General features: G+C 34.4%; 12 protein-coding genes across 15 annotated transcripts; 3 read left to right on the forward strand and 9 right to left on the reverse strand.

Moving 5' to 3' along the window:
• Window positions 1-18,500: 18,500 nt before the first annotated feature.
• LOC130621912 (uncharacterized) lies at window positions 18,501-28,857 on the reverse strand. Its single transcript, XM_057437281.1, has 3 exons — window positions 28,728-28,857; window positions 28,190-28,369; window positions 18,501-21,684 (listed from the first exon to the last, which is right to left on the reverse strand). Exon 3 carries the CDS (start codon window positions 21,676-21,678, stop codon window positions 19,579-19,581), a length of 2,100 nt encoding a protein of 699 aa, XP_057293264.1. The 5' UTR covers window positions 21,679-21,684; window positions 28,190-28,369; window positions 28,728-28,857; the 3' UTR covers window positions 18,501-19,578.
• A 5,602-nt stretch (window positions 28,858-34,459) lies between these two features.
• Window positions 34,460-59,983, reverse strand: LOC130621422 (uncharacterized). Of its 2 annotated transcripts, XM_057436705.1 has the most exons (3): window positions 59,566-59,983; window positions 37,406-37,672; window positions 34,460-37,286 (listed from the first exon to the last, which is right to left on the reverse strand). In XM_057436705.1, the coding sequence occupies exons 2-3, from the start codon at window positions 37,549-37,551 to the stop codon at window positions 37,073-37,075; spliced, it is 360 nt and encodes a 119-aa protein (XP_057292688.1). In that variant the 5' UTR covers window positions 37,552-37,672; window positions 59,566-59,983; the 3' UTR covers window positions 34,460-37,072. The 2 variants fall into 2 exon arrangements, with proteins under 2 accessions (XP_057292688.1, XP_057292689.1); XM_057436706.1 differs by lacking the exon at window positions 59,566-59,983 and having other exon boundaries at window positions 34,460-37,283; window positions 37,406-38,236.
• Window positions 34,883-41,478, forward strand: LOC130621420 (N-acetyllactosaminide beta-1,3-N-acetylglucosaminyltransferase 4-like). 3 transcript variants are annotated; one of them, XM_057436702.1, is made up of 2 exons: window positions 34,883-34,991; window positions 39,959-41,478. In XM_057436702.1, the coding sequence occupies exon 2, from the start codon at window positions 40,181-40,183 to the stop codon at window positions 41,321-41,323; it is 1,143 nt and encodes a 380-aa protein (XP_057292685.1). In that variant the 5' UTR covers window positions 34,883-34,991; window positions 39,959-40,180; the 3' UTR covers window positions 41,324-41,478. The 3 variants fall into 3 exon arrangements, with proteins under 3 accessions (XP_057292685.1, XP_057292686.1, XP_057292684.1); XM_057436703.1 differs by lacking the exon at window positions 34,883-34,991 and adding an exon at window positions 35,020-35,037; XM_057436701.1 differs by lacking the exon at window positions 34,883-34,991 and adding an exon at window positions 38,547-38,860.
• On the forward strand, window positions 50,156-51,973 carry LOC130621421 (N-acetyllactosaminide beta-1,3-N-acetylglucosaminyltransferase 4-like). The gene is made up of 2 exons (XM_057436704.1): window positions 50,156-50,400; window positions 50,496-51,973. The coding sequence occupies exon 2, from the start codon at window positions 50,637-50,639 to the stop codon at window positions 51,702-51,704; it is 1,068 nt and encodes a 355-aa protein (XP_057292687.1). The 5' UTR covers window positions 50,156-50,400; window positions 50,496-50,636; the 3' UTR covers window positions 51,705-51,973.
• A 395-nt stretch (window positions 59,984-60,378) lies between the features above and the next one.
• On the forward strand, window positions 60,379-68,070 carry LOC130621398 (uncharacterized). Its single transcript, XM_057436683.1, has 11 exons — window positions 60,379-61,752; window positions 61,829-61,964; window positions 63,441-63,483; window positions 63,584-63,676; window positions 63,835-63,982; window positions 64,148-64,239; window positions 64,587-64,747; window positions 64,841-64,955; window positions 65,137-65,276; window positions 65,335-65,359; window positions 66,935-68,070. The coding sequence occupies exons 1-11, from the start codon at window positions 60,637-60,639 to the stop codon at window positions 68,058-68,060; spliced, it is 3,195 nt and encodes a 1,064-aa protein (XP_057292666.1). The 5' UTR covers window positions 60,379-60,636; the 3' UTR covers window positions 68,061-68,070.
• A 2,288-nt stretch (window positions 68,071-70,358) lies between these two features.
• On the reverse strand, window positions 70,359-73,761 carry LOC130622380 (uncharacterized). The gene is made up of 3 exons (XM_057437836.1): window positions 73,605-73,761; window positions 72,069-72,140; window positions 70,359-71,341 (listed from the first exon to the last, which is right to left on the reverse strand). Exons 1-3 carry the CDS (start codon window positions 73,609-73,611, stop codon window positions 70,977-70,979), a joined length of 444 nt encoding a protein of 147 aa, XP_057293819.1. The 5' UTR covers window positions 73,612-73,761; the 3' UTR covers window positions 70,359-70,976.
• A 1,843-nt stretch (window positions 73,762-75,604) lies between these two features.
• On the reverse strand, window positions 75,605-77,679 carry LOC130621400 (uncharacterized). Its single transcript, XM_057436684.1, has 3 exons — window positions 77,637-77,679; window positions 76,851-77,527; window positions 75,605-76,801 (listed from the first exon to the last, which is right to left on the reverse strand). The coding sequence occupies exons 1-3, from the start codon at window positions 77,677-77,679 to the stop codon at window positions 75,605-75,607; spliced, it is 1,917 nt and encodes a 638-aa protein (XP_057292667.1).
• Window positions 77,680-77,709: 30 nt separating this feature from the next.
• Window positions 77,710-79,972, reverse strand: LOC130622418 (uncharacterized). The gene has a single exon (XM_057437884.1). The coding sequence runs from the start codon at window positions 79,872-79,874 to the stop codon at window positions 78,000-78,002; it is 1,875 nt and encodes a 624-aa protein (XP_057293867.1). The 5' UTR covers window positions 79,875-79,972; the 3' UTR covers window positions 77,710-77,999.
• An 876-nt stretch (window positions 79,973-80,848) lies between these two features.
• Window positions 80,849-82,567, reverse strand: LOC130621401 (uncharacterized). The gene has a single exon (XM_057436685.1). It carries the CDS (start codon window positions 82,565-82,567, stop codon window positions 80,849-80,851), a length of 1,719 nt encoding a protein of 572 aa, XP_057292668.1.
• Window positions 82,568-83,697: 1,130 nt separating this feature from the next.
• On the reverse strand, window positions 83,698-85,572 carry LOC130621402 (uncharacterized). The gene has a single exon (XM_057436686.1). The coding sequence runs from the start codon at window positions 85,570-85,572 to the stop codon at window positions 83,698-83,700; it is 1,875 nt and encodes a 624-aa protein (XP_057292669.1).
• A 2,153-nt stretch (window positions 85,573-87,725) lies between these two features.
• Window positions 87,726-92,063, reverse strand: LOC130621598 (uncharacterized). The gene is made up of 9 exons (XM_057436908.1): window positions 91,027-92,063; window positions 90,204-90,526; window positions 89,917-90,011; window positions 89,560-89,719; window positions 89,389-89,455; window positions 89,224-89,277; window positions 88,713-88,930; window positions 88,349-88,511; window positions 87,726-88,175 (listed from the first exon to the last, which is right to left on the reverse strand). The coding sequence occupies exons 1-9, from the start codon at window positions 91,106-91,108 to the stop codon at window positions 88,051-88,053; spliced, it is 1,287 nt and encodes a 428-aa protein (XP_057292891.1). The 5' UTR covers window positions 91,109-92,063; the 3' UTR covers window positions 87,726-88,050.
• A 4,569-nt stretch (window positions 92,064-96,632) lies between these two features.
• Window positions 96,633-100,912, reverse strand: LOC130621403 (uncharacterized). Its single transcript, XM_057436687.1, has 9 exons — window positions 100,660-100,912; window positions 100,261-100,583; window positions 99,841-99,935; window positions 99,603-99,762; window positions 99,426-99,492; window positions 98,872-98,925; window positions 98,341-98,558; window positions 97,804-97,966; window positions 96,633-97,052 (listed from the first exon to the last, which is right to left on the reverse strand). The coding sequence occupies exons 1-9, from the start codon at window positions 100,910-100,912 to the stop codon at window positions 96,931-96,933; spliced, it is 1,455 nt and encodes a 484-aa protein (XP_057292670.1). The 3' UTR covers window positions 96,633-96,930.
• Window positions 100,913-107,096: the final 6,184 nt, after the last annotated feature.

Genomic DNA, 107,096 nt, shown 5'->3' on the forward strand with positions numbered 1-107,096 from the left:
ATTTTAAAAAATAATTTTTATCATTCTTTTATCTACTATCAACACGATATTCTAAGACGGAACCAATTAACAGCAGAAATTTTTTCATGATGCATTTTGTTATTATAACGTTTAACCATTTAATGAAAACTTTCTTTTATATATTATTTGTCTTCCTAGACAATAAATGCTGAATGATCTTGAATTTATGCGAAAGAATCAATGTAGGTCAAAGTTGAAGAATAAAGCGTGAACTTATGACCAGATGTTTGACTAATTGTCTAGCAATTAAAAGAGGACATTGAAAAGAGCACAACCTTTACATAAATTTATTTTTGATAATTTAATATTACCACAAACAACATGTAACACAGATTACCATACTTTCATCATTACCGAAAGCGGAAAATATATTTAGCAATGATAAAATCTGGTGGAGTTTAGAGAAAATATGTAAGGTGTGTAAAGGTAATATTTTTTCATGGAAGAAAGTAAAGACGTCACAACTTTGAGAAATCTCTACATTATTTTTACCACAAGTAAAAAATAAATGCATCCATAGTATGTAACAAAAAGGGAAAAGGAATTGAAGTAGCCATGCTGAACATCGTGGTGAATTTCAATTAAGTTTTGGTTAAAATTACTAAAATATTCTACCCCACGTTGTATCTGAATTTAAATCTATATGGAGTTAACCAATAGAAAAAAAATAAAAATAAAAATACGCTTTCAGTAAACTATATTTGTTTTTGATCATTTTTCATCAATACCATTCAGTCATTTTATCTGCATTTTCTCTTTTCTCCAAACCTTTCATCGTTATTAACATTAAGTTGATTTGTTTATATTCTAATTTGTAATACTATTAGATTTATTAAATACTAGTCGATAAGGACTGTGGAGAAATCCGCTTTGTCAGAAGGACAATGGAAAATAGGTTGTTTTAGTATTTTTGATGGCGTCAGCAACCCATCCACAAAAACAAATTGGAACCTTCTTTTGATGTTGGCTCTATTGGGTAGAGTTTAAAACGCTGATCAAGAGAATGTATATGATCATGTGTCTTGATGAACGGTTAATGAAATATAAGGCTTGGAAAATTGTGCAGACATCAACAAAGTTTCCTGAAATTACTAAAAATTTTTTTTAATAAATTTGTATACCCGTTGTCTTCATTGTATAGATCTTGAAACACTGATCAAGAAAATGTATAAAATCGCGTACTTTTAAAAAACGGTTACGGATATATTGAGGTTTAAATGTTCTTTGATGACGTCATCAACCCTGTCATTCTGAAACGGATTCAGGGTGTCAGGTTTGGGAAACTTACCCAAATTAGTCCCGGGTGGTCCATAGTTACCCACGCAGTAAAAAATCAATGACATCACCACCTCGTTTCCAAGTTATTGACGTTAAATCAATGTTATTGACATCTCGCCGTAACGTCAGATAGATTACCAAATCGGACATAAGTTTTTCGGCAACATCAAAGGAAAATGAACACATCCACTTTGCTTGTTACAGGCACACAGACACACAGACACACAGACACACCTACCGTATTATTATAGAGACTAGTCAATAAGGCCCGTGGAAAAATCCACTTAGGCAGAAGAACAATGGAAAATTAGGTTGCTTTAGATTTTTTGCTGACGTCAACAGTGCATATACAAAAAGAAAATTGGTGAAATTTAATCATTTGTTGTCTGTAATGTGCAGAGGTTAAAACGCTGATCAAAATAATGTATAGTATCGTATATTTTTGAAAAGAGCCTAAGGAGATATAGGGTATAAAAATTTTGCTGACGTCAGCAAAGTTCCTACCAAAAGTTCCAAAGAAAAATTTCTTCACAAATTCGTACACCCGTTGCATTCATCATATAGATCTTGAAATGCTGATCAAGAAAATGTATAGGAACATGAACTTTTGACAAACGGTTGCAGAGATATTGGGGTTTGTAGGTTTTGTGATGACGCCATCAACCCGTCTATTCCGAAACGGATTCAAGGACCCAGGTTTGGGAAACTTACCCAAATTGGTCCCAGGTGGTCCCTAGTTACCCACGCGGTGAAAAATCATTGACGTCACCACCTCGTTTCCAAGTTATTTGGCCTCAAAGTTTTAAGTGCACTGTAACGGCTTCAATAATTTAATATAGGATATTGACGTTAAAGTAATATTATTGACGTCGCGCCGTAACGTCAGAAAATTTAACATATTGGATATGCATTTTTCGGCAACATCAAAGGAAAATGACGATATCCACTTTGCCTGTTACAGACACACGGAACTGGCGTATTATTATATAGACTAGTCGATAAGGCCCGTGGAAAAATCCAATTAGGCAGGATAACAGAGAAAAACAACCGTCATTAAAATTTTGATGACGTCAGCAGAGACATGTCAGAACACAAAATGTTTTTTTTCAGAAATGTGTATGCCTGTTGCCTTCATCGTATAGATCTTGAAACGCTGAGCAAGAAAATGTATAGGATCATGTACTTTTGACAAACGGTTGCAGAGATATTAGGGTTTAAAGGTTTTTTAATGACGTCATCAACCCGTCCATTCCGAAACGGATTCGGGGATCCGGGTTTGGAAAAATTACCCAAATTGATCCTAGGTGGTCCCTAGTTACCCACGCGGTGAAAAAACATTGACGTCACCACCTCGTTTCCAAGTTATTTGGCCTCAAAGTTGTAAGTGCATTGTAATGGCTTCACTAATCTTAATTAACTTTCCTTTGACGTCAATACTATTTTATCGGTAAAGTTTGGTAAATTACAGAACAATTTTATAGGCGATGTTTTATAGAATTTGTTAAAGAAAATTTTAAAGAATGTAATCCACTTTGCAAAAGTGACAGACAGACACACTTAGCGTATTATTATAAGAGATTTTGACATAACACATTTAATAAAAGCGATAATTAACTTTTTGTTAATTTTTTGTTTCGTTTTTGATTAATTAATGCAAAAAATCCACTAAAACCCTCAACGACGGTTTGTTTCTATGCAGCACCGGGTAACTTCTAACTTCACAGCAACCATAATGGTAGCAATAAATGTAAACAAACAACGTGACCAAAAAATGTAAATACATACGGGCTGAACTTTAACATAAATATTCATTACAAAACGACTATTAAAATACAAACAGCTATTTCATCTTTTCTAAACAATGACATTCATCCAATTACCCTTTCTTTGTATTAAGAGATCGGAAAAATATTGACGGTTTTAAATCAATAAATAAAAAAATATTAGATTTAATCTTTTGAAGCGAGTAGCCATGGTATTTAGAGCTCTACTTCAGAAAATGCCACGTTCGGTACCAGACAGTTTGAATAAGCCCTTTCCTCGTTAAAATAAGGGTGTCTGTTAGAATATGTGCTTTAAGACATAGCCGCCTTTTCCAGAAGATCGAATTATCACGATAGATTTAATTCATCAAAAAATATTGAAAATTTATAATCCAATTTAGATGATACGGGTACTAATAACTACTTTTTTTACACAAAACCCAAATTCTGTGTCAGATCCTAACGATGATTTAAAACTTTTGTTAGAACATTTCTAGAGATTAGGGCGTACGTACGAAGAGCAAAGGGAAGAACGCCCGGTTAGCAGCGTAAATAGAATAACTAAATCGTTTAATTAGTTATTATTATATGTTATTATTTTATCTCATTATATCTTACTCTCTATTCTGCCTGATTGTCAATCATTAAATTATAATGAGCTGTTGCTAGCTAACTCAGAAAGTTACCCACGGTATTTCTTTTAAGTTGGACAGTCACCCAACATGCTCTAAGCCAATTGTAATCACGCAAGATGGAACAGCCATTATGGATGAGGGTATAGTAAGTTGGGTTCTATCGATTTTAAGATATGTTAAAGTTTTTACTATGAACAATTTCATGCTGATGTCATTTTTTTTGTCTTTTTTTCTTAACAATCTTGTTTAGCTGTTTGTGTTTTCTGTTCCTCTCAATTTTCTTCAGGGAGTTAAAATTGAGACAAACAACCTAAGTTTAGTCGCACGCAACTCTTTGCAAGTGATACATTGCAAGTCAATGGAAAGCTGGCTCCGTGTTATAAATGCCAAATTGCCTAAAATTTCCCTGCTTCAACGAAATACTAAATCATGGACAAATAAAAGTAGTATATAAGATTATAACTACCCATATAAAATACTAGATGTATGAATCGCTAGCTTCGTAATCAAAAATTTCTTTTAATTTTAATTTAAAGAAAACATGTTAAGCATCACGTGTTAAATAGACGATCTACAAAACGTCAATACATTTACAACACATGAAAACATAATGTCTGCTCAGCCTTCAGCATCTTAAAGAGTGGGAACAGGAAATCATAGTGATTATAAATAATTTGCGCAGTTTGGCATGAAAAAGAATCTAGGGATTCACCTTATTCTTAAGCTTGACGCTGATACTCTTGATTTAAGGAACATTACAAGACAGTTTTTCTAATTTGGTCAAAAGACCTAAGGCTTTTTATCTGATGCCCATCGCACGCAAAGTTAATCGTAAAGCACGGATTCTTTGTTGCCTTATTGGTTGTTTGGTAGCTTTTTCCTTCAAACAATGTATAATAACAAGCATATATGCAAGTTATATTAGTAAAAAAATCATCGCCTAAAAATGGATTCCGACACCCTATCTATGCTTTCTTGTCGTCTTTTTTTTAAAAACAATTTGCGTTAACCCTATTCGGTCTGGATTTTTTCTAACTATGACCGGTGGGAGGGGGTCAGATTCCGCCCCGCCTCCCCCCCCCCCCCCTCAATAATTTTTCAAGGGTTGTTCAAATTGAATCAAACTTGGTACATTTATAGTACGTTATAAAAGGAACAAAATGCCAGTAATAAATTTTTGCTTGCGTCAGCACATGTTCTGTGACGTCATCAGAAGGTCAAAATTTGTTAAAAATACCACTATCTGCTTAAAATTTAATGACTTTAGTTCTAGAGCGAATTTTTGCATTCTGTTTAAAGTTTCTGAAAGCTAAATAAAAGTTACCTAATAGATTTTCGTTCTCATACTGTCGGTTTTCAAATGTGAAATTTAGGGATTGCTTTAGAGCTATAGCTTATAATAACGTATTGCTATATTTATTGGTATTGAAAAAAATTGATGCCATTTTGAATAAATACACCTTTCCGGAATTAGTTTTCTGTGATGACTTTTATAAACGAAATGAAGGTGATTTTTAAAATCCTCAACTGAAACTTGATGAAATGTGAATTCTTTAAGTGTAGACAGCAAACAAACTACCTGTTGAAACATGTTTCTTAAGTTTGCGCGAATTAACCTCTGCTTGAAACCGAGGCTTATTACAAGTGAACAATTTATTCACACACCAATTCAATAATGCTGAATATTTTCTTAAAGTCGAAATGTTAAAATTCTAAAGTTTTTACATATAGTTTGGGATTACATATGTACTACATAGAGTTTGAAAAACGTGACTTACACATGCAATATATCTGCCATGAAAATCGAAAACGGCATGTTCAAAGAAAAAATAATTATTTGTATCTATCCTAAAAATACGTGTACACACTCACTAACCTGTGTGATTTCGTTGCATTTCTTAGAAACTGGAATCTCACCAATTTTCTAATCCTTTTTGGAAGTAAGATGATCTAACTGATTTAAATAAATTTCCATGTTTTCCATATTTAAGAGATATTGTTTTCAAAAACTCGTTACTAAACTATATAAATCTGCGAAAGGATCGATTTTCGCAAAGATAAAAGAAGTTTTTCATATGACGTCATTTCTCTTCAAATAATTATTACTTACATTTGTAATACATCTATATCCCTTCTTGTTCTGTCCATGGACAGTAAAATGTTTATTAAGGAATATAAGTCAATTCGGGGACAGGTTAATAAGTCACTTATTCAGAACTCTCTTCACAATTTATTCTATTTCATCATATTGCGGAAATATTTTTCGTATGAAAAATACATAGCAAGGGTCATATTTCACTACTTATACAATGGTTATAATACTTTTTCGGTATATTCATCATTTTGTGGGAAAAAAAATATTATAAAAATGAGCATTACGTTGATTTGAATATTTTGCCTCTGTTTCTCTAAAAATATTTCACTTCTGAACTTTGTGTTAACCAAAAACTATGCCGTGACGGATATGTCGAAATACACGTCCACGTTACTTTAACCTGTATTGATTATATTTCCTGCATTCAAGGTATTTTAGCATTCAAATTTACCGAAACGTGGCGGTGCAAGACAAATATGCAAAAAATGTGCTAAATTAGTCGCGCTTTAAATTAACTTTTACGTCATACCCAGTAGTATAAATAGGACAGAGAAGTTTTTGGTAATCATACTCTTCAAAGTCATGAAGAAATACAAAATGAGAAAAGTTCTGGTGTGTCTCTTTGTTCTGTCATCTATGACAGTGTTAGCGATAGACGAAACAATGTTAAAATACTGCAGAAGATTGCATTTAAAATGTCCATGGAAGTGGCTTGGCAAGTATAAGATTTTGGGAGGTGTTACAGCAAAGCAACAACGTGTTAAGCCTTTCAACAAAAAAAATCAAAACAAATTAAAGTTATCCTTAGTCACAAATAGAACAGTTACGCCATCCAAACATGATTGGGAGAAAGTACACACAAAAGGTAATAGAATTTTGTTTTATATATTCTTTCTTGATTCATGGATTATTTTAATCTTTTGAAAGATGCTACAATCGTGGTCACTATATGTTGGGACAAGACAACGAATTTCGAAGTTCTCTACCACAAGTAATTGCATAGGCTCATTCTATATTAGATTCACACATCTTGAACTTGTAAAAGTTGACTTGTCAATGTTCATAGTGGACTTAGGATTTCTTACGTTATTTTGAAAATATGAAATTCTTAAAATGTGCTAATTTTTGCTGACGTCAGCAAGGCCTTTAATTACAAATTTCAGGGCCTTCGTGGTATCCGACGTGAATTATTTTGACGTGCGCGCGTGCTTAAGAATGTGACTAGCAACTTTTCAACGCTCTCTGCATGGCCTAATTGTGTGCACAAGTAGCGACTTTGCAGCCTGGCAGCTGCAGAGTATTGACTATTTGACTGTTTTGTCTAATTTGGATAATGAGTAAAGCATTGCCTTAGTCTCTATATTTTTGTTCATGATTGTAGTTTAGTTATAATAAATAGCGTCTCTTTATCTCTTCTAACAAGATAAATCAGAGTCCAGAAATTAAACATTATGAGAACTAGGAATTTTGGCTTTAGCCTGAGATGTTGTTACTTTGCCCTTTCTTGCGTGACACTATTTTTATTTTGTTCTTAAAAGACATTTTTATTTCCTTTTGCTGTGATTACAAATTATTTGGACCTGTAACTTGAGTACATACAATTAATTCTGTGAAAGATTCTGTCTTAGAAAGTTTGTTAGAAAAGAATCAGTAGAATTTCAGCCCTGTCTGTAATTTTGTCAATTTTTAGCCTTTTTTTATAAAATTCTTTTTTACGTAGAAAATGTATCGTAATGTAAGTTTCATAAAGTTAATGAATGTTTTTACTCTAATGTTCATTATCATAAAACTCAGTCAATAGAGCAAAACTAATCGGTGGATAAAAAATAATATGTATTTATTTAGTGGTTTCAATGGAAAACGAAAAGTTGTTAAAGGTGGTGACGTGGTACAAACGAAAGTATAAATTAATGCAACGGGTAGGTAGCAAAGAAGAACATACCCAAAAATATGAATGTACTGCATAACTTTTATGAAATAAAATTTATATATCATTAGGAGCATCTTTTTCTTGTTGTCAAGAGCTATTCTGAGTCAACAAATAAATTGGTTCCCTTTGCTGTAATTTTTAATTTCTTCGACCTACAATCTGAGTACATACATGTAACAATTGATTCTTTTAAAAAAAATTGGAGGTATGTTAGGAAAAAAGAAGAAAAGCAGCAGAATTTCAGCCCTGCCATTGTTTGTATTTTTGTCATTTTTTCAGCAACTCCTAACCTTTTTTTATAAAATTTTTCTTACGTAGAAAATCTTTTGTAAGGTAAGTTTCATAAAGTTAATGAATGTTTTTACTCCAATGTTTATTATCTTAAAACTCCACTCACTCAATGGAGTAAAATTAATCAGTGTATAGAAGATAACATATATTTATTTAGTGGTTTCAACGGAAAACGAAAAGTTGTTAAAGGTGGTGACGTGGTACAAACGGAAGTATAAATAAATGAAAAGGGTAGGTAGCAATGAAGAACATACCTAAAAACATAAATGTATTAATATTTATATAAAGTAAATACATATAATTTTGCATAAGTTTTATAAAATAAAATTTATATATCTGTGGGAGCATCTTTTTCTTGTTGTCAAGAACTATTTTGAGTCAACAAATAAATTGGTGACGAAAAAGCTGTTGTGTTATCTGTTGGTTTCTTATAAAGTATGGGTCGTTCTTGGTCCTAGTTACATATAAATAGGGTTGTTAAGTTCTGATTTGAAAGAAGGTGTGAGATGTAACCACTGCACATATCATTTCTAATTTACGAGCACAATCTTGGACAATGTAAATTCAAATTCTGTTCTTCTAACATTATGGAAAAGTATCTGGCAAATCATTGGTTTGAAGTTAGACGCCGGACAATCCTAGTTTTGTGCATTCTACACAGCAGTGATATTTCAACAATAATATTTGAACAAAGTATCAAATTGATTATAATAATTTTTTTACACTGACCTTCAACTTTAAAACCTTTCTTGTTTTTAATTAATCTTTTAACCCCATTGATGACGTTATCTTGGTTTGGCTCTCATATGCAACTTTCTGTGGTGGGATGGTCTCACATTAATAGTGACTCTACTTCCTGCTTCTGACGAGAAAGCTGTTTTTAATTAGTTCAAATGAAGCCTCGCGTTGCTTGTTTTCAAGAATCCTTTTGGATAGAGGCTGAAATAAAACTATTTTTTAGATATAAGAACTGTATATATTCAAAGATATGTCACTTAAAATTCTTTATGCATTCTTCTTTCATTTTTGTATCAGTTCCATTTAATATATTTAAAAAATCTTTCAAAGACATAACTATACACCCATGCTGTTTCAAGAAAATACGTAATAACCTATATACGAAATAAATTTTTATTTCTTTAAAGTATATATATACTCTGTTCAATGACTTTTCAAATAATTTTGTTATTCGGTAAGTTTGTATACAGCTGCACTGCATATTCACAGGCTAAATTACTTTATTAATTTTTTATTTTTATATACGAAATTTTCAATGACGTTCATCTTGTTCATAACTATAGATTATTGTAATCTCTCCACGAAGTTTCATTAAGGGGTCGAACCAAAAAATTTGATTTACCTTTTTTGTCCAGTCTTTATCAATGTTTTCATTGATAATTTACTTGGTAATTTTGATCTGAAATCTCATTCTAGGCAAATCTTTTTTGGGGTCCATTTAAAGTCAAATTCTATTTTACAGTGCAAGTGATTCGCTGAAATACAGGGCAAAAAGCTTAGTTTTTTCTCAAATTTACTGAAATAACGTGCAAAAACCTTATATTTTTTTCTTATTTGCTCAAATACAGTGGACAAAGCTTACATTTTTCTTTTTAATTGGCTCAAATACAGTGCAAAAACCTTATATATTTTTTGTTGTTGCTTGGTTAAGTAAAGTCATTGAAAACAAAAACATATAAATCGAATATAAATATTCACAGTTCAAATATTCTTTTGTTCGTGTAAGGGTATTAAGACATCTTAAAAGGAATCAGTGCTCTCCACCGCTAGGACTTTAAGTGTACCTGTGACTTCAAAGAGATATACAATACATTAAAGAAGATTTTTGTTTAATTTGATTATTAAATTTGATTATTACATGATCTCATACACTGTCCTGAAATCAATTTATTTGCTGTTGAACAAAGAACTTTATGAAGCATAACTGAAATTAACAACAATAATCTAGTATACCATATACAATGATTTATACTTGGTTCAAATGACAAACTAGTTATTGCCGCACGAGAATATATAAAAAACTCAACAAATATCTCTTTAATAATAGCCGTATTTTGTCAGAAAACGGTCTTGTGTGAGGATCAAACCGACGACCTTCCGACATGCTTTACTTCCCGTATTTTAACGAATAGCTACTAACTTTAAAGTAATTATTTTTTTTGTTTATTTTAAGGATTGAAATTATTTGCGGAATAAATTTGTGCGGAACTTTTTTTGCAGAATTAATTTTTGCGGATTTTGCCCAAATCCGCAAAAATTAATTCCACAAATGTGAAGAAATTTCGGTAACCACAAAAATTAAATTCCGCAAAACTTTTGACATTGTTTATCCGCAAAAGAGGTGTGGTCTGTAGATGACGATCCATGTAGAAGTATTTTCGATATTTTCAGGGACAATATTTTGATCTTACATTTGTTACAGCTTAGTATTCTTATGGTACAGCAGCTTGTTTTTTGATATTTTGATGAGAAATAGAGAGATGATTTTCAATAAATCGAATGTTTTTCATACACTTGAGTATTAAATTAGATTTTTCCTGACTTTCGATTTACCAAATTTCTTGCATCTGCAATATCTCTTTTGAGGTCGCTATCCGCAAAAATTTATTCCGCAAAATATGCCATTTTTGGGTCACTCATTCGCAAAAATAAATTCCGCACAAATTTCTTCCGCAAATAATTTCTTCCCTTAATGTATGAATTTTTCATTTGAATTTCATCAACTGCGAGGCTTCATATGCTCCTATGCTTTTACAACAAAAAGCTGCCAATGTAGATGAATTGTGATAGTGCAAATAATTCAATAATAGAATAACACAAATATAGAGCTAGTCGTGGGCTCGTGTGGCAAATTTCACGGGAATCCGCCCTTCTTACTATATCTCCCGCATCGTTATTTTATGCATCCTGGTTCGCCTGGATAAAAGCACTAAACAAAATAAGAATATTAAAAGAGCAGTATAAATACAGGTTAGGCTCTGTTACCTAGCTACACGATCTACGGTTGCAGCTATCTATAATCTTAGAAACTCAAAAGGAAAAAAAATCAAGAACTAAATTAAGAACTCCAAGAACATTCACGTCAACGTTTAAACTGATCTAAGACTTTATACCGTATACCCCTCGACAGAAACAACAACGTCCGAGAACTGTTTGACCCGTTATTTTAATAGAATATACATCGGATCGCAGCCGTTTTTGTTTGGCTCATCCACTGTAACGATTGCATCTTCCAATACTTTATTAACTAGTCGTTAGCTCGCATTGCATGTATTTGTAGCACATATTGCAATTGCAGTACTATTTTGTACAGAGACAAACAACTACGAGTATTATAGATACCAGTCGTTGGCCCGTGGATAAATCAAAGGGTTTGCCTATCCTTTCTTATACAATATTACGCAGAACCAGAAAGACGACGGCTATTATTATATATACTAGCCAGGACACACGGCGTGGAAACGCCAGGTTAACCCACAATTAACTGTGTGACTCAGTGTTGAACGCCAGGTTGAGGGCTTATAAGAGCCGTAAACTGTGCCATAAATTTGTGTGTAACGCTTTAGTACAGATATATAGTATGTCGTAGATCTACTGTAGCCTACAGAGCATCATAGTCGTTCGGATGAACTACACTTTTCAAAAAAATCATTTTCTCGCAACTTTACACTGTCATAGGAAAGAAAGTCAGGCGACATTCTTTATTTTTCGGAATAAGTTTTCGTGAACCATGTCGCACATCCGTATAGGCGCAATACCCTTTTTCAAGAAGGTTTTATCACAACTTCGGTGGAATAGAAACACAGAAAACACCCCGTCGTTACCCTGCCCAGCTTAAACAATTACAGAGCAATTTTAGTTTGTGCAAAAATGTTTTTGAAATTCGCAAAATTTACTTGAAGCCTGTTATTAAAAGCTAATTGTGGTCAAAAAAATTTTAAACTTATTTATTTTTTAAAAAGTTTATACTACAGTAGCGACCTAACTGCATTCAGCATAGGAATTATTGATTAAGTATTTTTTGTAGCCAACTGTTTTTCTCTACTTTCACTGTTTAGCCAGAGGTAGTTAACAGCAGCCACAACCCCAGGTGGAGCTAGCTGAAAAAATCGAGCGGTAAAGATAACACAAAAATGAATAATGTTGGACGGTAATCAACGCGGCCTTGGTATCCTCATGTTGTTCCCCCTGTGGGGCTTTCCTATATTTGATAGCGCCGGCCTGCTCCGCATGCTTAGGGGGTGCCGCATGCTTGATAGTATGTCTAGGGGCTGGTTTGATAGTATGCTTAGGGGCTCATTTGATAGCCTGTTTAGGGGGTGATTTGATAGTATGATCCGTAGGATTGTAATTCACGTCAACCTGAGCCCCAACGTTTACATCGTTAGGGTTCCGCCGTAAGGCCTGACTTGTTGGTATGATGAATTTTGCATAGTCGCCAGCAACCTGGTGCCACCATGAACCGTTGGTCCGGGAGGACATTACCGCCTTATATTTGTAGAAGCTATCAGGATTTACACCATATTCACGAAACACTTGCGCAAACCCAGGGGTTGAGTAGGGATTTTTGAACTTAGAAAACCCATCGTCAAAAGGCATTGGGACCCTCATTTTTGCCATTATACGACGCATGTGGTAATACATGTGAAATTGACTGAGTTGACAAGTGGTACGGAGCCCGTCATATGCTTAGTGGAAATACCTAAAGCCGTGGTTGCGCAATGGGTAGCAAAATTAAACTGAATATTCCAGTAATCCAACGCTTGTCCCGCCCATCCAACTCTGACAGGATCATTGAGGTAGGTTGTTGGAATTTTGATGGCATATTTGCTATACTCGGGAAATACCACCGAAATGTGTGATCCTTGCTCCCTTGTTTGACTTGTACTTTGTCTTGGGGTTGTACGAATACATGTTCCTCCTTTTCTTCTAGAGGACAGGGATGAAGCAACTCTACATTAGCGATATTGAAAACCCACGATGTTCGAGGATTATCTAGGACAGGATACGAGAATTGCCCTGAAATCGATTAGTATTAGACCTATGTGGCCGAACATTTACACCGACAATGAGTTTATCATCCGTAAGGTAGGACCTGATCAGAGGGTTACTCGAATCGAGATTATGAATGGTTTGTACAAGATCGAGGATCTGGCGACTATCACAACAGCCACGCACAGGACAAAATCAAGCTGTTTGTTTTAAAAAATGGACTCTGCAGGCTCCATGTTAATGACGGGTACACGATGGTGATTAACAGACCACTGCAAAAGCTCTTGAGCCTACCTGATCCAGCCGGTGGAAAGTACTATACGAAGAGCGACTATGAAGCCTTCAACAAGACTGACGTTTACATTCGGCTACGACTTGTTTGCTCTCAGTTGGATGAATGTGATGCCCTACTGGATAGGAAAAAGTCAAAATATCTCACTTTGCTCCCCACCAAAGAGTTGAAGGCTTGGGGGACATGCTCACCTGGAGTTTTGACACTCCAATTTACCTTCCTTTGAAGGGTTCGACAGATCACCTCGAGTTTATGCTTACATATGAACATCACCACAACAAAAATGTTTCCTTCACCGGAATTACTATGTGTTTAAATCATTCGTTTATTCATAGAATAAATGAATGATGTAACCAAGTTATATCCGAATTTACCAAGTGCTTCTGAGGACTATATTATCCACGAAAGCCAAAAATATAGAAAATATATAAGAAGATGGGAAAGATTAAAAAATACCTGCGAAGTGACATTAAAGAGCGGCACGGACTCTCAAAGAAGTTCAAGATGCACGGGACCTGGGTGAGGTATTGTGATCATAGACTGCTGAGCGTTAGTATTATAACGTCGGGGGTAGGAATCGGAGCGTTGGCCTCGGGTCTTGGGGCTTCGCTATGTATAGCCATGGGAGGAATCACAATTGCCGTGGGTATCAGCCAGGCCGGTCTACGGAACTTTTCAAAGAGGCTTGGTGTCAAATCAAGAAACACGAGTGTATCAGGTTACTTGCGGCATCCAAGCTGAATTCCATCGTTGATCTAATTTCAAAAGTGGTAGAAAATGCGGTTATCACCGACTACGAGTTTAGTCTCATTATGCAAAAGAAACCACGGTATATGCTATTAAAGAAACAGGTACGACAGCCCTTCAAACGTATCGTTGACTCTATCAATGAACGGAAACGTGCTCAGCTGGTTTCGAAGGGAAGACAGGAAGGTAAGGATGAGATTTAAAAAAAGCTTTAATCTGTACAATATGCAAGCAGTACGTAGATTCTCCATATGTTTACAAGCCCTCAGTATGTTTTGTAACCCTCGTAGGGTTATAAAATATATTAATCATCACTCAGCAGCCATTCGACTTTAAAGTCTTTGTACCTACATTCCACAACATGTACCTAAGGGTAGTGGTTTTTGCCCTGCATATTCACGGAGGATATATGCCGGGCGGCACTGAGTTGGCAGGGTTCATCGTAGGGTACGCGCATACGGGGGAATTTAGTCATGATTGCGTCCTGGTAGTATCTAAGCTTGGCGTTGATGTAACGCTCCTTTTTCACTCGCTCTGTTCTCAAGTTTTGAGATATCAACTCCTCGATTTTGTTCAAAATCTGACGATACTTCCCAATCCAAGCGGGATACTCGTTGAAATCAAGACTCATCGCTGGTATAGCACAGGCGTTGTACCGGGTGACTCTATTCAGGGACCAGATTTTAGGCGTCTTTATCCTCAAGGTTACTATGAGGTCCCGCCTATAGTAGCCCACGATATACCGATTATCCTTACCTCCGTTGACAGGAATGGGATCTGACTCTGTCAGGTAATCCACGTTGATATCACTGATATCTGCAAAAGTACACGCAATGCTGTAGAAACTTCTAGGGTTGACAATTTCGTTTTCAAGTTTTAGCATCCTTTATTGATTTTCAACGAGGTCCGAGGATTGCTTCTACTCGCACATGCGCAACTAACCCCGTTATACGTGATAAATTCTTGGAAGCAGTACCAACACAGCATCCTAGCCTTTAACACGAGCCTCCGTCCGCAGCTACATCTGTCATACTCGTCAAGCACACGTTCGAAGTCATTGCGTTGTTCTTCCATCGTTTTATTCCAAATCATGAATACGATCCTCAAAATCTTTAATTGATCGTTCGTTCGCCTTATCCTTCGACGATTCTTGCATCAATGCCAACGCCATAAGTGGTAGAGAGATACCAACACCGGTCAAGAATATCATGACTACTGCATTTCCAAACATCTCGAATTTTGATTCACAGTGCATGCACATTGATTTAAAGTATTTCTTTGAATAAGGAGATTTCCGTGATTCAATCACTATTACTCCCACAATTTTGAAATCTCTTGCTTCTCAACTCCGAAAAGCACCAATCCACGGCCCTGTCAGGATGCCGGGAATTTCTTTTGTGTCAAATCGGCCCAAATCTGACAACGCGTCTCCAGTCTGGGGCGGCCCTTCCTTTGTAGCGCCTTTTAAACAACTACAGCGACATTTCGTACGAGCTGTCATACACCTTTCCTCCACGTAAGCCAAGCAGCACGCATTTTCACAAAAGTAGTCCTCGTACACGTACTCGCCGCCGTCGTCGTCGTCGCCCATATGAGCAGCCATGTTTTCTTTGACATGAAAAAAGCCAGATTCCGTCGTATTTTTTGTACTAACCTGCGGGGTGTTGTATCTCATGAGGCACCTGGCGCATTTTTTGTCGCACAGTTCTACAGAGCACCAGTAACAGAGTACCATTTTATTGATGATAGCCCTGTTTTACACGAAGCCCATTGGGTCGCGCTGAAGTCAAAAAGTTGAGTATGGGAATTTCCCCTACATGTTGGCCACGTTGCGCATGCGTTGATTGTCAGCGGATTTTTGCTGATTGTCAGCGGATTTTGTCACGATGAGGCGTAATGAACATCTGTGACGTCACAAGCCAAACTGTGTATGTTATTTTTTATGAGAGTTTGACCATGTTTTTTGTGTGTATATACGCCATCCCTATACTATCTAGTTATGGGATTTGTAAAAATAAATATCGCAAAGATAATATGGACGCACGATACATTGTATGCAAAACACAAAATAAGAACATTTGAAAAATGTGCGTTTGCAAAATGTTCGTATTTTATTTGTTTTGCAAAAGTAAATCCCTGAAATACATTGCTTGTGACCAGGTTGCAAAAATAATTCTTTTTAAGGTATTTTTTTGCCATAGAATCGTAACAATACATCTAGCAAGACTTTATCCAATACTTATTAATACTCAATCAAATCCCAGTAGCAAAACCTGACACTGCTTAGCTAAACATCATTGCAAGGTTGCAAAACAATTTCTCTTTCAGTCGTTATATTGAGCTTACAGATTTAGTTTCTTAAGAGTGTTCTCAAAGTCCTCCGGTAAATGTAAATGTGAAAAGCGTCTTTTATCTAGTAAATGCTCAGTTAAATCTCTAATGGGTTCAATCAATGGTTGAATAAAATGATTATCGATAATTTGCTCAGCTTCTGCATGATTTCGGTTTTCGCTGAAGAATGATAGTATTGAATCCCATTTCGGTAAAACACAACGGACAGCGCAATGAGTTCTATAGTCCTCCGATGTATTTCTTAAATGCCTAGCTCTTCCAAAAGCTGTTGAAAGGAAAGTAAAACAGTGATTTAATTTTTCCTTCATATTTGTTTGTTTTAAAATTTTCGATATTAATTCAGATCTTTGTTGCTTAAGATTGTTTTTTTGGAGTTCCAAGACATTCATCATTGCCTTTTTTGCTTTAATTTCTTGATGAAGGTCAATAAGTTTATAACGCATCTCTGCAACCTCTGTAGAAACTAAATTGCATGCTTCTTGAGCATCCTCCACATACCCTTTTGTATCTTTGACTGATTTGTCCAAATCTTTGACACCAATTCCAATCATACTGCGGCCCAACACCCAGCCACCAATAGGTATTGCCGAAACTCCAATGCCAACACCAGTAAGGACCTTTTGACTTTTCTTTGACATGTGTAATTTTTCTATCGCCTTCTCCAAACTGTTTTCTTTTTCTTTGAGAATATTTTCGCAATCTTTTGAATACTCTCTCTGATCATTTTCTTTTTCTTCAAGTCTGCTAATTTCAATTGAAAATTGTTGTATATCGCATTGTATGTTAGCAATCTCTTGATCTGAACGACCAACAAGCATAGAAATTTCTTCAATTCTTTCTTGCAGTTCATCTAGGTGACTTTCACAGGTCTCTTTAGCGCGTGAAAGGTGATTGTATATACTTTCCACACAATCTTGAGCAGACTTAATAATGTTTCCTGACACATTTTCGCCGCGTAGAAGGTCCACCAATTCTACGAAAGCTTTAATGCCGCATATCGAATGCCGGTATGTGTCACTATAAAGGAGGAAAAAAGGCAACATTAAAAATCAAAATACAACAAAATTAAATTAGGTCCTTCTTATTTTTCTTAAAAAAATGTGTAAAATAATTGTGACACATGCTAAAAAAATAGATCTTAGAAATGAAAGTTTTTTGAAACAGTTATTAATACATTATTACTCGTGTGCTTGCGAGGAAGAAAACAAAACTACGGAAACACGAATAAGAAAATGCGAAATATTTGTATTCACTTGGTCGCGACGGGCAGTGAATTTTCCCAGCAGTCCTTTTACACCCTTTTTTACAAATATTGGACTATAAATAAAGAAGAAATAGGCCAACAAAAGAGATGAATAAAAAGGAAATTTGATTTCAAACCCTAGACTAACTGACCAAGTAAACACATAAATTTGGTCTTTTCAAAGTAAATAGTCAACGAGCAACAAGCACGTAACAGATGAGTCTGTACATGAGAGAGAGAGACTTTTTAACAACATTGTGCCACAGCTAAATCTTTGTATTTTGTAATTTCTCTATGTGTTCAAAATGGTAAACGAATCACTACTTTGTGCAAAAGATACACGGAAACGTGACTCCAAGAATGCAACATCAAAAAATTGGCAAATATGAAATCGTGATTCCCAGGATGCAACACGAAAAAATTGACAAATATGAAAGTAAAAATGAAAACAAAAACAAAAAATAAAAACAAAGGAAAAATCTAACTCGCTAGAATTTGTCATGATTCCATTGTCATTTCTTTAAATGACTAATTCAATGTTGTCTCTTGTGAGGTTTAAATTTTCTTTGTAGATATTTCTTTGCGTATTTATTACCTACAATAGAACAACAATACCTTTATGCAGTGCTTTATACTTAAAATCAAAACTATATGGCGCATGCCCATCATTAGGTAAGCCAACCAATAAGAACAATAGCTACAAGTAATTATTTATCAGACCATATTTTATTAAACATTTAAATACTATTAAATGTCTTAAAGTATTTTTTTCAAATAAGAACAAGCACTGGTAAAAATACTTAAATTTGCATTTTTAAAAATTTTTTGGGCGGTAATGAATACGGCTATCATGATGATAAACGTTATTAAAGTATATAGTACACATCCGTTAAATCGAATGCCGCTTAATTTTTTATTTCGCACAAATTTTGCGGTCCCTTGACTTTGGTCTAATCAAATCTTTTGTGTTGCCTAATTCGTTAATTCGAACATTTTGCGCTGTAATGAAAAAAAAAGACATTTTTTTTACAATAATAATGGTAGAATTTCTTTTAACTTTTCAAATAATTTTACTTTTAGTTAACCGACGTAAAGTTTTGCAAATGGTAGAGTTGATGAAACGGTTCTTTTATTTTTAAACGAAATGGGGAGATGATTCAATCATATGCAAATCACGTTGGTTGTTATCTCAACAAGCACTTTGCCCAGGCGAAGACACAAACAAACAAAGATAAATGATTCTTTAACAAATAAGTTGTAACAAATTCTTTAAACACCCTAGTCCTTAGTAAAGATTTTTGAGAAATTAGATCTGAATTCTTTTTTCCCTATTATCTGTAAGTTCAAACATTCACTAATTTGAACACTTTTTTCGTTCCTTTGCGTGTTCGAATTACTGGATGTGTACTGTAGCTTGATAAATACACCACTATTTAATAAAACAACAACTCCTCAACATGTAGATGCTGAAGAATGTAATGGGTAAGCCAAGTACGGATTTCTCGGTGTTTTCGTGGCCTATGAACAAAAGGGAATGCTTTAGACTGCAAAGGAGCATAAAAGTCAGCTTTTAATTTTTTACATGAAATAAAAATAAATGTGACGTAATAATTAAGGATATAAAAATTACCAAAATGAATTATAATTAAAAGCAGTTCTTGCGACATGACATCAAAATAAGCAAAGAGCAATGCGTAACTGTTTAATTTTGCGTGCACTAAAAATTTAAAATTAAAGAATAATTTCTTTCCACAATATTCTTTTTTTCCCAGAAAACTTTATTCTTTTTCTAGTTTGTAGAAAACGTGAAATGAAGCCCCAACACATTAATTTTTTTACTACATACTAAACGACACAAATGCAAACAGGGCAGAAGCTCGTTAAATAACACGCACAACAAAAAAAAAGAACAATTGACAAGTCAAAAATTAACGCCATATGTAGAGTAATCGTCCACAGTACAAGTTGGTCGAAGAGGAACGTTTTCCAAAGCTCTTGTAGCGATGCTCTTCACTTCAGTTACATCACTTTCAGAAAGCGCAGGAAGAACGCTTTCAAATTCTTTTTTGATTACAGTCATGCGATAATTGATCTTACGTTTAAATTCGGTGCGATGATCATTAATCAGTTTTTCAATCGCTTTTTGCGTTTCTTCACATTCATCCATTAACGCCATTTGTGCAACCCGTTTATCATACTCATTTTTCAACGTCAAAAGTTGACCCAGCTTGCTTACAGATCGCATAAGGTATTGATCAGACACTTCCCAATATCCTGATGCTAAATGATGTATCAAAGATGAATATTTCACGGCCTCAAATACTGTTCTGTATATTGTATCCCGCATAACGTCACTCATTTGGACGCTCTCTTTTAAATGTTGCTCACGTGCCTTCTCTGAATACCCTACAAATAGAGTCAGCTGAGTCTCCAAACCTGTTTTAATTAATGTAGAGATATGTGTAAAAAACTCAGATAGATGGGACCATTTCTCTTGAAGTATACCAAGTTTGAGAATTCCATCCTGTAAGATATCAATGATTTCTTTGTGTGTTGCTTTTTCTGCTTTAAACGCCGCCATTCTCACCAGACATTTAGTCATAGCTTCGTTATTTCTCATCATATCTTCAGCAGACTTTTCAAATTGCTTTTCAGCTAGTTGTAATCTTCCAGTAGCTGCTTCAACATTGAAATGTGCATTTCTTATTTTTTGCTTTGTGATGGATCCAGAAACGTTATATAAAGATTTTTTAGCCATATTTGGAGTACTACCTGACATAGGGTCCATCAGGAGTACTTCACGACATCTGAGATTAAGCTCATTAGACGCATCTGTTATGACTTGCATTTGTTTGTAAAGGTTTTCAGCTGCTCCAACGTTACCTTCTCTAACTCTTTTTTTGATATACCGACAGAGCTTGAAAGCCTCGTCACAGATTTTCAAAATCTCATTCTTGATTTTAAGGCTACCCTTTTCTCTCAGAACAATTTCCTTCTGGTTTTTGAAAAATAGTTCCTGAAAACCAAATGTTGAATCTTCATCAGCTGCAGTGATTTTAATTAAGTTTCCGTTGTGGTCAAAATATTTTTGAAATATTTCAACACCATCTGACAATCCTTTGCCGATTGTATAGAGTTGAATATCGTCATAACTGATTGATTTTTCGTTTCCCTTCGTGTCAATTGGTTTGTTGAATTCAGTCAAGAAAGAAAAATCACCACTGCAAATTTTTTTCCCAAAGCTAAGAACAGATGAAAGTGATTGAACAGCATTCGTTACACTCTCTAACACTGTCAATCCTAGTATTTCCCCTGCTTTTGGTAACTCTTTAATGGCTTCATCATATCGTGCGCTACTTTTCTTTACTTCCTCATTCATACGTTTATAATGTTCTTTATATCTCGATTTCTGCTCTTTCAAATTATCTTCTTTAATCTTTTGCATTTTTATTTGCAATTCTATGTTCCTTTTCTGTTCCTCAGTAGCTGAATACGTAGCGACACATGCTTGCTGCAATTCTAACACGAGATTCATAACGCTTTGGAACTTTAAGGCAACTTCATCTGATCTTGCTCGACAAGTATTGGCGATATCTTCAATTTTATGCAACGCCAGGGGAAGCATATGCTCGACATCATAATCAGTTCCCTCAATAAGTATTTTAATTGCAGTAAGCAAGTGTTGTGAAACATTTTTTGTCGAAAGACGAATTTCATCCATGCAATGATGAGCTGTGTTGAAGGCTTTATATCCTTCGCCATTAACTTGAGCTATGTTCGCTCGAAATGACTCTGGCCATCTTAATAACTTAAATCCATCTTGAGGTTGCTTTAGTGGAAAATCTTGAGAGTCAGATATGATTACAAGTTGTCCTAATATCGCAATCGTGAATGGGGCTGGTATTATTTTTTCTTCCCAGTTATTATACGGTTCCATTATAAATGCAGCATCACCAACGATATCTCCTCCAGTGGTTACTCTTTTACGTGCTTCTTCAATACTTTGGAGGTCCGACGACATCTTTATCTGTACATATATAAATAAACTTAAATTATGTTACAAGAGCAAAGATCACCTATCACTTTACACGTCTTTTCATGCAACAAGATGCTGGAATAGGCAGGAAAATGACAAACAAAAAAGGTCGGAGTGGATATTTTGTTGAGTATCGATGTGTCCCATCCTACTCTGTTCAAAAATTTAGTTAACATTTCGAAAGATGTGGTGATAATATGTTTGAAAAGCCCGATCGAATAGGGTGAAATTTCTTTTGTTTAGTGATTTTTATTCGTAAAATGCTTAATATTTGGCAGTAACACTCAGATTTATTCATTCTTATTTTCAAACGACAACAACGACAACAGCAACGACAGCAACGACAGCAACCACAACAACAACAGCAACCACAACAACGACAACAACGACAACAACGGCAATAACAACAACAACAACGACAACAACAAAGACAATGACAACAACAATAGCAACGACAACAACAACAGCAACGACAACAACGACAAGAAAGATGACAACGAAAACAACAACAACAACAACAACAACAATAATTCAACAGACGGTAGACTGTAGATGAATTTTTTCCTTTCCTGGAGGTCCTTTATGAGGTTTGCGACAACATTGTAAAGGGGCCTTTTTGCCATCAGGGAGATGACATCAAACTGGGTCAAATTGAAAAGAAAATACATAATGGCTGCTTTTGACGAGGAAGAATGTTGTAAACACAAGAAAATGTGGCGCTATATTTTCTTTATTTTGAATTATGCTTAATAAATGTCAAATTACTAATTCTTAACATAGTATAAACAGGATAAGATAAAAGTTTTGGGAACTACGCTTTAACCGTTTGTGTTACAAAGAGACAGAAACACCTAGTTTCCGTATTATTACTACTCGATAAATCCCGTGGAAAATGGAACAATGAAAAAGATACGCCATTTTGCTGACTTAAGCAAACTTACTTATCTATTGCCTCTAGTGTAGCAAGTTCTTAACACCCTGATCAAGAGAATGAATAGGATCGTGTGCTTTTGAGGGACAGTTACAAAAATATTGTGGTTCCATAGTTTTAAGATGACGTCATCAACCTGTCTATTCTAAAATAAGTGGGTTGACCTAGCTTTTGGAAATTGGTCCCCAGTTACCCAGATGATGTTATTTTTACCTATTTTCAAGTTATTACGCCCTAAACTTAAAGGTGCAATGCAATAGTTTTACTAATGATAGTTCAGTTTTTGACGTTAATAATGCAATAATAACCGATTACCTCGGACTGTACTGCAAAATATCGCCCGAGGTCTAAGTGCCGACCGAGCTTGCGAGGTCGGTGCAATGACTGAGGGCCTTTTTGTGGAAGATTTATCGGCAATGGCAATATGCTAAATGAATTGATTTTTGTTGATTTGGATGTGCTTTCAAAAACCGATCTGCTTTACATTTTGTGTAAACTTTTGTGAGGACGGACTATATATATTCCAAAAATAATATCTTTGTTTATTCAAAATTTACTCCTTTTTCTTTTTTGACATTTACGTTTAAAATTGTTGGTACATTGATCACTACAGATCATCACACTAAGAAAAATTTTTGTGTTCTTAACCCGTTATATAATTTTTACATTTTGTGTATATTTTTGTGGAACAGGGTAGTATGTAACCGAATAAATGATTCTCCAGATATAAATTTGATGCTTTTGACACTTTTAATTAAAATATTATTTTTAAGGTTTTCAACGTACTCAAACGTAATTACTTTATAAGGTGTAAATATTTGAGATGTGTCATTTCTGACTATATTATTATTGTTGGTGTTGTACGTGATTTTATACATTATTTTGATCAGCGTTTCAAGCCCTACACATTATAAGCAACGTGTAAACAAATTTCAGGGAAAAAATATTGTGTATTGACGGGTCCTGGTAGACGTCATCAAAATACAACTTACGATTCTCTTTTCCAATGTACCTGCCTAAGTGGATTTTACAGTGCAAATTTCTAAAGAAATTTTCTATTTGTACTTTAGAGGACTTTATTGACGTCAGCAAAATTTTAAAATTTTAAAACACTTATTCGTTTGCGATCACTTATTTTTATCAGCATTTCAATCTGCACGCATTACAGGCAACAGATAAACTATATTTCACCAATATTTTTTGTATTCACTGCTGACGTTAGCAAAATCTGCAAAACAACACCTAATCTTCTGCCTGAGTGGATTCTTCCAAGGGCCTTATCGACTAGTCTATATAATAATACGCCAGTTCTGTGTGTCTGTAACAGGCAAAGTGGATATGTTCATTTGCCTTTGATCTTACCAAAATTTTCTTTGAAGTAACCGAAAAATGCATGTCTAATATGTTAAATTTTCTGACGTTACGGCGCGACGTCAATAACACTACTTTAACGTCAATATCCTATATTAAATTAATGAAGCCATTACAGTGCACCTAAAACTTTGAGGCCAAATAACTTGGAAATGAGGTGGTGACGTCAATGATTTTTCACCGCGTGGGTAACTAGGGACCAACTAGGACCAATTTGGGTAATTTTTCCAAACCTGGGTCCCCGAATCCGTTTCGGAATGGACGGGTTGATGACGTCATCGAAAAACCTTCAAATCCTAATATCTCTGCAACCGTTTGTCAAAAATACGCGATCCTATACATTTTCTTGATAAGCGTTTCAAGACCTATACAATGAAGGCAGCAGGTATACAAATTTCTAAAAAAAAAATTTGGGGGGTTTGACTGGCCATTGCTGACATCAGCAAAATTTTAAAACCCTTATGTCTCATTAACTGCTTATCAAAAAGATATGATCATATACATTTTCTTGGTCAGCGTTTTAACATCTGCATAATACAGGCAACGAATAAACTAAATTTCGCCAAATATTTTTGCAATTGCACTGCTGACGTCAGCAAAAAATCTAAAACAACCTACTTCTCCTTCTGCCTAAGTGGATTTTTCCACGGGCCTTATCGACTAGTCTCTTATAATAATACAGAGCTTCTGTCTGTGACTTTTGCAAACTGGATAAAATTTCTTTGATAAAGTCTATAAAACATCGCCTATAAATTTGTTCTGTAAATTAGCAAACTTTGACGTTAGAGCAATATTGACGTCAAAGGAAAGTGTATTAAGATTAGGGAAGCCATTGCATTGCACTTTTAAATTTAAGGCTAAATAACTTGGAAACGGATGGAAATAACTGACGTCACCTCCTGCGTGGGTAACTAGGGACCACCTGGGACCAATTTGGGTAAGTTTCCCAAACCTGAGTCTCCCTGAATCCGTTTCGGAATGGACGGTTTGATGACGTCATCACAAAACCTACAAACCCCAATATCTCTGCAACCGTTTGTCAAAAGTCCATGTTCCTATACATTTTCTTGATCAGCATTTCAAGATCTATACGATGAGTGCAACGGGTGTACAAATTTGTTAAGAATTTTTTTTTGGAACTTTTGGTAGGGACTTTGCTGACGTCAGCAAAATTTTTAAGCCCTTATATCTCCTTAAGCGTTTGTCAAAAACATACGATACTATACATTATTTTGATCAGCGTTTTAACCTTTACACGTTATAGGCAACGAATAAACTAAACTTGGCCAAATTTTTTTGTACCTGCACTGTTGACGTCAGCAAAAAATCTAAAACAACCTATTTTTCCATTGTCCTTCTGCCTAAGTGGATTTCTCCACGGGCTTTATCGACTAGTATCCTATATTAAATTAATGAAGCCGTTACAGTGCACTTAAAATTTCGAGGCCAAATATTTTCGAAACAATGTGGTGACGTCAATGATTCTTCACCGCGTGGCTAACTAGGGACCACCTAGGACCAATTTGGGTAATTTTCCCAAACACTGGTCCCCGAATTCGTTTCGGAATGGACGGGTTGATGACGTCATCAAAAAACCTTCAAACCCCAATATCTCTTCAACTGTTTATCAAAAGTACATGATCCTATACATTTTCTTTATCAGCGTTTCAAGATCTATACAATGAAGGCAACAGATATACAAATTTTTTAAAAAAAATTTAGGTTATGACGGGCCATTGCTGACGTCAGCAAAATTTTAAACCCTTATATCTCATTAACCGCTCATGATCATATACATTTTCTTGATCAGCGCTTCAAGCTCTACATAATAGACGCAACGTGAAAACAAGCTTCTCAATTATTTTTTTTGTGAATGAGTTGCTGAAATCATCAAAATTCAAATAAGGCTTCTTCTTCATTTTTATACTGCCTTAGTGCATTGTTCCACGGGCCTTATCGACTTCTCTTATAATAATACAGAGACTGTGTCTGTTTGTAACAGGCAAAGTGGATATCGTCATTTTCCTTTGATGTCGCCGAAAAACTTATGTCTAATTTGTTAAATTAGACATACGTTATGGCGCGATAACACTGGCGTCAATAGCACGTCATCATAATTTTTAAACCTTATATCTCCTTTTGCGTTCCTCGAAAGCACAATACAATAAAAGAATAAAATAAATTTCTCTAATTTTTTTTGGGATCTTCGCTGCTTACGTCATCAAAACATCTAAAACAACCTTTTTTCCATTGCCCATCTGCCTAAGTGGATTTCTCCACGGACCTTATCGACTAGTAATAATATAATTCATTAGCACTACTTTTGTTAACACTTGAGGTCAAAGTTCGAAACAGTCCTGTCTAAAAACAAACATTCTATTTGGAATTCGAAAGTTCTATAGAATAAAACTTTGTAAACAAAACATTACGATGTTAGACACGTACAGAATAATGTGTAAAGTTGAATGCGCAGCTAAAATATAGTTACAACGAATATTGAAGTAACTTTTTTAACTAGATAGCCGGCCAAGAGTAACATGTGCTTTAACGAGTTTTATTTTGACTCGGTAACCACAAAGCTGAAGGAACGAATCTGAAAAAGAGAGGAGATGTATTTTTTTTTTGATTCTGTCGTCCTGTATTTAGCATTTTTGATGAAACTGGATATCAGATCATCATTTTTTATGGGCAATGTACCTAGTTAATGTAGCCATGTTGAAGAAGCATCCAGACGGAATGTTGCTGAATCTGGTTATTTTAACTGTTAAACTTGACATTCTTTTGTTTCTATCCCATGAAAATGTTTTTATCGATAAATGTATTGTAGGAGTTGGATATATAATCATTTGCAATGTTTGTTAAATATTTTTTTTCGTACTTGTTTACATTTTAACCTACTATTTTTCTTGACGACGGGCAATACCGCAAAATATCGGCCCGTCGTCAAGAACGCTAAGCCAATCAGAATGCCTACAAAGCCGTATTGCCCGCTTCAAAAAATCTAGACGGTTAACAAACTAATGTAACAATGGCAACTAATGGCTAATTTGTCAGTAAACAAATATGATATATAAAAACATTCTTTTTACAAAAGTCACAGACAAAAATCCACTTCGGCTGAAGAAAATGAAGAGCATCTGTCGTTTGAATTTTAATGGCATAAGAATGACCCGCCAATATAACCTCGTCCCCAGGGTCTTGTGGCCCCTGAGCCGTTATTACGGAACCTATCAGCAAGGTAAAATGCCCTGGGAATAAGGCTGCCGTCAATACACAAAAGAAATTTTTTAAGAAATTTGTTTAGATGTTGCCTCTATTGTGTAAAGCTTGACATCGAGAAAATGCACCGGATCGTATGATTTTGAAGGATTTTTAATGACGACATCAACCCGCCTGTTCCGAAACGGGTGTTATGACCAAGCTTTGGGGAACTTACCCAAATTGGTCTCCGATGGCCCCTAGCCCTGTTTGAGTCTTTATGTATCTGGGGAAAGGTGACGTAACAATAGTAAAAATGATCAATGTACCACGTGACTAAAACTATGGACCAACTTGTTCTCAACTACAAACGGCACGTATCAGCTTGTCTCGAGAACCCATATCTTCTCGAAACATTTTGAAGAAATAACCATAAAAGTTGCAATAGTCAACAATGGTCAAAAAGAACAGACATCAAAATTTCATGTACTAGCAGAAAACGCGGAAATTTGTTATGCTCTATTATATTTATGGTATCGAGAAAAATAGCTTCGCCGCACTCATCTCGATGGAGCTAGCTTTCGCTCCGCTCCCCAAAAATTTAACAAAGTATATATGCATGTTTAAAGTTTGTAGTTATTTGCAAACTTTGCAAATTTGATGTGCTACTTTTGCAATTTAAATAGAAAACGCCTTAAAATAGAGTCATTTAAGTCTAAAAAATCTTAATGGATCTTAACATCGGGCGCCATTTTGTGTCACTTGAACTACTGCAGCGATGGTAAATTTTTAAGCAATGTTTAGTGTTCAACTCTCTTTGTACTTTATACTTTATTTATTAAGAAGGGACTTTTTAAACTTTACTGGTTAAAATATTACTTGGAATATCAGGAAGGTGCCCCCTACCAACTAATAGCACATTTTAGCTAAGACATACTCTCAAAACATACTTTCCTCACATTTTCAATGTTTCTAAAACAAAAAAGCACTTCTTACCTTTTTGTATCAAGCTTTAAACAGCTTTAACTATCGTGTGATCTTTCTACCATTTAATACGAGGTATAATCAGAACGTATATCTTTGCATGAACATCTCATGTTTATTAAACCTGGTTTTCACATCGACGTGATAGACATCGTGCCATACAACCATAAAAAACGTGCACCATGCCATATACTAAATAATGTGGTAATTAACGTAATGAAAACCATTTTTTAATCTTTTTCGTCGGCTATTTACAGGGGGGTTCAAACTTGAATTTAGCTTTAGTGTTTATACAAATCAGGCTATAACTAATACAAATTTCGGTTAAACCACAAGTAACAATTTGTAAATTAAACTAAGATTTCAAGATCATATTTAAAATTTTGTTAGGTACGCATGATAGCAATTCTAATAAAGTTGCTACTTATAGAAGCTAAAGCAAAAATTAAAAGTGCTTCGAATCGCTCTTTATCTTTAATGTGTAAAAAACAAGTAAACAAAAGAAATTTTTTTTAGCAAAGCAGAAAAGCGACCACATTAGCAAACTTACTTTGAACGCTACTTAAAAGGATAGCATGTTTTTAATATGCAGGTGGAAACCCTCCTCTCCCATAATGTTGTTTAATCACACGTTTTTCATAATTCACAAAACGATCGGCTATCTACTTTTTCGGACAATATTATGTTTAAAGCAGTCGTCATATCACTGACAATAATATATATTTATTCCTATAAAAAAAGTAAAAATAAATAAACAAATACTAGCTACGGTTATAGCTAATTGTTCTTTGAGGTGATTTAAGTGTAATGTTACGCATATGTAATTGTCAAGCAACTTAAAATATCTTGCAAACGTAATCCATTATTTGTATTTGAGGCTTACGAAAGGCCGGACGATTGGGATCCAATGAGTCAGCTTGCGAATCTGGTTGATATGCTTGACTTACTGTCATTCCAGTTAGCGAGTCAAATTATGTCTTGAATGAAAAACAGTTTTGGAAACGCATCCAGTTATGTTATAGTTGGATATTCTTTTATTTTTGCATGCAGAAACGAAATGGGGTAATTCAACTGATACAAAGGAAAATAATATGGACATTATAATATTGGCATAAGAAAGTAGGAACTTTTTGAAGTTGCTGTGGAAAAGTTAGATAACATTTGAGTTTTTGTAACAAAAATACCTGTCACAAATAAACATAGTAAATCAAATAAGCATAAAAAATCACTTACTATTAAGGTAACAATGAATACTTTCTTCCTTTTTTTGTGTGTTACGATAATTCACATGTTTTCGTGTTGCGATAACTCTCATGTTTTCGTGATACGATAACTCGCATGTTTGCGTGTTACAATAACTCGCATGTTTGCGTGTCACGATAACTCGCATGCTTGTGTGTTGCGATAGCTCACATGTTTCCGTGTTACGATAACTCGCATGTTTGTGTGTTACGATAACTCGTATGTTTTCGTGTCACGATAACTCGCATGTTTGCGTGTTGCGATAACTCGCTTGTTTGCGCATAGTCTGAAAATAAACGGTTTTTAAAAGGGTTACTGCTACCTTAACTAGTATTTTTGTGTGTTATTATAATTGTTAAAGTATTTTATTAAGTAGCATTTTTGCGTGTTATTTAAAAACTGACACCTCATATTCTGCTTGTTTAGCCAACTTGCTTCCTATAGGCGTGTCACTTATGGGCCACCGTAGATACCACTGCATAGTTATTGAATGAAGTTTGTTTTGAAAAATAGAATCCACACAAACAAGTCAGGAATCGTTATAAGCAAAATCAGTTAAACTAATAACGAAGTTTGTTTAAGAGTATTTTGTGTATAGAGTAATATGGGATTTGTTTCAAAGTAAGGGTGTTTAACCCAACCGCTAAGAGGTACTCAAACCAAGTCTTAAGGATACGGTAACCCCCTTAACACACACTCAGTAAATTTAAAACATCTCCAAATTACGACAAAATTATTTTTTTAAACATAATATTTTCTAAAAGATTGATAAATTTTCTATAGGATGATATATTTTTTTAACAAATAGGTAAAAAATTCTTTTTAACATAAAAAATAAAAAATTAGATCTTATGCACAAAAACGATTATTATACGAGAAAAAAATACTTTACGAGAAAAAGCGTTTTTTTCGACTTTTGATTACCTCTTTTATTTAGAAATAAGAAACACGATAAAAAATATTTTAGGGGTTGATGACCGAGCCACATCATATGCTCGTCATGTTTCAGAAACCTTTGTAATGTGTTCATATGAGAGGCGAATCAACTCGTCTTGCCGAGATCTCGTTTATTTCCACCGAGATCTTGGCAAGGCGGGATGGAATTTTACCATGTAAACACACCAGCTAGGCTAACCAGGCTGCCTGTTAAAATTATTCTTTTGTAGAAAGCATGTTTATTTTTGTATAGAAATGCCAAAGATATTGATGTTTTTCTTGTTTTATCCAACTCCCTGATTTAATTTTATAATTTTTATTTCATAACGCTTTACAAATCATTTTATGAAATAAGATTTTTGAATAAATTTTTTTGAAAAAAATATGGATTAAAAGGGGTTACCTTATCTTTCAGCAATAGGGAACTTTCGCAAACGAACTGAAGACGGACTGCGACTTTTTATTTCCATAGTTGTAGCTGTTGCAGTCCGTCCTTGGACTGTTTTTAAAAAATAATTTTGCAAAATTAAAAACACATCAAAACAAGATGGAGGATTTGCTTTTGGACAAGCTGGAGTTAGGTACAATTGATGATATGAAGAATTTATCCTTCTTCCAGAAACAAACATAAAAGATAACCCCACTTTTTCGTACTGATTTTACTCTAAATTTTTACTTAATAATTGGTATTAAGTTAAAAGTTGGACCGACTTTAGATTTGGAAAGGCACACCTTATCAGACTGAAAAATGCTTTTAAGTTGGATAAGACAGTCATAACAGAAAATTGCTAAAAAGTCGACCGCTAGAGGCGCTTCGTCTACTCCTAAATAGGTTGGCATTTCCTTGTAGGTCTTCCGGAAGATCAGTTCAAGATCTATCTCTCATTTTAAACAAAATTCTGGATCTAATTCATGACAGATTTTATCATTTGGTATCATCTTTGATCATTTGATCAGCTTTGACTGTCAAGTGCAAATTTAAAATTATTTGCAGATACCGTTTATAATAAAGGTGCTCCACTCGGCAATTGATTGGGTTTTATTAATGGAACGCTAAGACAGGTGGCTAGACCAAGTGCTGATCAACGACATCATGGATATAAGATGCAGTCAGTTAGTGGTCTCCAGTTAGTACTCCAAATGGTCTGATAGCTTATCTGTTTGGCCCAGAGAAGATTCTCGCTATGACAGTTACGTGTTCCTACTGAAATGAATACTAAACATATACTTAAAAGCATCGTATCTCTCTCTAATGATCCTCTTGTTAACCTGCACAGAAGAAATTAAAACAAAGCAAATAAGCAGATGTACGTAAGCAGTTCGGTTACTTTGTTTTTTGATGCATAAATGACTGCAAATTTATTGGATGAAAAGCGATGTATTTATTACCTGCATAAAAATACCAGCGTTTATGTAATTAGTCGCAATGGTGTCCCAACATTTTCCTCTCAGCAGTGTACCTTTTTGTGTACACTGCTTAGGATTTTCAGCCAGGATCTACTTGACTTGCTTAGTACGGTTCTTTTTAATTGCTCCTCTAGATGTTTAACGCTGGGTAACAGTTTTACTTATGGCTTGACCCCGGGCCATGGCTAGTATAGTTAAAATTTCATTTAAGTTCCTCTTGGATCTTATGCTTCCCTAAAAAACTTTAAACGTCATTAATGGCTATTTTACCCTGTAAGAGTCCTGTTTATTGTGTACACATGCCCATTTTCTTAAAATGAAATTAAAACAACTACGTCACGCGTTAGTGGTCTATTGTTTTCTTACTTTAACAGTGTGCTTTTTTATACCGCCATCTTTATCTGTGTAGCATGCCGAATATGGTACACTCCAATGTTGATGACTTAACAAGGCTTTTAAATATAGCTACGACTAACTTCGCACGTTGCAGATATAAAGGGCGTACCAGTGTCTGTCGACACCATCCTCGTCGTCAGGGTTTGTTGCCTGATGTCAAAGCCACTAGCGCTTACTTGATGGCTAACAAGACCTTAGTACAGGCTACTGTTCATAACCAGCATATTGCTTACTATGAGTAATAAATAATTTGTCTTGCTGTTACAATTACTGCGGCTACTAAAGGGAATTTGATCGAGTCCTCGTTCTTTACTTGCACATTACGTTGACGATAGATTCTGGTTGTCTATGTTTTTAACTTTACAAAGTTTTATTTCAAACCAAGTTATTATTTGTCTCTTTGGGACAAAGTTGTAAGCCTTAGATGACTTCTAGCTAGTTATATTTTCAATGAGGAAACAAAAAAACTCTACCAAGGGCTAGCTAGATAAGTATATATAAAATAATTTACCAGGTATTATAAATAATGTCAGCAAAAGAGCTAATTTTTCATAAGCAAACCGGTTGTTATGATTAGGCTAAAAAATAATACATTGCATAATTTTTTAGGTTCGTACTTTTTTAGAATAATAATTTAATAATTTCATTTCAGTTGTAAATCCTTATGTGGAGTTTTTAGATTTGGAAGTTAACAATAATTTCTGGATTTCGTTTGACTGGTGGCTTTGTGGTAGAGCGTTCGCCTTCAGTGCCAAAGATCTTGGGTTCAAAACCCGCCAATTCATGCCAGAGATGCTAAAATATGAATCGATTCTTTCTCCTTCACGTTCAGAATTAGAATAAAATGGATATCTTAGGGGGTTGTCTAGTTGAGCGGTTGTTGTGACTGATGTGGCAGTTTTTTAAAATTTTTTTATCAATTTAGTAGTACGAAATAAACAGAAAAAATGTAATGAAAAATAAGATTTATTTCTATTTGCTAATGGCTTATAACATCTGCCTATGTACATTTTAGCACGATATTGCCTAAATTATGTTTTTACAAAGCTGAAAAAGGAACCGTTTTTTTAATATAAAATGTCAACAATGAAAAAATCTGCCAAAATTACATCTTTCATAAAAATATTTACTACTCGACTTACCATTTCTTGGCCAATTTCATTATCCATTTTTCATAGTCTCCGCCATCTTTTTAGCAAATTGTTGCATATATTATGACGCGTGAATAAATTATCTATACCGGATGTAACCTCCAGGGATTTTTTTGGCGCCGTCTTTGATGTCAAAAAGAAAGAACCCCTGGTGACGAAGTTCTGTCCACACGCAGATAAGCTTATCCATGAAACGAAAAAGTTCCGTATCTATGCAAAACCTAAAACCGTTTCGCTCCAATTCTTTAACAGCAAGCTGTGATCAAAATGGCGATTTTAAAAGGTAAACAAAACGCTCACGTTTCACTTGATGGATTAGGTCAGTCTTTCTTACTTGGCTGTACATATTATATTTCCACAACGTGCAAGCATGGTATGATATCACGTGATGTGTAGAAGAATGTCTTATATTCTAAAAATCTGAATTAAATCAAACCAGTAACATGCTATGCTTCTTTGTTTTGTCTTGTTTTTGTCTCGTTTGCCTATATAAGTGTAATTATTTTTCGGTTGCCTGAAAAAAGTTATGGTTTATGACAAATAGCTACGTTTTATGGATTGAAATTCGTCGTAACTGTTATTATGCGTTAAATAAATTATCATGGTTTACCATATTGTTGTGCTTATTACTAGCCTCGCTATTTCTTGATCATGCGGCTATTGATAGTCATAGTGTGGTCATGAATTGTTCCCACTGTTATTCGTGCGGTTTTGTTGTCAAGCATTTATGGAGTTTGTTATGGTCACAATGCTAGCAACTTTATTTGTGCAATGTTTTTTTATTTGTGTGATGCTTATGGACCGATTAAGGATCCTAAAACGAAGAAATTTACTTGCTTGGAAAGTCAATTGCATAGATTCTTTTCAATTATTATCATGCACCTCAGGCGGAAGCATCTGACGGAATACTTTTGGATATACGTATAGTTCCTTTATAGAATTACATGCAAGCCAATCAGATGGAGAGTTAAAACTAATTAAAAATAAAACATTTATTAAACAAATGATGAATTATGTTGCACTCCATCTTCTATTATCTTCCACAGTAAAACACAAAATATAAGCAATCAGATGGAGAGCTGAAATTAACTGAGGCGCGAATGTTTTAGAACAACAAGAAACAAGAACAACGAAAAAGACAAAAACAAACTCTGATTGTCTCAGACAAAATGAATTGTTTTTGTTATCACATTCCTTTCATTATCATCTCATTCCCTTTCTTTCTCGCTCGTTCTCGTTGATATTCGAATCCGCTGCGGGTCGTCGAATGTCACAAGCTCGACTGAATAATTACGGATATTTGATTTTACCTTGCTGAATATCTGCTTATTATTCATACGAGAAATGAAAATGCATTCAAAAGTATTCAAAAACAAATATGGCTGCCTATAAACACTGAAAAAAAAGTGATTCAATATTTAACAGTGGAAAAGTCTTTCTTTGGCGGCTCGTGCACTACGGCAGGAAAAAGAATAATAATTAATTAGTAAGAAGGACGTTGTGTGTAGCTACCCCATTGTATTCTGTTATGAATTAGCTCATAAATATTTCATAAACTTATATTGATGTAAAATAATATAAAACCGCAAAGCCATTCAGACTAGAAAAGCTGCAAAACCACTCCTCGCGACACATTGAATAATTTTTTTGATATCGAACTGAAAGAAGACGATATATTTTACGTAAGTAAAAAAAAATATTTAAAACAAATTATCTAATGTTTTCAAAGTAAGTGTTATTTTCTAAATTATTTTAAACTGTAATTTGTTGAAGGTTTGATTTTTATTGGGTTTTCTTAACGGCGTTTGATCATTAATAAATATTCACAAACATGAAACTGGATTTTCTCAACTCATTTATATTCATTCGAACCTTGTAATATTTTAAAAAAACAAAAAAGAAGCACAATATTATAAAATCTGTTTATCGCTTTTTAAGATAGGTCGACGGAAGAAGTTTTTGAAAGGACACGTGTAGGAATCAACAACAAAAAGGGGAAATTATGACCAAAGCACAGTCTATTTCCTCGGCTCCAGATTTTTTCTTTATATAAGACCTTTGCCTTGATGAGCTTGACAATGAACGGTTTGATGACATTTTCCTTCCCCTTCCTCCTCTAGTGGTTACTTTCAACAGACACTTAATCCCTTCTAATAGCCCTGCCCCAAATCATACCCCCTTGACTTCCTCCTTGACAAATTCTTCAAAACGGATATCTTGTTGTCCTGTCAGATAATCGTCACATCTGTGCGAAATGAAACTCGTGGCAATGAAGGCTGAATTTTCACAAAATTTAGTTAATAAAATCTAAATGCTGTGTTGTATAATGCTACAGAAAATAGCTCACATGTGGTAAAACAACGATGCCTCACATAATATTTTTGCAAAAGGCCCTTTCCGTTTTTGAATATTCCTCGAAAACGGTATTATTTGGCCAGAACTCTACAGTACAGGTTTTCTTGGTGTAGGTGAAGTCCGAGTAACCAACGTCGGTAATAAGCTCTCTATACTATCCCCGATGCCTACATTATGAAAAAATCCGCTCCACGGTCCGAAAACTTGAAAACAATCGTGCCAACGTCAGCAAAAATTAGTACTCTTTGAGATTTTAGATCTTACCAATAAAGACCTATTGTGAAATGCTGTGAATGTTGACAAGTTAGGAGTGCGTGTTACTTTCATAGTAGACACAACTTTCTCAATTGCTTGTGGCGTGGTTTGACATTCCGTCCTCCTTTGCATTAATTTCGTCCGTGATTGAAGGTAGCCATTTATTGTTTCATTGGTAACCATTAATTCACTATTATTTCTACAAATTTTGCAGTGTTAAGCAACCTCGTCCCCAAGACTTGTTAGGCTTTTTATCGTCCGGATATAAAAAGCATAACAAGTCCTGGGGACGAGGTTGCAGTTTTAGAATTTGTTCTCACAAAACAGAAAGTAAACAAAGCTACTTGGCGTCCCGATCCTTATCTAAAGCAAAAGTAACCTCGTTTTTATGTAATGTGTTGATTTTGTACCACCACGGCTAATCATGCAAAGGGGTTATAGAAAAGCTTAGTCAGGATGTACATAAAAACAAGATTAGTTTTTGCGTGTCTGTACATTTTAGGCAGGTGGTGGCTAGTTTGTATCGGCGAAAGTAGGTCAACAATTTTTGACGCGTTCTGACATCTCCATTTCTCATGTTCATTATTTAACGCAAATACTTTTGAAGGGATTTTTGCACAACGACGATGATACCATTCATTACCCGAGCACATTGCCATAAAAAGTCTTTTGTCCTTCGCAACATCATCTTCAAAAAAGATGTCTCTGCATAAACAATGTAAGTCGTACGCTTTTGCATAAGCACGACAAAAACGAACTCTTTTGATAACTTTTGGAAATGGACTAAATCGGCCAACTTCCAGGCAATTTAACAAGTGAGCTCTCATTTGTTGTGTATCGAATGACACAGATTGTGGACTACTTCCAAGAAATTCTTCAACAGAAAATGCTACTGCAAACAGACCACAATCAATGTCATTCTATTGTTGCTGAACTGTGATATTTGTCACTTTAATACTGGCGTTGTGACAGTTCGCTATACGAGCTATTTTTTTTAAAGATTCTCTATCTTGATCTCTATTGTGCTGGCTTAAAGAATCATAAACGTATACTTCGTCATGAGCTTTTCTGATGACAGTTATCCAGTGTAGACGTTGCTCTACGTATGGTACTTGAATAAACTTATTTCGCCAGCGCAAATAGCAGGAGAAGTTTAAACCACTGTCTTCAAACCATCCACGCCACTCTGCTGCTTCATGATGACTTGAGCCAAATTAATGGTGGCGTGCGTCAATTGGCTACCCTTTAGAATTTCATCTCGGATGGTATCGTCCAGTCTACCTTGATAACGTCTTGGAGAAAGCTCGGGATGAAGAATTGGTTTAACGAACGTAATTTCGTTTTCTTCTGCATCTTCTCCGTAGCTGCTGTCAAAAATATCAAGTTAAGAATATTTTGTAAAAATAGGTAAAAACAAACACAAAAGCCTTTCATGTATTAAATAATTAGGAATAACACAAGAGTAATAATTATGTTTTATACATACTTCTCCATAGTAACTACTTCCACTTCGTTTGCTATATGAATTTCGGAAGCTTTGGGTGATATCTTTGCTTGTGCATGTGCAACTGTTTTTGTTGGCTTCTCCATATCTGAAAGGGAAGTCCGTGCCTTGTAATACTGTCGCATCATGTCTGCAGTCTTGCCCACTCTTCCAGTTTCTCGCGCGCCAAAGATGCATTACGTCATACACAACATCACATAGTACCCGCGATACAAACTAGCCACCACCTTTTAGGCATGATTATTTAACCTACATAGCATAATAAGCAAGTTAGACATTTTAAGGGATATTTTAAGGAACCGAATTCCGAATATCTTTTTGTTTTCGTCGGAAAATTTTTTTTAAATACTGAATATAAGCATTCTTTCGGTATTTAAAACAAGGCATTTATTTTAAACTCTTTCCAGTAATGAGTTTTTCTAAGATTAAACACTAAACATTTCGTTCTGATTGGTTGAAAGTTTACAACGAAATATTTCGCCTCTAAAAAGTAAAAACTATTTCGACTCTCTGGCGAAGCGAATTTTTTAAAGCAAAATCTGAACAAACAAAGCTGCGCATGCTCAGATAGATTTTGCCACAAATGCGCTTTTGATAATCCTCCTTAAGTTCTAAATTGGGGGTTAAAAATGGAAGAAAATAAAAAAAGCTGCGATATCATAATTTCCCTGTTATTAATCCATTAACTCTCCCTGTTTGACATCCCTTATTGTCTCAGCGCAAGTCGAAATTTATCTGTTAAAACCCAGAGCAAATCGCGAAGTCATTTTTTTTGCTTTATGGTAAAGCGGGATAAAGTAACCAGTCCCAGAATATCAATACACATTTTAATAACCTTGTTTCCATGACCTTGCTTTCTCTTTTTAGCTACCAGGCACGTAAAAAACCTTGGGACGAGCTTGTGATTTAAAGTTTTCAGAGGTTTCTTGACCCTGTGCAAAATTTTATTTCAGGATAGAATTCTATTTGAAACATACAATCAATCATGTTGACATCCAACGTTCCCCAGGCTTATTGCTTGATTTTTATATCGAAGCTGAGTGTTCGAATCTCCCTTGATACAAGGTTCTTATAAAGTTTAATGCCTTTTTTTATTTAGTAAAAAAAAAAAGAAATTTACATTGCAATAATTTTTAGGGTCAGAAGTTTCAGCCTTACATGCTATAAAATAAATCTGTTTCTCTCACATCTTCCAAGTAAGAATACGTGAAAACAAGATGACGTAAGGTGTAAGTAGACATGATGTCAAACACTTGGCTACTGTTTTTACTGTGTATTTAGTTGTTATTCATAACATATACAGAATGTTTGTTAAATAACTTTGTGTATAATAGCATGTAGATCATTGTTAAGGTCAAAAAAGTAACAAGAGAAAGAAGTGGGAAAAGCTTTTGAAAAATTGTTGATACACATAAACATAAAACTTAGAAAAAGGAGGTATTTGTTTTTCTTTAGTTCTTTTATTAACAACAATTCTTGTTTATTTTTGCTGAGGTTATGCATTTTAATCATTTACGTTCAAGCTTCTCCTTTGTCGCCCACAAATTAAAAGTCATATCTTTTTATAAGCCACAGCGCGTTGTAATTATGGTTGATTCACCTGCATGTGACACATATTACAATGTATTCTCCACCTTAGAGGTTAAACAATTAATTATTACATTTTTGAAAACATTGGGCGAGAAATAAAAATCTTCTCTCGTTTTTTAATTTCGTTATTTGTTAGAATGTCTTAAGAATATTTTATGTAAGCAATAAAGAGCGTTTCACGCATATTTCAATAAGTTTGTGTAACAGCGTGAATTGCATCACATCCAGGACACATTTTATATATATAAAACTAGTTGATAAGAACGTTAGGATAAGACTTTGCTAACAATTAAAAACATGTGAAGAATGTTCTCAGCCTAAATTTAACCTGAGATTATAAGAACAAAATGATTTGAGTCTAGAATTACTAAGAACCAGCATTATTTTGGAATAGTTTTTCATTCTTTATTTTAACTAGTATACGTGCGACAACTCAAAAGAACACGAAATAAGAATAAGAATATTTAAGGCTGAAAAAGTGAGAAAAAAAATCACATTCAGCCTACGTTGAAGTTTAGTTGTTTTTGTTATAAAAAAAACATGTGTTTTCTTGAACTTGTTAAATGGGCGTTAGCGGCACATAAAAGATTATTTTTTATAAAAATACTTTATTAAAACAATACTTTCTGATATCTGTAATTACTGTAATATCTGCATGATCATAAAAAGTTTGAAATTGCATTGAAATTACATTAACTACCAACTTATTATAATTTCCAGAACAAAAGCTCTACTTTTTTTAGTATCTGCGATGGAGATCTTAACAACTTTTAAGAATGAGAACTTGTAAACTTTTGTTACAAAAAAATGTTGATATATAAAAAGTTTTTTTTGTTGTTGAAATAAATTTAAAGATACAGTCTTATAAAGTGCAGAAATTCATAAGTTGAGTATACAAATTGAGTTACGTTATTTTATAATAAATTTGTTAAACTTTGTTTTTAGAAAAAAAGAGTTGACAAGAAGAGTGGAATTATGCAAACATAACCACATAGAATCTAGAGAGTTTTATACAAAGCTACAAGAAAAAGGCATAAAGAAAAGATTTTTAAAAGAAAAGAAATTGAAATGAAAAATTAAAAAGAGAAAGTTGAAAAAACAAATATACGTATATTGACAAGAATATATCTATGCTGACACGAACAACGTGGTTATTCGAATATCAAGATGGTAGCGCAGTTTGCATTTCAGACGACTCGGAGCCGCTTTATATTTATATGTTGTTTTGCAGCTTTTTTCTTCGTAATTTTCTTAGCACACCCAAGAAAGACTTTTCCAAAATCGGATGAAAACTCAATGCGTAGCTATGGTAGCGATGTGTTAAAACGCATAAAAAACTTAGAAGACCAAGTTCAACAAATTTACGATAATTTTATAAACTCTTACAGTAATGCGTTGACGAAAGCAGTCACGAAAGAAGTAAAAAAAATACCTAGTAATTCTTCTTCATTTAATTATACCCAAATCAAGGCCAGTTCATTTTGGACAGGTGTTGATACCTATGGACAGTACGAAAACTTATATGCAAATCGAAGTCGGGATCATCAAACATGCCTGGTCACACAACGAAGATGCGATCAAAAGTATAAACTTTTAATCCTTATCACTACCCACATTTCGCATATCAGTCGACGTGAAACCATTAGAAATACGTGGGGAGTCGACAAAATGAAACGCTGGAAGACTGTGTTTCTCGTCGGTCGCTCTCGAAATACGTATGACTTGCGCTTGTTGTCCAACGAGATTGACAAGCACCAAGATATAATATTAGGTGATGTTTACGAAGACTTTTACAACTTGACATCTAAAGTTCAAGCAGGATTCGAATGGTCGATACGTTATTGTAGATATAAGTATATGTTAAAAGGCGATGATGATGTTTTCATAAATTTCCCTAGGTTATTTTCATTTTTAACGTCCTCTGAAACGCCGACCAGCGAACTATACGCAGGTAACGTGCAGTACCAGGCCCACGTGTTTCGCAGTGGAAGATATGGTGTAACTAAAAACGAATTTCAAAGAAAAACATATCCGCGGTATTGCTCAGGAGGAGGGTTTATATTAACACGTGATGTGGTGGAGCGCATGATAGCGAAGTTTCCAAATGTAAAACGCATGAGTATTGATGATGCTTATATTGGGGAATTAGCCTTAAAATCAGGAATTGATGTCATGCATGAGGATAATTTTCGCATGTTTGAGGATGAAAAAGCCTGCGAGTTCAAGAGGGACACTATTGTCCATCATCCAGTCAAATCAAGAGATTGTATGGAGAAATTGTTCAAACGAAGTTTGGAGGAAACGTCTTGATATAGCGCATAATATTTTTTTTTAGCTCAGCTGTTTTTTTTTGTTTTGTTTTGTTTTAAATTGTCATAAATTCTTGTGTTGGTAAAAATTAGGATTATTTACATGGAAATGTGTTTTTTAAGCTGCTAAAAAATAATATATGACTAGAAGTTTTTCTTGTGTTTGTTCTAGTTATTTCTGACACCAAATTGTGTTTTGGCGCCATTTTACTTTTTATTTAAATCAAAATATATAACAAAAAATTGAGCACCTTGTTTTGAAAAAAATTATATATAAATTAATATGTAAAATAAAGATAAAAAATACTTTTTTGGAATTGAAACTTTACGATTCATGTGAAAATCTCTCAGCATCAATTAAGAAGACCTTCAGTGGCTTGAAATCAGATTAGATAGCGTTAAACACATTGTCAATCTCTTGAAAAAATTTTCAACTAACTCAAACATATTTATGGTCCGTTTAAGTTTGCCTTGTTGTACCAATGGACCAATTTTTGTGTTTGTGTGTTGAGGGACTTTAAAATAAGGTATTAGTTATAGCGAAGAACCATAAAAACAACAAAGAAAAACTGGAAAAAATCTTAAGTTTATAAAATAAATTATTTTGCGGACAGCTTTACTTGAAATTTATTCGGCTGAATTTAGACATGGCTTATTGGATGAGGTGGAATTAGCTGACGGTTTGTGCCTCTATAAGTAAAAATTACCAGAAACTGTAGTTAAGTTATATGTCCAAATAGTGAAAACAATTCCAAGTTATAAGATTCAAAGATGAATGAAAATTCGGTTTATATATAAAAATTTATGATTTTTTTTCTTTATATTTTCTTCTAGCAGGGAATTTTTTTTTTTTTTTTTTTGCTATTATATCATTGTATAGCTATTGCGTTCCTTTTTTACTCTTTCTTTTTTGGTATTTTTTTTATTGCGAATACAAATTGTAAACATTAGTCTTCTATTTGTTGTTGTCTTCAGAAATACCAAAGAATCATACATTTTATACCGCATTTTTTTAAAAAATATATATTTATAAGAACAACAAGGCTTGGAATGGCCGATAAATAAGAACAATGGAAATTTTTCAAAGACTGGTTATTGTTATTTCTGTGCGGGTTTTTTTTTTGTTTTTAATTACACTTCAGACTGTCTACTATTCTTTTTTTGTTCTTATTTCCTATCTATCTTCCAGCCTATTGTTGTTCTTACAAAATTGTTCTTAAATAAAAGTGTAAAACATAAAATTTTCATTTTTGCGGAGACAAGATTCAGTAATAACCTGTTATATTTTTTATTTTTATGTGATAAACGTATTGTACCAAAATTTTGCCCTGACAACCCCCTTAGCAACACTAGAATAGACTCTCGATATAACGAACCCCCGATATAACGTCATTTCGAGAGTCTACTGTATATTGCTCTTTCTCGCAAATTTAATTTGATATCGCTCTCCGTTGCCATTAACGGTTGTCTACTTTGCTTTGTGATAGTGATATATTTAGTTCTGAAAGATCAATGACGTATTGTCTGAAAATCATTTTTTAAGCAACCTAATTTAACTGACAGACATAAAACTGCATTTTGTGGGCGCGCTACTTAAAATGAAAGACATTTTACACCATCAATGACCAATTTATAGGAGTTAAAAAGAGTAAAAAAGCCATAATCATTTGAGCAAACTTTCAAGATAAGCATATTTTACATTCCTAATTGTCGTCTAATTATATCTTGAATATTTTTAGAGTATATTTCTTTTTAAAAAGGGTGTAGTGGCAAGAGGAGACATTAAAGTTGTACATATTGTACAGTGCGTAAATGCAGACGATGTTCTTATTGATTTATTATTGTGTAAGGTACACGCACAGTGAGTGGAAACTCCTACTTCTGATAGAAATTCTGAAATTTCTTAAAAAAGTTACACAGGCTACCTTCGTGATGGATATTGCTCTACTGGTTTGGCAGACCATGTAGTTTGCGCTACAGTGACCACCGATATTTGTTTTTTTTTTTGTCGAGAAATGAAGTTCAACAAATCGATACTGCTACTTCAACTCATGGAGATAAAATTTTAGGGTACAAAATTTTAAACGACATAAATTTGTACACTGTCCAATGTGAGATGCCAGTTCACTTTCTGGTTGGTTGTCTTGCTAATTTATTAAGTTATTATTTAGTTTTACACATAGAACTGTCAAGAAATAATTAGCTAAAAATCATTGGGAACATTCTGGGGCGGCCAAGGGAGTTGGGTTAGTCCTTAAATGTTGGATAGGCAAAATTAAATAAATGCGGTATTAATGAGAGCGAATCGAATAAAAAGTTTTAACCTTTAAGCATCGTTAAAGCGGCGTAGCTACAGGATGGGTTTCTGCAACCTGGTAAGACTTAAAAATCTATATTATAATTAAACACACCAGTTAGTAAAAAAATCCATAGTATGTAAAAGTAGATCATTTGAAATCCAGGAAGTTACTTTAGCTATTTTTATCGACTGGCCAGTTTTAGCAGGGATTTACCGATTTGGTCAAAGTTTTGCTATGTCAGATTTTGTCTGTATAAGGTACCTTAAGATAAAATTCATGTGGAGAAAATTTAGTGAGTGCGCCGAATTTTGTCAAAATACAATATTAAATCCACGCTTAAATTAAATATTTCACCATTCGCCGTTATTCTGACTAATCAGGCGCGGGTTTAAACAACGTTAACACGACGTAATAAAATATATCACTAAATATCACGCTACGCTGAATATAATTACAAAATTAGAAATCTCAGTGCTTTCGAATTAATACCAGGAATCCCAAATTCGGAAACCCAATTCTTTCACTGCGCGTTTTTGTCTAGATTATATAACTTAACCCTATTCGGTCCGGTGGTTTTGGAACATATTATGACCGGGGCGAATAACGTTTTACAGACTTGTCTAAATTGAATCAAACATAGCACACTTATGTACGTCACAAATGGAACAAAATGGCAAAATTAAATTTTTGCTTGCGTTGGCATATTTTCTGTGACGTCGTCAAGAGCTTGAAATTTCTATTTAACATAACTTTCGATTTTTACATGGATCGCATAAAAAATGGCCGAAAATCCGTTTTTTTTTTCGATTTTCGGGTAAAATCCTAAAAATCGGGAAATCGGATTAACTACGTGTATAAAAGATGCGGAATGATTCTTCTTGATGAAACAAAGTTATGTTGTAAGTTTCAAATTCTAAGGATAACCCTAACAAGAGTTATTTACATTTTCCCTATTATAAGGGTTTCATAGAGATTTTAGGGGTTAGTTTCGAGTAATAGCCAATATCAAAGCCTCTAAAAGGTATAGGACCTTAAAATTGGGCATGCAGGTGTCTAATAGATAATAGGGTTAAAACGTGAACTCAATCAACCGATGCTGTCCTGACCTGTTTAAGGTCAAGCAGTCTTGACTATACTTTAAAGCACCCAAACCCTGTCAGGGTTGTTTCTAGGTATAGAATGTTCTTCACTAACGGTTTGACCGTGAGACTGGATTCTAAAATACACAAACCCTGTGAAGGTTATTTCTAAATATAGCCGCATTATGATCCTCGCTTAGAATTTTGACCGTGGGACTAGATTAAACTAAGCTAAAGCTACGTGTTTGCGTTAGTAGGTGCCACTTAGCCAGCTTAAAGTGTTCTTAAAACGAATGCGTTAGTACCAGCAATGCAAACCCAGAAATAATGATTATATGTGTCACACTGATCTTCTAGCCTGCAATAAAATTAAGCTTATAAACCTTAAAATTATAGTTATTACCATATATCTGAAGCCAACCCGGAGAGGGTCAGACATTTTAGGCTTGGTGAACATTACACGCATGAACGCCTCCTAGAGCTTGCGGAATAGGTGGACACGCTTTTTACTACCCGCAAGGGTTTTAAAACGACCACGGTGAAATCCTCTGGTCAGGCATTGGTATATAGAAAGATGTCGTCGCAAGTTATGCTCAATACAGGAGCCATCGAGACCCCGGCCAACAACCGGGATCAACCTAGGTTTAAACGTGCCGATTTTGGGAGGTTTTTAGGAATTGATGATAAAAGGGCAGCACACAGAAACGTGAAAACCATACATCGCAGTGATATTATGGGGAGGGGGTGCGGCGGACGCATCCCTCAAAGAAAGTCAAAATGGACATGACGCTTTTGTAACATTAAACGACGCATAAGAGATTGTGTGTAGGTCAAAAAAGCCCAAAACTGTGGGCTTAATCAAATGGCTTGCCCGGGCAGGTGTCTTAAAACTGCAAGATATAATTACGGCCGGACCATCGAGGACAGATATATTGCTGTCGCTATACTTGAGAACGATCTAGACGATAGGGACAATCAACTCCTGGCACTCGGAGACGAGATCGAGGATAGGGATGAAAAACTTAGTGTTCTTAAGCAAGACAAATCGGAACTACGGCATAGGCATGTTCCACACCGATATCAATGTGATACCGTGCTACGCGTAGTTGATAAGAATGATACTCACGAACATGGAAAAAATGGCATTCATAAGCACTATATGATCCGACGCCAGTGTAGGCAACTCAGTGCAAGAATAAGTAAATTGGGAGAGATGTACCCCGAGATGACTGTAAAGAAACCGGAATGCGACGACACCAATGCTGTACATGCCTGGTGCCGATTCAGGGATGACAGCCTGGGTATCGAAAATTGTTACCTAAGTCACTTCACGTTACACGACGATGATACGCGGGAGCTATTTGAGGGAATGTTCGATATTGATATGTCGTAAGAGGGCGCTAATTTTTACTACTTTTGCGGGTAGTAGAAATTATGTGCAAAAGTGGGGCATCTCCCATGGGCCACCTTGGTAAAGCTTGATTCCTATCACCACTCTTTAACATGTTCTGGAGGCACCTCAACATCCTCCGGAATAAGCATCAACTCTTCTTTTAGGTAGTATATAACACGGCTACCCGCTGCTATACGGTCCAACCTATACATTTTACTACTCCAGAAAGCATCGGTGGCGCGTCTTTTTGAATCTCCATGCTCCTCCCCGGGATGCAGGAGGTATAAGTACAATCCATCCTCGCGTAGGGGGTTTTCCTCGGGATATTTCTGGCTTTGCGCAAGCGGTACATCCTGACGCACCGCCTTGTTAGGTTTTAGGTCAATCATGTCAGTCTTGGTATTGTTGAGTCCCTTCACGATGGCATACAGGTGCTTGACCCAAAGCAAATTACTGCGCATCCTGAGGCATAAATAGCTTTTCCACGAGAACATTGTTGTAGCTCTCTACAAAGGCTGTGAACGTATGATGATATTTGGTTGTAGCCTTCTTAATTTCAACCCCCCTGCCTTCCAGTAGCTTCGTTACATGCGACTTAAATTCAGAACCATTATCACATTGGAAGGTTTTAGGGTAGTGTAAAGGTCCTGCTTTGTGGATGTCCTTCAACATATCCGCGACTTCGCTGGCTTTCTTCGTTCTTAGAGGCCTAGCCACCTTGTAACGTGAAGTCACGTCAATGCCTATCAGAATATACTTGTAGGTGCTACCATACAACCGATCATGGGGCATGTATAACAGATCAAATTGATGCATTTCATTGGGCCTCGTAACGATGGAATGGGGGTAGTAAATACCCTTGATGTTCCTCAACCACAAGAGTTGCCTACTCAACCAATGAGTTAATAGTTTTTTGGATAGACCACTCTCCTTTGCGAGTAAGTTGATGGCTTTGCGGCTGGTCCACAGGTGTTTCGGCATATAGTAAATTTGGCTTAGCTTTTAAGCCTCTTCTTCGGTAACGATATGTGATGCTTTTGACATGTCTTTATTATACATGTTAAAAACGCGATCTTACAGATACTTGTAAGCCACGAACCCTAACAGAGATAAGGAGCCAAAGAAAAACGTTAACTCACCATCATGTTACTGCTTCGAGGGTGTGTAAAAATCCTTCAACTTAGGGGCTTTTTTGTCCGAAGCAATGTAATACTGATACATGTCATCGTCCAATTCTCTCAGACTTTTACCTGCCTTGAGCTGCATCTCCCTCTGCTCATTGAATCAGTCAAATTTAGCCTGCCTTTTACGTATCCACTCTGCTTGGGCTTCGTTAAGGTTTTCAACGGCCTCGTCATGTCTTTTCCGTTCCGCCTTGCCATGCCCTGCTAGTTTACTGAATAGAAAATTGGTTCCTGCGAAGGCTAGTGCATTTCTTGCAGCCCCAGCGACGATTACAGATATCGTTGTCATCTTTATTCAATACTTCACATCATCAAGCCTACCACCAAGTATGTTCATTTGAGCGTCTTGAAAGATGTATACAAACACGTAAAATCCCCAGTTTCATCGGACTTCTTGATCATATAGAGTGTTATCCCATCGCTCGAACGTTGTAGGGACCTTCCGCTACCATGTAGGATATCGTCGTGAGTGGCCGGGAAGTCCACAAATAGAGCGCATCTCTCGTTGAAGAATTGGCCAATCGTGACGTTAGAGTCGTGGGCACCGAAAATGTTAACAAGCTGTTCCAAATGATTTTGGGAAGCATCGCATGTAACTATCACTCATTAGGCTTCCCTTCGACAGTGACACTGATCTTTTCAATCTTCGGATTGTAGAAAAATTCATTGATACTAGCATAGGGCTTAACTTTTCCGGGGCTTATGAAGAGTAGCAATACACCTTTCAAGGACTTGGCAGGAGTATCACTTGGAGGTTGTAGCTGGTATCTGTTTTTTTCATCATGACTACTTTGCTACCTTCATGAGTGATTTTGTCAAACTCTAGTTTAATATTTGTAATCTTATAGGCAGCATCGGCCACCTTTGCCGCCGTGCTCCCCGAGGCTGCTGTACCCCCATCCTTGATGAGGTAACTTTATGGTAGGTATGGCAAATTGCAGCCTATCATGGAATTCCGCCGGATAAAAAGGCAAATCTCGGGTCAGTTCAAATATTTTTCTCAGTGGTATACAGAACGTATTACCATAGGCCGCAAAGATGGCCTTCTCTTCATTCGTCCCTACATGTTCGCAGGCTTTGACTTGCAGGGCCCTTATGTTCCCGTCATTAGAATTTATGCCTTCGTGGATGAGGTTGTTGTCCCTATCAAATTTAGGCAGCCAGAGGTTCCGGTACACTGCCAGGATGTTATAATCCGATATATTCTGGACCTCTTTGCCATTCAACGTAATGCGTAGATTTTTTATCAGGCTTTTGCCAATGTTGCTGACAATGGTACGCTTTGTATTGGTTCCTGTTAACGTTAGGTCGGATAAGAGCTTGAGACTGCCTGAAAAAACGACATCTTTCTGGGACATGTTTGGCGCGTCAACATAGAGGTCTTCATTATGATTGATCGTGCTTGGTATGTGGCTAATCTGAACCCGTTGTTTACAGCCTTTGAGGCCAAAAAGCTAGTGAAAAGGTAGTGAGTCTTTTTGTCATCTATTATAAGCAAAAGATTGGCCTGCATGTTGCACCTTATGTTGTACTCAGATTGCCGTTGTATATTGATCTTCTTCCACATTACGTACAATACGTTTACCGCAACGTCCGTGTTATTCTTTTCAAACTTGGATTTGGGCAAACATCATATCTAGCACATTGTCTACGTCGCTACCCTGGAATACTGAGGCCATATTACTATGGAAGACCTTTTTCACCTCAATGTACTCATCGTTTGCCCCCTCTATATTTGGCTTCTTCCACATAATCCATAGTGACAATTGTACCTTTGCCGACCCCATTTCTTCTACCTGCCCCTCAACCGAGGTTTTCACGTTTGGTCGCACCATCCCTATATACCCGTCAACGTCGACCCCTCCTATACGGGGAATGCAAAAACTTGGGAAGGTCCTGTGGAGAGCATGTTTATGTTCCTGAAGTGTAAAATTTTGCCCCGTTGGATTGTAGGGATTTTGGATGTCTTCAATATAGTCTTCCTCGGCCTCTTTTTCTACCTCGTCGTGAAGTGTAGGCCTTGTGTTGGCTGCCCAGTTATATAAATACATCATCGCACCTTTGATGGTCGCATATGTTCTCTTGACCTCCTCTCTTATTAGTTTGGGGACAGCGTCCACAAGCTAATTACGATTTTTCGACAGCTCCTGTTTCTCGAAGACGTCCATGTCAGATTGGGTGCAATACCCAGTTATGCCACTCCCTGATTGTATAGTTGGACCGACCTTCGCCATCTCCTTCCTCTCGAAGATATCCATATCCCCCGGTGGTATAGGCTTAGCTGGTTGTTTAGGTGGCCTCCAAGCATACTGCGGTACATCCTCCGATAGAGCAACTAATTCGGCTTTACGTAGCTTGTAATACCCCGTAAGTCCACGAACTTTTGCGATATCACGTAATTGTTTCACGGTGTGTGTGTTCATTCTTAATTGTAAGAATTTTAACGCCGTCAGAGGATTTCGTATTGCTCGAAACTAACACAGTTATTCCCCTCCTTACTGCGCATGCGTTGATTTTTGATGACGTCACTGCGTACGAGCACGCGACTGTGCTAGAATTTTACTCCTTTTGTATGATTTTATGACGTCATTGATTATTAGGGAATTACCCCTACTCAGCACCGCCTATTAGGGACTTTACCCCTTGAATTCCATATCTCAATATGGTATGGTAGCGTAGGGTACTGGATTTGTTGTGACGTCACTGACTGACGTCACATTTCCCATCTCTACAACCTAGACGTAATTAAAAAAATTAAAATCGATTGGCTCCTTATTAACGATAATTTAGTTCCAACTTTTTTTCGTGTAATATTTTCATTTTAAGATTGTTGAATTTATAACTTTTTTTTATTTTTGTGCATAGCTTACATTTATATTATTTTTATTCTAAAAATATAATATAAGTTCTTGTTATTATATTTCACTAAAAGAATATTAGCATGCCACAGATGAATTTAACGTTTAAGTATATATTGAAAAGATTGTTAAATAAATGATTTGTAACCTCAATTTTATAACCCCGAAGGAATTGAAATTATTTCAAGAAGCTTATCACTAATTAATGGCACTGAACACGAAAGAAATATAGGACAAAAACACAGGCTTTCAAGTTAGTTGCAGGTAATAATTTTGTATGTTTAATATGGATATCTACATGTCAATATGGAATTTCAAGAACGAAATTTTAATGTTGTTAAATTTTTAATTTTTTACAGTAATGCGGAGATCTATTTACGTACGCTTAAACAAACCGTCATCTCAAATTACATGTTTGAATATTTGCATGCAAACATCTTATAAACAAAAACATTAACGTATCTGTAATCTCTACCTTGCTTTACAATTAAAATAACAACATGGCACCATCAATGTTTGAGAAGAAATTGAGAAACACAATTCTTATGGTAATATATGCTTTTTCATTATGGTGTGTTTTTTATACTGTTCAATTTCACACGAAAATTAATTTATTTGATGATGCCAGAAACAAAACAACCGATTTTTATTTCCGATTGGACAATTTGGAAAGCGAGGTTAATCGTATTGGATTTATCATAAGTGCAGAAAAGAATTCCTCAGATACGTTAAAACTAGAAGAAAACAAAGGAAAGCTGTCTGGCAACCAAAAAGAAGATGCACATACAAGTAACTTAATGTCAACAAATTTGATTTCCCAAACACAATGCAAACATGAATATATCGTTCTTATATTGATCCCAACTCAGATAATTATGTTCCAAAGGCGCGAAAATATCCGCCATGCTTGGGCAAGTGATTATAGACAGCGTTGGAAGACCTTATTTATTCTTGAACCGACCGAAAATCGACACGAAATGGAGCTTTTATCAAATGAAATCGCTAAATATGATGACATTATAATTAGCAAAAACTATGAAAACCCTTGCAAGTTAACAAGTCAAATTCGAACTGGACTGGAATGGGCTTTCCGTTTTTGCAAGTTTAAATACCTTCTTAAAATTGAAGACTATGTGTTTCTTAACGTTCCAAGACTTTTTGAATTAATATCAAGTAATGAAGTGCCTAAAAAAGAACTATACGCCGGAAGTGTGATGTTTAAAGATCCGGTTGATCCTACTAAACGACGAATTCTCACTAAGCAAGGGTTGAAATCAAAGCTATTTCCTAGGTACTGTGGAGGTCCAGGTTATCTTCTGACAAGAGATACTGTTGAACACATGATCAATCAATTATCACGTGTTAAAAATATACCTAATGCAAACGCTTACGTTGGCTATCTGGCGTTAAAATCAGGAATTGATCCAATACATTTAGATACGTTTGAAAAAATTAAAGAAACCAATACATGTGATTATAATGGGAGGGTAATTCTGTATCACCCAGTAAAGTCTAATGAATGCATGGATAAACTTTTTAGAGCTAGTGTCCATGATAGAATCTCTTAAGGATAATGTTCTAAAGTTTTTAGAAGTAATGGGAGATTTTAGCTTGTTTTTGCGTGTTTTGTTTGCACTTGAAGGTATTTTAAGCCATCAGATTGCGTGTTGTATTGTCAAATTTCTTATTTCCATTTTTTTTGTTGTCAAATAACTTTTGCCAAAAGTTTTTATATTTATCGCATTACGATAAAGTTTATTGAATCTAACACTTGAGAAGTTGTGTATCATATTTATAAATAAATTAACGACACGAATGTGATAAATAGAAAATAATTTTTTAATGACTGGCGTATTTTTTCATGTGCTTTTGTACGAAAAAATCGTTTTAAATTTATGCTCAATTTAAATATTAGACAAGATTTTAAGCGATTTAATTAGTTTTCCAAGCTTTTGGCCGTTTCCGTGATTAGCATTAGTAATATAACAAAGTTTTAAAGAGTTTTTATACAGCTAGTTATATATAATAACTAGGGGCGGATCCAGTGTAAGTCAGCGCCGTCACGCAACCGACAAAAATTTTGCTCGAGGATTAAAAAACATAGTGTACAGTAGTCCCTCCGCCCAGCGACTTAACTTCATGGATTTTTTTCTTCTGTGACTGGGTTGGTGGATACGGCAAAAAGCGACTGACTTGCGATCAATTTTCATGCAATTTAATTGACTAGTTTGCTGAAATAACTGATACCCTGATTGGTTTACAAAAAACTAACAACTTTGTTCCATGGAATTCGAAGTAGTGCACAGCATGTATTTCCCAATAATTATTGATTTTTTTGTAATTAATACCGTTTAGTTTGTATTTCGGACTAAACTAAGGCAATTAAGAGAGTTTTTTAGGACCAAACGAAAGTAATCCATAGCTTTTTGGACCAAATGAAAGCAATCAAGAGCCCTTTGGACCAAACGAAAGCAATCAAGAGCTTTTTAGACCAAATGTAAGCATGATAGACTAATAAGTAACAGGCATATTTTTATCTTTGTATTATAAGACATGGTGACTCACAACATGTGTGCTGCCATAATTTTTCAAAGTTAATACATTAAATCAAGTCTCTATGTCAGAAATATATTTACAGTTGCTTATAGATAATAGAACAATATGTACCTAGATAACTTGCTAGAAATTTCAACACAGAGGCTTATTTCTTAAAGTTGTTGTTGTTGACGAAAAAAATAGAGATTTCTGCAATCGCTTTGTGATAAGATAATACTTTCTTATTCTTTTGTTTTCTCAAACATTTATTGGTAATGTTTAATAAAAACATTACTTAACTTTGAAAATTCTATTTTCATACTATGTTATTACATTTTTGACTTTTTTGAAATAGCCACCCGTAGACTGATAAAAACTTTCTGCAGATCTTAAATAGCTTACTACTAGGATATATTATCTTAGGACTTTTGATGTTACTACAAGTGTGCGAATTTATAAAAAAAATTTAATAATTCCAAACTGATTAGTCAAAGTGGCAATTATTATATGGGTAGTATAAAAAAGCATAGCTACTTTCCGCTAACGTGCTGCAACATTCCACCCTGAGGTATATAGATAGTACGAGTTCTGTTTTAGTTTCTCACTATGAAAAACATTAAGTCATTTGATTTTTTTTTATCATTTCATCATACACATAAGAATGTCTCTTTGTACAATTAAACTGGTGTAACACAATAGAATTTGTGGGGAATGAAGCTGTTTTTACTTGTACTGATTAGACTTGTTTTAGTTTGTTTTGCTAGACTAGAAAAACCCTCTGATGCTCGCCTGATCTCAATGGGCTAAAAATTGCATTTTTTTTATTTCGTGTTGGGACAGAATGACTTCTCATAGTAAAGTAATCTTTTAAATCTTTTTTAATTGATTCTTTAAAACATTTCAAAACAAAAATAACGGAGTGATTCTCGATTTGTTTACGTAAGTCAGAAACTTGCTGTTTTGCAAATTTTTTTAGCACAGTTTTTTATCGATAACAACTTAGATTGTTGTCCGCAGTTCGATGAAAGGTTATTGATACAGTTATAAAGTAATGCAGGTAATATCTTGGTGGAGTAAATTTTATACACGTATTCAGGAGGTTTACTACCGCAAAAGGCAGACAGTACGAAAAGTTAAATTGAAGATTGCTTGTGTTAGCGGTTGAAATTATCCCACATGTTCAATATGTTGTATATTCTAGTTGCCATGTATTTATAATTCGTTGTAGACATTATTTTTTCGGAGTTATACAAAATATCGGGTAGATCAGGACATTTAGAAAGTCCTTTGTTTGTTCCAAGTAACTTAAATTCCGATTTTTCTTTTTTCAAATTTATGAGCTCATTTCCTGTAAAATAACGTGATATTGACTGAAGAACTTCATTTAGGTTCCGTTGAATACATTAATAACTGAAATTTTCAGCGTAAAATGCTTCGGCAAAAAAACTTTTGGACAAGTTTAGTAAAGTCAAAAAATGTTTAGGTAAGTCTTTTGAACGAGTTTTAACCAAATTTCAAAAGTAACGATTATGGAAAATGACACAAAAAGAAGGCTAACAGCATTTATATTGCAGGGGCGGATCCAGACTTTTTTCAGACTTAGCTTGGAGGAAAGAATACGGAAAATTCTTTCCTCCAAGGACTTAGTCAAAATATTGCTGCTGCGCAGCAATATTTGGACTAAGTCTTGAATTTAGCAGCTGGGGGTCCTGGGGGCGCTGTAAGCCCCCCAGGTGAGGTCAGAATCTTTCGCCAATTTAAGCTTTGCGGGTACAAAAATCGCCGAAAATTGTCTTCCGATTTATCTAGTTATTAATTTGTATATTGCCACGCCCATCTATTTTACTTGATGAAGATCAGTTAAAAATTTTATTTTGTTATGAAGGTATTGTTACGTTCCCCTTAATCCAGGTTGCAACTTTCTTAAACTAAAGTCGCATTTTCCTATTTCAGCATTCAAAAAGCAGAAAATTGCCCTTCTTAAATCTTCTTTTAAAGTTCAAACGAAACTTAAGTTTAGCCCTATGAATAAAGAAATATATCTGAACAAATACATGGGTTGACGTGTATGTATCATATCACATGTATGTATATTTCATCTTCATTATCCTGATCTTTCCTTATTCTTATTGTTTTTGTTATGATTGAGTTTTATTTTGATGTCCATGGCTGGTGTGATCATTTGATTCACCTAGTCATGCTGATGAAGCCTGATATTGGCAGAAACAGCAAGAGTTTATAAATATTAAAATATATTCACAATTGTCTCAGTTTATTGTAGTTAATCCCTGTTAATTTTAGTGCTTTTATCTATCTAAAATAAGACGTGTAAAACGGAGAGTTGATTCTTATAAAAAATGTTCTTGGAGATTTTCTTATAGCTTAGCGTTTCTTCTCTTCAATTTTATTAATAACTAGATAAATCGGAAGACAATTTTCGGCGATTTTTGTACCCGCAAAGCTTAATATAGCGAAAGTTTCTAAGGCTTCGTCCCAGACCCCACTTAGTCCAAATATTGCTGCTGCGCAGCAATATTTTGACTAAGCCTTGAAAAAGTCTGGATCCGCCCCTGTACACGGTAAGTTTTTTTTTATTTTACATTTAAACGGTCCGTGTAAACTTACCGGGTATTTTAGCCTTTAGGATTATTCTTAGATAGAACTTGAAACTTACAACACAACTTTATTTTTTAAAGGGAAATGTAAAGTTTGAAGACATGATTATTTTGAATTCCTGCTTTTATTGTATGTAACCCTAAAAGGTTTTCAGCAATTTTGGAAATTTTCATGCAAATTATGTAAACACCGAAAAATAGGCTTAATAGCTTTTTGTTTGGCTGTCAGAAACTTTAAACAAAATGTTAAAATTCATTCTATATTTAAAGTGATTGAATTTTATAAACATTTCGATAATTTTTTGACGATTTCAATAAGGCCCGTGGAAAAATCCACTTAGGCGGGATAACAGAGAAAAACAACCGTCATTTAAATTTTGCTGACGTCAGCACTGACCCGTTAAAACCCAAAAAAATTTTATTTAGAAATTTGTATTCCTGTTGCCTTCATCGTAAAGATCTTGAAACGCTGATCAACAAAATGTATAGGATCCGGTATCTTTGACAAACGGTTGCAAAGATATTGGGATTTGAAGGTTTTTGATAACGTCATCAACCCGTCTATTCCGAAACTGATTCAGGGACCCAGGTTTAGGAAACTTACCCAAATTGGTCCCAGGGTGGTCCCTAGTTACCCACTGGCGTATTATTATATAGACTAGTCGATAAAGCCCGTGGAAAAATTCACTTAGGCAAAAGAACAATGGAAAAGTAGGTTGTTTTAGACTTTTTTACTGACGTCAGCAGTAGAGATACAAAAAACATTTGGTAAAAATTAGTTCATTCGTTGCCTGTAGTATGTAGAGGTTGAAATGCTGGTCAAATAATGTATAAAATCATTTTGATGAACGATTAAGGAGATATGAAGTGTTTAAAATTTTGCTGGACGTCAGCGAAGACCTGCGAAAAGACGAAAATTATTTTTTTAGAAATTTGCATACCCGTTGCCTTTATCGTATAGATCTTGGAACGCTGAGCAAGAAAATGTATGACATCAGGTACTTTTGACAAACGGTTGCAGAGATAATAAGGTTTAAAGGTTTTTTGATGACGTCATCAACCCGTCCATTCTGAAACGGATTCGGGGACCCAGGTTTGGGAAACTTACCCAAATTGGTCCCAGGTGGTCCCTAGTTACCCACGCGGTAAAATATCATTGACGTCACCACCTCGTTTTCAAGTTATTTGGCCTCAAAGTTTTAAGTGCACTATAACGGCTTCATTAATTTAATATAGGATATTGACGTTAAAGTGGTGTTATTGACGTCGCGCCGTAGCGTCAGAAAATTTAACATATTAGACATGCATTTTTGGGAAAATCAAAGGAAAATAAACACATCCACTTTGCCTGTCACAGACACACAGACAGACACACTTAGCGTATTATTATATAGACTAGTCGATAAAGCCCGTGGAAAAATCCACTGAGGCAGAATAAAAATTTTGATGACGTCAGCAACCCATCCACAAAAAAAAATCAGAACTGTGTTTCCACGTTGCCTCTATTGTGTAGAGCTTAAACTGCTGATCAAGAAAATGTATATGATCATGTGCTTTTGATGAGCGGTTAATGAGATATAAGGGTTTTAAAATTTTGCTGACGTCAGCAATGGCCAGTCAAACCCCCAAAACTTTTTTTTAGAAATTTGTATACCTGTTGCCTTCATCGTATAGATCTTGAAACGCTGATTAAGAAAATGTATAGTATCCTATGTTTTTGACAAACGCCTAAGGAGATTTAAGGGCTTTAAAATTTTGCTGACGTCAGCAAAGTCCCTATCAAAAAGTTCCAAAAAAAATTTCTTCACAAATTCGTACACCCGTTGCATTCATCATATAGATCTTGAAATGCTGATCAAGAAAATGTATAGGAACATGAACTTTTGACAAACGGTTGCAGAAATATTGGGATTTGAAGGCTTTGTGATGACGTCATCAACCCGTCCATTCCGAAACGGATTCGGGGATCCAGGTTTGGGAAACTTACCCAAATTGGTCCCAGGTGGCCCCTAGTTACCCACGCGGTGAAAAATCATTGACGTCACCACCTCGTCTCCAAGTTATTTGGCCTCAAAGTTTTAAGTGCACTGTAACGGCTTCATTAATTTAATATAGGATATTGACGTTAAAGTGGTGTTATTGACGTCGCGCCGTAGCGTCAGAAAATTTAACATATTAGACATGCATTTTTCGGTTACTTCAAAGAAAATTTCGGTAAGATTAAAGGAAAATGAACATATCCACTTTGCCTGTTACAGACACACGGAACTGGCGTATTATTATATAGACTAGTCGATAAGGCCCGTGGAAAAATCCACTTAGGCAGAAGGACAATGGAAAAGTAGGTTGTTTTAGATTTTTTGCTGACGTCAGCAGTGCAATTACAAAAATATTTGGCGAAATTTAGTTTATTTGTTGCCTGTACTATGCAGATGTTAAAACGCTGACCAAGAAAATGTATATGATCATATCTTTTTGATAAGCAGTTAATGAGACATAAGGGTTTTAACATTTTGCTGATGTCAGCAATGGCCAGTCAAACCCCCCAAATTTTTTTTTTAGAAATTTGTATACCTGCTGCCTTCATTGTATAGGTCTTGAAACGATGATCAAGAAAATGTATAGGATCATATATCTTTGACAAACGGTTGCAGAGATATTGGGGTTTAAAGGTTTTTTGATGACGTCATTAACCCGTCCATTCCGAAACGGATTGGGGAACCAGGTTTTGGAAAATTACCCAAATTGGTCTCAGGTGGTCCCTAGTTACCCACGCGGTGAAAAATCATTGACGTCACCACCTCGTTTCCAAGTTATTTGGCCTCAAAGTTTTAAGTGCACTGTAACGGCTTCAATAATTTAATATAGGATATTGACGTTAAAGTAATATTATTGACGTCGCGCCGTAACGTCAGAAAATTTAACATATTGGATATGCATTTTTCGGCAACATCAAAGGAAAATGACGACATCCACTTTGCCTGTTACAGACACACGGAACTGGCGTATTATTATATAGACTAGTCGATGGCCCGTGGAAAAATCCACGGGTCCGCCTATCCTTTTTATACCACTTAAACGCGTCTCGCATTTGGCTTACCCCGGTGTCAAAACGCCGGGGTAGGCCAAAGTCAAGGTGTGACCTGACGTTGAACACTCTGTGGAGCGCTTAATAAGAGCCGTAAACTGTGCCACACGACCAGGTGGAGCACTTTAGTACAGGTATACAGTATGTCGTAAATTAAGTGAAGCGCATACACCATTATAGTCTTGCGACTGTAACATATTTTTCAAAAAACATTTCCCGCAACGATAGCTGAAATAAAAACACAGTTTGCAAACAACAGTCGGTACCCCATCATAGCAAAAACAATAAGTCAATATTTTTTTATTTTGCGGAATAAGTTTTTGTGAAAGTTAAAAAATTTATCGTGACACTGGGCTAAGCGCTTACTACAGTTAAACCGTGTTGCACAGGCGTATAGGAATAATACGCCTTTGGAAATAACTTTCACAGACTCTGTTTAAAAAAACACAACAGGGCTGAGCGGTTAGTCCAAGTAAACATTGTTGCACATCCGTACAGACGTGATTACCGAGAAAGTTTAAAAATGAATTGTCACATTGGGTTGACCCCTTAGTACAGGAAAACCACGTTGTACATGCGTATAGGCGTAACAGCCTTTTCTAAAAACAACAGTATGTTGTTAACACTGGGCTAACCGCTTAGTATAGTAAAACAGAGTTGAACAGGCGTATACGCGTAATACCCCTTTCCAAAAAAACTTCATTGCAACATCGGTTTTAATGAAAACACAGGGAACAGCCTGTCATTACCGGTTCAGCAAAAATAATCTGTCAGTCATTTTATTTGCACAAAAAGTTTTCAGGAAAAAATAAAAACAGATGTAGGTACCTAGCTAACTGCACTTAGCATAACACTTTTTGTTTAAGAATATTGTTGTAGCCAAACTGCATTTTTATACTTTCACTTTTTAGCCAAAGATAGGAGCTAGCTAAATGGCTACAGTCTCAACACAAAAATAAATGTTGGGTAGGATAAAAGCTGTTATACCATACAGAATAGTAATAAGTAAGGTTCTAGCTAGCTAGCCTCCAAAATCTTCGTTCCTAGCCAAAAATCCAAAACTGGCACGTTTAAGATCTGTACGTGACTAAAAACGTGACAATGTATTTATCTTAACATTTTAGAACATACAAAAAAACAATATTACGAAAATAAAAAGCTTATAGTACACAAAAATTGAAACAGACTTACAAACAGCACTGAGCCACCATTACTTTAAAAACAAAAATGGCCATCATGTTTCGGTCCTCATGTTTCTTCGTTGGCATGCCCAGGCCGCGAAAGTCTTGGATTGGTTTTTTAAACAATCAAGTGTTTTGATTGGTGTATTATGTGCGAGCGGTCAAAACAAAGTCAGTAAAACTATCAGTAAACTGTCCCATTTGTTTTCTGTAGCTTCTGAGCGAAAACGGCGATTGAGGTCACGGGGGTAATTATTATTAAAAATGGCGTATTAAAATAATGCATTCATTTTTATCACTAAATTTACTTTTCTTACTTATGGCAATAAATTAAAGTAATTAAATTAATTAAGGTAATAAATTAATTTCTTGAGTTTAGTTCAATTAATTATAAAGTTTTTCATTAAACAACCCCCTGTTTTCTAAAAATTCGCGGAAAGATCAAAGGAATATCAGTAACCCTTTTGAACAGACAGACAGACGACGGCTATTATTATAGAGATTTTAGATTACGCTGTTTTAACCCTATTCATTCCGTGGGGGGGTGGGGGGGGTGGAGGCGGGTATTGGCTATTGCTCGAAACTACCCCTAAAAATCTGTATGAAGCCCTTATAATGGGATCAAAGTTATTGAAAAGTTATCTATATAATAATACGGAGCTTCTGTCTGTGACTTTTCATTGTCCTTCTGCCTAAGCGGATTTCTCCACGGGCTTTATCGACTAGTTGGTCATAATATATGCTCGAAAAACCCCGGACCGAATAGGGTTAAATGGGGCCAAGCTTTAAACAATCCCTGATGTATTTCCTTTTGTGTAGGAAATACACAAAGATAGGGGATTGGAACCTAAGTTAGTTATCATACGAAACAAAGGTTATTAGCTATGAAATATTTTTATGTTATCGGAAGCTTTATAATTAATCATTCTATACATAACAATGCAGAATGGTTTAACTTGAAAGAACTTAATTCATTAATCATTAAGTTGGCAGTACAATACAATAAGAAAATCAAATGACATATCAAATTACATATCAAATGACATAGAATGATGGTTGCCAGTAAAGAAAACAAGCTATAATGAAAGCGACGATTAGAATGCCTGAATTTAAAACGAATACTTTCCGTGTGAAAATATTATATTTCTTATTGGTATGTTTCTTTTTGTATTTATATGTTTCCTATTACCCGGCTGAAAAAACGCAACCTCAGCTTGTATACATAACAGAAGATGAATTATTACCACGGTTAACGAAACTTGAAACAGGAATAAAACTCATTTTGACGATACTTAATGAGAGAGTAAATACATCGAAGAAAAGCAATATTGTTGTAAACAAAACAGTCCCGATTTCACCAGAAAAAGATGATTATGACTTAGGAGAGCTCAACAATTTATTTTCTGTGCAGCAACATAAACACGACACAAGCTTGATAACACAAAGCAGATGCATGCGTCAGTATACCTTAATTGTCTTACTAATATCAGATGTCTCTCACTTCAGCCGCCGTGATACCATTAGGCGTACTTGGGGAAAGGACAATTTTAATCGCTGGAAAACGTTCTTTCTTGTTGGTAGAGCACACAACATTCATACAGAAAGACTTTTTGCTGCTGAGTTAAAGAAACACAAAGATATAATACTGGTTAACGTTTATGAAGATTTCTATAACATGACATCGAAAGTTCAAGCGGGACTCGAATGGTCAACACGCTATTGTGAATATAAATATCTATTTAAAGGAAATGATAATACTTTTATAAACTTCCCAAGATTATTTTCATTCTTAAAGTCACCCGACACACCAACAACTGAACTATACGCAGGCAGCGTCCAATACGAAGCTCGTGTAGAAAGAAGAGGAAAGTATAGAGTAACAAAGGATGAATATAAAGGGAAAATATATCCACGTTATTGTTCAGGCGGAGGATATGTATTATCGAAAGATGTTGTGAAACGACTGTTAAACACAATGCCTTATGTATCCCGCATAAGTATAGATGATGCGTATATAGGACAGTTAGCGTTAAAGTCTGGCATAGACGTAACACCTGTTAATAACTTTAAAATGTTTGAAGACGAAGAAAATGCAGATTGTGTGTTTAAAAGTGAAACAATAGTGCATCACCCTGTTGAAACAAACGAATGTATGATCCAGATATTTAGAAAGAGTCTACAACAAAAGGAAGAGTTTCCTTGATGGTGTTCAGTAAACAAAAACACAAGGACTCTTAAAGACACTGATTCATGTTAATTTATTTTCTACTAAGATGCTACTTGGCATGTTTTTGGCGCCTATTAATCCCGTCCCCAGGGCTCTTGTGGTACAAGAAATGGCTTTGGCACTGACCGGTTATCGTCGCAATCTAGCTATCAAACTTTCGTCCGGCCGCCGTAATATTCCTGGCAAGTTGTATTGCGGGGAAACAAAAGAAAATTAAATATGGCGGACCAGGACAAGCGAACGTAACAAAGAATTAAAACTGTTTAAAAACATTTTTAAGTACAAGAAAAATGGAAACATATATACATTAAAAATATCTGAAAGTAGCTGTTAACAACTATATGTAACCACGTTACTCACATACAGAATTAGCAAAATATGTAGCTAATTAGCTAATTCTTTCATGCGTTAACAGAATTGTAAATTTACAGTGGGCGAGAACAATTGTAAACTAAAAAATAAAAAGCAGAAAAACAAATTAAAAAGATAAAGGACTTTCAACAGAGCTGATTCATCAATTAAACACGATATGACAACAAACGAAGATATTTTTTAATGGAGTGTGAAGCTTGTTAGTGTATACTGTATCTGATTTTCAAAGCTTTCATTAACAGGAAGTTAATTCTCTAATGGCCTGTTTTACTTTACAGTAAATCAGAGAAACTTTAGGAAAAAAATTATTTTTCTTAAATAAAAAAAATAAAAAACATCTTTTTTTAGTTTTTTTTCACAAATTAAGCCGGTAATATTGTAGAACAGGGTAGAAAATATGCAAAATGGTATTTCTTGAGACTATTGCCATTTGTATAATTTCTTTGAGGATACACACAGTTAAAGCATAATCGCTTTATTCTAAATTACAAAAAAAACAAAATTTTTTAGGGGAATAAATTTTTGCGAGCTCATGATTTAGAGAAAGTTTTACAAATAAACCTTTGTGAATAGTCGTTTTAAATGTTTTCGCAAAAATGCTAAAAAACTACAAAATTCTTTCACAAAAGTTTATCTGATTAAAGGCATAATTTAAGTTTGCATAGGTCCATTTGCAGGAACGTAAATAGTATGTATTAATTATTCCCGTTCAAGCCCTGCACCTCTGTAAATTAACATATTTCTTTTCTATATGTGGAATGGTTTCATGATTTTTGAAAATTTAGGACTACTTGAGATATATTTCATGTAAACTTTCACAGTGAATAATATTTTTAAAAAAAACCTATGTATGTCATTTAACACGTTGCCAGCTAGCTATATAGGACTGATCAACACACAAACGCATTAATAGCTACCTACCAAACTTATACAGCTACCTAGTTCTACATACTCGGCTCACCATGGTGTACACCATTTCCAGGTGAATATATGAAGATTTAAATTCCCTTAAAAATTCAAACCAAATTCTCCTGTTAAGTAAGTGAACATAACACCAACAAAAAACACAAAACACGCCTATCAAATATAGTCGACTCTCCAATTAGCTGAGAATTTTGTCCGTTATTTGGTAACTCGACATTTTTGCCTATTTTTGGCCCAATAATATATCCTGGTGACTTATTAAAGGTATTAAAAAGGGTTGAAGGCACTAGCTGGGTGGTTTACAGACAAATGAAATACACATATTTCTTTCTCATACTATATTAAAAAATATTTAATTACAGATTGTTTTTTGCGATCGTCTAGCTTTCCATTTTTTCACGAAAGGTAAGTGAAGAATTTGTATCATCTTCGCTTGTGACATTCACCTGGGATATCTTATCTAGCAGCAAGCTTCTCGAGGGCTGACATGTGATTCTACCACCAGATTTTCATCGCCATTTCCATTAACGTCGCCACCATCACTGTCGTCATTCCTTAGTACTTCGTCAACCAAATTCGTCGAAGTTAATAGCGTAAAGTGAATTGCGCGTAAACATCGAAATTTGAGTATTCGTCAGCTGCCATGATGTGTGTTCCACTATCAGTTGGCATCTCACTGGTTAACTTTGGTTAGGCCAATTCCTTATTCAGCTCATCATTACTTTCCGTCGGTTGCGCTACAATTCCACATTTTAGGAGTATTGTGAGAGACTTCCTTTCAAGCATTCGCTGCCCATTGGTATTTTACCTTAAGGCTTTTAATTATGCCATCATCCAATGGTTGCAGGTGCTATGTAGTATTCTTGTCAAGGAACACAATTTTAAGTTGAATCCAGGACTTTGGGTTCGAAAAATAAGAGACTTAAGTAAGTTTTGTTGCAGCATTTGCTTAACGAAAACATTGAGGGTTTTTGCTTCTCTGTATGACCTTATCTAACTTTCCCACTCAGTCATTCGCTGCTTTAATTTCTTTCCACCTTTTTTTGTTTTTTTTTCCTCTTTTGTCAAGTGCTTTACTCGGGAGTGCATTGAAAAGTCTAAATGTCCTTTAAATCGTATTATCTGCATAGCTTTCTTAACCGCTCAATCCATGATTCTACGGTGATTTCTGATACTTCAAGAATCTTTCCAGACATTTTTTTCTCGCGAATACCATGCGTAAATTTCCATTTGTCAAACAAACATCTCGATGCCTTAAAATCCGCTAACCCAGATTGATCTAAGAATGACTTGATGTGCATGGCTTCTTCTTTCAGTAGTGGTTCGATCGTTGATCGCTTTATATTTCTAGTGGTTTTCTTGTTGGAGGTGCTTAAAACCTTTCCCTTAGAAGTATTTATATTCGGCTCTTCAACGAGTTTCGCTCGCCATAACATTTGCCGCTTGAGTTTTGCAAATTTCAAATTCGTTTCTTTACTGCTTTTAATAATTTGATCTTTTTATCCAAGTTTGAGCAACGCCTGGAAAGCTTTCCAGCTGCTTTTTTCTTACTGCACTCATCGAATTTATGACAGCAGTACAGTGTTACAGAGTTGTCCAATGACAGTGTATTCTTGTACAGCAAATTTAAGTTCGAATGTTCGAAAGGTTCTAATCGAACATACGAAAAGTTAGAATACATTTCCAAATAACTTTTGAATCCCCTTATTAAAACTCTCCGCAGTTCAAGTTAGCTTTGTTTCTTGTTGTTTTTTCTTTCAAGACAAGAAGTTTCAAGTTGACTCACTTTTTACAGCTTCGGAAATGGAGAAGCAAGAAGTTCTGAAGATTCTTTTAAGTTTCACAGAAGAAAAAATCGAGATCGTCATTGACAATATGTTCTGTGAATTTTTATTCGACTCATGTGCGAAGATTTCATGCTTATAAAGATGGATAGTCTCCTCTAATTGGAGAAGACTGCTTGGACAAAAAAAACATGACGAGTTTGCAGTGAAAATTTATGGCTATGACCTTATGAATAAAGAAGTTGGACATACGCCTCTTACATACTTCCCCAAGGCAGTTTGTGTGTTCAAACGACTCCCAAGGAAAGGAAGCAGAGGAAAAGGATATGGACTTGAAATTCCTTTTACATACATGCTCTGAGGATAACAGAAGACAATTGAGTGGGCAAAAGAAGTCGCAAGGCAAGAACTCAAGTACGTCTCTTTGTTTTGCTTTTTTTTCGTTTTTTTTTTAACCCTTTTCGCTAATTAGAAAGAAATTTTAGAGGGAAAGTTCAGTATGTGCAAGTCCGCTAATTAGAGTGTCTGCTGATTAAATGTCCGCTATTTAGAAAGTTTCGTGTGGTGATATTTTGACCAAGGTTTTTTCTGTGCAAAAAAATTGTCCGTTAATTAGAAGTGTCCACTAATGAGAGTGTTCGTTAATTGGAGAGTTGGCTGTAGTTGTAACTTGCGCATGGGTTTTATATGGCCTCAATCAAAGCTTCGCCTTGAGGTTAACCAAAATACAGTGAGGACTGCTGCAAGAGCTATTTCCTATCTCCATAAAAAAGCCTTTGGGACGACGTTGAGATGTCTCTCTTATTAAAAAGACTTTTATACGGCCGATTCCCTAATTACCAGAAAGTCAAAACATCGGACAACTAATTAACAGACATAGAGCACTGTAATCCAAAAGAATATTCCCTACCGGAAATATTTATTTACCACAAATTTTCTCTAATTACCACACTAAAATTTAATTTTTTATATGACTTGTGGCGTCAAAATCACATTTAATACTTTTCTTATCTCCTCTAATGTCTTCTGGCTGTTCATAAAATATATTTTATCGCCTTTATCAATTCATAGCTCAACTAACCTGATTGCACCAAACGTCTTTGCTAATAAGAAAATCGACTGAATTATTAATTACTTAACTATACTCTTCGAAAAGTACAGACAAACCTCTTTGTAGCGAACACAATCGAGGCTTTGAAAAGTGTCTGCTACCTAAAGTACCTTCCCCAATCAGTTTGTGAAGTTTGTCTCAGTTTTTTTTAATATTATAGAGAATGTTATTTTGTTCTTCTTTTTCTTCTTTTTTTCTTCATTTCTGGGTTTAATCTTATTGAAAAAATTGTGTAATTAAAAATGAAAACTTCAGCAAAATATTATGGGCCTTACCCCTTTTCTTGTTAAATAAAGGTATTTTGAAATAAAGTATAAGTAAAAAAAGAAGCTGTTTTAGGAGTCTCCTAGCGTTTTTTAAATGAAAATTTTTCTTTGTCGCCCAACTATGGTGGGCGACATTTTTTTCTTTTACTTTGTAACCTCGCGACGTTATCCCTTAATATATAAAGATTAAGCTAAGGAAAAATCATTTTTAGGCGATTAATATTTAATGATTAATAATATTCACCTAGTTTTTTAGTTTCCATAGCAACATATCTAAACAATAAAAGCTGAAAGTTTATACCACCACACTCTTCTTTGAGCTTTTGTTAAAAAACAACAAACTTCTGTTTTGATAACTGAAACCACTTTTGTTTTTAAAAACAGGGTTAAGGAGAGATTTTTTTTAAAAATGTGAAGAGCAGATATACATTATATTGTTGCTAAAGTAATTTTTATTGTCGTTTTTATAAAAAGAATGTTTACATCTGGTTTAAGCTTGAAATAAGATTAACTTGTGTTCTTGTACCTAGTGATAAATATAACACGGATAAAGAAAAACACAAAGTAAAAAAACTATATTCCTGCGTAAAAGACTGGCTATATGTGATGCTAAGGAAAGATGAAGATATTGTAAAAATTTTATTATACATTTTTATACTTATAGCTTCATAAAATCAAAGCTTTATTTAAAAAAGGATGAATATTTTTGGATGTATGTTTAATACAAAGTTTAACCGTTTTTTTAAAGCTGCCATTTTGTTTCTTTTTGTATTGTTATGGATTGAAATCGACACAAGAGGCCGCGTGTACAATCTTGATACAGCATTAGGGGAGAAATATACTTCCTTTACAAATAGTGTTAGTGAGAAGTTAAATCATTTGGATAAGCAAGTAAGGTCGCTTAGTTATGGCTTATTGAGACTCGCTTACGATGATGCTAAGAATTCAAGTCTTAATATAGAGAATTACACTAATTTCCCGGTCAATTCGTTTTGGACGGGTAAAGATATTTTTGATAATTACGCTGAGTTGTACTCTAAACGAAATAAAAAGCATAAAACTTGTTTGATCACAGAAACAAAGTGCCATTTGGAGTATAAGCTTTTAATTTTAATTACAACGCATATATCGCATTTTAAGAAGCGACAACTAATTCGTAACACTTGGGGAAATGACCATAAAGCCCGATGGAAAACAGTATTCCTAGTTGGCCGTTCATACGACAAAAGTGTTTTACAGGGCATTGGTAACGAAATTGAAAGACATAATGATTTAATTTTGAGCGACGTTAGAGAAGATTTTTATAATTTGACCTACAAGGTTCAAGCTGGCTTCGAATGGTCTGTCACATATTGCAAATTTCAATTTCTTTTGAAAGGCGATGACGATGTCTTTGTGAACATGCCTCGATTATTTGCTTTTCTTGATAACCCTGATACATCAAAAACAGAACTATATGCAGGTAATGTACAATATCAAGCTAAAGTATTTCGAGATGGCCGATACGCAATTGGTAAAGTTGAATTTCGGAAAAATACTTATCCTAGATACTGTTCAGGCGGAGGTTATGTTTTGTCTCAAGACGCTGTGAAGAAAATGATTACTGTATTTACTGACGTAAAACCAATTCGAATCGATGATGCCTACGTTGGGGAATTAGCCTTAAAAGCAGGCATAGATGTGGTCAGTGATGGTAATTTTAGAATGTTTGAAGATAAGAATAAATGTCGATACATAAACAGCACTATAGTACACCATCCTGTAGTTACTTCAGATTGTATGAAAACGCTTTTTGTTCGAAGTTTGGAAGATGAAAGATAATAAACATAAGCATTATTTGTTTTCATAAAATATATTTTCTTTATTCCACCTAACTAGGAGGGACTAACCTACCAGAACCTGCACAAACCGAAAAAACGATTCTTTATAAAGAACATTCTGGAAAGCAAGAAATGGGCTGCTAATACGCAGCATTATTCTATTGCATTATTCAAAGATCTTCCAGCAGACACAATTAGTCCAGTTTTACTTGTTATTGCCCTGTTTGAAAATCTATACTGTCTCATTACCATTTTTGTAGCCAATTTAGCGCAGATTTTCAAATGAATATAAAAACAAGACAATAATAAAAAAACATATTTTATAACGCATAAACAGAGTAATGGGAGAGCGCGATTATAAAGGTGTTACAAAATGGCTGTTAATTTTCGACTTTGTGAGTAGCACAAAAGTCGATTTAATGGTGATAAAAAAATTCAGTACTAAGAACAAAACAACATTACAAATATTGCGGTATACATTTAAACATAGCTAAATATGACAGAGTCTCATATCTATATTTGAATACAAGAGTGTGAAACAACGTCAGTCGAGACAAAATGACTTAAGAATCGTTTTAGAGGTCCTATTTGATTTGTAAAGGCAGTAAGCCTAGCATTTCTTAAGAAGTGTAGCCTTTCGTGATAACTTTGATTTCTTGTGGAAAGAAAATTCAAATTCTACTGAGATGGGTCGCGGTCATGAGCTTATAAGTAAAAAACTACTTTAATTTACCCTTTCACTTACTTTATATTTCAGTCATACAGCTAAGCAAAGTATGAGTATCTGGTTTAGCAAGCAAAATTTCGCCTTACCATTTCTTACTTGCAATGATTGACCAAACGCCTGATATTGACAACAAAATGTGTAGCATACTAACTAAAGCTGATGTGACCACGAAGAGGCAAGTAATCAAGTCAAAAATATTTATGAGCGATGAGGATCAAACAACATCTTTAAATAATGTTGGACATCATATTGACGCCCAAATGTAACTGAAAACGCCAGAATAATACCTTACATGACATGATTAGCTTTTTGCACAGGAACATACCAAATTATTTAATATAAATGAAGTTGAAGCAACAACAGTGACTTCAAAATCTTTTTAGAGGTATTAATTACCCCCTTAATGCTATTTAGCGTAGCATTATTTATAAACACAGTCCCTCATGTTGTCTTTGCTTGCGACATTCTTCACAATCCTTTTTTTAATTTCTAGTATTATCCCTGTAACAGCATTTGTTAACGGTTCTTTAGCTGATATAATCGAGCAAGGCTATTCTTACCAAATTTAATAGTTATACCAAATTTAGTATGCTTTTTTCATTTCAACCTTTGTTGCGGAGAGTTGTTTTCTGAGTAATAATTGTACAGATTTGCAGCTTAAAGTATAACTATATTAAGCGATCAACTCCATCTCACAGCACGGTCTACTTGCACTTTAACTCTGGTTACTCATCTATCTATTTCTTACTGCATGCTTTTATTCATTGTAATATCTACTTCTCCTTTTAGCTATGACCTTTCTGTATTCACTTATGGCTCTCAACATGGCGTTCCGACGCCGAGGCTCTATAATAATAATACCCGTATTCTCTCTGTCTGTCCGCAAGGAAAACGTTGTGCTACGAGAACACGAGATGTGACGTAGAAAAACTAATTCGTGTTTTGTTCTTATATCAAAAAGCATCGATGAAATTCGCTCATTTCAGCTCGTAATCTTAAAATTTTTTAGTTAACGTTATATTTATTAACCATTTTCTGATACAAAGAATCACCTAGCAGCCAGTTTTAAGTAAAGTGAATAAATGATTAATTAACAAATGATAAGGTAATATATTTCACATTTACGACTTCCCTGAATGATCTCAGAGTTCTCACACTCCGCTGATGTAAAACTAATAAAATTATATGGACAATCTTAGCAATTTAATCTTCGTTTGTGTGCATACCCGTCTCTAAAGAAAATTCATCACTAAGTACAACATTTCTTGAATTACATTCTCGACAGGACAAAAAGGACGACAAAAATCTTTCAGTACTACAAAGTTTATAATGAAGTTAACATTTTTTGGGTAAACAGTGTTTCCTTTATCAGATTTTTTAAAGGACTTTCTTTTTTTGATTTTTTCACTTCGTAAGCTTGCAGAAGAAGCTTTAGCTCTTTTATTAAAAACACAAAAAACAATTTTTAGTTTGGCTAGTCAAGTCCTAAAAATGTTTTTTTTTAGGGGAACTATCAAATACTTAAAGGTAAAGAAATGACTCATCAACAAATGATAAGGTAAAACGCACAAGTTCCAACTAATTGTCTGTATTCTATACCTAAAATCATTAATACAGCACAGGAATGGATTACACATTATCTGCAGCAGAGTTAACACATAAAATACCACGTTACAAAAAATTAATGACACATGAAATACCTCGTTTAAAAAATCAACAAAAAAACTTTATTCGTCTGGGAAAACAATTGATACAAAATGAAGATATCATAAACATGCTTCTTGTGTGGAAAATTAACGTCACGTCAAATTAGGTTTTGCTGTATCAACTTACGAGCCGCAAGATTATAATATTCGAGACACAAAAAAATAATGAAGAACTGATTAACATACGGGACTTGCTAGAATAGTCTTATGCAGCAAATAAAGCGGAAAAGGGAAAGACATAATGAAGAAATAGGCATTATAGTCATACATTCTGTTTTATATATTTAGTATGAAAGAGTTTAAAACCAGTTACTGTTACATCAAATTAAGTTTGGTTGCACGTACCGAATGAAATAACACAAGATCAAAACAAAAATTACACTGGTTTAAAACTCAGGCTAGTAAAATTACACAAATGTGTCGCAATTGGCAATAATTGTACAATTCCCTAATTTCCTTTTCCAAAAATAAAACTCATACAAACTTATTCTCTAGCTTTCGATGAACCAGCACCTTGACATGGACAGGAAATCCAGAAAATGATTAATATCGCGAATGCAAACAAATACGTGTCATTATGACATCCATGTTCTTTACTGTCTTTCACATTATCCCAATTTTTCCATTCTTTAAACACCCATACGCTACCTGCGATTTGCCACGCAAATAAAAACAAGGCAAGGATCCCTATGATTATGAAAAAACCTAAAGCAAGGCCGCTTTTATTGCTTTGACTTGCGCCAAATGCACACAGGGCGAACAAAACCACAGCCAATGTTACGGCACCACTGACGATCATAAACTTTGGTATCCATGGCTGCATTGGACATTCATCATAATGTAATGCACCTACGATATGTAAAATATGTTTTTAATTTTTGTCCTTAAGCTCGTAGTTTCTAAGAACAGTAAGGAAGCCATAATGTTTAGAAAGGACTAGAATTTGTTACACTGTTGTTATTTTTTTCAATGTTGGAATAAATATTTCGAGTGAAAAGGTACAAACCATTAAGGAAGTTGTTAGATGTTATGTTGCTTACTGCGACGCATTGCGTTATGGTTTAGACATGAAGAAACACGAAACTAAACAGTGTCCGGGACTGAACCTTTTTAACTTTATAAAGAACTGTATACCATTTCGTTGTAACAGAACGTATAACTAAGCGTATTTCTTTCTATAAACAATTATTATTATCATTAAATTCTTTACACTACTGCTATTAACGAGGGTCCTGCAAAGGGGGTCCTAGTGTATTTAAAACTCCTATTTCAGCTACAAAAGTCGTGTAAGCACAACAACTGCTCAACTAGACAATTGCCTAAAATACCAATCCTATTTTCATGATTTACGCTTAGCAGAAAGGATAGATTCTTTTATCGTCTCTGGCACGACTCGACCGGGGTTTGAACGCAAGACTTTCCGCACTGGAAGCGAAAGCTCTGTCACAAGGCTACCAGTCGGTAATATCAAGCGACTGAAAGCAGGTTTATAAAATGTAGGTTATTTTCTCATAGTTAAATGCTCGCCATTCTATATAAAGCGGCTTATCATTGTATCATTCTCCTAACTACGTACCCAAGGTTATCATTGCAATTGGGATTGCTGACATAACGACACACGCAACTAAACCAGCACATACTTCAACACCTAGAAATAAGAATAGAAGTGAACGTAAATATAGCTTTGTTAAATTGCATATCAAGGGATAATAGAAGGTTAAATTACATAAAAAAAACATGTAATCTAAAGTTAAAAAAAGTTGCTGGTATATTCTAAATTTTCTATCAAATTGGTCACATTGATTCCCAGTTTTTAAAAAGCATTTTTTTCTCTTACCACAAACCATACACCTATTCAACAGGCTACTGCATAGCAACTATTTCAGTGGAGACTCTGTTAATCGAAAAATGATCTCTTCCTTCTCCATTATGCTGACAAACTTTAAAGTAACAATTAAGTGCATGTCGAGTATATTTCTTAAATGGAAAGTGGGGAGTAGGAAATTCTTTTAAATAACTACCGTTAAAAAAGGCGGTGGTGGTAAAGTTCTTCGCGGTTTTTCTTTCTTTGTTTACGAGGACATAAAGGTTTGTTATTCTCAAATTACTATTTTTAAAAAAAAATTAAGTATTTTATCAGTTGAAATATTTTCTTTGATTTGTAGACCAATCTTTGTTGAGCATGATGAAAGATGAATAGAAACTGTTTGTGCACACTGTGCAATGTCTATATTCCAAACATCAAACCATCTTTCTATTTTAATGATTTATCTTGTTTCACAATAAATTTCAATGCTTCCTTAATATAAAGATTCGCTGACGAAGGCAATTCACAAAAATAACAAATGTGGTCATTAAACAAAAAAACAGTAAGAACGCACCTCTATTGACGTGCTTAATAAAAACTAATCGGTGTTGATTAGAAAACAACGAAAAACCGTTATAGAAAACACGGATTGTTTTTTAAAGTGGATGCAATCTAAGCAACCCCACGTAGGAGAGGGCCTATTTCAGTTGATCATTAACTTACTGCAGAGACAATAAACTACTTCTTTTTTATCATTGCCCAAACTAAATGCAACACAGTGAGTTGGCAAAAATAGCTACAACTGGCTTTTATATTTTATGCGTTGTAACTTGTTGTCAACTTGTAAGAAGCTTTTTGTTGTGTTATGGATGTCGGTGCAATTTATTATTCTTAAAGTTAAATCTAGCATTTTATAAAAGTAGTCGTATAGACGACCACTTTGATGCGCCTAATGTTTTGATTTTGCGCTCAGTGGACACTCATTCATGTAGGTAGAAAATATAAACAACAGACCACAGAAGTCAAATAATACGAGTTAACGAAACGAAATAATCACTTAATTAGTCAAAGGCTTTTTCTTAATCTAAAATGACTTAAAAAAACAATTTCAGCGCCTTCTGGTACTTGTGCTTTAAATATTGATAGCCATTTTACCCCATATAGTCTTGCTTTTTTACCTAAGTACAAGAATGTGTTCGCATGGGCAAAATCTGCGAATTTCTGTAAATTTTGGTAAACATTAGCAAGTATGTAACAAGATAAAGCAGCGACAAAAAGTTAAGAAATGCTTTTTAAAAACCTTACCTCCCATGATTGCTATCAGTAAAAGTAAGAAAATTTTGATCTTTGTTTTGACGATCACCACACCACACAAAGGTCAACTTTTTTTGTCATTAAACACTCTCCTTCTCTATTAAATAACATTCCTTGTGGCAGCCTGGTTTCCGCAAGGTTTTCGTCTTTTTTAAGCTTAGAAAATTTGACGAAGTATAGCTTTTCTTTTTATCAAAACATTTCAAAAAGTATATTTTCTTTTTATTATCTATATTTTTATTTGTTTTGAATGATTAAGTCTAATAATAAAGTTCTTAAATTCAACTTTGTGAAGAACTAGGCCTAATCCCTGCTTTCTGTTTTTAAAAGAGCAGACCATGCAGTTTTTCATGCAAAGTTATTTGGCTTTTAAATGTCCGAGTTTAAAATATAATTGTAATCCATACAAAGAGTCATGAACACTGACCATTTTCAGGTTTACCAATAAAAACGCAACAAAACATAGAAAGTATTATTTTTGCACTGTATGCTGGGTATAAAGTGGCATTTCGAACAGTTCTTATTGAATAAAATAGTAAAGAAGCGAAGTAACCGCCACAATCCCATTGATCAGATAAAGGAATTTAACACAATCCATATTTTTTTCCAGACTTCCACCTATCAAATTTTAATTTTTATGTGGATGTCAGAAAATATTTCGAGTTTTTGGATTAGAAGTATGAGAATGTACTTACACATCCTGACTCACAAAATATAAATATAGATATTTTGTCAAAAATTGGAGATATTCCTAATTACGTCACTTCTGATTCGTCCCGTTGGACTAATTCAAATTACTTTAAATAATATCAGAGTGAGGAGACGAATATTTTTGCAGTTTTCTTATTATGTTTTGTCTGCGATTATAATTATGCTCCAACATGTGAATGCCTACAAAGTAATCAAAATTTTAAGCTAAATAATATGACTTTTGCTTATATGAACTAAAACATCGAAACGCTTATAAAAAGTATTACAAAGTATATCCGTATATCAAGTCCATTGTGTAATTTTAGCTATACAACGGGTATAGCTTTATAAATTACAATGCCAAACGTATTTCTTGCTGTTCGGAGGAGAGGAGAAGCCAGCCGTTTGATTAGAATTCCCAGGAACATTAAACCTCCTGTTAATTTTGCAGCTCATTTAGCATTTTTTATAAAAAAAAAAAGATTTAATAGTCCTCTTTAGATGTTAATTAGTTACTAATTAATTACTAATTGTTAATTAGTTTAATTACTAATTTCACATGGTGAAATAATAGCCTGTAAAAACCAGGCTTCATAAACTTTTGACTGCATCGTATACCGCTTTTGTTTTACGTAAGAAAGGTCGATCAATTCAAACAAAATGTTCCGCTTTATAAATTCCTATTTCAGTCCTTAAAGACAATTAATTCTAAAAAATAAGAACGACAAAATCTACGACATATCCAAATATATCTTTCAGCAAGCTTTCGCCAACGCCCAGGTTGGCATGTTCACACTGCTTCTAAATTTTTATTTTACAAGTTAGAGATAAAATACTAAACATAATAGGATATAATAGGAAAAATAGAGCTATTATAATAATTCTAAAGGCATAGATTTTACCGTGTTATTTAAAATGGGACGGTCACGCTCAATTAATAAGCTCTCCATCAGAGTAAGTTTAAAATCTTTAGACTCTTCCGCAAGTACTGAGAAGTTGTGAAACGATGCTGGAGAGTTATTACAAAACATTAAATGTTCGAGAACGGCACTGGCCTGGGGACCAGGTTTAACGCGTTTACCTGTAAGTGCAGAAATACCTAAATTCTCAGACATACGGACTTTAAAATGGCGTTTTGTTTTGCCATAATAAGTGGCGTTGCAGCCACTACACTTAAAACAGTAAACGAGTCCGGAGCGTAACGATTCGGGTATTCTGTCCTTAAAGGCAAAGCAGTTACGTAGCCTCCTCTTAGAAAAAAATTTAACAAGTTTAACAAGTTTAACATTGCAATGTGCCATTTATAAGGTAATCTTTCCTAAAAAAGGTAAAACAAGGACTAACTCTTTCTTAGGAGCAAGGGACACTTGTTCCTTCGGTTCGTAATTTCTGCTCTTGAAACTTCTGAGACAGAATTCAAAAACCTTTGAAGGGTATACATTCCTTCCAAGAATAGTCTTCAACTGAGATATTTCTACATGAAATTTATTAAGATCTGAACACAGATGGTAAAAACGATAAAGTAAGGAAAAAATCAAGCCGTGTTTATTTTCCATGGGTATGAAACTAGAAAAGTTAGTATAAACTCCACTAAATGTTGGTTTCCTATATACGTTGGTGACAAAAGAATCACCTTCACGCATGACGCAAACGTCCAAGAATGGCAAAACCTTATCACATTCTTCTTCAAACGTGAATTTAATATTCTGATGCCTAGAATTAATATATTCATAAAAATTTTGAGCATGCTCACGTGATTCAAATAAAACAAAAATATCATCAACATATCGCCTATAATAGATCGGCTTAAATTCAGACGGACAATTTTTAAGCCAAATGTTTTCATAATGACACATAAAAATATTGGCCAGTGTAGGCCCTAACGGAGACCCCATGGCCACACCGTCAATTTGCTTATAATATACGCCGTTGAAAACAAAAATAGACTCGGTAGTCGCTAGAGTATGAAGATGTTTCAAATCTTTCTTAGGAATACCATCTATACAATTAGATTCTATCTCATTGATATTAATATCAATCGTTTCATGTAATGGAATATTCGGAAAAAGTGAATTAACATCAAAACTAGCCATATAACAGTTAGGATTCTGCTGAACAATTTCAGACGCAAAACTGAAGGAGTCTTTCACGGTATAGTCATTGATAGTGAGACTTACAAGCTTAGGTACAAGAAAATTTGCAAGCTTGTACGTGGGAGTACCAATAGCCGAAAGAATAGGACGAAACTTAGGTACGCCATTAACACAAGGTTTATGTACCTTGGCTAGACCATACAAAACACCAGGATTGGACCCACTGGGACAAAGTTTCTTGTACGTAGTTTCATCGATATAACTATTGTTTAATAAAGATCTATAGGAATTCCTCAATCTATTTTCTATATTAATTATATAATTAATGTCCTTACCAGGAGGAATGTTCAATTTAGCAAATTTTGTATCATCATCGAGAAGGGACTCAACAGCTACAATATGTTTCTTTGTTCAACAATACTACTGTGTTTCCTTTATCAGCTTTTTGTATTACGATATCATCACGATTCATGAGGTCTTGCAATGCTTTAAACTCATTAGCAGGAAGGCTGGGCTTCTCTGGATTACTGTTGTACGAGTAATAAGATGAAAAGGCAGTATCTTTCAGTCTTGTTTTTATGTAGTTTTTGTCTTCGTTAGACAGGTCGTCTCTGTTGATATCTCTCATCAAAAGTTCGAAAGGTACTAGATAGCTTGCATATTCCAACTTCTTTGGGGGGATAGCGAAATTTAGTCCCTTACAAAGCAACGATTTTTCTGAGTCAGACAATTTATAAGATGAAAAGTTAAATATAACTTTGTTCGGATCGTGTCCTACTTTTACATGTTCAGTTTCATTATTTCCCAACTTATGTAACTTCTTCTGTTGTGTGTCGTAACAACGTTTAATAGATCTGTCGTTTGAAACAAGAAAAAGTGTCGTGATATGGAGAAAATCAATATAATGTAAAGTCTCAGAAAGAGATCGTTTAAGTATCTCTGGAGTATTTTCAAGCACGCGTAGCCTACTTCTTTTGGTTTTGATTTCATCGTCAAGTAGCGCTAGTTGACATTTACGATACGCAGTAGAGTTACGAAGATTTCTATTGGCGACTCGAAAATTCAAGAAATTCGGTGTGACATTGTTTACTTTGCAAGACTCCAAGAATTCAAGATCCAGTTTTACATTTTCTTAATTTATAATCACATTGTTCAAATTTCCTAATGTCCTTCAAAATTGAATTTCCATACCTTTGATTAATAACATTAGCGATAGATTTTGAACGTGGAAATCGAATACGGATAATGAAAACAAAAACTAATCCAAGGGCTTTCATGAACATCGTGGGTGAATAATGCTTTTGGAGCGAAGTACAACGTTAATGATTGATGAACGACTTACGGCGGAGATTGTGAGTTCGGCTTGCTGCGTTATCCAAGATGTACTTAATGACTGCTTCGTCGATTAATAATAGTTGGTAGAGCAGTTTTTTAATATATTAAAAAATAAGAACGACAAAATCTACGACATATCCAAATATATCTTTCAGCAAGCTTTCGCCAACGCCCAGGTTGGCATGTTCACACTGCTTCTAAATTTTTATTTTACAAGTTAGAGATAAAATATTAAACATAATAGGATATAATAGGAAGAATAGAGCTATTATAATAATTCTAAAGGTATAGATTTTACCGTGTTATTTAAAATGGGACGGTCACGCTCAATTAATAAGCTCTCCATCAGAGTAAGTTTAAAATCTTTAGACTCTTCCGCAAGTACTGAGAAGTTGTGAAACGATGCTGGAGAGTTATTACAAAACATTAAATGTTCGAGAACGGCACTGGCCTGGGGACCAGGTTTAACGCGTTTACCTGTAAGTGCAGAAATACCTAAATTCTCAGACATACGGACTTTAAAATGGCGTTTTGTTTTGCCATAATAAGTGGCGTTGCAGCCACTACACTTAAAACAGTAAACGAGTCCGGAGCGTAACGATTCGGGTATTCTGTCTTTAAAGGCAAAGCAGTTACGTAGCCTCCTCTTAGAAAAAAATATAAGTTTAACATTGCAATGTGCCAGTTTCTGCTTAAACAAACGGTGCAAACGTGTTCTAATTTGTAAGGTAATCTTTCCTAAAACAGGTAAAACAAGGAATAACTCTTTCTTAGGAGCAAGGGACACTTGTTCCTTCGGTTCGTAATTTCTGCTCTTGAAAATTCTGAGAAAGAATTCAAAAACCTTTGAAGGGTATCCATTCCTTCCAAGAATAGTCTTTAACTGAGATATTTCTACATGAAATTTATTAAGATCTGAACACAGATGGTAACAACGATAAAGTAAAGAAAAAATCAAGCCGTGTTTATATTCCATGGGTATGAAACTAGAAAAGTTAGTATAAACTCCACTAAATGTTGGTTTCCTATATACGTTGGTGACAAAAGAATCACCTTCACGCATGACGCAAACGTCCAAGAATGGCAAAACCTTATCACATTCTTCTTCAAACGTGAATTTAATATTCTGATGCCTAGAATTAATATATTCATAAAAATTTTGAACATGCTCACGTGATTCAAATAAAACAAAAATATCATCAACATATCGCCTATAATAGATCGGCTTAAATTCAGACGGACAATTTTTAAGCCAAATGTTTTCATAATGACACATAAAAATATTGACCAGTGTAGGCCCTAACGGAGACCCCATGGCCACACCGTCAATTTGCTTATAATATACGCCGTTGAAAACAAAAATAGACTCGGTAGTCGCTAGAGTATGAAGATGTTTCAAATCTTTCTTAGGAATACCATCTATACAATTAGATTCTATCTCATTGATAATAATATCAATCGTTTCATGTAATGGAATATTCGGAAAAAGTGAATTAACATCAAAACTAGCCATATAACAGTTAGGATTCTGCTGAACAATTTCAGACGCAAAACTGAAGGAGTCTTTCACGGTATAGTCATTGATAGTGAGACTTACAAGCTTAGGTACAAGAAACTTTGCAAGCTTGTACGTGGGAGTACCAATAGCAGAAAGAATAGGACGAAACTTAGGTACGCCATTAACACAAGGTTTATGTACCTTGGCTAGACCATACAAAACACCAGGATTGGACCCACTGGGACAAAGTTTCTTGTACGTAGTTTCATCGATATAATTATTGTTTAATAAAGATCTATAGGAATTCCTCAATCTATTTTCTATATTAATTATATAATTAATGTCCTTACCAGGAGGAATGTTCAATTTAGCAAATTTTGTATCATCATCGAGAAGGGACTCAACAGCTACAATATAACTATCTTTGTTCAACAATACTACTGTGTTTCCTTTATCAGCTTTTTGTATTACGATATCATCACGATTCATGAGGTCTTGCAATGCTTTAAACTCATTAGCAGGAAGGCTGGGCTTCTCTGGATTACTGTTGTACGAGTAATAAGATGAAAAGGCAGTATCTTTCAGTCTTGTTTTTATGTAGTTTTTGTCTTCGTTAGACAGGTCGTCTCTGTTGATATCTCTCATCAAAAGTTCGAAAGGTACGAGATAGCTTGCATATTCCAACTTCTTTGGGTGGGATAGCGAAATTTAGTCCCATACAAAGCAACGATTTTTCTGAGTCAGACAATTTATAAGATGAAAAGTTAAATATAACTTTGTTCGGATCGTGTCCTACTTTTACATGTTCAGTTTCATTATTTCCCAACTTATGTAACTTCTTCTGTTGTTTGTCGTAACAACGTTTAATAGATCTGTCGTTTGAAACAAGAAAAAGTGTCGTGATATGGAGAAAATCAATATAATGTAAAGTCTCAGAAAGAGATCGTTTAAGTATCTCTAGAGTATTTTCAAGCACGCGTAACCTACTTCTTTTGGTTTTGATTTCATCGTCAAGTAGCGCTAGTTGACATTTACGATACGCAGTAGAGCTACGAAGATTTCTATTGGCGACTCGAAAATTCAAGAAATTCGGTGTGACATTGTTTACTTTGCAAGACTCCAAGAATTCAAGATCCAGTTTACATTTTCTTAATTTATAATCACATTGTTCAAATTTCCTAATGTCCTTCAAAATTGAATTTCCATACCTTTGATTAATAACATTAGCGATAGATTTTGAACGTGGAAATCGAATACGGATAATGAAAACAAAAACTAATCCAAGGGCTTTCATGAACATCGTGGGTGAATAATGCTTTTGGAGCGAAGTACAACGTTAATGATTGATGAACGACTTACGGCGGAGATTGTGAGTTCGGCTTACTGCGTTATCCAAGATGTACTTAATAACTGCTTCGTCGATTAATAATTGTTGGTAGAGCAGTTTTTTAATATATTAAAAAATAAGAACGACAAAATCTACGACATATCCAAATATATCTTTCAGCAAGCTTTCGCCAACGCCCAGGTTGGCATGTTCACACTGCTTCTAAATTTTATTTTACAAGTTAGAGATAAAATACTAAACATAGTAGGATATAATAGGAAGAATAGAGCTATTATAATAATTCTAAAGGTATAGATTTTACCGTGTTATTTAAAATGGGACGGTCACGCTCAATTAATAAGCTCTCCATCAGAGTAAGTTTAAAATCTTTAGACTCTTCCGCAAGTACTGAGAAGTTGTGAAACGATGCTGGAGAGTTATTACAAAACATTAAATGTTCGAGAACGGCACTGGCCTGGGGACCAGGTTTAACGCGTTTACCTGTAAGTGCAGAAATACCTAAATTCTCAGACATACGGACTTTAAAATGGCGTTTTGTTTTGCCATAATAAGTGGCGTTGCAGCTACTACACTTAAAACAGTAAACGAGTCCGGAGCGTAACGATTCGGGTATTCTGTCTTTAAAGGCAAAGCAGTTACGTAGCCTCCTCTTAGAAAAAAATATAAGTTTAACATTGCAATGTGCCAGTTTCTGCTTAAACAAACGGTGCAAACGTGTTCTAATTTGTAAGGTAATCTTTCCTAAAACAGGTAAAACAAGGACTAACTCTTTCTTAGGAGCAAGGGACACTTGTTCCTTCGGTTCGTAATTTCTGCTCTTGAAAATTCTGAGAAAGAATTCAAAAACCTTTGAAGGGTATCCATTCCTTCCAAGAATAGTCTTTAACTGAGATATTTCTACATGAAATTTATTAAGATCTGAACACAGATGGTAACAACGATAAAGTAAAGAAAAAATCAAGCCGTGTTTATATTCCATGGGTATGAAACTAGAAAAGTTAGTATAAACTCCACTAAATGTTGGTTTCCTATATACGTTGGTGACAAAAGAATCACCTTCACGCATGACGCAAACGTCCAAGAATGGCAAAACCTTATCACATTCTTCTTCAAACGTGAATTTAATATTCTGATGCCTAGAATTAATATATTCATAAAAATTTTGAACATGCTCACGTGATTCAAATAAAACAAAAATATCATCAACATATCGCCTATAATAGATCGGCTTAAATTCAGACGGACAATTTTTAAGCCAAATGTTTTCATAATGACACATAAAAATATTGACCAGTGTAGGCCCTAACGGAGACCCCATGGCCACACCGTCAATTTGCTTATAATATACGCCGTTGAAAACAAAAATAGACTCGGTAGTCGCTAGAGTATGAAGATGTTTCAAATCTTTCTTAGGAATACCATCTATACAATTAGATTCTATCTCATTGATAATAATATCAATCGTTTCATGTAATGGAATATTCGGAAAAAGTGAATTAACATCAAAACTAGCCATATAACAGTTAGGATTCTGCTGAACAATTTCAGACGCAAAACTGAAGGAGTCTTTCACGGTATAGTCATTGATAGTGAGACTTACAAGCTTAGGTACAAGAAACTTTGCAAGCTTGTACGTGGGAGTACCAATAGCAGAAAGAATAGGACGAAACTTAGGTACGCCATTAACACAAGGTTTATGTACCTTGGCTAGACCATACAAAACACCAGGATTGGACCCACTGGGACAAAGTTTCTTGTACGTAGTTTCATCGATATAATTATTGTTTAATAAAGATCTATAGGAATTCCTCAATCTATTTTCTATATTAATTATATAATTAATGTCCTTACCAGGAGGAATGTTCAATTTAGCAAATTTTGTATCATCATCGAGAAGGGACTCAACAGCTACAATATAACTATCTTTGTTCAACAATACTACTGTGTTTCCTTTATCAGCTTTTTGTATTACGATATCATCACGATTCATGAGGTCTTGCAATGCTTTAAACTCATTAGCAGGAAGGCTGGGCTTCTCTGGATTACTGTTGTACGAGTAATAAGATGAAAAGGCAGTATCTTTCAGTCTTGTTTTTATGTAGTTTTTGTCTTCGTTAGACAGGTCGTCTCTGTTGATATCTCTCATCAAAAGTTCGAAAGGTACGAGATAGCTTGCATATTCCAACTTCTTTGGGTGGGATAGCGAAATTTAGTCCCATACAAAGCAACGATTTTTCTGAGTCAGACAATTTATAAGATGAAAAGTTAAATATAACTTTGTTCGGATCGTGTCCTACTTTTACATGTTCAGTTTCATTATTTCCCAACTTATGTAACTTCTTCTGTTGTTTGTCGTAACAACGTTTAATAGATCTGTCGTTTGAAACAAGAAAAAGTGTCGTGATATGGAGAAAATCAATATAATGTAAAGTCTCAGAAAGAGATCGTTTAAGTATCTCTAGAGTATTTTCAAGCACGCGTAACCTACTTCTTTTGGTTTTGATTTCATCGTCAAGTAGCGCTAGTTGACATTTACGATACGCAGTAGAGCTACGAAGATTTCTATTGGCGACTCGAAAATTCAAGAAATTCGGTGTGACATTGTTTACTTTGCAAGACTCCAAGAATTCAAGATCCAGTTTACATTTTCTTAATTTATAATCACATTGTTCAAATTTCCTAATGTCCTTCAAAATTGAATTTCCATACCTTTGATTAATAACATTAGCGATAGATTTTGAACGTGGAAATCGAATACGGATAATGAAAACAAAAACTAATCCAAGGGCTTTCATGAACATCGTGGGTGAATAATGCTTTTGGAGCGAAGTACAACGTTAATGATTGATGAACGACTTACGGCGGAGATTGTGAGTTCGGCTTACTGCGTTATCCAAGATGTACTTAATAACTGCTTCGTCGATTAATAATTGTTGGTAGAGCAGTTTTTTAATATATTAAAAAATAAGAACGACAAAATCTACGACATATCCAAATATATCTTTCAGCAAGCTTTCGCCAACGCCCAGGTTGGCATGTTCACACTGCTTCTAAATTTTATTTTACAAGTTAGAGATAAAATACTAAACATAGTAGGATATAATAGGAAGAATAGAGCTATTATAATAATTCTAAAGGTATAGATTTTACCGTGTTATTTAAAATGGGACGGTCACGCTCAATTAATAAGCTCTCCATCAGAGTAAGTTTAAAATCTTTAGACTCTTCCGCAAGTACTGAGAAGTTGTGAAACGATGCTGGAGAGTTATTACAAAACATTAAATGTTCGAGAACGGCACTGGCCTGGGGACCAGGTTTAACGCGTTTACCTGTAAGTGCAGAAATACCTAAATTCTCAGACATACGGACTTTAAAATGGCGTTTTGTTTTGCCATAATAAGTGGCGTTGCAGCTACTACACTTAAAACAGTAAACGAGTCCGGAGCGTAACGATTCGGGTATTCTGTCTTTAAAGGCAAAGCAGTTACGTAGCCTCCTCTTAGAAAAAAATATAAGTTTAACATTGCAATGTGCCAGTTTCTGCTTAAACAAACGGTGCAAACGTGTTCTAATTTGTAAGGTAATCTTTCCTAAAACAGGTAAAACAAGGACTAACTCTTTCTTAGGAGCAAGGGACACTTGTTCCTTCGGTTCGTAATTTCTGCTCTTGAAAATTCTGAGAAAGAATTCAAAAACCTTTGAAGGGTATCCATTCCTTCCAAGAATAGTCTTTAACTGAGATATTTCTACATGAAATTTATTAAGATCTGAACACAGATGGTAACAACGATAAAGTAAAGAAAAAATCAAGCCGTGTTTATATTCCATGGGTATGAAACTAGAAAAGTTAGTATAAACTCCACTAAATGTTGGTTTCCTATATACGTTGGTGACAAAAGAATCACCTTCACGCATGACGCAAACGTCCAAGAATGGCAAAACCTTATCACATTCTTCTTCAAACGTGAATTTAATATTCTGATGCCTAGAATTAATATATTCATAAAAATTTTGAACATGCTCACGTGATTCAAATAAAACAAAAATATCATCAACATATCGCCTATAATAGATCGGCTTAAATTCAGACGGACAATTTTTAAGCCAAATGTTTTCATAATGACACATAAAAATATTGACCAGTGTAGGCCCTAACGGAGACCCCATGGCCACACCGTCAATTTGCTTATAATATACGCCGTTGAAAACAAAAATAGACTCGGTAGTCGCTAGAGTATGAAGATGTTTCAAATCTTTCTTAGGAATACCATCTATACAATTAGATTCTATCTCATTGATAATAATATCAATCGTTTCATGTAATGGAATATTCGGAAAAAGTGAATTAACATCAAAACTAGCCATATAACAGTTAGGATTCTGCTGAACAATTTCAGACGCAAAACTGAAGGAGTCTTTCACGGTATAGTCATTGATAGTGAGACTTACAAGCTTAGGTACAAGAAACTTTGCAAGCTTGTACGTGGGAGTACCAATAGCAGAAAGAATAGGACGAAACTTAGGTACGCCATTAACACAAGGTTTATGTACCTTGGCTAGACCATACAAAACACCAGGATTGGACCCACTGGGACAAAGTTTCTTGTACGTAGTTTCATCGATATAATTATTGTTTAATAAAGATCTATAGGAATTCCTCAATCTATTTTCTATATTAATTATATAATTAATGTCCTTACCAGGAGGAATGTTCAATTTAGCAAATTTTGTATCATCATCGAGAAGGGACTCAACAGCTACAATATAACTATCTTTGTTCAACAATACTACTGTGTTTCCTTTATCAGCTTTTTGTATTACGATATCATCACGATTCATGAGGTCTTGCAATGCTTTAAACTCATTAGCAGGAAGGCTGGGCTTCTCTGGATTACTGTTGTACGAGTAATAAGATGAAAAGGCAGTATCTTTCAGTCTTGTTTTTATGTAGTTTTTGTCTTCGTTAGACAGGTCGTCTCTGTTGATATCTCTCATCAAAAGTTCGAAAGGTACGAGATAGCTTGCATATTCCAACTTCTTTGGGTGGGATAGCGAAATTTAGTCCCTTACAAAGCAACGATTTTTCTGAGTCAGACAATTTATAAGATGAAAAGTTAAATATAACTTTGTTCGGATCGTGTCCTACTTTTACATGTTCAGTTTTATTATTTCCCAACTTATGTAACTTCTTCTGTTGTTTGTCGTAACAACGTTTAATAGATCTGTCGTTTGAAACAAGAAAAAGTGTCGTGATATGGAGAAAATCAATATAATGTAAAGTCTCAGAAAGAGATCGTTTAAGTATCTCTAGAGTATTTTCAAGCACGCGTAACCTACTTCTTTTGGTTTTGATTTCATCGTCAAGTAGCGCTAGTTGACATTTACGATACGCAGTAGAGCTACGAAGATTTCTATTGGCGACTCGAAAATTCAAGAAATTCGGTGTGACATTGTTTACTTTGCAAGACTCCAAGAATTCAAGATCCAGTTTACATTTTCTTAATTTATAATCACATTGTTCAAATTTCCTAATGTCCTTCAAAATTGAATTTCCATACCTTTGATTAATAACATTAGCGATAGATTTTGAACGTGGAAATCGAATACGGATAATGAAAACAAAAACTAATCCAAGGGCTTTCATGAACATCGTGGGTGAATAATGCTTTTGGAGCGAAGTACAACGTTAATGATTGATGAACGACTTACGGCGGAGATTGTGAGTTCGGCTTACTGCGTTATCCAAGATGTACTTAATAACTGCTTCGTCGATTAATAATTGTTGGTAGAGCAGTTTTTTAATATATTAAAAAATAAGAACGACAAAATATACGACATATCCAAATATATCTTTCAGCAAGCTTTCGCCAACGCCCAGGTTGGCATGTTCACACTGCTTCTAAATTTTTATTTTACAAGTTAGAGATAAAATACTAAACATAATAGGATATAATAGGAAGAATAGAGCTATTATAATAATTCTAAAGGTATAGATTTTACCGTGTTATTTAAAATGGGACGGTCACGCTCAATTAATAAGCTCTCCATCAGAGTAAGTTTAAAATCTTTAGACTCTTCCGCAAGTACTGAGAAGTTGTGAAACCCCATATGGCTGAATTTTTTTGGTATATAAAATATGTTTGCAGATAGCCTTTCTTTAACTGAGGCTAAATGAAATGTTTATAGCTAAAAAACTTATGCCACCATGAACAAATCATCATTTCGCGAATCCATAAATCGAGGCACTTCCATCAGGAATACTTTTGCAATATAAACTTTTTGATTTGCAAGTCTTCAAATGTCTCTCTGGGGCTATCATTCTATATAAATAAAAGTTAACAAAAACATTTTTTAAGCAAAGTTAAACAGAGAGCATATCAAAAAAACTTTTCAAAAGAAATTATAAATGGCAGGTAGGTGTTCCTATAGCAATTGGTAACTAAGCAAAATTTAACTTATGTCCTTCTCCCTGTACAAAGCAAATCAGTCCTCATTCATTATAACCACTTTAGAATGAACATATAAGTAGTTTATATATGATTCTATGGAATGAAAAAACAAATTCTTATAAATTAACTTTCTTTTAAAATGGCGGATCTTCAAACTTTAAGCTTTAAAATACGCAAGAATAAACATTAAATCCATCATCTTAAAAAGTATTCATATATTGCATGCCTTTTGGAATGAAGAACAATTATTCAAATTTATTTTCACTTTGTTATATACACACCATGTCTCATTAACGTAAGTAAAAATAAGAAGGAGGGACATATGTAACAACACACATCTTTTAGATGACATAGACCATGCTGGAAGTGGTGGTATTGTGTTAAGGATTGTGGATGGGAGATTGAAGGTCTGTTTTTGAGCGTTGTTTCTTCTAAATACTTCATATTTATAGAAATTTTTTTTTTCTTGTGTTTTTTTATGTTAGGTCGATTAGATCATCACGGTTTATATTTATGTATAAATCCTAAACAAAACAATTTTAAGATTTTGGCTACAAACGTACATAATAATATCTACTAGCTTTTACCGAACTAGCTAGAGTTTTTGTTTAGTGTGTATACACGCAATTTTCCTATAACCAACTAGATGGTACAAAATTTTCTTGACCACAATTCTTAAAACTTCCCAGGGAGCTTTATTTTGTTAAAAAAAGGTGCTGCAACCATATTTGCCATGTCATGATATTAACAAGTTGTGGCCATTATTTTTTGTAAAATCAAAGTTGTGAAAAATTTAGTCTCTGAAGACATTTGTGTGCATCGATGTAAATGCTCCACCAAATGTTTGCAACATGACTTGCCATACTAAGAACTCACACCTTCGCTATCAATTTTTCTTTGCAAATTAATAAATGCCGAGTGACAGTTTTTGCCACGAGGATGGTGACACAAACAGGTATAAAATTCTCTTCTGGCAAAAAAAGTTTTATAAAACATGTACACATTATTACATAATTACACGTGATTAAATAACAGACTTCTTCTTTCTAATTGTTTCAGTCAGTTTTTTGATAATTTCTTCGGCGAGGTTTAGAAGTTCATCTTCATTTTTCACGTTGATTCTAGTTGACTCAAGATCAATCTTGTCATCTAAATTAAAAATGAAATTTTCATCTCCCTCTTTATTATGCACATCCAAAACAACTGCTATGAAACGTCATATATGTAGATCTAATACATTTAGAGCAATTAAAAACAAAATAGCTATAAAACACAATCATTCACCCTTCTGGATAACTTAAACAATGGTCACATAAACATACTTTTAACTGAGAAGGATATTTTTCTCTGGATCCATTTCATAAGCAATCCAGCGATACTGACTGCAATAGTCAACGCTACCAAAATGATTAACGAGATTGTAAAGCTTTGAGTTGAAGTGAAGAATTCTATTATCTTGTCAGCTGTTTTTAGTTGAACTCCGTGCTATAAATATCATAAAGGAAATTCTCTGGAGAATACTTCAAAAGCAGTAGAACACTTCTAATATCAAAGCAAAACAGACACACAGAAATTCAGCAATACGGAGCTTTACTGCATATGCCTAGTTGAAACGTTGCATTGAAGTAGTTGCAAGCGCTGAAGTCACCGTATACAACATTCTATTGGAAAAACGAAAATCCCTACCCTGTGATCTTTCAGAGCCAATGTTGCCATTCTATCCCTTTGATCATCATTACTTTCAAAGAAAGATGAGAAGAATGGAGACCATGTGCTATTAAGAGTCAACATACCATACGAGCTGCCGTACATATTGCTACGATGATACAATGTTATGTCTGGTACTTGTTTTGTTAAAATATGTTCCATATAAAAGTTGGCGATGTTTTCATCCAACGCAATAGCTAAAACAGAAACAGCTATAGAATTACACTGCCAACCATAATAAACGAACTTAGAAAAGGTTACCACCACAGAAGTCCTCCAACTGCGCATTGATTTTCAAAGAATCAATGTAATGTTGAATCTTTTAATATAGCTAGAGTATTGATTAACGAGTAATTTGAGTCAAAAAATGCCAAACACCTAAATCTATCGATTAATTGATAATTAAGGATTTTGTTAGATGTTTATACCTGTCTACACAACAGACAAACACGCTTGGGAGGTAATGTTAAAGTAAAAAAAAACGAATTACCATCAACTTCACCATTATTTAAAGCTTCCTCTATATGCCAAACAGAGCTGTACTCTAGAAAAATGATTTTAGAGATAAACTATCTTGAATACATTAATTAATCATTTAGGACGTTTATTAAAAAGCTGCATTTTTAGGAGGGAAGGAAAAGGAATACCCTATTACCTTTAAAGTTTGCATTTTCGTTAACCGTTGCTATGATACCAACAGTCGTTGTATTAAGTACAGCTATCTGAAACGCACACAATAAAAATTAGGTATTTATTTTTATAGCATTAAGTATAACAATGGAAAACTTGATTAAGCTAAGTGGTGTACTTTTTTTTTTCTACTTACAGTTTTTTGATATAGTGATATTTGCTGTGAAGATATGATTGCTGATGTTAGGTTCGAAGTGAGGAACGCTGTATACAAGCAAAATATAATGATGCCTGCAGTGATCCAAATGACAGCGAATGCTCGAGCCATTGTTGTTTTTGGAGACTTGTCTCCGTATCTAAAGTTTATAAGAAAGCTTCGTTACACAGACTTTTTTCACATTACAAATGGTGTATTGATTAGATTTTAATTCAGTAAAGGCAATAAAGAACGTGTAATAAAAGTCTTACGCGTTTTTCGAAATAGGTAATAAATTCCTAAATCTCTAGATAGTTTATCTTTCTCTCAAAGTCCAATGTTAAAACATTTCCTTACCCAACAGTAGTCATTGAAATAAAGGCCCACCAAAATCCCTCACATGGACCTCTTGGAAAAGAATCCGGGAATTCTCTTGAATTCGCCCCACCATCCTTCAACATAAAAATAGCCATCAATATCTACTATGCGTAATTGGGTATGTGACAAGCATTATTACTGATTCCTGCGCAAATTAGGTGGATCGATATAAATGAGCTTTTTCAGATATCTGACAAGTTAGATGCATTGTATGCATCTAGCGATGACCCTTGTGAGTAAAATATTAATTTTATTTGAATACTCACCAGTAGCCACATGATAACACCAGCTGTAATAGTCATCATAAGCGCCGTTATAAACAGTGGCCAAGTATTAAAAATGGACTGAAAAATAACCTTTGCTATTTTCTCTGAGCTGTGAATTACAGGAGGACCAAGAAATGCAACAGCCTTGACAGCAACCATATGTACGTAGTTGTGACTGTAGTATTTTTTATTCGCAATCGATATCTGGATTGGTATAACTATGGAAGCATCCTTATAGAATTTTTCCATGTGATTGAATGGACCAATAAAATTAATGCTGTTGCAATCAAAGCAGCAAGATTCAAGTGCATATCTCATCATATCTAGAATAGAGCAGAACTTCTATTACAAATCAATTTGTCATTACCATCAGCATTGTACTACCTATTTTATTGAGGTAGGTGTTCTTCTTTTGAAATGGTAAACAACAGACTGTAGTTACTGTACAGTCTCATTAAAGTTGCAAAAAATTAGATTTTTGTATGGAAATAATAAAAACAGAAAATCCGTCAAGCAAATGATATCCACAAAAAAATAGAAAGGAAAATAAAAGCACTTTTTTATTATTCTTATTTTTAATCATTTTTATGTGTTTTTTATACACTTTATTACCTACTAGTTAAGCTCGTTGTGCTTAAAAATCGACATTTAGAACCTGAAATAATTCTTAAAGTGATTCCACAATCATTGTTGAATATTTTATACGCGAATGATTACACTACGATATTAAAAGAATAGAATGTTCTTCAAGTTTCGAAAATATAGCCTTAAAAAACATAGCCAACTTAACAGATGTGTAGCGCACTAATTTATATCCAGTTACCTGGTAAAATGCCTCTCACTTCTCCATTATGATCATGAAAGACGTAAGGAGGGTGCAAACTGTAAGCAATGGTAAGATTCATCCCACATAACGCATTATAAATTAATGTTTAATGGTATCCTGGCAATTCTTAAATCGTCGCTTGAACAAATGTCGATATTCGAATCGATTGGTACATTCCACATTGTTGTACTCATGGTGGTCAATACCAAAACCAAGAAGAGTACGTAGGTTAAGAGTTAGCAAGAAAACTCGAATTAAGAACTGCATTACTACCTGTAATATTGTACATGTACATCACTTCACTGCAAATTTTTGAACTGATAGGATATCAGTCGAGAAAAACATATATTATTGCATTATTTACTGCATCTCTATGTTTGCCATGAGTCATTCACACGTTTTGATTGGTTTGTTCTCTGATATTCTGTCTAAACATTAAGATTACTTTATTGGTACTGGCAGTCCATTACCCTAAAAATTGCATTAACAATGTTTCAACTCAATCTCCACATGAATAAATAAATCGTTGTTGAATGACTATTATTTCTAAAATGACTAAAAACTTGACAGGAGTTCAAAGGTTAAATGAAGCGATGCGTTTCTTATACAAACTATGATAGCTCAATACAACAAACCCTAAACGCCTTGCAGTCTTTGGAAATGAACAAGGTTAGTCTGGATAAAGCTAAACTACTTCAGTTTTCAACAAATGACAAACTAGGCTTGTCTTACTGCTAATCTTCAATAATAACTTATTTTCATCATATTGATTTAATACGGCGCGAAGATTGCAGGGATAATACAGTAGACATCAATTTTATTACAGCAACAACAATAACAATAAGAACCAGCGAAATAAACAATAACAACAACAACAAAAACAAAAACAAAAACAGCTATCATAAAAACCCAACAACGCAAGCTGCTCCGCGAGACTATAACATCATTATTAGCGTTAGCCTTTAGGGAAAATATTTTGTAACTTAAAGTTTAACTATTATCTTTATTTCATCTGATAAAAACACCTTTCAAAGATAAAATCGATAAAAATGAAAGGCAAACAAAATCATTGAAAAACTCCTTGCGATTTTATTGAATTAAACATTAATACATTTAAAATTTCCGGAAAACCTGTTAAGTTGGTTGTACTAGTTAATCTCTATGTGATTATGTAGTAATTCTTCTTAAATGTCAAAACAGCTTGCTAAACTATTTTATGATATAAAGTTCAATAACTTTATAGAAAAGACATTTTAGGCAACTGAGTGTATATTTTTATAAAAAAATAATGAGATGAACTCTTTTATTACTATTATCATTATCATTATTATTTATTGTAGTTAACCCAAAAAATGTCGTCGAGACATTATTTCTTTACATATTTCTTTCATTATTTATTTTATTTAGTAATATTTATACAAGATGGTATATATTTTGAACAGATGTTGGATGAGGTGGAATCAGATGTCGACAATTATTTATTTGAGCTTATAAGACCTTGATTTATATTTTATTATCCACTTTACGATTGCATAGTTCGACGAATTATGCTTAGAACAAGTTTTATATTAAATTTATAATACAAAACTTTATCAATTTAGCAACCAAAAAATTTTTCCCGCTATTCTCCACCTTTGAGATTATTAAAGTGACTTCCCAAATAAAAAAGCGAGGAGTGTTCAGATTTTTTAATTTATTATTCAACAGAATAATTTGTTTACGGGTGGATGATAATTAATTTTATTGTCACATAACAGTCTTTAACTTCGGGATGTTTTGGATCTCGTTTTCTTGGAGTTTCTTGCCTATGAATCGTTATAACCAGCACCTATAAACCTTCTAGGATTAAAACAATCTCACTTCTATGGCAGGGCCGGATTTAGACTTCGGCCACTTCGGCACTCGCCTAAGGAGAAATTTTGCCAATGAGAAAATCATGTGTATCTAAATGTAGAAAAATTTAAAGCAACGTATAATTTTTATTATAAGCGTTTAATAAGATTCCTTTGCGCCCAGGATCCGAGGTAATATTCTTATCTCCACTCAGGAGTGTTTGCCGAGGCTCGACTCTCCTTCGATGTGCTTTGCCGAAGTACTATGGTTCTTACGGTAGTCGAACTACATTTTGCCACATTTCGCTGAGTTTGTTTCTCTCGATTCCTTTGTTTTCTGCCGTAAAAACAGTCGACTTCGGCGGCCGCCGAGGTGTGGACTTTTGGACTCTCTTAAACAAAAGAAAAACAAAAGAATTATGACGTCGAGAAAAATCTCGCCGAGGTGTGGACTTTTGGACTCTGGTTAAAACAAAAAAAATTTGTGACGTAAAAAGAATCTTGCTGAAGTGTGGACTTTTGGACTCTCTTTAGTCGAAATTTACGGTGAAAGAAAGATTGATATTAGGGGGTGGGTGCGTAGGAATAATTTACTCTTCCTATTGTTATTGCCTTGCGGTAGCCGGTCTGTTTGATGGGTTCCGCCAACTTCGGCCAACTGCAATTCTGAAGTTCTTTCTGATCCAACATGTCTTCTGATGGGAGCTTGCGGGATCGGGTTGTGCTTGCTGTAAAAAGTAATCATATTTGCGAATGTAAAAGTCTTTATAAGATATTGAAAGATAAAATAACAGAGTTTCCTTATTTTTGGAACATTAGATCATTGGAGAAAAATTGAGAAAAAGTTGTTAAGCAGAAATTTCAGTGTTGAACATTTTATTCCTGGGTATGCAAAGAGAAAGCATTCGTCGCTTTGAGGTAACTATCTATTTTTACTTTTGTTGATAATCCCTAAGGAATGTTTAAAAAAAAAATTAATTGTATTATGGTGCCAAAGCGCTATTAGCTTTTAAACAATAAACAAAAGGGGGTTCACTAATAAAAAAAACAAAAAGTTTCTATTTGGGTCATCGAGACTATTTAATGACAATAATTTTTATTTTGGTAGTTAGGTTTGTCTAACACCTATTTAAATGTCGTACTTTTAGTATTTTTTCATTTTTTTCTGTATCTGTCTTGTAATTTTTTCTACATCATTATATAAAAAAAAAAAAAAAAAAAAATGACAATAATAGAGCCAGCTGTTATTCTTGTTGTAAATTTGCAGTAGAGTGAAGTGAACAAATTTTTTGTTCACTTTTGTAGATCTGAAGCTTCTGGAAATTGTTTATACAGTTAAGCATCCTTGTGTTTGGGAAGTAACAATATGTTGGTGGACTTGCTACGACTTCTGGTATCGTTTGAACTTTTTCTCTTCCCAAATTTTTATTCCAATCATCCTTTATTTTCTTCCATCTTTCAAGAGCAGAGAGGTTCTTTCAGTTCTCTGAAAAATATTCTATTTTTCTGTGTTTCCCATTTTGCTTGTGACAGCAATAAAGAGGGGGAAGAGCTTATAAAAGAGGAAGCTGTCTTAAATTAAAATGAAAAAAACTGGTCAAATTTCCTTTGCCTTTAGCTTTGTCCTCAGTTACAGGGAGAATTATATTCTCATATTACCCTGATATTGGAGAGGAAAAGTTTAAGGTTTGTATGATTCAAAAAATAATTCCCCGTAAGCATGTTTCAATGAAGGCTGATCTACATATAATGTTTTGTTATGAAGGCCTTATGTTATCTTCAAAATTTCAGTCCAACCATTTCGTGCCTCTCGTTCATTCTTCTTTAAAACGAAAGACTGATCAATCACGTAAATTATGTTTTTCTAAAAAAAGTATTTACTAACGGTAATAAGTGTGTAGGTGGTAAATTACAGACAAAACTTAATTTCTTAACAAAACCTATAGTTAAAAATATGAATCACCTGCTATAACTTCCAGTAGTAGCACAATTTCCAAAAATTTTTCCACTGTTGATAGCACAGAACCTGAAATGGTTTATGTTTGTGAAAATGATGTTGATGTTGAAAATGATCTTTTCGAAAAAAAGTTGCTAAATTAAAGGAAAGTGATATTCATAAACTTATTACAAATTTATTCATTCCAGATGACACCTACAATTTCCCTGTCAGTAACAGGAAATTTCAGTATAAATGGCTTTCTGATTTTTCATGGCTGGCATATTCGCCTACTATGGATTGGATTTCATTTATCTGGATGTGAAGAAGTTTTGCTGGCTGGCTAATTTTAGCCTTAATTTTTCTGAAAACATTATTTGGCTTTTATTTATGAATTTTATGGTTGTTTTTTTTTCCAATAAGAAATGGACATGTGAAGGTTCTGTCTGCTGCATTTTTGAGTGCTGAAATAGATAAATAAGCTAAAGCTTTTAGGGCTTCGCCCCAGACCCCACTTGGGGGGCTTACAGCGCCCCCCAAGACCCCCAGCTGTTTTATCACTTATCGCTTCGCTTTGCAAATCCACTTAAGTAGAAAAAAATCCTGTATCCGCCCCTGTATGGTGAAAAAGTTTCTAGTTATGCATTCAAACGCTTCATCATAAGCTGCAATTATATTTAGAGTTTAATAAAATTGTTTTGTGCTAGACTTATAAAGTCTGTGCACCAATATTGGAAGTTCCTTAAGTCATAACTGCATCAGGCTTGAATTTAGTTTTGTTCGTACAGCTGTGTGAATTTCTTTTATTTATAGAAGGAAAAGCCGGGTTAGGGTGCTGGCGCCTGTACCCAAATCTTTTTTGAAATTTAAATTTTTAAAATTAAAAATGTAGAAACTGGCGTCAGTAGTTTTGCAAAACAAAGAAGAGATCTAAGAAATACATATAAATACACTGTCACTGATTAAAGAAGATGGCGGCAAAAGGGTCAGTTAAAAAATGTTAGTCATTTCATTATAATACATTTTTAATTACTAGTTTTTGGTAAACTTATCGAAAAAATTTTTTTAACACTAAGCAGATAATGAAAATAAACGAACAGTTTATTTTGATCGCCAAAAAACTCGGTAGAAATGGTTGATCGGTAAAAATAATACTCACAGATCCCAAATTTAGTTACCTTTTTACGGACTTTTTTTTACCTGCGTTGATGATAAATCTCTAAGTGACCTACCCACAATTCCAAAATCGTCATAAACGACCAAGCTATTCGTTTATTTGATAAGTACTTGCCCTTAGCCCGTGGAAAAATCCACGGGTTCGCCCGTCCTTTTTATACCGCATTGCGTGCATCTTGCTACTTGCGCAGCTAAGCTACCATTTTGTGTGACAGACAGACGTATACAGGTATTATAATATAGACTTGTTTACGACCAAATTCACTGATTCCATGTTTTTCCTCGATAAAAAAAATTTAAGAGACTCTCTTTTATTACAGCTTTTTGACATGAAAAAGATTATCAAAACCAAAATTGTTTTGTACAAGCGTATATATATAATGTGCGACCTAATGCGCGATTTTATTGTGTTCTAGTATGTGCGGTGCGATATAAATTCTTAAATAAATCTTACAAAACGGTTATTCTAGGTGAAATAATAAACGATGTGAAAATGTCATTATATACATGTATATCAGATGAGGCGAATACAGTTAGATTTTAACTAGATTTTCTTTGAAGAAAGCCTGTGGACTTCTAGAGGAAGTTATATGCACAATTCTTCATAGTTTTCAGACTCATAGTTTTCAGAAGTTTCTTTTTAATTTACCCGGCTCACGATAGGCAAGGTTTTTTTTAATAATAACTGAATGCGTCCCCATCTTGATATTGAGCCGTTGTTACTGAAGTAAAATTTCCACTAATATTGCCTTTCTAATGTCATCTTGACTTTTGACTTAAAAGGTTTAATAACAAGTATAAAAGCTACTTCACATCGAATCACATGTCATTGATTTCTTATCTACTATAATAATTGTTCATGAGTAATTATTTTAGTGAACCTTGACCACTTTGGCAATGCAGCTCCTCACGATGCAAATTGTTGTGCAGTCAAGTAGCCTTGCTTTATAAAAACTTCTATTCTCCTTTCTTTATTCTTTGCTTTAACTTTTTAAAGATATCGTCAGCTATAAGAAGGAGTTTATCTTCATCTTCCATTACTTGCGTCATAGGAATTTCGTCGTCTCCCTTAGTTGTACCTGTAAGGGAAGAAAAAGTTTCTTGTTTTATCACTTTGTTGTTATATTTTGTTTTACTACTTTTTGTCATCTAAACATAACAAAGCAAAAGAAAGAGGGACCCAATGTTAATGCACATTAGCACTTACAACCATTCATAAAGGAAAAAAAACTCTTCTGCTTGCGCTGCAATTCACAAAACTTTGTATTCTCTGTTTATCAAACATTTTATTTCCGTGACAAAATTTAAAGGCTGTCATTGGTATTTTCTTTCGGGATGTGACAATTGTAAAACAAATTTTTTCCAGGAATTTAGAATGCGCATTTATTTTTCAAATATCTCCACTAATGTGGCAGTGACTTAACTTTGTAATGGCAATATTGGAATTCTTTGCAGCCTTGACTTTCCTGGCACTTCTAACGTCAGAAATATTCAAATCTTCAACTTTGGCAAAAAAACTGTTTCTCACTTTAAAAAAACAACCATAAAATGTGACGTTTATATCCCTAACTGCACAAACTAAAGATCCAGTCGCGTTTTCTTATGACGGAACGGTAAAATAATTGCTAGACCCATAGTCGGGCGTTTTAATTGCACCGGACGGCCAAAATTCAATATCCACAATACTGGTAAACTGTCGTAATTGTCTTACTCAAGTAAACCAATGTACATGTTTTTTATAGTCGTTGTATTCCTCACGAGATGATAAATTGTGAAGGAATAACAGAGAAATTCCGTTCGCAAAAATATTCAGGTTACAAAGTAACTTACGTCGTCTGCATGTATTGGTACGATTGAATTTCATTTTTACGACACCAAGCACGACCAGAATAATGGTGATGATAATCAATGCAACCAAACTTTGAGTAAACATCTTCATTGAGGTGAAAAATTCATTTGCTTCGACTGTGTTGCTTTTAAGTTCTGTAACGTGCTGAAAAAAAAAACAATTTTGGCATATCGAAAATATGGGACTCGGAACCTGAGACCATGGCCGGGACTCTGGACTTTAGACTCGTTATTCCAAAGCCAGGACTCGGGACCCAATATTTGCAAATGTGTAAAAAGTTCTGCAACGTGCTGAAAAAATTGTTTTTATTTTAATAAAATTAGGTGCAGAAATACTGCGTAATCGAAGTTTTCATTTTCACTCGGTCAAAATAACACTACTTCACAGAAGCTGTATGATATATCAGAAGACAGGCTGCTCTGTTAAGAACCTTACCTATGAAGAGTTAATAACATTGGTGCAAAGCCTAACGAAAGAGTAAGATATATAATTCAGATGATAAAAAGTATTCTACTTACGTTGTGATCTTTCATTGCTGTATTCAACATTATGTCCCGCTGATCATCGTTACTTTCGAAGAAAGTTTTAAATAACTGAGTGAAATTGTTGTTGAAACTGAGCATACCGTATGACGAACCAGTCATCGTTACACGATTGTATAAGGACAAATCATGCAGTCCATCTGATATAAGATCATCCACGAAAAAGTTTGCTATAATCTCGTCCAATGCCACGACTAAAGATGACACACAAAAGTTGCAATTTTCCTTTATAACATCATACTATTTAATCTTCATGTACTTTTAAAGGATTCTTCACCGATATTGTGTTCAAACAAATACACGGACAATGAGAATGTTCCATATCAATATTTAACATAGCTCAAGTGTGTTAGAATCATAATACCATAATTTTTAACCATAACTTTTTGTTCATTAATGCTCTAGGATATATTTTCTTCTAGTCTCAAATTCTCATTTACTTCAAAAATGAAATCCTGTGTGGGTTTGACTGACAAAAGGAAATTAGCCCTTACAATAAAAACTTACTGTCAACTGCATTTTTATAAATTGCTTCCCCAATCTCTGTTAGTGTACCATAGGCTAGTAAATGAAAAGATTATGTTAATTATGTAATTATACAGGACAATCTCAACCAGTAATTTTATAAAACCCTTATTTGACGAATCCGAATACTAAACAACAATCAAGAAGGCAGACTGTAACATAAAACTGGAGAGTACTTTCTGCAATGAAAGAATACTGGTTGTAGCATAATTGTAATCGTTTGCTTTAATGATTAAAAAAGAATTCTATGCAATTATAAATCTTGGACGTGCTTAAAATTTGTAAAAGTTACTAAGATTCGTGTGATGGTTCAAAGCAATTTGATGTTGGGAGGCTTTATTTTACAACGTAAGATTTCGTAGTGATTTAGAAAATGTTTGTAAAGAAAGCGAACATGTAAAGCGTTTTAAGAATTTTAATATGTACGTGAATAAGATTCCAAAGGAGCCTACCCTTGTTTTCCCTTAAAACCATTTTTTTTATCGCAAACATGCCTCCGCAGAAAAGCATATCAAGAAATTGAAAACAAATCATACCTTTGTAGTTTCCATTGACACCTACAACCGCTTTTACGCCGACTGTACTCGTGTTTAACACAGCAATCTATAACAATTGCCAGTTTACTAAAGATGACATTGGACAAGATGTAAAAAGCTTCTGATCCAAACAAGGGTATAGCAGCGACTTGTGCCATATATTAATTTGTAACTTACATTCTTTTGATACAAGGAAAAATCATGCGAAGCAATGACTGCAGATGTGAGCGATGATGTTAATGATGCTGAATACATTGAGAACAAAGTAATTCCTGTCACTATCCAAAGAACAGCAAAAATACGCGCCAGGGTACTTTTTGGTGCTCTATCTCCATAGCTTAATAAAAACAAAATGGTTTCAAAACAAGTGTACAAAAATATTAAGAAATTTCTTTCACAGAATTGAGCAACCTACCCGACGGTTGTCATAGAAACTATTGCCCACCAGAATCCTTCAAATGGTCCTTTAGGAAATGAGTTTGGAAATTCGTCACGATTTGAATCAGAATCCTAATGTTAAAAATAATATATATGAAAAGCGGACCCGGACCGAATAGGATTAAAGGGTACATTCTAGCGTGGATCAATTTTTGGCAGTTTCATCTTTCGTGAGTCGTGGCGTCTTTTAACTTCATAAAGAGCAGAAGAACCAGCAACAAAAATCTCAGGGTAGTTTATAATTAAAAAATGAAAAATAAAAAATTCAATTGGGTTCTGCAGGTTATCAAAAACACGTGAACTAGAATTTGCAGAAACATCTGAAAGTTCGCAAAATTAATCCACGCGAAAACATGTCCCATTAGGGTACGTATCTAGGCATAAAAGAGCGACTTACCAATAACCAGATTATTACACCAGAACAAATGGCCATTGCAAATGCGATGACAAACAAAGGCCAGGTGTTCAATACAGCGGAGAAGATTGTCATCACCATTTTATTTGGATCATGTTTCATTGCAGGTCCAAGAAAACTGACTGCTCTAACTTCAATCATATGGATAAAGCTGTGACCAAAATATAACTTATTTTTTGTTGACGTTTGAATTGGAATAGTAAGCGTTGCGTTTTGTTCTAATTTTTCCAATGAGCCATACGGACCAATGAATTTCACACTGTTACAGCCGTAGCAGCAAGATTCCAAAGCATACCGAATAAAATCTGTCAAGATAACATAAAATTTATCTGAATGATTGTCAATACACCTAGACACTGAAATGACTGGGTAGCTAATTACCTGGAAGGATTCCAATGACGCTTCCGTTTTTGTCATGAAAAACATACGGCGGATGTAAGCTGTACGCTACTGTAATCTCTTCCGCGCAGAGTTTATTATGTTTTATAACATCCTCACAACCTGTAAAGTACTTCAGCATTTCCTTTCGATACTCGAATCGACTGCTGCAAGCTATGGTTCCATCCTCATGGTGCACAATCCCAGAACCACCCACAAGAGGAAACAATATACATAGAAACAACGTTGTAATCATCTTTGCTTACAGTTGATGTGCTGCAATAAAAACACTTATATAAATTCAATTACAGCACCAGTTTGGCAAATCTAATTTCCTGTTTAAGCTTTCGATAAATATAACACGTGGATGTTTATTAGCTACCATTCGCATTTATTGTGGTTAACAATTTGATGTTCTTAGAGTGTTGGTATTTACATTTCATATATTTATTTGTTTTTTCTTGTAGATGTTGTACCTTGTATCCATAGTGTTAAGGTACACACAGCTCCACCCAAACACAAATATTTTCATTACGTTTTAAAATTAATACACTGATTATTTTCACAGTGTAAATGTAATAAGCAGGGATGGATTCGCCGCATTAAAGCTAGTGGTATCTTTTCCTGCTTTTTCATGTTTGTAATCATGTCATACACTTTTTATAAGAACATGGAAATCTGACTTCAACCTAAAGTGTTTTTTTTACATGTGCAGCCTGAAATTGTTTTTAACGTTTACCTTGTCCTTATATGTTAAACTTTTTCATTTCGAAATAAAATGTATACATAAATTTCTTTCTTGAAAGATATATTTCCCCGTTTTTTGTGTTGTTTTTTTCGTCCCATTTCCCTGCAGAATGTTTCTTATGATATATTATCGACAAAGGAAAAGTGATATTTTGGGTTAAATGGCTCTAACCCAAAATGTGTTACAGATACGTCACCCCAATGTGGGTAAAAATCTGAAAAAAGTTGGTAGATGACTTACAACGTAGACGCAACATCGATAAAACGTTGCGCTCTGACGTTGCAAAGACTTCGACGTCTGGCGTCTACACTAATTTCTTTTCTGACGTTTAGTGGACGTTGCGCCGATGTTAACCTGATGTCGCTACGACGTCTCTACGATGTTGATGTGTGTCGGCTGATTTGACACTCCACGAATGTAATATGAAATATGCATATCCTTCTTAACTTCTCATGACCAACCTGTTGTCTTCTGAAATTTGTTTTGAACCGTAGGCTTTGTTTAATGTTTTTATTTTAACTGTTATTATTCTTTTCATCAAGCTGCATTTTTTAATTAACAAAAAAAACAAGTTTTCGCACGCTTAAGTTTTTTTTAACTTTTGACAGAACGCAATACGATTGTGGTTGTTGGATTGAGAGTTGAAGAGATCTTTTTTTTGTTTTTTTACATGTTAAATTAATATTATATTACGTATTTTGGTTATGCATAAATGTGAAACAAGAAGCCGATGCGGTTTAAAAAATCACGCTTTTTGTTACAACTCTTATAAAAGTGAAATTGTGAGTGAAATTAATGCTGTATTTCTGGCCCTGTTTTGGAAAAAATATAAAATTCTTACCGATGTTACCAAAAAACGGTATTTTATGTGATGTGGTTTTGCTAATGTCGTTCTCTGTGCTAAGTTTTGTGGAAAACAAAGTAGTTTTAATTCTCGGATGACTTTTCGCGTAAAGCAATATCACGGTGACAACAAATTAAAATTCTAACGTTACCGTCAATTTCAGTTTTTCCTTTACTATGCCAATTTTTTATCCGAAACAAGGTATTTTGATATTTACATAAATTTTAAAACAGTATCGTTAAATTTTCTTTTTAGCAAAACTGTCCTCTTGAAGTTGATATTTAAGTTGATATTTAACACACTTTAGGCTGTGTACACAAAGAAATGGCTCTATTAGTCTGCATCATCAATGTTTTAGCTATCTAGCTGTGTAGTTGTCTAGCTATCTAGCCATAAACTTAACAGGGTTATAAATTCAAAAATTTTAATGATCCTTTTGGTAATGATTCTTTGTTATGTGTTTTTTGTTCCTGTATCTTATTCTTTCTCCGCGTGTACATAATTTTGCGAATTTGTCTAAAATCTATAAAAACTTCGGAGATTAAAAATATTAAAGGAAGTGAGGGGAATATAAGTTTTAAATTGAATTTTACTCACCAACTTCATTGGTTGCATGAGCTATAGTATGTTCATTTTTTATCTCTTAATTTAAAAGTTAAAATTCATAATTTGCGATCAATTTTTGCCAGAGCAGCGCATTATTCTATTTTTTTTACCAATTGCATGTATTCAAAGACTTGATATTCCTTTTCTATATTTTTCGGTATTTAAAAAAAAATTAAGTATAGTGAAGAAGAGATGTTGTCGTGATTGACTTGCGTAAAAATTAGTAATAGCTATTGACAGTTTGCGTCACTCCTATTTTTATATTTTTAGGTCGATGAAGTATTTATAAAGTTTATGAAATTTTATTATTTTACGTACTGTACTTTTTTTTATCAGAACAATTTTATATGAACAATAAGCCTGGGAATAGCTGAATAATAAAAACATACCAGACTAAATTTTTACTGTTCTTTTTTTATTTTTCCAAGAATAAAAACAAAACAAACATGGGAAAATACATGTTTCAAGCAGAATCAATGGTTTCGATTTTACTTAGATTTGTACTTAGATTTTCACTCTAAACATTTATACCGCAATTCTTAATGAGCATATAAAAAAACATTTCATGTTGAAGCCAATTTTTACAAAGAATACAGCTATTAACTACCTGAAGGCCAGATCCTGTGTGTTCAGTACCATGTTAAATGTATGCCGTACTTACTGTCTCTATCTTCCTGATATTTTATTATCAAAAGAATGCTGAACGCGAAGCGCTTAAGTTTGTGTAGGGTAAGATAAAAAACAAATCATAATTCTGAAATTTCGCCACTATACTTTGATGGAAATGTAACGTTGCAGAACAAGCGGACATGTACCTGAGATTTTACTTATATTTGCGTTTGTTTTTTTTGCACAGAAGAGCAGGCATAATGAGAAGAGTTATTTAAGTGTAGCTAGTTGCTTCCATAAAATTCTGAAACGTACATATGATTTCATATATTTATATATAAAATATATGTACTTTTATATAATTTTATATTTTTTTTTTTTCGTGTACATAAAAGCTGAAATAAACATGAATGTTTCATTGAATTTTTGAATTTCACGAGACAACTACAACTTAATTATAACTAGCTAAAATGTTCATTTCTTAACAGTATCAATTCATGAATACTGTAGCTAGGCGTGGTGTGGATAGATGTGCCATAGATACATATTTGGAATTCTATTAAGATATCCCTTATTCATACCTGCAAGATGTATGTCCCGTTGATACACTCCACAGAATTTATGGTCACTGGTCAATTTGAATTTGGGGTTTGCTTTGACAAATTTATATTTTTTATCTGAATTCAATTTGTTCTTAGACATTTTTTTACACTTAAGCCTTTGTATAAGCAAACCATATCTATGCTGGAAATTCTTTAGTTATATCAATAAATGAGTTTCAATGATTTCGTATTAATTGTGCGCGTGCAGGAGAAAAATTGTAAAGAATCATTTTTAAGTAAAGGAAAGACCTTTCCGCTGGTAGCATCATGTTAATAACATCGTTTATTAGAAGAGGATTGCATAGTATTGGTGACTGACAAGTACTTCCACTTTACTGTGGGATATCAAAAAGCTAAAAAAATCTCTACGAAAAAAAAATCTCTACATTACTCATTACTTATCCATACTATTTTTTGTATAATTATGATTTAAAAACCGGGATACCTTTCATGCGATGTAGGAAAACTCTATTAAAAGACTTGCTAATCCGTATGATTCGGCTGTAGTTGTCAGTAATTACTTCTACAGAAAATCTAGCATTTCATTGGTTGTTAAAAAAGTTGAAATTTTACGGTGTAAAAGATTATGTACGATTTATTGCATCATATCTAATAATGTATTATATTGCCATTTTGTGATGATTGTCATGGTTACCTAAATGTCCTTTAATTGTTGAAACTCTCGATGTTTGTATCGTATGCCTGTGGTAGGAAAGAAAGCACAGATAAGAAATGTTAAGAAACATTGTGTTCAAAAACGCAGAAATTGTTGATAGCCATCAAATTAGACGATAGTGCATGTTTTCTAGGGAGTGCCGTTAAAGCATCGTGTACTTCTGTTAAATAGTTTTCAAAAAATTTTACACCATGTGTATATTAAGGTTTTCCAACATATTTACGTTTCTAGAGAATTCGTCTCTTCGAATAAGTACGGACAAATATTTTGAGAAAAAGGCAAGTATTTTTGTCATTTTTGGAGTACGGACAAGCGAAAACGATCAATGCTCACGAGTAGGACAGGTAAACGGCGTGTAAAATTTGCTAGTCGAATCCTTTAGCCACTCCTGCATAACAAAATAATCCAAGCCTGGGCCCACGAAAGCCTCGATATCCGTGGAGAATGGTCAAGCTGACGTCAGCAGCAATTAGCACATTTTAAGATTTTGGACCAAACCCAATAATGCTAAGTTCACTCTGAAAATTTACAAGTTTAACATTTTTGAATCGAATATAGAAATAGCCCATGTTGTTATTGGTGGCAACGAACTTCGAAATCTAACTCGTCTACTTATATTTTGGCCAAGATTGTGTCTCTAATACGATCTACGATCCTGTAACTAAGCGTCTCATTTTCAAAGCCGATTTAGATCATGTAAAAAAGATATGAAACAATGCACGTCACATACACGCAATCCATATGAAGTATGATAGAAGATAATGGAAAAAGAGATAATTACATGTCATAATTAGCACAATAAAGATAGACGTGAAGTCTTCTTTTTTTTCTTTTTAACTTTATACTTTGCCACTTCGGCTTGCTTTTCAAGGTACATTAAACTAATTAAACTATTTCCCTGAAGCACGCTGTTAGAAGCCCAGAGTGTACCTACACACACGATAAATGACTAATCCACTGCATCGTAATCAAATGTTAAATAGCTTTACACGGATCTATCAAGGTTGAACTTTTTTTAAAGAATGACAGAAACTTAACAAGAAATACGGAGTTTATCACCGAGTTGTCATCTAGATAATAAAAAAACAATTGAAGCAGTTTGATTAATTTGCTATAAATGCATTCTTACCTGTATTGCCTGTACGTTTTTGAACTGGAAAATTATTTTATGCATACATGATAAATATGTTAACCGGATGTCAGGACAAAAACAAGTACAAAAATCCTGCTGTGGCATGCTCAATGCATTATAAATGGTACACTTAGGGTTTGAATTTTCCGTTTTGGCTGAACATTATCTCCCTATTGGAGCAGCATACTGTTCGAAAATAAAGCTCATTATGTTTCGCTGAAGGGGTAACTTTCAGTTCATGGGAATTTTTAAATGCCAACCTTAGGTTATTTCAGTGGTTTAAAGGACTTCTTGTCTGTTAATAATGTACGTATCTACTCTCATACTATGCATTTTTTTTTAGTAACTAGTGCCTTATAAATAAATAATCAAATTGTTATTCTAGAATATGAAAGAAAACTTGAGTGGTCACGAACACAGGTTTGTCATTCTGGTTAGGTTTTGTTCTGTTTTTGCTTGGTTTATTATTGTCTCTGTTATACAAACTACACTGCACTGACATTTCATGTTAGATTAATCAAGACAGTTATTAGCATGAGGTGTAATCGGTTTAATCTGGATAGAGTTTTATTAAATTTTTTGTTTAGATAGCTAAGTCGGAAGTAATCGCCTTGGATTACCATGTTATTCGTTTACTCAATATCTATTTCAATAATAGTGGATGATTTACATATCTCAAGTCAGCATTTGTATTTTAATCGATTTAATTTTATTACGGATTCTTTCAGCAAAAAATTTCCTCATTAACTGTTTTGGATTTATTCATTGGTCAGTGAATTAGGTGATAGGAACAAATTTGTGTGGCAAATACACAGTAAATTAAAAATTGGGTGTTTGAACAAGCGAGAAAGTGTAGGATAGAAAGTATAAATACTTTGAGAAAAAAAGCATAGCTGCTTTACTTAATTAAATTAAATGTCACTCCAATATATATTCTTTCTTGATTCTTAATACTACTTGCATTCAGATCATGAAGTTATGATCAGACATACTGTTTCAGTTTGATAACAAGCAAAATTGAACAGGTCAATAAGTTAATTACATTCTCATGTTAATAAATTAATACAGAAAGGTTGGTATAAGTACAGGGTGTGTGAGCGGAGGAGAGTTAACATCTGGTGAGACCATCATTCGATAGTAAAAAAACCTATTAAGACATTTACGTTTGTGAGATGTTTCAACCCGAGTAGCTAAATAGGCAAAAGAACGGGAACAGCATGGAA

This window comes from Hydractinia symbiolongicarpus, chromosome 12, assembly GCF_029227915.1.
Source record: "Hydractinia symbiolongicarpus strain clone_291-10 chromosome 12, HSymV2.1, whole genome shotgun sequence".
NCBI lineage: Eukaryota > Metazoa > Cnidaria > Hydrozoa > Anthoathecata > Hydractiniidae > Hydractinia > Hydractinia symbiolongicarpus.

Bases quoted from the DNA above. Each gene is read 5' to 3' on its own strand.
- LOC130621912 (XM_057437281.1), bottom strand. From the start codon at position 21,678: ATGTCGTCGGACCTCCAAAGTATTGAAGAAGCACGTAAAAGAGTAACC.
- LOC130621422 (XM_057436705.1), bottom strand. From the start codon at position 37,551: ATGATGCGACAGTATTACAAGGCACGGACTTCCCTTTCAGATATGGAG. The intron at 37,287-37,405 runs GTATGTATAAAA...TATTTTTGACAG, and splicing joins GAAGTAGTTACTATGGAGAA to CAGCTACGGAGAAGATGCAG.
- LOC130621420 (XM_057436702.1), top strand. From the start codon at position 40,181: ATGGTAGCGCAGTTTGCATTTCAGACGACTCGGAGCCGCTTTATATTT.
- LOC130621421 (XM_057436704.1), top strand. From the start codon at position 50,637: ATGGCACCATCAATGTTTGAGAAGAAATTGAGAAACACAATTCTTATG.
- LOC130621398 (XM_057436683.1), top strand. From the start codon at position 60,637: ATGAAAGCGACGATTAGAATGCCTGAATTTAAAACGAATACTTTCCGT. The intron at 61,753-61,828 runs CCTTGATGGTGT...TTTTCTACTAAG, and splicing joins TACAACAAAAGGAAGAGTTT to ATGCTACTTGGCATGTTTTT. The intron at 64,240-64,586 runs GTGATTTCTGAT...TTTTTATCCAAG, and splicing joins GCTCAATCCATGATTCTACG to TTTGAGCAACGCCTGGAAAG.
- LOC130622380 (XM_057437836.1), bottom strand. The intron at 71,342-72,068 runs GTACGTAGTTAG...TACATATCGTAG, and splicing joins AATTGCAATGATAACCTTGG to GTGCATTACATTATGATGAA.
- LOC130621400 (XM_057436684.1), bottom strand. From the start codon at position 77,679: ATGTTCATGAAAGCCCTTGGATTAGTTTTTGTTTTCATTATCC. The intron at 77,528-77,636 runs GTATTCGATTTC...TTATAAATTAAG, and splicing joins AGTTTTTGTTTTCATTATCC to AAAATGTAAAACTGGATCTT. The intron at 76,802-76,850 runs GTAATACAAAAA...TGTTGAACAAAG, and splicing joins TCATGAATCGTGATGATATC to AAACATATTGTAGCTGTTGA.
- LOC130622418 (XM_057437884.1), bottom strand. From the start codon at position 79,874: ATGAGAGATATCAACAGAGACGACCTGTCTAACGAAGACAAAAACTAC.
- LOC130621401 (XM_057436685.1), bottom strand. From the start codon at position 82,567: ATGAATCGTGATGATATCGTAATACAAAAAGCTGATAAAGGAAACACA.
- LOC130621402 (XM_057436686.1), bottom strand. From the start codon at position 85,572: ATGAGAGATATCAACAGAGACGACCTGTCTAACGAAGACAAAAACTAC.
- LOC130621598 (XM_057436908.1), bottom strand. From the start codon at position 91,108: ATGAATCTTACCATTGCTTACAGTTTGCACCCTCCTTACGTCTTTCAT. The intron at 90,012-90,203 runs GTGAGTATTCAA...TTTATGTTGAAG, and splicing joins GTGTTATCATGTGGCTACTG to GATGGTGGGGCGAATTCAAG. The intron at 89,456-89,559 runs GTAAGTAGAAAA...TGTGCGTTTCAG, and splicing joins TATCACTATATCAAAAAACT to ATAGCTGTACTTAATACAAC.
- LOC130621403 (XM_057436687.1), bottom strand. From the start codon at position 100,912: ATGATTACAACGTTGTTTCTATGTATATTGTTTCCTCTTGTGGGTGGT. The intron at 99,763-99,840 runs GTAGGTTGCTCA...GTTTTTATTAAG, and splicing joins GTTTCTATGACAACCGTCGG to CTATGGAGATAGAGCACCAA. The intron at 98,559-98,871 runs GTAAGTTTTTAT...TGTCATCTTTAG, and splicing joins TTATAAAAATGCAGTTGACA to TCGTGGCATTGGACGAGATT.